This window comes from Protopterus annectens, chromosome 10.part0, assembly GCF_019279795.1.
Source record: "Protopterus annectens isolate FY-2018-M chromosome 10.part0, PAN1.0, whole genome shotgun sequence".
Lineage (NCBI taxonomy): Eukaryota > Metazoa > Chordata > Ceratodontiformes > Protopteridae > Protopterus > Protopterus annectens.
Window position 1 is genome coordinate 799,155,445 of NC_056744.1, and position 144,179 is coordinate 799,299,623.

Consider the following 144,179-nt stretch of genomic DNA (forward strand, 5'->3'; position numbering starts at 1 on the left):
TGAACCGAGGAGCCCCTTGGTACCGATACGCTAGTCGGTGCCGAAGTCACAGATGGCGCCGATGGCCTCGGTGCCAAAAGTCTAGGTACTGAAAGCGCTGGAGCCAAAGTCGTCAAATCCGAAGTGGAAAGCTTAGCTTTCTTGGGTCTCTGCTCGTGGGAGACCCTAGCAGGGGACAAAGGAAGAGATTTGGCCTTTATATGTTAATCACTCTTTTTCATATGGGATCTTGGAGGAGTTGAAGCCTCAGACCCAGAAATAGCCTCTGAAAAAGGACATTTAAGTAGCCCCTTCAATATCAATTAATTTTTTCCTCTCAAACAACGTCCGGTTAGAGAAATTCTTACAAATCCCGCAGGGCAGGTTAACTGTTAAATGAGGCACACCCAAGCAATAGACACAGGGAATGTGCATCTGAAGTAGGTAATTTATGGCCACGATCTGAACATCTTTTAAATCCTTGACTACCTTTTTATCTGCCATGTTAGAAAGAAAGGAGGAAAAGCCAGAAAAATACCAGCAATGGTACAAGAATTACCCGAAGGTAAGAAGGAAAGGGGGGTTACCAACGACGGTAAGAAAGAAATTACCTCACGGTAAAGAGGAGAAAAGGAATTGAAGGGATAATCGCTAAATGCAGTAAGGTAAGAGAAAACTATCTAATATCTTTTCTGTGAGAAAAGGTTGTTTTAGAATTTAGTATGATGAAAAAAATTGTACCTGCTCAAGAGAAGTAGCTTGACATGACCAAATGGCGATGTGGCAACGAAATCTGAGTAACAGGGAGAGGGGAATTCTGGGTAAGAGTTTTAGCTCGAGAGTTTGCAGCCGACATGAGCTTGGAAGATGGCAGGCTCGGTTCCGAGGTCGGAACAGATACCCATACGTAAGGAATGAACAAGGATTAACAATATCAGATAATTTCTCATCAGAAAACAGTCAAAGCTGCAGAAGGCAGAGGAAGGAAATAAAACCAAAAAAGGAGTTTCTTATTGGAACTCTGCAGCTGGAATCCTCATAAGGAAAAGTAAAATCTAAGATTTTTCTCTGACTGTGGCACAATTAAACTGAATCAGTCCCGTCTGTGAATGTGAAGGGCTGTCCCAGTTCTGCCAGATGACCGGCCCTTCTCACTCAAAGACAGGAAGTGGGAAGAGGTCTGAGCTTTCACAGACTACCAATGGGAGGGTTTGAAAGGCACTTGTACCCATACGCCAGTAATACAGTGGGGCCCAGCTGAAAAAGGCAGTGGTGGACCTCCAAAAATGGATGCTAGACTAGGATTTTCCCAGATCTGGTCTGTAGGTGGGGTGTGCCAGAAATAGACTGGTCTCAGAAATATATATTTCAGAAAATTCAGCTCTAGGATAACAAACAAAGAAGCCTGAGGCAGAAGATGCCTTCTTTATCAGCTACACATGCTTGTTTTTGTATGCTTTTTCTTTCAGTTCCTGTTAGCCAGTTCAGTAGAACATAGGTTCATAGGTAGGTAGTAGGCTATCTGCCCGAAGGCATTTATAAACCTAGCCAGAATGTGTTGGCTTTCGCCGCCCCCTTAGATTAGTTCCCTGTGCCTCTGTCCAGCAGAGCCACTGAAGTGATCCCCGAGGTAAACTTGGTTTCCCATCCACTCGTCAAGGTTTCTTTTGAAGAGTGTTAGCGAGGAGCTCTGCCTAATGTAGATTGGGATCTTATTCCAAAGCATGGGAAGTCTCTGGGACAGGAATCTATCCCTCCAGCACATCCTAGTTATTGTTGTGGTGAGGTTTAGATCCCTAGAGTGTGTGGCTCGAGGGGATAAGATTTTCTTTAGGTGGAGCATATCCATCAATTCTGGGTTGGATATGGCCTTGTATGTCAGGCAGAGATCACCTCTGAGTAGGTGGTATACAACTGAGTACAGCTGGAGTTTCTTCAGTCGAGCTGCATAGGGCATCTGTTTGAGGCCAGTGATCCTCTTGGTGAGGTACTTCTGTGGTCTTTCCAGCTGTTGCAGGTGTCTTGTAAGGTACATCCCAAATGGGGCATTGTACTCTATGATGGGTCTGATGAATGATGAGTAGAGGGGCACAATGACCTCTTTTGATCTGGATGTGAACCCTTTCGTGATTAGGTGGCCCACGTAGAAGGATTTTCTAACCACTTTGGCAATGTGATCATCAAAGGTGAGCTTACTATCTACTTGGGTCCCCAGATCCCTTATTATGTCTTCCGTACTTAGAGGACTATCACCTATGTGGTAGTTTGTGGGTACTTTGTTTTTTCCAAAGGGGGTGACTATGCACTTTTTGGCATTTAGCTTGAGGCCATGACTTTGACACCAGGTATCCGTCTCAGTGAGACCCTTTTGGAGGATGTCTGTGTCAGTCGGAGAGTCAATTATAGCCCCTAGTTTGCAGTCGTCTGCGAACTTGGTCAGCCATAGTCCTCCAGTGCTTGCCTGTACTTCTGAGAAGTATATGCCGAACAGGGGTCCCTAGGATTGAGCCCTGGGGAACGCCACTTGTAACCGGTTTAGAGTCGGACCTAGCTCCCGCAGCAACTCTCACCATGTGGGTTCTGTCCGTGAGCCAGTTGGCAACCCATCTTGTGATGTAGGGGTTTATGTTCAGGCTGATGAGCTTTGTCTATAATACCAAAATGGGGAATGGTGTCAAACGCCTTAGCGAGGTCTAGGTAGGCTGTATGTACCACCTTTCCCTCGTCTATAGCCTTGATAACTGTCTCAAAGAAGTCCACCAGGTTTAGGAAGCATGATCTGCCCTTAAAGCCGAACATGCTATTTTTCAAGTTTCAAGGTACACCTATTTGTTACACCCTAATCTTGATATATGTCTGTATAACTCAAATGTAAAGACTGCTGGAACAGTAAACCCAGTTGAACATCTACACTTATGGTGTGTTCCTAACAACTTATTATACACAAAGTAGACAAACCAATAGCTACAGAACAAACTATTTTACTCCATTCACCAAGTCTTGAGTCGCTCAAGTTTAAAGCCTTTTGCTAATGAACAATGCCTGTATTTCTCCTCTTTCAAATATGACATTGCAATGAAATGACTGCAAACTGATTATGCACGTACCTTAATTTGCAGGCCCCTGAAAAGTCTAGGCTTGTCACTCTTGACAAAAGCTGGAAGTTATAAAAGCAAAAGATTAGCAATGCAATCACAGAATCTCAGCAAGTGTTTACAATAAGCATTCTGAAAGAATTATAGAACTAAAAACAAACTTTCAAATGAATGTTATCTTTTACACCATCATAAAAAATCATTAAAATTACTTGATGTTAAAATATCTTTTTTAAAGCTCAATTAACTAATGAATGATGTCCTCTCAGTCTTCTTTCAGTGGCCTGGTTGTTGTGTCTTTCGGCTTTTCCCGGTTAGGGGTCGCCACAGCGGAACTCCAAACTGATGCTTAGAAAACACATTCAGTTTTTGAATTTCAGAATATTTAAATAAATTAAATACATAAATATATACATATAATAAACGTACTTTTGTAAGTTACGGAGAATCAAAACTCCAAATAAATGTTGCCCATATTTTAAGTCACATAAAATGATATTATGGATGGTGTAGTGGTGCAGCGGTAGAGTTGTTGCCTCACAGCAAGAGGTTCTCAGTTTCAATTCTCGGCTGGGTTGCCTTCTGTGCAGAGACTGCATGTCCTCCCTGACTTTGTGTGGGTTTCCTCAAGGTGCTCCGGTTTCCTCCCACATTTGAAAGACCTACATCTGGAGTGTTTCTCCCTGGGCCTCTGCTGAAAATTGGCTTTATTCCAAATTGGACCTTCCCGGGTTAACAAATGTTAAATAAATAAATAAAATTTCAAATAGTACGGACCCTTCACCACTCACTGCCCTAAAGACAAGCATGAATAATATTACCACATTTTACTTATGGCTTGCACAGGACTACAAACAGAGCACAATGTCCACAATGGTTTCCAGGTCAACAGTCTTGAAGTAGGGTGTGGTGTGTGGGCTGGGTAGCTTAAAGAGAAGGTCAGAAAAAAGTAACAGATTCAGCAACTGTGGTGAGATTTACATCCCTGGAAACTTGTCTGCTTGACTAAACAGAAGGCTAAAATAAACCCATAAAATGACGAAACCTAGCTTTAAATTCACTGTGCTTGCAGTATGGAGGTGCCATGGATGGAAGGTGGCGGATGAGGACAGTAGCAGCCACAGCTTTCAACCTTTTAGTTCCAGAAATTAGGGACAAAGCCAACAACAGACAAAGGCCTCAAATCAGAACTACTTTTATGTAAGTACTGGTAGTATGAACTTGAAAAATTGATGTAATATTTTCTGAAATAAAGAAAGCTGTAGCCATTATTGCCTTTTTACTATTTTTTTTTTTTTTTTTTTACAAAAAGTGATCCACCACCTTAAAAGACAGTTTTACAGGGGACAGAGCAATATTTTATTCCAAAATCAGGGACAACTAAGATGTGCAGCAGATACAATGGGAACAAGCACTAGTAAGCAGAGCATTATTTGTGGAATGAAGCAAGATGGTGACGATTTCCTGCAACACAAAGGTGGACAGAGGAATTACTGCCTGATACTCCCCCTAACAGTGATGGGAATGAATGTAGAAGATGCTGTGCAAACAAAAAGGAATGTACATACTGATACCACTATAGATCCGTGAGGAGATGCTTGCTGTAACTACTGGAAGACTTATAGTTCTTGCCCTGAATGCACCATCAATGGAGAAGGTGCCCTAACCAAACAATGTGACTACTCAATATGACACAGGTGACCCGCGTTATGGAATTGACCTATGTAATATCCCTTCAGAACACCTGGATGAACCTCTGCACAGGTGTGGGTAAAGAAGTCTATAACTGAAGAGTTCCAAAGTGCTACATGCAACAGAAACCAAATATGACCTTCAAAAGTAGCATGTAATCCACCGACTGCAAGGAATCCGTGGCTCAGTATGCCCATTACTGTACCTACTGGACAAAGTGCAATTCTTAATATATGCAATAAGGCACATTAGGGGGTTTTCATGGTACAGATATTACTGCATCTGGGGTGTTGTGAGGCATTAGCCCAAAGGTCAAGTGCCTTACAATCCCATGCATATTAGTTAAAAAGAACAATTTGCTAAATCTAGTATAACATGATTATTCATGTAGTGAAAGCAGTCACATTAAAGAATCTGGGACTTGCATATGTAAAAAGATGTATGCCTAAATTTTAGCACACGAGTTACAGTACTACTAATAGGTGTATGTATAACACAGTCTTACCAATAGGTGTACTTACAACATGTAAGAGGGAAGGTATTGTGCAAGCTGTTCATCATTTAACACTGATTAGTACTAAAAGAAAACTTTACACTAGAATAAGTGAACACATGCCACTGAAAGAATATTAATACAGTTTTAAAATGACTATTAAATGCAGCAATTTAAAAAGTTTTATTTTTTATTCTGAACAGTGTGTATGACTGGCTGCGGAGGAGGGACGTGGAAAATAACTATGTAAGTTTTCAAGGTTCGCTGGTAGAGTAGACTGTATATGCTAATGCTTTATCGGGTTTAACAGAACTTCATTACGCTGAAATGTTCTCATGACAAAACCAGTTAAATGGATATTGCTGTTTTCATATTCATGTCTATTAGAGGATTCACTGTTGAATGTTATACCTGATCTTATTTAACACACATTTATAGTCTCTTGGGTATTGCTTTCGTTGCTATACATTTTTTTTATATCATGTGACCTTTCAGTCTATACAATGTTCTTGATTTTTCTCACACACAGTTTTGAAGAAGTTTTGGAAATTATGAGAATTTCTAACTCTGAACACCCCCAAAATATACAGTTCCAGTCTCAGTTCCCCCTTCTTACATCTTCAACATGCACTATTTACTGCATGGAACATTTTCTTCAACCTACATGGAGTATGAGTAAACACACGGCCTTATAAATATTCTAAACGTTATTGCTTTAGTAGCATCTCTGGGAGAAATATGTATTCCATCCCTTCCACTTAAGGGTTATATTCATACTTCTTCCACATTTATTGCAATTTTTGACTGACGATTGCTCCTATCTTCACACATCCTGCATGCCGTACTGTAACTTTTTAACTGTACCCAGTCTGTTATCCTTAATTCAATAACACAGCTACACTGTCATCTCTCAGGCTTGGTGATAAAGACTAGTGGAAGAATTTTGTGCTTCAAATCTGAATTCTTTGCCTGCAAGGACTAAGTTAGCATTCCTTATTTTATTATCATTTTTTTCAAACTGATAACTTTGCAAAAAGCCCTAAAATATTTGCTTTACACCTCCTACAAATTCCCTCATCTAAGCCAGCAGAATCTCAGTTCACCTCAATTTTTTTATTTATTTGACATTTGTCAACCAGGTTAGTCTGACTGGGCAAGATGCCCTTTTTCAGCAGAGACCAGAGGAGAAAAGTTCCAATTACTTAATCAATACATTGATTAATACAAAAACATTAAAGTAGGAGAACAATTGGTCTTTATGCAAAGGAAGTAAGAAATACCATAAAAACCAAGGAAAAGAACAAAGCAAATCCTAGGAAAGTACAGTTTTGTACCTACCATAAATGTAGATGTTCGAGTGCTAATACAGCTGCAGTCATAACAGATGGGTTCTCCTGGCGTCAGGCGGGTCCTCGGTCGGCCGAATTCCAAAGTCTAGGTCCGGCGTCGGTTGTCGTTGCTTCCTCCCTGACGTCAGTGCGACAGGGGTATAAAAGAACCAGCCGACGCCATGTTCTTCAGTTTTTCTTGCTCCACATGTCAGGTGCCCCCAGAAGGAAGGCATTACATAAAATTATGAAGTAATGCAATGCAATATAATCAAAAAACAGTAGTTGCAAGCAAATACACCGTAAAAGAATACCCCTAGAGGGGAAGGAGGGAGGGAAACCTGGACTGCAGCTGTATTAGCACTCTAACATCTACATTTATGGTAGGTACAAAACTGTACTATGTTCATCGTGCATACAGCTGCAGTCATAACAGATGGGTAGAATCCCAAAGCTAAGAAAGGGGTGGTAGGCACTAGGTGGAACTAGGAGGAGCCAAAATGCCCTGCAAGACTGCAGTGGCAAAGCCTGCTCTAGATTTGGAGTATAATGGTAGGTTGTAGTGTTTGGAGAAGGTATGCACAGAACTCCAAGTGGCTGCTTCCAACATATCCTTGGTAGGAACTCCTCTGAGGAAGGCTGCAGAGGTGGCTGTGGCCCTGGTGGAATGAGTTCTAATGCCTGTAGGAACAGTTTTGCCATGAAAGGAATAGCAAAAGCGTATGCAGTGGGCTATCCATTTTGAGATTGTCTGCTTGGAAATTGGCTTTCCTGGAGCTCCTACCGCATAGGCCACAAAGAGCTGTTCTGATTTTCTGAAAGGCTTTGTTCTGTCCAAATAATGCAGTTGCCTGTGGATGTCCAAGGAATGTAGTAATCTCTCCCCTTGTTTTGAGGATTGGGATAAAAAGTAGGTAAATGTATGGCCTGATTTAAAGCTAGATACCACTTTAGGCATAAAGGAAGGGTTGGTTCGTAATGAAACTCTGTCCTGATGGAAAATAAAAGGCTGGACCAGCCATGAGGGCCTGTAGTTCTGAAACTCTACGAGCTGAAGTGATAGCCAGAAGGAAAGCTGTTTTCCAGGACAAATATTGCAAATCTGATGAAGCAGCTGGCTCAAAAGGAGGCAAAGTCAGTTTTTCCAGAATGAAATTTAGATCCCAAGCAGGTGTTGGTTGTTTCCTTGGAGGTCTTAATTCTTAGCCCCTCTGAAGAACGGTCTAAAAAGAGGGTGAGAGAATAAAGGAGGATCAGTGTTGTATTCTACAGAAATGGCTGAGGCATGGATTTTGATGGAGGAGAACAAAAGTCCACTGCTTAGTAGTTCAGCCAAATATTTTAGTATTTGAGGTAAATTCAGTTTTCCAGGGTTCTGGCCCTTTTTCTCATTCCAGACACAAAAACGTTTCCATTTTGCGGAGTAAGCTTTTCTAGTTGATGGCCTTCTGGCCTCCAAAATGACATCCTGCACCTCCTTGGAGAGTAGGGCCTGCTGTGATGCTAAGGAATCTTCCATGCGGCTAGATTGAGTGTTTTTAGCTGACTGTGAAGAGTTTTGAAGCTGTGCTGAGTCAGGAGAAGAGGCATTAGAGGCAGGGTCCATGGAGGGGAATGAGTCAGGCTCCTCAGGAGTGGGTACCAGTGTTGTCTTGGCCAGTCCGGAGCAATGAGGATCATCTTTGGTCTGTCTGCTCTGGTCTTCAATAGGACTTTGGGAAGCAGAGGAAGAGGCGGGAAGGCATAAACTGTCATTGATGTCCAGCTGAAAGAGAGAGCGTCCATTCTCCAAGGCCTTTGGGTGGAAGGTCCTCGAGCAGAATTTTGTCAATTGATGATTTTTGTGGGAGGCAGAGAGATCTATGTCTGGCCTTCCCCATTCTTGGATTATTTCTGTAAAAACTTTTGGATGCAACATCCATTCGTGTGGATCTGTCATATTCCTGCTTAGGTTGTCTGCCAGCGTGTTTTCCTTGCCTGGCAAGTACTGTGCTTGTAGTTCCATTTGTAAGTCCATGGCCATGTTCCAAAGTGATATGGCCAGTCTGCATAGGGGATAGGAATGTGTTCCTCCCTGCTTGTTTATGTACCACATAACTGTGGTGTTGTCCGTTCTTATCAATAGCTGACCTGGTTGTAGAAGGTCCTTGAAAGCTATAATAGCATTTATTACTGCTAGCATTTCCTTTTGATTGATGTGAAGGTGCTTTTCTTTTTGGGACAATTTGCCCTGAATGCACCAGTCTGTCATGTGCCCCAGGTAGTCCGGCGTCTGTTGTGATGACTTGATTTGCTTGAGGCTTGCTGAATGGAAGACCTGTGTTTGCTTGACATGCTTGAGCCCACCACAGAAATTCCTTTTGCAGACATGGAAGTAGTGGTATTATTGTTTCCAAACTGTGGCTGTGTTGAGACAGTACAGTTTTGTACCTACCATAAATGTAGATGTCCGAGAGGTATGCATCTGCAGTCCTAACAAATGGGTTGTCCTGGCCTCAGGCAGCCCTTCGGCCGGCCGGATTCCAAAGTCTTGGTCCGGCGTCGGTTGCTGTCGCCTCTTCCCTGACGTCAGTGCGCCAGGGGTATATATAATGCAACCAACGCCATTTTCTTCAGTTTTTCTTGCCCCATATGTCAGATGCCCCCAAAAAGGTGGTCAGAATTAGTACTAAATGGATAACACTGCACAAACACAAAAATCCCTTCAGCTATAAGCAAATACTTCAGTAAGGCATAGAAGAGGTTTTGCCAGTAGATCAGAGGGGATGGAGGGAGGGTAACCTGGACTGCAGCAGGGTGAACACTCGAACATCTACATTTATGGTAGGTAGAAAACTGTACTATGTTCATTGTGTTACCCTGCTGCAGTCATCACACTTGGGTTGAATCCCAAAGCTAAGGTACGGGGGAGGTATCATAGAGGGTTAATGGAGGCAATAAGGCCCTGCAGAACTGCAGTGGCGAAGCCCGCCCTAGACTTAAAGTAAAGAGGTAAGTGATAGTGTTTGGTAAAGGTGTGTACTGAACTCCAAGTTGCAGCTTCTAAAATTTCCTTGGTTGGAACCCCCCTGAGAAAGGCTGTAGAGGTAGCCGTTGCCCTGGTAGAGCGGGATCTAATGGTAGCAGGAACTGGTTTCCCATGATGGGTATAGCAGAAACGTATGCAATGACCTATCCATTTAGAAATGGTTTGCTTAGATACAGCCTTCCTTTGAGAAGCTGTAGCATAGGATACAAAGGAGCTGGTCAGTTTTTCTGAAAGCCTTAATTTTGTCCAAGTAGTAGCGAAGCTGCCTGTGAATGTCCAAGGAATGCAGGAGTCTCTCACCTTTGTTCTGTGGATTGGGGAAGAATGTGGGTAAGTGGATGGTTTGATTTAAAGCTACACTGGAAACCACCTTAGGCATAAAGGAAGGATTAGTTCGTAGAGAAACTCTGTCTTGATGAAAAATGAGGAAAGGTTCCACTGCCATTAGTGCCTGTAGCTCTGAGACTCTCCTAGCTGAAGTTATTGCTAGGAGCAGGGCAGTCTTCCATGATAGGAACTGAAGATCTGCAGAGAAAGCTGGTTCAAAGGGAGGTAGTGTTAGTTTTTCCAGAACAAAGTTGAGGTCCCATGTTGGTGTAGGAGCTCTCCTGGGTGGTCTAATGTTTTTTGCCCCTCTTAGGAACTGCCTTAGAAGAGGATGTGAAAATAAAGGTAGATCCGTGTTGTAGTGAGCTGAAATAGCTGAAGCATGGATTTTAATTGAGGAAAAGGAAAGTCCTTTGTGCAACATCTCAGCTAAATACTGTAGAATGTGAGGCATGTGAGGCTGAATTGTGTCTTGGCCTTTAGCTTGGTTCCAGGCACAAAACCTTTTCCATTTGTCCGAATAAGCCTTCCTGGTGCTTGGCCTCCTGGCTTCCAGAATAACATCCAGAACTGCTTGTGAAAGAGGAGCTGGTTGGATGTTTAGTTGATTGGCCATGCAGCCAGATTTAAAGTTTTGAGCTGGCTGTGAAGAATCTGTTTGTTTTGTTGTGTGAGCAAATTGGGTATTTGAGGCAATATCCATGGTGGGCTGTGGGCCATATTTTTCAATAGCGGGTACCAGTGCTGGCGTGGCCAGTCTGGGGCTATGAGAATCAGTTGTGGTCTCTCCTTTTTGACCTTCAAAAGAACCTTTGTGAGGAGAGGTAATGGAGGGAAGGTATATGCTGTCAGGTTTTTCCAACTGAAAGAGAGAGTCCACTTTCCAAGCTTGATGGTGGAAGGTCCTTGTACAAAATTTTGTCAGTTGGTAGTTTTGAGGACTGGCAAACAGGTCTATGTTTAGAAGGCCCCATTTTTGAGTTATCATTGCAAATATTTGTGGATCTAGTTTCCACTCGTGGGGATCTTTGATGTTTCTGCTGAGGTCGTCTGCCAATGTGTTCTTCTGTCCTGGCAGGAATTGAGCTTGTAACTGGACTTGGTAGGCCAGAGCTGTGTTCCATAAGATCATTGCTTGCCTGCATAGAGGGTAGAAATGTGTACCCACCCCCTTGTTTATGTACCACATTACTGTGGTGTTGTCCCGTCTTTATTGCAAGTTGTCCTGGATGTAACAGATTCTTGAAGGCTGTCAGAGCTTTCTGTACAGCTAGCATCTCTTTTTAATTTATGTGCAGACTTCTTTGATCTGCAGTCCATAGGCCTTGAATGCATTGTCCTGCCATGTGTGCCCCCCAGGCGTAGTCTGAAGCATCTGTTGTGATAGTCTGCCTGGCTGGGGGCAAGGTGAAAGGCTGACCCTTGTTGAGGTGACATGCCTGTGACCACCATAGAAATTCCTGTTGTAGGCAGGGAATGAGAGATATCATTGTGTCCAAGCTGTGGCTGTGTTGAGACCATACGCTTTTTAGGAACCACTGTAATTTCCTCATATGCAGCTTTGCAAATGGTATTATTAGTATGCAAGATGCCATGAAGCCCAAAGCCTGCAGAATTTTTCTTGCGGTTAATTGGGTCTTTGTTGCCATTGTCTTGAAATATTGAGTCAGTTGTAGTTGCTCGTCTGGCGTAAGATAAGCCTTCTGGGCCGTTGTATTCAAGCTGGCACCCAGGAATGTCGTTTTTTTGTGAGGGTACTAGTTTTGACTTCTTTTCGTTTACTGTGTACCCCAGGCAGTTTAGTAGATGCTTTACAAAGGCCAGATGATTTAAGAGAATGTCTTTGCTTTCTGCTTGGATGAGGCAGTTGTCCAGGTATGGATATATTTGAATTCCTCTTTGTCTGCAGTATGCAATTACTGGTGCCAGGCATTTTGTGAAAACTCTGGGCGCAGTAGATAAGCCAAAGGGCAGTGCAGAGAATTGGTAATGGGTTGAACCTGCAATGAAATGGAGGTATCTTCTGCAACTTTGTCTGATAGGGACATGCAGGTATGCCTCCTTGAGGTCCAACGTTACTAGCCATGCTTCCTTGCCCAACATGGGAAGTAGCTGCTGTAGTTTTAGCATCTTGAATTTGGGTACTTCTAAGTAAGTGTTTAGAATTGAAAGGTCCAGAATTGGTCTCCAGGCATTGTCCTTTCTGGGCACTAGAAAGAGTCTTGAGTAAAATCCTTGGCCTTGCTCTCGAGTAGGTACCAGTTGAATGGCTCATGTCCATGAGAGCTGTAATTTGCTTTTGTGCCTCTGCCCATTGATTTTGTGGCAGGTTTGGAATTCCTCTTTTCATTGGCAAGGTGTGAAAGTGGAATCTGTATCCTCGTAAAATGTCTAGGACCCATTTGTCCTTTGTGACTATCTGCCAGTTGTCTGCAAAAAGTGCGAGTTTTCCCCCAAGGGGGCTGTCGAGAGTATTGCTTGGCCAGATGAGGTGCAAGTCATTGAGTTCGTCTTCTGGTGGATTGAGACCTGTCTTCTCCTCCCTTCTGTGTTGTAGTGCCCCATTGGCGAGGTTTATACTGGGCTTGTGGTTGTCCTCTGCCCCTTGGGCTTCTGTATTTACCTCTCTGCTGTCTGTCAGTGGCTGGAAAGGACCAATTTTTTGTTGTCCAGTTTCTGCTGAAGCGAGGGGGTTGTACTTGTAGGAAATCTTTGACTGTCTGCATAGATTTTGCCTTATCTTCCATTTTCTTTAAAACTTCTTCTGCTTTAACTCCAAAAAGAACATCCTGCTGTAAGGGAGCATCTAGTAGTTTTGCTTGAACATGATCAGGCAGAGTTTGTTCCTGTAACCAAGCATGCCTACTTATAACAGACCCAGTGACAGCTGCTCTGCAGGAGGCCTCCAAAGAATCACACCCACATTCTAAGGTATGTTTGCCCACCTGCTCAGTGGCGTGCAACAGATCCTGTACTTCTTTCAATTCAGATTGGTGAGGGAGAGTGGTTATTCTTTTCTTTACCTGAGAGATTAGAAAATGCTGATACTTAAGCATATGAAATTGACAATTCAGTGCCCTCATAGCTAGTGTGGCTGAGGTGTAAACCTTTTTCCCCCCACCTGTCTAGTGCTCTGGAATCCCTCTCAGAAGGTACTGGGTTTTTAGCCATAGAAGCCTTAGCCCCCTTGGGACCCTGGGAGATAGTCTCTGGGTCAGCTACTGGGCTTTTGTAAAGAAATTTGTGGGAATCAGGCACTCTGTAGTATCTGTCAGGCTTAGCCGGAGCAGGAGGTAGACAGTCTGGGTTGAAACTGGATTCTAAATGGACATCATCCATAATGTCCAAAACTGGTGGGATGGCAAGTGGTTTGTGTTGGGGGAGTAAAAGAAACTCTCTGAGCCTTTTCTTTGAATCAGAGTAGTCTTGACCTTCCCAGTGAAAATGTTCCCTCAGTGTGTAAAGTTTCCCCAAAGGAGTAGTCTTCAGGAGGAGAAGCTGAGGGAATAGAGTCCTCAGCATCAGAATCTTCATAAGGAGAGAAGGAATAGTCTTGGTCCTCAGAGGAGTCTGAAGAAATGGACATTTGCTCAGACGAAGCAAAATCTTCCTCTTGTCTAGGCTTTTTGTCAGGAGGGGGCTGTGAACCCCTGATTAAAGAAATCAAATCTTCAGCCATTTTGAGCATCTGTTTCTTAGGCATAGGGCCTTGAACAGGAGACTGAAGTGCAGTCCTTTTAGTTTTAGAAGTAGTCTTCGACTTGGACAACGTTTTAATGGTGAGTCATCGGTCTGAAAACGCCTTCAGAAACTGATGGCATTTCTGTAGCACCGACGTCTTTTGAAGCAAAGTCATCGGAAGGGCCTGAAGTAAAAGGCTGCGTCGGCCTGGTACATTCCATCAAAATTTCCGTAGCGGTCTCGGGTTCCAGATCTGCGGTAGTCAGGGGCTGCGTCGGAGCCTCACTGAGGACCGGATAACCAGAGACCGGATCAGCCGAGGCCTCGGAATCTGGCTTAGGCCTGGGCTGCCTGTCCTTAACCCTGCGGTTTTTGTGCACGCCGGCAGTCGGTGGCTCCGACGGCATGTTGTAGTTAAATTTCCTACCGAAGTAATGTGCGAAATCAAAGTGTCTTAATAGTACACTTATTAACCTAGCACAAAACCGACAAGTGATGTCGTGGTCTGGGCCTAGGCAAGGTATGCAATAAGAATGAAAATCCTTATGAGGCATTTGCTTCCCACAAGAAATACAATTGTTAACTTTTTCTGACATCGGTCTCAGGCAAGAAAAGTTTCCCCAACGGGGTACTTAGCTTTATAGAAGACTTCGGTCTGAAATTCGAATTCGAAAATCTCAGGAGTTGGCCGACCGGCACTTGCGAACTGCTTCTGCTTCGGGCACCGCGTGGCAAGAAAGACTGAAGAAAATGGCGTCTGTTGCATTATGTATACACCTGGCGCACTGACATCAGGGAAGAGGCGACAGCAACCGACGCCGGACCAAGACTTTGGAATTCCGGCCGACTGCGGGACCGCCTGACGACAGGATAACCCAAGTGTGATGACTGCAGCAGGGTAACACGATGAACATCAGAAGCAGACTTCTCAGATACTTAAGGCCAAAGGGAAAACAAAATACCATATAATCAAAAATGTGAATATGAAAAAAAAGTATCCTGGCAGTTAACAGGAGCCCAAGATTAACAACAAAAGATTGCAATTTGCTTAAATATAACATTTTAGTTGTAAATCTTCCTCATCTCTGCCAAGATACAAAGTACTACCACTTGACAGCTATGCATATGGGACTGACAAAGCAACACATAAGACAAAGTCCACAGGTACAATGTTGGACTCCATGCCTACTGTTGAAACAATACAAGAACTGCATTAAATGATAGCTTCCAGACAGCAGCCAAACAAGTCAACCAATCTAGAACTACATGAACAAGTTAAGCTTCATGTTACTTGGTCTGATAGGTTCATAGGTTCATACTAGGCTATCTGCCCGAGGGCATTTATAAGCCTAGCCCATAGTTTTGTGGCTTACACCACCCCTTTTGTATGGGGAACTATACCCATTATTTTGCTGTGCCTCTGTCTAGCAGTGACACTGAGGTAATCCCTGGAGTATATCTGCGATCTCCCATCCATTGGTCAATATTTCTCTTGAACAAGGCCAGCGAGGTGCTCTGCCTCACATATACCGGGATTTTGTTCCACAGCATAGGGAAACTTTGGGTGATGAATCTATCCCTCCAGCACGTCCTATTAATAGCCGTGTCGAGGTTTAAGTCTCCTGCCCTTGTGGCTCTGACGGATCTAGATTTTTTGAGGTGAAGCATATTCATCAAATCTGGGTTAGACATGGCCTTGTATGTCAGGCAAAGGTCACCTCTGAGCAAGCGGTAAGCGACTGAATAGAGCTGGAGTTCTTTCAGTCGGGCAGCATAGGACAGATTTTTGAGACCCTTTATCCTTTTGGTGAGGAACTTTTGTGGCCTCTCCAGCTGCTGCAAGTGTCGGGTCAGATACATTCCGAAAGGGGCATTGACCTCAATCATTGGTCTGATGAGTATAGGGAGACTATGACCTCCCTTGATCTAGATGTGAATCCCTTCATGATAAGGTGGGCAATGTAGAAGGTCTTCCTAACTACTTTAGCTACATGGGTGTCGAATGACAGGCTACTGTCAACCTGGGTCCCCAGGTCCCTGATAACTTCTTCTGTGCTCAGAGGATTACCACCTATATGGTAGCTAGGGGTAACCTTGTTTTTCCCGAAGGGTATGACTATGCATTTTTTGGCATTTAACTTTAGGCCATGGCTCTGGCACCAGTCATCCATTTCTGTGAGACCCTTCTGAAGGATATCTGTGTCAGATGTGTTTTTACGGCTTCCAGTTTGCAGTCATCTGCAAACTTTGTCAGCCATAACCCTCCTGTGTTTGCTTGTACTTGGAAAAGTAGATGCCAAACAAGAGTGGGCCCAGGATTGAGCCCTGTGGGACACCACTTGTGACAGGCTTTGAGTCTGACATGGCGCCAGCAACTCTGACCCTGTGGGTTCTGTCACTCAGCCAGTTTGCAACCCATCTTGTGATGTATGGGTTAACATTTAAGCTGATGAGTTTTTCAATGATACCCGAGTGGGGTATTGTGTCGAAGGCCTTCGCCAGATCGAGGTAGGCTGTATGGACTGCCTTTCCTCATCAATGGCTTTGGTGACTGTTTCGAAAAAGTCAACCAAGTTTAAAAGGCATGATCTGCCTTTGACAAAGCCAAACTGGGTTGGATCCAAAGTCTGCAAATTCCCTATGTCTTTATTTATGAGGTCCATTATGATCCTCTCCATAGCTTTGCAGATAAGGCTTGTCAAGCTAATGGGCCGGTAATTTCCAGGGTCTGTGGAGGCACCGCCTTTGTGAAGTGGGACCACAGTCGCAGTGCCACTCCTGGCAATGCGTATCCAGAGGTGAGACTATGATTAAACAGCTGTCCTAGCTGTGGGTTTAATTCCTCGTTGAGTTCGTGGAACACACAGCCTGGGACACCATCAGGTCCCATGGATGCTGTGTTTTTTGTTTTGGAGAGAGCAGTTCTCACTTGGGCGTTTGAGATGTTTGGGGGGCTACAACCATTTGGTATAGATATCTCTCCTTTTGGGGGGGAGAAGTTTGCACTGAACCTGTCAGCCAGTATGTTGGCAATGTCTGTAGGATCAGTAATCTTCACATCATTTTGAACTAGTTCTGAGCATATCTGGGAGTTTCCTCCCAGGTTTCTAACATAGCTAAAGAAGGCCTTATGGTTGTCTTTAGAGTCCTTAGCTATTTTTCTCTCAAAATTAGCTTTGGATGATTTTATGAGAGCTATTAGCTTTTTACTTATAGTGATCAGCGGTGTCTTACCTTTTAAGGATTTTGCTCTATCTTGTAGTAGCTTCCTCCTTTTGTTGTAGAGTTTGTTTATGGCTGGGGTCCACCAGACTGGACGCTTGCCCTTGGTACAAAGAGTCTTTGTTTTGCTTGGGATTGCCTTTATCCATGCAGTCCTGCAGGTGCTGGTAGAAGGCATTTGTAAGTGATTCAGCGGCTTGAGTACTGTTTTCCGCTGGCTCGGGGGCCTTAAAGGAGACCACACTAGTCTTTAGAAGTGTGAAGTCGGCTTTGAGAAGTTTTTACTGTGGTCTTTTATTTCAGGTGGGGGTGGGATGAGGACCTCCAGCAAGATTAGTTGTGATCTGATCTCACCAGTGAGGGTATACTTCGGTGTTGAACATTGTGCTCCCATGTTCGTGATGATGAGATCAAGTATGTTTTCTCCTCTTGTGGGGATGGTGACTAGTTGTTCCATGGCATTTGAGTTTATGAATTCCAGGAACTTTTGGGCTAGGGTGTTTGGGCTTGAGTAGTGTTCCCAGTCTATATTAGGGTAATTGAAATCACCTAGTATGATGGTGTTTGGAGATACATTTATCCCCTCCAGTGTTTTCAGGAAAGCCATGTGAGGTTCCTGAGTTTGTGAGGGTGGCCTGTAACATGCTACAATTTGCAAAGCAGTCTTGCCTATGGTTAATTGCACCTGGATGGTCTCCGATGCATCGTGCGTTGCCACCAGTCTTGAGGTGTGGGTGTCCTTGATGAATATGGATACCCCTCCTTTCTTGGTATTGTCCGGATTTTGGGGCGGGCATGGTATGAGGTAAAACCTGTTAGTGCTGGGGTGCTCTAAGGAGCCTTGAACCAGGTTTCTGTCACAGCACAGACATCGATGTTCTCCATACTGAGAAGGGCCTCGAGTGCGTGCATTTTGAGATTTAGACTTCTGGCATTGAGCAGCATTACCCTTAGTTTTTTTCTTTTTGTGTTCTAGGGTGGTAGGTTTAGAATTTGAGCCTTGCCTAAAAAGGCACTATGGGGTGGCAAGAGCCTTTGCCAATATCCGAATCCCAGGGTGACAGGTGCAAGCCGTCCCTTGCGAAGCAGCATGGCTTGTCCAGCATGTCATCCCAGGCAGACAGACATTGGATCCCCTTTGAATGACACCAGAGTTTAAGCCAATTATTAAAGCTGATCATCTTATCTCTGTATTGTGGCATCATTCTTGGTGAAGGTAGGATACTGCTCAAGGTCAGGGTCATACCTGCCTGGGCTACATAATCAGAGAGCTCCTCAATGTCTCTTTTCATGTAGTCCAAGGAGGTACGTCTCAGGTCGTTTACACCAGCGTGGACAATGACTGAGTCGTATTTGTACCTGCTGTTGAGAGACCTGAGTGCTTGCGTTATGTGGCGGATTCTAGCGCCCGACAGGCAGCTTACTGTAACTCTCTCCTTACTCAGTCTGGTGAGCGGGACGTCAGTGTATCTGACTATGGAGTCACCAATGACTAGTGTGTCTGGCATTATGTTTGGCCTTAAGGGCTGTGACTGTTTGACACCCTGACTGTGAGGTCTATGTGTTTCAGGTGTTGTGTTCTGAGGTGGTGGTTGTTTGGGTGTCTGCTTTGGTGGCCTCTGCTGTTTTGGTAGATTTCTGATCAGAGCCTCCGAGTATGTAAGTATGTCTTTGTGTGTTTATGTGTATGATTTGAGGTTGTGATGGTACTATGTGAGACTGGGTCTATAGTGTGTGTGGTAACCTTCTCCTCCTGTCTGGTCTTGCCAGTCCTAAGTTGAGAGAGCTCAGCCTCCAGTTTGGCCGTATAGTTGCATCTCTCGCATGTATTTGTGTTTTGTGGGAGGAGGAGAGGGTTGTCTGTGTACATGAGGCAATTGTAACATTGCCTCAATATTCCCAGGTTCACCAGCTGAGCAGGAGAGGATACTAGCAACTGATCCTCGACATGCTAGAAGGAATAGACAAAAACTTTAAAAGAGATTCCGGGGGATGTGGGTGTCCGAGAAATGGGGTTCGCCTTTTTGGGGTACTATCTATAACAAGAGTGCTGTATCTCGGTGATAAGTACTGTAGGAGCAAGTGCTAGGTTTGACAGATACAGAATAGGCTACTCAGAGTCAGGTAGAGATGATCTATTTAGTTATAGGATATGCTGATTAGATCAGTAGTATAGTTCGAGGAAGGTAGTTTTAAGGGAAAATTTGAAGAGTGGACTTTAGGTAGCCCAGACTTAACATGAAAGAGAAGAGTTCTAAGGTATCATGCACACAACTTTGGAAGCTGAGCACAACCTTAAGAAAAAATCTAAATGCAGTAGGCCCCAAATCTGTATTAAATACTTGGGTGTCCAATGTTCACATATGCCACAGAAGACATACCTGGCTCAGGATGTCTGCAGTAATTGCCCTAACCTGTCTCCTGGAATACAAAGTGCCAGATACAACTCAGTGTTACACATTTGGGCAGTAGAGCCAATAAAAGTCCATGCTTGATGAGATTACATTTGACTACTGTCTTCCGTTGTTCCTCTTTGTACTAAACCTGGGGAACAAGGAAGGAGAAAAGGATTTAAAAGTTAAGCAAAAGCCTGCATCTCTTTGACATGTATGTGCTGGAACAGTCTTTGCTGAAACTACCTCTAGTATAAAAGCAGTACCATTTTTAAAGTCATCATGTTTACAAAAGTCTATGCAAGAGCTCATCAATAATCAATAATTACAACTCTGAATAAAGTGCTGAAAATAAATCTTTTAGTCATTAGAAACAACACTGTTAGGTAGCTGTAAATCCACTATAAGCTACAACTTAAAAGTAAGCGACAGTTATATAGGTGGGTAGTACTTTCTCCTTCCTTGTGGGAGGTCTCCTTCCCTCCCCATTTATCTTTTGGTGGATTCCTTTTCTGCTGAATTTGCTTCACATTGGTCATTTACAGTAGACCCTTTAAACTCTTCTGGAAGACCAAGTGCTTTGTCAAATAAATACATGGTATCTGCAGGTTAAGAATGTTCCAAACAGCTATTTATCAAAATCAATGGTTAAGTCTACAGTTTGGATAAACTTAAGTCTGTCTTGCACTTTAAAATACAGTTACGTAAAAAAAAAAAAAACGATTTGGAGAAAACAGAAATTTCATAAATGAATAATCTGACAAACCTAATAGATGTGATTTCGTACTGTAGCAGAGACAACTGTGAGGCAAACGGTAATTACAAATCTAGAATTTAAGGTATTGAACAGGACAAGCGTCCTGTTGGTGAACTTATGGCAAAGTCCTCTGCCACTTAAGTACGATATTCTACTTGCACACTTCCTGACTTCTGGGAAGATATAGAACACTGCAAATAACGGATGATTAAGATAAGTTTATCCAAAGCTCATCTATTTCAGGCTCTCATTTTTATTACGTAAGGAAGACTTAAATCACAATCCAGGTCACAAGACACAGAAATTTGCAACATATATGGACAGTGCAAAGCAGTCAAACCTAACAGCATTTTTTTGGAGGGGGAGGACCAGACTGCTCAAACAAAACCTATGGGGGTGTGGGGACAGCATATATACTGGAAGGGACCTCCAGGGTCTTATCTGCAAAGGTGACACCAAGAATAAGTTGAATTTTGAGTCTTTTTTTGTACTCCCTAAACCTGAACGAAGATACCTACTGTCTCCCAAATAAGCCTCTCTTTGTTCTCCCATTTCTATCTATCCAGCACCTCATATCATACTACTGGTGAGTGGGGGATCTCAGCTGCCTCCATCCATCCAAATTATGCATCAGGTATTCTTTTGTATTATGGCACTCAGGTACAGCACTTGCAAATAAACTTATAGGCCATACAAGAGGTTTAGACATTAGCATCTGCTGCATCAGGATTCTCCTTACTGAGGTGACTGCCACTTGGAAAAGGGTTTACCATGAACGGTACTTCAGATGTACAGTCTGTTGGTTTAAAGAGATGCAATGGCACAGTTTCTAGAACAAAAATATAATATCTACACGAACAGAGGACAGAACAATTCCTGACATGAATGCAGGAATGTAACATGCCATCGGTTGTGTCTGATCCAGAGAAGCCATACATTTTAAACATTTATTCTGTAATCCCTAAATTGAGAATTTGTCCAATTTCACAGGAAAATCCACCCAAAGATGTTGGAAAAAGCAACATAAAAACAAAATGGTAGTTTAAGTGGTCACTGCAGTGGACATTACCGCAGATCACATGATGCAGTGAGAACAAAGATTTCTTATTGGAGGTCCACTGCAGAGGATCTACTGCAAAGAATCTCAAGCAGTACAAATTATACAACAGGAAGCTGGAAATGGAAAAATCCAAAAAGGTTCAAAAATTACTGTAGCAGTAAGGTGGCAAAGGAGGTCTAACTCCTGGAGTCATTTTCCATTCACCAACAGTCAATGTGCGACTAAAAGATCAAGTGGCACAGCAAGAAACATTCTTGAAACAATTAATTGCAGTGATATTTGACAGAATTGTCCAACAGTCAGTTAACCCATTGATGACAAGCTACAGTCAGCAATCCACTTTTTCAGGGTTTGCCAAGCCATAGCTGTCTTATTTGTAACAAAAGTTTTCCATACAGAACTTAGACAAATCCAGGTAGAACTTCAACACGCAGTGAACATCTACAGTATGAATGTTATGCTTAACCCCCAAAAATAATATTGGCAATAGCATGCCGTTATAAAAGCCACCTTCAGGAATAAAAGGTGAGTTAAGTCAGCTCTGCCGAAGGGATAAAGCCCTGACTACGACGCAGGTAACTCAGGTTTGACTAACATTTTGGGCATCTGTCGCAGCAGGCATGTGAGAGGAAAAGAAAAAGGCTGATGCCTGCTTTTGCTCTTTGTGGGAGAGAAGAAATGATCAGGGGAGGATCAGCCACACAATGTATGGATGTCGGTAGGAATCATGAAGGGAAAGTTCCATAGTGAAGGCAGATCAGTCCCCTCACAGCATTCCACTGTATGTCTACATGCAGTTCACAGAAGCCTGCACATCCAAGGAGACAGGGCAGTAAGTAATAACTCAAACCACTGCAATGGCTGCATCAACCATATACCCTCCCCATTTGGCCTTCGCCCTGTTGAATGGAGCACAAATGGACTAATCACCTAAACGAGAATGATCATGCATTGTGGCAAAGGGAACTGGGGGTGAGGAGTAGGAAAGTGGTAAGCTTAAGCAGATCTCATCTACAAAAAAGACCAAACAGAGTTCCTTGCAAATAAGGAACTGCAGCTTTATGACCTTATGAGTAAAGGTGGTCAAATAAGAAAACAGTCTTCTGAACAGATGAACTTCACGTAAAGTATGTTAAGTAAATGGAAGTATTTTAGACAAGAAGTTCAAATCCCAAGGAAGAAAAAGGATTCTTTAAAGGCAAATATAGATGGATTTGCCTGACAAGCCAACTATGGGCCATGGTTCTGTCCTTCATAAGGTTGCAGTGTGCCAAAATGAAAGAACAATTCACTCTGATGGCAAAATAATGACCCAAGTTAAACAGGCTCCTGACTCAGGCTAAGTTAATTGACAAACTAAACAGTTGAGGTAATAATGGAAACCTTTCAACCAAAAAAGAGAAAGTACAGTTGTGTACACTTACCATAAATGTAGATGTTCGAGTGTATTCACTGTTGCAGTTCTCACACTTGGGTTATCCTGCCAGGGGTAGCCATCAGTCGGCCCGAATACCAGTGGCTTGGTATTTCTGCATCGGTTGCTGTCACTCCAGGACTGACGTCAGGTCATCAGTGGTATAAAATCAGGCAGCTGATGCCATTACATCAGTTTTTCGTGCCCCAAATGTCAGGAGCCCCCAAATAGGAGCTAGGTTATGGTGGACCACCACCACCATCAGCAGAAAGTAAATACCAAATAGCACTGTAATGAGTGAGTAACCAAGAGGGAGAGACAAGGGGGATGGAGGGTGGGAAAAGTACAGTTGTGTACACTTACCATAAATGTAGATGTTCGAGTGTATTCACTTGCAGTCATTACGTTTGGGTAATCCTGCTGGCAGGTTGCCCTCAGTCGGCCTGAATTCCAAAGTCCTGGGTCCTGCGTCGGCTGTGGTCACCCCTTCCCTGACGTCAGGTCATCAGGGGTATAAAAGAAACAGCAGACGCCATTTTCTTTAGTTTTTCTTGCCCCAGATGTCAGGTGCCCCCTAAAAGGGTTGCCAAAATTTATATATGTATAATTATACGCACCAATATAAAATTTACCTTCATCTACAGGCAAATACACCACATAGGTTGTATAAATCAGAGAAGGAAAGATAGGTTCCATCAGAAGAAAAGGGGAATGGTGGGTGGGTAACCTGGACTGCAACAGTGAATACACTCGAACATCTACATTTATGGTAAGTGTACACAACTGTACTATGTTCTTCGTGTTTCACTGTTGCAGTCATTACATTTGGGTAGAGTCCCAAAGCTAAGGTTGGGAGGCTGGAGCTAAACAGCATTAGGAGCGGCTATGAGGCCCTGCAGAACTGCAGTGGCAAAGCATGCCCTGGATTTAGAGTAGAGTGGCAGATGATAGCGCTATGTAAAGGTGTGCACTGAACTCCACGTAGCAGCCTCTAAAATGTCCTTGGTAGGTACTCCCCTGAGAAGGGCTGCTGAAGTGGCTGCAGCTCTGGTTGAGTGTGGCCTAATGCCCTTAGGTACTGGCTTGCATGGTGTACATAGCTGAAACGAATGCAGTGGGCTATCCACTTTGAAATAGTCTGCTTTGAGATAGCCTTTCCTTGTGATCCTGCAGCATATGTCACTAGTGATTGCTCTGTCTTTCTGAAAACTTTGGTTCTGTCCAAGTAGAATCTAAGCTGCCTGTGTACGTCCAAAGAATGCAGAATTCTCTCCCCCTTGTTCTGTGGATCTGGATAAAAAGTTGGCAGGTGAATAGTTTGGTTGAGAGCCACACTGGACACCACCTTAGGCATGAATGTTGGGTTTGTCCTCAGAGAGACCCTGTCTGGATAAAAAATGATAAAAGGTTTCACAGCCATGAGTGCCTGTAGCTCTGGGACTCGTCTTGCAGAAGTTATTGCTAAGAGCACAGCGGTTTTCCAAGATAAAAACTTTATATCAGCAGTAGCAGCTGGCTCAAAAGGAGGCAGGGTGAGTTTTTCCAAGACATAGTTGAGGTCCCATGCAGGCATTGGTGATCTCCTTGGAGGTCTTAAATTTTTGGCTCCTCTGAGGTACTGTTTTAATAAGGGATGAGAAAAGATTGGTGGCTCTACATTGTAATGCGCCGAAATGGCAGAGGCATGAATTTTAATAGATGAAAAAGATAGGCCTTTGTCCAGCATCTCAGTTAAGTATTGCAAAATCTGAGGAATATTTGGCACAGCTCTATCAGTTCCTTGTGCCTGGTTCCAAGCACAGAATCGCTTCCATTTTCCAGCATAAGATTTTCTAGTACTAGGCCTTCTGGCTTCCAAAATGACATCCATCACAGCTTTACTGAGAGGTGTGTTTTGTATGACTACATTATTCGCCATGCTGTCAGGTTTCAAGTTCTGAGTTGGCTGTGCAGGATCTGACTGTTTTGCTGGGACAATAGATGAGGTACTTGAGGTAAGGTCCAAGCTGGGCTTTGAGACAAGCTCCTTAGTATTGGATACCAGTACTGGCGGGGCCAGTCCGGGGCAATAAGTATCATCTTTGGCTTCTCCTGTCTGACCTTGAGGAGAGGCAGAGGAGGAAATGCATATACCAACAGGTTTTTCCAGCTGAAAGATAGGGCGTCCACTTTCCATGCTTGTCTGTGATAAATCCTTGTGCAGAATCTTTTTAGTTGGTAGTTGTGAGGGGAGGCAAACAGATCTATGTCCGGGCATCCCCATTTCCTTGTTATCATGCTGAAGACTTGTGGATCCAGGTGCCACTCGTGGGGATCCATGAGGTTTCTGCTTAGTTCGTCTGCCAGAGTATTTTCCCTTCCTGGCAGGAATTGTGCCTGCAGATGTACTTGGTAAGTCAATGCTGTGTCCCACAAAGTCATGGCTAGTCTGCAAATGTGTGATATGTGTTTTTGGAGTGCTGTGAGTCACATTAAAGTGTTTGAAGCACAACTAAGGAGTCGAGCCTCTTGTTCTTCTCGAGTGCCTTCTGGTTGAAGTTGGACTGTTTTTGGCACTTGTCCGTGCTTTATTAGTCTGCAAAGGGGGTAAGAATGCGTGCCCCCCCCCGCTTCTCTATATACCACATGACCCTGGCGTTGTCTGTCTTTATCAGCAGTTGTCTTGGATGAAGTAGGTCCTTGAAGGCTGTCTGGGCATTTTGAACTGCTAGCATCTCTTTTTGATTGATACGTAGATGCATTTGGTTTGAGATCCATGTGCCCTGAATGCATCTTCCTGCCATGTGGGCCCCGCCAGGAATAATCGGATGCATCCGTTGTTAGTGTCTGCCTGGCTGGGGGTAATGTGAATGGCTGTCCCTTGTTTTGGTGACAAGCCTTTGCCTACCATCGAAACTCCTGTTGCAGGCAGGGAATGAGAGTAATTATAGTTTCCAGACTGTGGCAATGTTGAGTCCAAACACTTTTTAGGTACCATTGAAGTTTCCTCATATGCAGTCTTGCATATGGAATTAGTAGGATGCAGGATGCCATGAAGCCCAAAGCCTGCAGAATTTTTCTTGCAGATAATTGGGCCTTTGTTGCCAACATTTTGAAATAGGTAGTCAGTTGCCTTTGTTTGTCTGGCGTGAGATAAGCCACCTGGGGAGTTGTATTTAAGCTTGCACCCAGGAATATTATCTCTTGAGAGGGTACTAGTTTTGATTTCTTTTTGTTGACTGTGTACCCTAGGCATGTTATAGAAGTCTTTTCACAAACGCCAGATGCTGTAGAAGAATGTCCTTGTTCTCTGCCTGAATTAGACAGTTGTCCAAGTAAGGATATATTTGTATTCCTCTTTGTCTGCAGAATGCAATTACTGCTGCCAGGCACTTTGTAAAGACCCTGGGCACAGTAGGTAAGCCAAAGGGCAGTGCAGAGAATTGGTAATGCATTGAGCCAGCCTTGAATCTGAGGTATCTTCTGCATATTTGTCTGATTGGGACATGCAGGTATGCCTATTTTAGGTCTAAAGTCACAAGCCAAGCGTTCTTGCCCAGCATGGGCAGAAGCTGCTGCAAAGTCAATATCTTGAATTTTGGTATATCCAGGAATGTGTTCAAAATAGATAGGTCCAGTATTGGCCTCCAGGCCTTGTCCTTTCTGGGTACCAAGAACAGTATTGAGTAAAATCCTAGTCCCTGCTCTTGCTCTGGTACTTGTTGAATGCCCCCCCATGTCCATGAGGGAAGAGACTTGTTTTTGTGCTTCTGCCCATTGATTTTTTGGCAGATCTGGCCAGCCGTCTACCTTTGGCAGGGTATGGAAATGGAACTTGTAGCCTTGTGACATGATGTTTAGGACCCAATTGTCCTGGGTTATAATGAGCCAATTTTGAGAAAAAAGTGCTAATTTTCCCCCTAAGGGTGCTGCCAGGAGATAAGTGCTTGGTGCAGACAGGGGGAAATCATTGGGACTGCTTCCTGTATGGTTGTGATTTGTCTTCTCCAACTTTGGAGGTAGAAGCCCCCCATTGCTTTGACCGGTATAAACCTTGCGCCTGGGATCTGCCCCTTTGAGGTCTGTCTGACACAGGAAAGGACCAATTCTTTGTTGGCCAGTGTCTACTAAACCTAGGTGGCTGTTCTTGTAAAAAAATCTTTGACCGTTTGCATAGATTTAAGTTGTCCTCCATTTTCTATAACACCTATTCTGCCTTAACACCAAAGTATCATGCTGTAAAGTTGCATCTAATAATTTAACTTTAACATGATCAGGCAGATGTTGTTCCTTTAACCAAGCATGCCTCCTAATTACAGAACCTGTAACTGCGGCCCTGTAGGAGGCCTCTAAAGAATCAAAACCACATTGCAAAGTATGCTTTCCAACTTGTTCAGCTACATGCAATAAATCCTGCATTTCCTTGTTTTCTGCTAATTCAGAGTTTAACAACATTTTCTGTTTAAGCAATGCCATGAAATGTTGCTGATATTTGAGCATATGAAACTGACAGTTTAAGGCCCTTATAGCCAAGGTAGCAGATATGTAAACCTTTTTTCCCCCATCTATCCAGTGCCCTAGAATCTCTGTCAGAGGGGGTAGGGTTTTTTGCAGTGGAAGCCTCAACTCCTTTGGGACCCTGAGAAATAGTTTCTGGGTCTGCAGCAGGGTTTTTAAAAAGGAATTTATGAGAGTCAGGAACCCTGTAATATCTGTCAGGCTTAACAGGAGCTGGAGGTAAGGAGTCAGGGGTAAGACTAGACTCCGAAAACACAGCATCTACAATGTCTAACACAGGTGGGATGGCTAGTGGCTTGTGTTGAGGTAGTAAAAGGAAACCCCTGAGCCTCTTTTTAGATTCTAAAAAATCTTGGCTCTCCCAGTGGAAATGCTCCCTCATGGTATGTAAGGTTTTCCCAAAAGAATAGTCCTCTGGAGGAGAAGCTGAAGGGATAGATTCTTCAGCATCAGAATCCTCATAGGAGGGAAGAGAATATTCCTGGTCAGAAGAGGAATCAGAAGAAATGGAAACCTGGTTTGAAGATTCATAGTCAGTCTCTTGCCGAGGCCTCATCAGGAGGGGGATAGGAACCCATGATCAAGGTAATCAAGTATTCGGCCATTTTGAGCATCTGTTTTTTGGGTATAGAGGCCTGACCATGTGGCTCTTGAGTTTGTTTCTTTGCTTTAGAAGGTGCTTTAGTCTTTGCCTTTGAAGCTGAAGTCGATTTGATGTAAAAATGTTTAGGTTTGAATACACCCTCAGAAGCTGGCGCCTGCTCAGTGGCTCCGGACCCATTTGAAGGGATAATATCAGAGGCTCCAATACCTTGAGTTTCCAGCGGCATGGCCGACTATGTGGGAGTCAGTAGTGGCCTGTGACGCTAAAGTAGCGGGCATCAGGGGCTGCGAAAGCGCCTCACTGAGGACTGGCGAACCGGCGACTGGCTTAGGAGAAGCTTCGTCAGATTTGGGCCTCGGTTGTCTATCTCTCTCCTTTTCTTTGAGTTTTTTGTGAACTCCGGTAGTCAGATGGCTATCCGATGACATTTCTGGATAATTAAACTGGCGTCCAAAATAGTTTAAAGCAAAATCATACCGACGCTTAATAGTGCGTTGGTTAAATCTAGCACAAAACCAACAACCAGAAACGTTGTGATCAGGGCCTAGGCAAGGAATACAGTAAGAATGAAAATCCTTATGAGGTATTTGCTTTCCACAAGAAATACAATTATTAACTTTTTCTGACATCGGTCTGGAGCAAGAAAAAAGTTTCCCCAACGGGGTACTTAGTTTTATTAAAGATTTCAGATCTAAAACTCGAACACGAAAAATCTCATGAGTCGCCCGACCGGCACTTGTGAACTGCTTCTGCTTTGGGCACCGCTCGGCATGAAAGACTGGAGAAAATGGCGTTGGCTGCTTCTTTTATACCCCTGACGACCCTACGTCAGGGAAGGGGCGACAGCAGCCGACGCAGGACCCAGGACTTTGGAATTCAGGCTGATTGAGGGCAACCCGCCAGCAGGATTACCCAAATGTAATGACTGCAACAGTAAAACACGAGGACCATCCAGGACTGCAACAGTGAACACACTTGAACATCTACATTTATGGTAAGTGTACACAACTGTACTACGTTCTTCGTGTTTCACTGTTGCAGTCATCACACTTGGGTTGATTCCCAAAGCTGAAGTAAAGGGTTGAGGCAGTCAAGAATTGTTTGGGCTGGCTAGTATGCCCTGCAGAACTGCGGTTTCAAAGCCTGCCTTGGATTTGGAAAAGATAGGCAGGTGGTAATGCTTGGTGAAGGTATGAACAGAACTCCATGTTGCAGCCTCCAGGATGTCCCTGGTAGGGACCCCTCTGAGAAAAGCTGCAGCGGTGGAAGTAGCCCTAGTGGAATGTGTCCTGACCCCCTCTGGGGGTGGTTTCCTGTGGTGTTTGTAACAGAAATGGATACAGTGTGCAATCCATTTAGAAATGGTTTGTTTGGAAAAGGCCTTGCCCTCCGCCCCTGCTGCAGAGCTGACTAGTAACTGGTCAGTTTTCCTAAAAGGCTTAGTCCTATCCAGGTAGAATCGGAGCTGTCTGTGCACATCTAAAGAGTGCAGGATCCTTTCCCCCTTATTTTGAGGTTTAGGGAAAAAGGTGGGCAAATGAACAGATTGATTGAGAGCCACAATGGACACCACCTTAGGCATGAAAGTTGGGTTAGTCCTGAGGGAGACCCTGTCAGCATGAAAAAGGATGAAAGATTCCCCAGCCATGAGTGCTTGTAGCTCAGACACTCTTTTAGCTGAAGTGATGGCCAGAAGCAAGGCTGTTTTCCAAGAGAGAAATTTTAACTCTGCTGAAGCTGCAGGCTCAAAGGGGGGGGGGGGTAGCGTGAGCTTTTTACAACACAAAGTTAAGGTCCCAAGCAGGGGTAGGGGCTCTTCTGGGCGGCCCTAAGTTGTTAGCCCATCTAAGAAACTGCTTGATGATAGGGTGAGAAACGAGAGGTGGCTCTGTGCTGTAACGAGCAGAAATGGCAGAGGCATGAATTTTAAGAGAAGGATAGGCCCCTGTGAAGTAGGTCTGCTAGGTAATCCAGGATAAGTGGTAAGGAGGGCTGTTCTGGTTCAGTTCCTTTAGCCTGGATCCAGGAGCAATACCTTTTCCACTTGTCAGCACAGGATTTTGTAGTGCTGGGATGTCTGGCTTCACGTATAACATCCAGGACTTACTTGCTTAGGTTGGCCACTGGAGGAGAGGTCAAGGAATAAGCAAGGCTGTCAGGTTCAGGGTCTGCAATTGTGGATGCAAGACTTCTCCCTTCTGCTGGGTTACGAGAGTAGGGATCTGAGGGAGGTGCCATGTAAATAACGGCGAGACTGCGCAGTAGTGCGTATCAGTGTAGGCATGGCCAGTTTGGGGCAATTAGGATTGCTCTTGGTTTTTCCTCCCTTATTTTGAATAATACCCTTGAAAGAAGAGGTAAAGGGGGAAATGCATAGATTGAGAGGTTTACCCACTGGAAGGATAGGGCATCCACTTCCAGGCCTTGCTGTGAGGTTCCCTGGTGCAGAATTTGCTGAGCTGGTGGCTGTTGTGGGAGGCAGATAGGTCCACCTTCGGGGTACCCCATTTTTGGGTTAAAAGGCTGAAGGTGTTGTGGTTTAATTGCCACTCATGTGGGTCTAGGAGATTTCTGCTTAAGTTGTCTGCCAGAGTTTTGGTTGCCTGGCAGGAAGTGTGCTAGCAGGTGAATCTGCATGGCTGAAGCTGTGTGCCAAAGGGTTATGGCTAGCCTGGAGAATGGGTAAGAGTGAGTTCCTCCCAGCTTGTTGATGTACCACATCACTATGGTGTTGTCTGTTTTGATTAGGAGAGGCCCTGGAGAGAGTAGGTGGTCTGAAAGCTGTCAGAGCATGCTGAACAGCTAGCATCTCTTTTTGGTTGATGTGCAGATGTATTTGATTTGGGCTCTAGTGGCCCTGAATGCACCTGCCGTCCAGGTGTGCACCCCAGGCATAGTCTGATGCATCTGTGGTTAAGGTCTGGGCGGCGTAGGGTTGTGAAAAGGGAAGGCCCTTGTTGTGGTTGCATGCTGCTGCCCACCAAAGAAAATCTTTCCTTAGACAAGGTATCATTGTATGACTGTTTCCAGGTCCTGAGAATGTTGACACCAAAGGCTTTTTAAGTGCCACTGATGTTTCCGCATATGCAGTCTGGCATATGGAATTAGTAGAATGCAGAAAGCCATGAACCCTAGAGCTTGTAGGATTTTCTTTGCGGATAACTGGGTTCTGGTGGCTAGTTAAGAGAAGTAGCCTGTCAGACAGGCTTGTTTTTCTGGAGTAAGGAATGCCATCTGGGAATGCTGTGTCCAGGCTTGATCCCAGGAATACAATTTTTTTGACTGGGGACTAGTTTAGATTTTTTTTCGTTTATAGTGTACCCCAGTGAAATAAGTAGGTCCTTTACAAAGGTCAGGTGCTGCAACAGCTTTTCCTGACTGTCTGCCTGAATCAGGCAATCGTCCAAGTATGGGTAAATTTGAATATTTCTTTGTTTGCAAAAAGTAATGGCTGGAGCCAGGCATTTTGTGAAAACTCAGGGAGCAGTGGATAAGCCAAAGGGAAGTGCAGAGAACTGATAGTGCATAGATCCTGCCCTGAAACATTTGCTGCAGCAGTCCCTGACTGGGGTGTGCAGATAGGCCTCTTTTAGGTCTAGGGTGGCTAATCAAGCATCTTTGGATAGCATAGGAAGAAGCTGCTGGAGGGTGAGCATTTGGAATTTTGGTATCACCAGGAAGGTGTTTAGAATTGATAGGATTGGGCGCCAGGTGCCCTCTTTTCTGGGTACCAGGAAAAGTCTGGAATACAAATCTTGGCCTATTTGGTCTGCAGGCACAGGCTGTACTGCCCTCACGGAGAGCAGGGAATGAACTTTGTTTTGGGCCTCTGCCCACTGGTTTGGGGTTGGCAATGTTTGGAAGTAAATTTTGTACCCGTGGGACACTATGTTGAGGACTCATCGGTCACTGGTGATGGAGGCCCACGTTTTTGCATGGAAAGCAAGTTTTCCTCCTAGGGGCACAAGCAGGTGGGGCAGAGGTAAGGGGTGGAGTTGAAAAGTCATTGTGAATTCTTGCCATAGGGGGTGGCTTAGCACTCCCTGTTTTAGAAGTGGAGGTACCCATTGCTTAGATCTCTGCATTCCCTGGGACTGCTGTCTGAGGGATCTGCTGGCCCTTGGTCTAGTCTGAGCCGGCCTTGAAGGGGGTGGAAAGGACCAGTGCTTGGAGGGGCAATGCCTACTGAATCTCGGAGGCTGAACTTGTAAAAAGTCAGTAACTGTCCGCATAGATTTTTCTTCCATCTTTTTTAAAACCTCTTCTGCCTTGGTGCCAAACAAATTGCCTTTGTTCAATGGTGCGTCCAATAATTTTGATTTGACATGGTCTGACAAGTTCTGTCCCTTAAGCCAAGCATGCCTTGTAAGTACAGAACCTGTGACTGCTGCCCTGCAGGATGCTTCTAGGGCATCAAACCCACATTGCAGGGTGTGCTTAGTAACTTGGCCTGCAGAATGCATAAGCTCCTGTAATTCTTTATTTTCTGCACAAGCTGGAAAGGTAGATTTTTGTTTAATAGGTTCCATTGTATGTTGCTGGTATTTCAACATGTGGAACTGACAATTTAAAGCTCTAATGACAAGAGTTGCAGAAGTGTATACTTTTTTACCCCATCTGTCTAAAGCTTGAGAATCCCTGTCTGAAGGGGTGGGATTCTTAGCTGTGGTTGCTTTTATTCATTTAGGTCCTTCAGAGATGACCTCTGGGTCAGCAGTAGGATTTTTGAAGAGAAATTTGTGTAAGTCAGGGGACTCTGCAATACCCATCAGGTTTCCTGGGAGCAGGTGGTAGGGCGTCAGGAGTTAAACTGGATTCCATGAAAACATCATCCACAACATCCAAGACAGGAGAAATAGCTAAGGGTCTGTGTTATCGTAAATCTAAAAATTCCCTGAGTCTCTTTTTGGACTGAGGATAATCCTGGCATTCCCAATGGAAATGCTTACTCCAAGTATGTAGGGTTTCACCAAAAGAAAAATCCTCTGGAGGAGAGACAGAAGGAATGGATTCCTCTGCATCTGAATCCTCATAGGTAGACAAGGGCATGTCTTCACAATCAGAAACCTCAGAGTCGTTGGACTCCTGGTCAGATAAGGTTGCTGGGGATAAGCCTCTTTCTTTTAGAAGGGGTAGGCTGGCTTCCCCTTCTCAGCATAAGGTCTTCTGCCACTTTAAGCATTTGAGACTGAAGCATGGAAGCAGACGCTTGAGCTTGGGTTGTTGTTTTTTTAGGCGTATTTCGTACCCTGGGCCTTAGGATCTCAGTAGTTTTAGAAAGAACTGAAGATGCGAAAAAAGTTGTCGGTTTGTGTAGAGTATCGGCAATGTGAAGAACTTCCTAGGAAGCCAGTGCCTGCACAGCGGCTCCGGATCCATCCAAGGTAGAGACATCCGCAGGATCCTTAGTCAAAGAAAAGTCTTGTGGCATACCAAACTCCGAACACGTCTCGGTAGCAGCCTGCGAATCCATAGAAGCAGGAATCAGGGGCTGCAAAAGCACCTCACTGAGTACCGATGAACTGGCAACTAGCTTAACGGAAGCAGCAATTTTGGACCTGTGTGGTCTGTCTCTGTCTTTATCCTTATGTTTTTCAGAAGATCGGTAGTCGGATGGCTTACCAAAGCCATTTTGGAATACGGAGATAGACAGCAAAAGTATTTAGCTATGATAAGGGTCTGGTGATGTATAGTTCTGGCATTGAACAAAGCACAAAACCAACAGCAAAGAACATCGTGGTTTGGGCCTAAACAGGTGATGCAGTAAGAATGGAAATCCCGGTGTGGTATTTGCTTTCCACAGGCGAGACAATTGCTAACTTTTTCTGACATCGGTTAGAGCAAGAAAAAAGGATCCCCAACGGAGTACTTAGCTTTAGAACACTTCAAATTCGGAAACAGAAACTCAGGTAGCGGCCGACCGGTACTCGTGTGAACTGCTTCTGCTTTGGGCTCCTAGGCAAGAAAGACTGATGTAATGGCGTTGGGTGCCTGATTTTATACCACTGACGAACCGACATCAGTCCTGGAGTGACAGCAACCGACGCAGAAACACTAAGCCTCTGGTATTCGGGTCGACTGAGGGCTACCCCTGGCAGGATAACCCAAGTGTGATGACTGCAACAGTGAAACACTAAGAACATTTATTTTCACTTGCCAGAGTACGTTTTCAAGATGGAAGGCCTTCTGGTAGCTTCCACCTTGAAGACTTACTCTGGCAAGTGAAAATAGCTATCCTCCTTTCAGGCTATCTGTACCCCAGGTGGAAGTAAAAAAATCTAGACCTGCTGCTGCCATACCCAGAGGTAGAATTGGCTGTCCCTTTGAAAAAGGCTTCCTTGGCTTGTACCAAGATAACAAGTGTTAAAAACCATGCCTTTTTACACTCTCATGGTTGACTAGGAGTAGTTTGTTTTTTTTTTCTGTAAAATTTGCACTGGTGGGAAATCAAAGAGGAACAGCAGAAAGAAAATCAAAGAGGAACAGCAGAAAGAACATCTACAAATAGGGAGGGAGGTTGGCATAATGGTTAAGGTGTTTACCTTGCAAACACAAGGTGCAGGGTTTGATTCTCACACGGGGTAGTTGGCTAGGCTTAAAATGACCCACAAGGGCAAATAGCCTAACAATAACCTATGAACCTATGTGTACTCCCTTAGTAATACAACATAACCAGGCTGGCTGGTTGGAACAGTAGAAGCTGTATAAAGTACAGTTGTGTACACTTACCATAAATGTAGATGTTCAAGTGTATTCACTGTTGCAGTCATTACATTTGGGTAATCTGCTGGCAGGTTGCCCTCAGTCGGCCTGAATTCCAAAGTCTTGGGTCCTGCGTCAAAACTACATATACATGCAACAATACAAACTTTAGCTTCCTCTACAAGCAAATACACCACCACAAAGGTTGTAGAAGATAGTGAAGGAAAGAGAAACTCTAGAATAAAAGGGGGATGGCGGGCGGGTAACCTGGACTGCAACAGTGAATACACTCGAACATCTACATTTATGGTAAGTGTACACAACTGTACTATGTTCTTCGTGTTTCACTGTTGCAGTCATTACATTTGGGTAGAATCCCAAAGCTATGGATGGGAGGCTGGAGCTAAACTGCATTAGGGGTGGCTGGAAGGCCCTTCAGAACTGCAGTGGCAACGCCTGACCTAAATGATAATGCTTTGTAAAAGTGTGAACAGAACTCCAAGTAGCAGCCTCTAGAATGGCTTTGGTTGGTACTCCTCTGAGAAAAGCTGCTGATGTAGCTGCAGCCCTGGTGGAATGAGACCTAATACCCTTGGGCACCGGTTTGCCATGGTGTAAGTAGCAGAAACGAATGCAGTGGCTTACCCCAGTTTGAAATAGTCTGCTTTGAAATGGCCTTTCCCTCTGATCCTGCAGCAAATGTCACTAGTAACTGCTCAGTTTTTCTTAGAGCTTTAGTCCTGTTCAAGTAGAATCTTAGTTGTCTGTGTACGTCCAAGCAATGCAGAATCCATTCCCCCTTGTTCTGCGGATTTGGCTAAAAAGTTGGCAGATGAATAGTTTTGGTTAAGAGCCACACTGGAAACCACCTTGGGCATAAATGAAGGATTGGTCCTGAGGGACACCCTGTCTGGGTAAAATATGATAAATGGCTCCACAGCCATGAAGGCCTGTAGCTCCAAGACCCTTCTTGCTGAAGTAATTGCCAGGAGCAGAGCTGTTTTCCATAAGAACTTTAGATCTTCAGTAGCAGCTGGTTCAAACGGAGACAAGGTAAGCTTTTCTAACACATAATTGAGGTCCCACGCAGGAATTGGTGATCTTCTGGGAGGCCTTAAATTTCTGGCCCCTCTAAGATACTGCCTTAGTAAAGGATGAGAAAAGATTGGTGGCTCTGTGCTGTAATAAGCCGAGATGGCAGAGGCATGGATTTTTATTGATGAAAAAGATAGGCCTTTGTCAAGCATCTCAGTCAAGTATTGCAAAATCTGAGGAACATTTGGCTCTGCTGTGTCAGTTCCTTGTGCTTGGTTCCAAGCACAGAATCTCTTCCATTTATTAGCATAAGATTTTCTAGTACTAGGCCTTCTGGCTTCCAAAATGACATCCATCACAGCTTTACTGAGAGATGTTGTTTGAATAACTACGTGATCAGCCATGCTGCCAGGTTCAGTGTTTGGAGCGGATTGTGCAGGATCCGATTGTTTTGCTGGGACAGTAAGTGAGGTATTTGAAGCAAGTACCAAGCTGGGAATTGAGACATGTTCCTTAGGATTGGGTACCAGTATTGGCGGGGCCAGTCCGGGGCAATTAATATCATCTTTGGTTTCTCTTGTTTGACTTTTAGTAGGACCTTGGGAAGAAGAGGCAGAGGAGGAAAGGCATAAACTGATAGGTTTTTCCAACTGAAGGATAGGGGCGTCCACTTCCATGCTTGCCTGTGATAAGTCCTTGTGCAGAATTTTTCCAGTTGATAATTTCGAAGAGGGGAAAACAGGTCCATCTCCAGGCTCCCCCATTTCTTTGTTATCATGCTGAAGACTTGTGGATCTAGTTTCCACTCGTGAGGGTCCATAAGGTTTTTGCTTAAATCGTCTGCCAAAGTATTTTGCTTTCCTGGCAGGAATTGAGCTTGAAGATGTACTTGGTAAGTCAAGGCTGTGTCCCACAGTGCCATGGCTAGTCTGCAAAGGGGTATGAGTGCGTGCCCCCCTGCTTGTTTATATACCACATAACTGTGGTGTTGTCAGTCTTGATCAGTAGTTGTCCTGGATGAAGTAAGTCCTTGAAGGCTGTCAGGGCATTTTTAACAGCTAACATCTCTTTTTGGTTGATATGCAGACGCATTTGTTTTGGGGTCCATATGCCCTGAATGCATCTTCCCATCAGGTGGGCACCCCATGCATAATCTGATGCGTCTTTTGTTAAGGTTTGGCTGGCAGGGGGTAGAGAGAAAGCCAGTCCCATTTTTTGGTGACATGCGTTTGCCCACCATAGAAACTCCTGTTGTAGGCAGGGAATAATGAGAGGAATCATTGTTTCCAGACTGTGACAATGTTGACTCCATAAACTTTTTAGGTACCACTGTAGTTTCCTCATATGGAGGCTTGCATATGGAATCAGTAGAATGCAAGATGCCATGAACCTCAAAGCCTGCAGAGTTTGTCTTGCAGATAACTGGGTTTTTGTTGCCATCAGTTTGAAGTAAGTAGTCAGTTGCCTTTGTTTGTTTGACGTGAGGAAAGCCATCTGGGCAGTTGTATTCAAGCTTGCACCCAGGAATGTTATCTTTTGAGAGGGTACCAGTTGTGATTTCTTTTCGGTTACTGTGTACCCTAGGCATTTTAGAAGCCTTTTCACAAATGCCAGATGCTGAAGAAGAATGTCCTTGTTCTCTGCTTGAATGAGACAGTCGTTCAAGTAAGGATACATTTGTATATGTCTTTGTCTGCAAAATGCAATTACTGGTGCCAGGCACTTTGTAAAGACCCTGGGCGCAGTAGACAAGCCAAAGGGCAGTGCAGAGAATTGGTAATGTCAAGAAATGGAGGTATCTTCTGCAGGATTCACTTATTGGGATATGCAGGTAAGCCTCTTTTAGGTTTAATGTCACCTGCCAAGCGTTCTTGCCCAGCATGGGCAGAAGCTGCTGCAAAGTTAGCATTTTGAATTTTGGAATGTCCAGGTATGTATTCAAAATTGATAAATCCAGTATTGGGTGCCAAGCCTTGTCTTTTCTGGGTACCAAGAACAATCCTGAGTAAATCCCTTGTTCTTTTTCCTGTTCTGGCACTGGCTGAATAGCCCCATATCCATGAGGGATGTAACTTGTTTCTGTGCCTCTGCCCATTGATTTTTTGGCAGATCTGGCCTACCGTTTGGAAATGACAGAGTGTGGAAGTGGAATCTGTATCCCTGAGATACTATGTTCAACATCCACTTGTCCTGGGTTATTAACTGCCAATTTGAACATAAAGTGCTAATTTTCCCACTAAGGGTGCTGCCAAAAGATAAGTGCTTGGTGATAGCAGAGGGAAGTCATTGAGACTGTTTACTGTAGGGTTGTGCTTTATTTCCTCCAGATTTGGAGGCAGAAGCACCCCATTGCTTTGACCTGTAAGAATCCTGTGACTGGTATCTAGAACCTTTAGGGCGCCTGGATTTGCCCCGTTGAGCTCTGTCGGACACAGGAAAGGACCAATGTTTTTGTAGGCCAGTGTCTACTGAATCTTGGTGGCTGCACTTGTAAGAAGTCTTTTACAGTTTCCATAGATTTAGCTTTGTCTTCCATTTTCTTTAAAACCTCTACTGCCTTAATACCAAACAGAGTATCATGCTGTAAAGATGCATCCAGCAATTTAGCTTTAACATGATCAGGCACATTTTGCTCTTTAAGCCAGGCATGCCTCCTAATCACAGATCCAGTAACTGCGGCCCTGCAGGAGGCCTCTAAGGAATCAAAACCACATTGCAAAGTATGCTTTCCAACTTGTTCCGCTGCATGCAATAATTCCTGCAATTCTTTATTTTCTGCACATTAAGAAATCAACATCATTTTCTGTTTCAGTAATCCCATAACATGTTGTTGATACTTGAGCATATGAAACTGCCAGTTTAAGGCCCTAATTGCCAAGGTTGCAGATGTATAAACCTTCTTTCCCCATCTATCCAGTGCCCTTGAATCTCTGTCAGAGGGGATATGATTTTTTGCTGTTGAGGCCTTAACACCTTTTGGACCCTGTGAAATAGTTTCAGGGTCAGCAGCAGGGTTTTTAAATAAAAATGTGTGTGAGTCAGGAACTCTGTAATATCTGTCTGGCTTGCTAGGAGCCAGAGGTAAGGAGTCTGGAGTCAAGCTTGACTCCGTAAACACATCATCCACAATGTCTAAAACAGAAGGTATGGCTAAAGACCTATGCAGAGTGAGAAGGAAATCCCTGAGCCTCTTTTTTGATTCTGAGAAATCTTGACTCTCCCAGTGAAAATGCTCCCTCAAAGTGCAAGGTTTCTCCAAAGGAATAATCTTCAGGAGGAGATGCAGACAGGATAGATTTCTCTGCATCAGAATCCTCATAGGGTGGTATAGATAATGCCTGATCAGAAGAGGAATCAGAAGAAATAGAAACCTGATCTGAAGATTCATAATCAGTGTCTTGCCTAGGCCTCTTATCAGGAGGGGGTTGGGAACCCCTGATCAAGGTAATTAGGTCTTCAGCCATTTGATCATTTGTTTTTTGGGCATAGAGGCCTGTGCATGTGGCTCATGCGTCTTTTTTTTAGCTGTAGAAGTTGCTTTTGTCTTTGATTTTGAAGCTGGCGTCGGTTCTATATAAAAATGTTGTGGCCTGAATACACCCTCAGAAGCCGGTGCCTACTCAGCAGCTCCGGACCCATCCGAGGGAGAGACATCCGCAGGTACAATACTTTGAGAATCTCGCGGCATGCCAGACTCCACATGGGTCTCGGTAGGGGCCTGCAACTCGAAAGTAGCAGGTATCAGGGGCTGCAAAAGTGTCTCAATGAGTACCGGCGACTGGCTTAGGAGAAGCTTCATCAGTTTTGGACCTAGACGGTCTAGCTCTGTCCTTTTCTTTGCGTTTTTTGTGTACTCAGGTAGTCGGATTGCTATCAGACAACATTTCAGGATAGTTAAATCTGTTTCCAAAATATTTTGAGGCAAAGATATACCGATGCTTAATAGTGCGTTGGTTAAATCTAGCACAAAACCGACAGCTAGGCACGTTATGATCAGGGCCTAGGCAATGAATACAGTATAAATGGAAATCGTTATGAGGTATTTGCTTCCCACAAGTAATGCAATTATTAACTTTTTCTGACATCGGTGTGGAGCAAGAAAAAAGTTTCCCCAGCGGGGTACTTAGCTTTAGTGAAGACTTCGGTTCTGAAACTCATTCAAAAATTTTAGGAGTCGGCCGACCGGCACTTGCAAACTGCTTCTGCTTCGGGCACCGCGCAGTGAGAAAGATAGCGTCGGCTGCTTGTTTTATAACCCTGACGACCTGACGTCATGTAAGAGGAGACAGCAACCGATGCAGGACCCAAGACTTTGGAATTCAGGCTGACTGAGGGCAACCTGCCAGTAGATTACCCAAATGTAATGACTGCAACAGTGAAACACGAAGATCATCATCAGTAAACGAAGCGTGCTGCACTTCCATGACTTAACTTCCACAGCTTAACAGCAACTTTTAAAATCAATTTATTAAATGTACTTAAAATATGATAAAAGTCCCTCTATATTCCAAATAAGCACTTTTGAATCTTCTTCAGATCGTAAATGTATAGGGACAACAAGTTGCTTTATACGAGAGGCAACTTCAGTTTCCTTAATATACGTAGTTTAATTCATTGTTACTTTTCCAATGGATAGAATAGGCATGAACCTAATCTTGAAAAAGGTAACAGTATAGCATTACTATTAGTAAGTGTGTCTATTCCATTCACAGCTAGTCAAGCCAAACATATGATCTTATGGCTGACACACCTTCATGTCAGTCAATGGTAGGTCTTCTAGCTTTTAAGGCAGGTTTTAACGGAATAACGTTATTCAGGCCTGGTAAGTTGATAATTCACTTAGTTTTTCTTACCTCAGTTTTGTTTGTAACATCTCCTTTCCTTAAGTTCACAAACACTTGTTCAATCACTTTAAAAGTAAAGGAATGATCAGAGAAAGTATTCACATGCATAGCTAATGCATTATGTGGATCTTTGTTGCGTACACCCCGTAAATGTCTAAGGATGGGATTTTTGAAAGGTTGATTGGTTTTTCCTACATAGTATGCAGGACAAAATTTACAGGTTGTTAGGTACACAACATTCGGCGTATTGCATGTGGCCTTTACATTAAATGAATATCATCTTTTGGTTTTGGGCTGTTCAAAACAATTTCCATTATCTATATGTGGACAGGCTGTTACCACATCTAGAAGTGCCTTTTCGCCCCGCAATCAAAGGTTTATCAAGGCCATCTTTAGTACAAAGAAGTCTTTTCAGATTCTTTTTGTTTTTGTATCCAAAAGTCAGTCTCTCACCCACAATTTCCTTCAATCTGGGATCTTGGGTTAAAATCGGCCAAAATTGTTTTATCACGTTCTGATTTGCTATATTATCTGTACTATAAGTTAGCATAACTCTCATATTGCTTTGCTCAACTTTTTCCACTTTATTTCTATTTTTTCTCTTGTATCCATTAACATCTTCTTCATTATAACCTCTAGCCTTAAGGTTTTCCTGTAGGAATTTCATTTCTTTGTGCGTCACAGATTCTTGGCTGCATCTCTTTTCAATTCTCAATGCCTCATTCTGCATGATGTTTCTGGTGATGTGCCTAGGGTGCATACTGCTTTTTAACAGATAATGATTTCTCCATGTACTTTAACGATGTAGCACAGTATGTGCACCATTCCCTTCACTTAATATAATGTTGACGTCCAGAAAGTTAATAGTCTCCCTTGACTATTGGGCTGTAAATTTCAAAAAGGTAGTAGTTATATTCATGTATTCAGAAAAGGCAATGAATTGTTGTTCATTCCCTTTCCACAGAATGAAAAGGTTGTCCACAAATCGAAAATAATAAAGTATGTTCTTAACCCAAGGATTCATAGGACTAAGTATGTGTTCAAGCTCCCAATCTGCTAGTACTAAATTAGAATAACTATTAGCGCAAGGGATGCCCATGGCAACCCCCCAATGCTGCCAATATATTGACTCTCCATAAATAAAAAAAATATTTTCCAGTATGAGCTCCAATAATGAACAAACCCTAATGGTTTCAGTCAAATATTTCTTGTGTGTTAAGCTTCTTCTAACAGAGTCTATTCCCATGTCATTTGGTATGGACGACATCCAAGGTAGTTCATAAAACGTCGTTACAATCTTTATGTCTGATCATTGCTGCAGATAATTTACTGATGAAATCATCCGTTTCTCTTAATACAGTTTCAAATTATCTTAAATAAAGACTCAATAAATGAAAGGATGAAATAAACAGGAGCAACAAAAGCATCAATGTGGTGATTAGCAGCCCAAACAGAGAATCTTCTCCACTTGGTTTTATATACTTTCTTGGTGGATGCTTACTGGGAAGCTAGAATGACAGCCCTGACTAGAGAGGAAAACCTGGACCCTCTCACAATCATGGGAACTGGAGAAACCAAGCGGTTAACTTGTGTGGGAAGATCCGGGTGGAGTCCTAATGTGGGGGTGAATTAGGCGGTCCAGTCTGGGTTCCAGTATCTATGGAGGATATCTCAGATGAAACCAGAGGAAGGGGAATCAAGTTTGATGAGACCAATAAGGATCACTGTGCTTTTCAACCGTTTGACTTTCTGAAGAAATTTGCGGATCAGTGGTAGCGGAGAGTAAGCATAAAGGAGACTGGGGGGCCAATCATGGACTTCAGTACATCTCATTGAGCTCCCTGAAGGGGTGATCAGAGCAAAATAGTTACCGCACTTACTGTTGCGAGGAGAAGCAAAGGGATCACAGCAGGGGTGACTCCAATATTCGAATATCTTGTTCGCTAGAGACTGATTGAGGGACCACTCATGAGGCATCAGAATGGACCTGCTGAACCTGTCTGCTAATACACTGGATTCCCCTGGTACATGTGTTGCAGTTAGAAAGTTGTGTGAAGAGATCACCCATTCCTAAACCCTCATGGCCTCTCTGCACAGTGGGTATGAACAGGTTCCTCCTTGTTTGTTGATATACCAGACTATTGATATGTTGTCTGTATGAATCGCAATTGTCCCCAGAGTATCCTGAAAGGCTTGCAACAAGATGAGAACTACTCTCATCTCTAGGACATTGATATGCAATCTGGTCTCTGAGTCCATGTGCCTTGGACCATCTTTCCCTCGAAATGCCCCCCCCCCCCTCCAGGTGGGAAGCATCAGTGGTGACTGTGGCCACTGGAGGGGAAAGATGAAAGGCCTGCCGACAGACATGTTGGAATGAATCCACCATTCTAGATGACGTCTGCAAATATTAGTCAACCTGATAGAAACAGATAGGGACTGAAATAAAACTGACCACTGAACAGCCAGCATCCATTGTAGAATGCACATACAGTATCTGGCTTGAGGTACCAAGATTATAGCAGCTGCCATAGCCCTACGGACCCACAGAATCAATCTTGCAGGAAGACAGGAATGAGATAGTATAGCCTGGACCTAAACAATCAAGGTGCTGATGTGATCCTGGAGCAAGGAAGCTACCTGCGTAATGGTGTTCAGCTGGGACCCATTAAATTCCAAAGTTTGTACTGGCAACGGTTGTGACTTCTGGATTTATGGTGATGCCTAAAAACTGAGATATCTGTTAGACATAATCCCTGGCCTGAGATAGCTGATGCTGGGAGGGGGCAGTTATGAGCCAGTCATCTAGGTACAGGAATATCTGAAACCCTTGCAGTCGGAGATGAGCTGTGACCACTGCCATGCATTTGGTAAACACCAGGGAGGCTGTGGTGAGACCAAAGAGCAGGGGTGTGAATTGGAAGTGACTGGCTTACATGCGGAAGTACAGACGACACCTGCAGCACCTGTCAACTTTGATGACAGCACATGTCAATTAAGTCCACAGAGCTCATCCAGTTATCTTTCTTTAGTAATGGAAGGACAGACTGAACTGTAACCATCTGGAACTTCTCTTTCTTTACATATAAATTTTGTTTGCTTAGGTCCAAGATAGGCCTCAGGTCCCCCGTTTTCTTTGGCAAAAAAAAAAGAAACGGGAGTAATCTCCAGATCCTCTATGCTTGGTTGGGACCTCTTGGATGATTCTCTTTTGCAGTAATTTTTTGATTTCTAGAACTGATAACTCCCTCTGGCTGGGTGGAATGCCGGGAAGCTTCTTTTGAATTTTTGGAGGGGCTAGAGAAAAGGGAATGTAGTAGCTTCTGGATATTACGCTTTGCATCCAAGCATTTATATGGGCCAAAGCACCTGGGTGTAAGGAATACGGCCCCTGACTGTCTCCAAAGTCGGACAGTTGGGCAGCACTTCAAGAGCACTGAAAGCGCTAGTCAGAAAAGGGTTCCCTAAAGGCCTGGTTTTGCGGGCCCCACTCTGCCTCTAGGGCAGCATCTCTCATTAAAGTTCTCCTCTACCCATAGAGGGGTACTCTCCGCTTTGATCAGGAAAATATCCTTGGAAATTTCAAAACCAAGTCTTTTTAGCTCCTCTGATTCCTTGACTACATTCGTTGAGGGGTGGAAAAAGTACAGTTTTGTACCTACCATAAATGTAGATGTCCGATAGGTATGCATCTGCAGTCATAACATATGGGTTGTCCTGCCTCAGGCAGCCCTTCGGTCGGCCGGATTCCAAAGTCTGGGTCTGGCCTCAGCTGATGTCGCACTTTCCCCGACGTCAGAGCGTCTGGGGTATAAAAGCATCAGCCGACGCCATTTTCCTCAGTTTTTCTTGCCCCAGATGCCAGGTGCCCTCTAGGAAGGCTAAATTTGGATAAATGCAGAAAAGTTCCAAACATTTGCAAAATTATATACATGTATTAAACAAATACACCATAATAGATTCCCCCAGCTAGCTAAAAGAGGGGTAAGTACCCTAGGAATACCACAGAGGGGTAGGAGGGAGGGTAATCCTGACTGCAGATGCATACCTATCGGACATCTACATTTATGGTAGGTACAAAACTGTACTATGTCCTTCAAGGATGCATATGCAGTCATAACATATGGGTAGAATACCATAGCCAATCTGGGGGAGGAGGTACTAAGAAAAGGATGGTGTAGTTAAGATCCCCTGCAGGACTGCAGTTGCAAAACCTGCTCTGGATCTGGAGTATAAAGGTAGATTGTAATGCTTGGCAAATGTATGCACAGAGCTCCAAGTAGCAGCTTCTAAAATGTCCTTGGTAGCCACCCCTTGTAGGAAGGCTGTAGTGGTGGCCGTGGCCCTTGTGGAATGAGGCCTGATGTCTTCAGGAACTGTCTTTCCATGAAAGGAGTAGCAAAATCGAATGCAATTTCCTATCCATTTTGAAATTGTCTATTTGGAAATTGCTCTTCCTTGCACCCCAGTAGCATATGCTACAAAAAGTTGGTCAGTTTTTCTGCTAGTTTTTGTTCTGTCCAAGTAGTAGCGTAGTTGTCTGTGTATATCCAGGGTGTGCAAAAGTTTTTCCCCTCTATTCTGTGGATTAGGGAAGAACGTAGGCAAGTGAATAGCTTGGTTCAAGGATACCCTAGATACCACCTTTGGCATAAAAGTGGGATTGGTTCTTAGTGAAACTCTGTCCTGGTGGAAAATAAGAAATGGCTGCACTGCCATTAATGCTTGTAACTCAGATACTCTTCTTGCTGAAGTGATTGCCAGAAGGAATGCAGTTTTCCAAGACAGAAACTGTAGATCCGCCGATGCTGCTGGTTCAAAAGGAGGAAGTGTCAGTTTCTCCAGCACAAAGTTGAGATCCCAAGCAGGTAGAGGGGGCTTCTTGGAGGTTTAATATTTTTGATCCCTCTCAGAAATTGTCTGAGGAGAGGGTGCGAAGATAGGTGGATCCACATTGTATTCTGCTGAAATTGCTGAAGCATGAATCTTAATGGAAGAATAGGACAGGCCATTGTGGAACAATTCTGCTAAGTATTCTAGGATATGTGTTATGTTTGCCACTGTGACATCTGAGCCTTTTGATGTGCTCCAAATGAGAAATCTCTTCCATTTAGCTGAGTATGTCTTCCTTGTGGAAGGCCTGCGAGCCTCCAAGATAATGTCCTTCACCCTCTGAGATAAAACAGTTCGATTGGGATTTAAGGAATTTTCCAGGCAGTTAGCTGCAATGTTTTCAAGTTGGGATGCAGGGTCATGAAATTGCTCTGTGTCAGAAGAAGAGGCCATAGGGGGAGAGGCCATGATTTTGCCTGAGACATGCTTCTCAATAATGGATACCAGTGTTGCCTTGGCCAGTCTGGAGCTATTAGTATCACTCTTGGCTGTTCCTCCCTGATCTTCAGTAGAACCTTGTACATCAATGGGAAAGGTGGGAAGGCATATACTGTTAGGGCTTTCCAGCTGAAAGAGAGAGAGAGTCCACCCTCCAAGCTTGTGGGTGGTATGTCCTTGAGCAGAATGTCTTCAGTTGATGGTTGAGTGGGGAGGCAAACAGATCTATCTCCGGCATTCCCCATGTCTTTGCTATGAGTTGGAAGATGTCTGGGTGCAGCATCCATTCGTGTGCATCCATGGTAGTTCTGCTTAAGCTGTCCGCCAGTGTATTTTCTTTCCCTGGCACGAATTGGGACTGTAGTTGGATATTGAGATTCAGGCATAGTTCCCACAGATTAATCGCCATCTGGCATAGAGGGTATGAGTGTGTGCCTCCCTGCTTGTTTATGTACCACATGACCGTGGTGTTGTCTGTCCTTATTAACAGGTGGCCTTGTTGGAGGAAGGGTTTGAAGGCCTCAATTGCATGCCTCACTGCCAGCATTTCCTTTTGGTTTATGTGCATGCTTAGCTGTCCTTGAGGCCATAGGCCTTGGATACATTTGCCCTCCATGTGTGCTCCCCATCCTCGGTCTGAGGCGTCCGTGGTGATGGTCTGGCTTGTTTTTGGTTTGTTGAAAGGCAACCCTCCGTTGGACTGGCAGGCCTGAGCCCACCACAGGAATTCCTTTTGAAGGCATGGAATGATTGGTATCATGGTTTCTAAACTGTGACTGTGTTGAGACCATACACTCCTTAGGTACCATTGTAATTTCCTCATATGCAGCCTGGCATGCGGTATCAGAATTATGCAGGATGCCATGTAACCCAGGACCTGCAGGATTTTCCTTGCAGTAAGCTGAGTTTGTCTTGTCAGAATCATGAAGTAATCTGGAAGTTGTTTTTGTTTTTCTTCTGTGAGAAAGGCCATTTGGGTGGTTGTGTCCAGATCTGCACCCAAAAAGGTTATCCTTTGGGATGGTACTAGTCTTGACTTTTGGATGTTGACTGTGTATGGCATAGGCCAAGTCCTTTATCAAATTTCCCTTGTTGTCCGCTTGTATTAGGCAGTCGTCCAGGTATGGGTAAATTTGAATTCCCTGTAGTCTGCAATGTGCAATTACTGATGCCAGGCATTTCGTGAATACTCTGGGCGCAGTAGATAAGCCAAAGGGCAATGCTGAGAATTGATAATGCTCTGATCCTGCAAGAAATCTGAGGTGTCTTCTGCAACTTGGTCGAATAGGGACGTGCAGGTATGCCTCCTTGAGATCTAGAGTCACCAGCCAAGACTCCTTGCCCAACATGGGAAGAAGTTGCTGTAGGGTCAGCATCTTGAATTTTGGCACAATGAGATAAGTGTTCAGTGTGGACAGGTCGAGAATAGGTCTCCATTGATTTTCTTTTCTTGGTACAAGGAATAGTCTGGAGTAAAATCCTTGGCCTTGTTCTGAACATGGTACCTTTTCTATAGCTTTCATCTGAAGTAAATTGTTGATCTGTGTTAAAGCCTCTGCCCTCTGATTTGGTGGAAGGTTTGGCATTCCGCTTCTTTTTGGCAAAGTGAGGAAGTGGAACCTGTATCCTTTGTCTATTATTTGCAGTGTCCATGTATCCTTTGTAATATAATGCCAGTTTTTTGAGAATAAAGCCAGCTTTCCGCTCAAGGGTGCTTCCAGTTGATCCCTGGTAGGCGGAATCAGAGTTAAGTCATTGAGCCTGTCCTGGTGCAGTAGTTGTTGTTGCTGTTGCACTACTCCTCTGGTTGGCAGGCTGCCACTGATGGCCTCTGTAGGAGCCCTTCGATTGACCTCTGCCTCTAGGGCGCCTGTTCCTGCCTCTCTGGGCTCTGTCCGAGTCTGGAAAGGACCAATTCTTAGTAGGCCAGTTTCTGCTGAATCTCGGTGGTTGTACTTCTGTTTGCACATATTTTGCCTTTTCTTCAACCTTTTTTAAGATCTCCTGAGCAGAGGAGCCAAATAAATTTTGTTTCTCCATTGGAGCATCCAGGAGTTTAGCTTTAACATGGTCTGGCAAAGATTGTTCCTTCAGCCAGGCATGCCTACGAATAACTGACCCAGTCATAGCTGATCTAAATGAAGATTACTAACCTGTTGTGAATTGTGTACCAAATCCTGAAGGGATTTATAGTCTAGGGGTTCAGGAGAAGAAAGTTTCTTATTCAGTTCATCTAACAAATACTCTTGGTACTGTATCATATGAAATTGACAATTTAATGCCCTGACAGAAAGAGTTGCAGAAGTGTATACCTTCTTTCCCCATCTCTCTAAAGCTCTAGACTCTCTTTCAGAGGGTAGAGGATTTTTGGCAGTAGCGGCCGCAACCCCTTTAGGGCCCTGAGAAATAGTTTCTGGGTCTGCATAATGGGCTTTATACAGATGGAAATGAGAATCCGGGACCCTGTAGTATCTGTCAGGTTTGGCAGGGGCCGGAGGAAGAGTATCAGGGGCTGTACTGACATCATTGTACACATCAATTACATTCAGAACAGGAGGTATAGCTAAGGGCCTATGTTGAGGCAAATGCAAGAAGGTCCTTAATCTTTTTCTAGAATCAGAGAAATCCTGACCTTGCCATTGAAAATGCTCTCTCATGGAGTGTAGAGTCTCACCAAAGGAAAAAATTCTTTAGGAGGGGAGGCCGAAGGGATAGATTCCTCAGCATCTGAATCCTCATAAGGCGAGTAAGCCCCCTCCTGGTGGTCTGACAACTCAGACCCATCCGTGGAATCACCTGAAGAGTGTGGGTCAGAGGGGTCAGTCCTGGGCCTTTTGTCTGGAGGAGGGTGAGAGGCCCTGTCTGGGTGAGGTTGTGAACCTCTAATTAAGGAAATAAGGTCCTCAGCAAGGCTGAGGATCTGTGAACTAGAGGAAGGCCTCTGGGAGGTAGTTTTGGTAGGCAAAGCTTTAGATAGTTTGGCAGCTTTAGCCCTAGAAAAGGCCTTAATGGACATGGAAGCAGGGGGCCTAGCTGCCCCACGTGCAGGAGTAGAAATGTCCAAAGGTATGGTGTTGGACATTTCCTGAACACTGGTTTCGGTAGGAAGTTCGGTAGTCGACTCAGCCGGGGCCTCCCGGGCCTCGGTGGTCGGATGTATGGGTTCGGAAGAAGGAATCTCAGAGGACTCTGTTTCGGCCGAAACCGAGACACTCGCGGTAGGCCTAGCCGTGGTTTCAGCCGAAACCGCGGGCCGCGAGTGTCGGTCCTTTTCCTTCCGTTTTTTCACCATATGTGAAGTCTGAGTCTGACGGCATTTTATAAGCAAAAGCGGCTCCAAAAAATTCCTCTGCAAACTCCGACCGACGTCTAAGAGTTCGTCGGTTGAAGGAAGCACAGGCTAAACAGGCTGATACATCGTGGTCTGGGCCTAAGCAAGGAAGGCAGTAGGAATGGAAATCCTTATGAGGTATTTGTTTCCCACAAGTTAAACAATTATTTACTTTGTCTGACATCGGCTGAGGCAAGAAAGAGTCCCCAACGGGGTACTTAGCTTTTTCGAAGTCTTCGGTAGCTGAATTCACTGGATCTGACCGACCGGCACTTGCGAACAGCTTCTGCTTCGGGCACCGCGCGGCAAGAAAGACTGAGGAAAATGGCGTCGGCTGATGCTTTTATACCCCAGACGCTCTGACGTCGGGGAAAGTGCGACATCAGCCGAGGCCAGACCCAGACTTTGGAATCTGGCCAACCAAAGGGCTGCCTGAGGCAGGACAACCCATATGTTATGACTGCAGATGCATCCTTGAAGGACATCTTGATCCCCATGGTAGACAAGGTCTTACCTTCTTGCTAGCTGCAGGTCAGGGTGTCTAACTGATGGTCCAAATAAGGAAGAACCATCAAAAGGGACGTTGACAAAGATACCTTAATGGGCTCCACAAAATTACAAAGCCTCATCCATGCAAGCCTATGTATCACAATGTCAGTGCCAGCTGCCCTTGAGGATCCTTCCACTGAATGGGAAACGAGCCTCATGGAAGAATTTGCCAGGGGAGTAACAGTGGTCAGCTTTGGAGAAATTATCAAAATCCTCCTTAGGCATACACTCCGCCAAGGATTCAGTTTCTTAACTAGGTCTCTCAGTAGGCGAATAAAAATTGCCAAGTAATTAAAGCAATCGAAGTGAAAAACTCACCGAAGAGAAGTGCTTCCTGAACCTATCCAGTGCTCTGGACTCACTGTTTGGTGGAAGGACAGTAGAGCTCTGTTGTGCAAACTCTTTCTTTGTAGCTGTTGCCACCACCATATAGTGTCAACTAGGATGCCCTTACTCCAAAAGGTTTGAACTTCAAGGGGAAAAAGGATTTTGTCTGGGTGCTTTGCTACTGGCTCTATGGTGTCCGGCTTCTTCCAGGCCTGATGGGAGACTAGATCTACATAGTCTGCCAGGGAGACTACCCAAGATGCTGACAGGCCCACCCCAAAGGCCTCCAGTAATATGGACACCTCCAAAGAAGTTTTTGGATGACCAGCCACCTCTTTGCTTTAAAATATCCAAGATGTCTGCAAAGGAAACATCATCCAGTGGTGATTTGGGAGACCCTTCTCCCTCATTGTAGTCCGTATCTGTTGTAAGGGACTCCTCTTGCAGGTCCCCTTCCATGGGATCTCCTCCTTGGGATATTCAGGGGAGTCATCGGAAGAGGAAGGGGCCACTTCAGTTGGAAGGGTCTGGAGGTCCCTATAGAGGCAGGCCGACCCTGGACAGAAATGGAAGGTTCAAGACCCAGATCCAATGCAGGGACACTGGGAGGAGCAGAAATCAAAAAGTCCAGTGCTCTGCCTGCAGAGAAGGTCTTTTCCAAAACCCGGAAAGCTGAAGGTCCTGGGGACTCCCTTCCTGACTCTCTGGGGGCTGACTTCTCCGATGAAGAAGGTAGGAGCCCCCCCAAAACCTCGACTCCCACACAGAACCGGACCCGCACTGTTGAGGGCCGAAGCTCTAAAAGCCAAACCTCACCCATTGGACCTCTCCACAATATCACAGATAAAGGACTTGCTCTGATCCGAGGATCTCTGAGCAGAGGTAGTCAAGGTCACAGTCAGTGTCAAGGAAGCAAAAGTCCTCTGATCTGAGCCCAAATCCCTCTGATGACTGCTGTCCTGGGGCTCCAAAACCACTACTTGGATCAGAGAAGAAGAAAAAGAAGTGGTATGGATGCACTTGGATCCACGAGGGAGTGCAGCTAGAAGTACTCCTATCTGGATTTGAGCCTTGACAACAGACCTAACCATTTTGTCCATGTCATTGTATAGGCATCTGGAAGAAGCGACTGAAGGTCGTCATGAATTTTCTAGGAGTTCGAAGAATCTTCGTCGGCACCGTGGGAGACACTGATCTGATAGATCTCCCGAGCGACAGATTCCTAGACTCCGGATCCGGGGATTGTGAGCCGTTTTGAGTGCCTGGATCTGATCCCTTAGGCTCCAATGAAGCAGTACAGGTTAGATGGCTAGATGGTGGAGTCAGAGCTGATTTGCCCACTCAGAGCTGTGAACTAGTGGATCCAAAGAAGCTGACATGTATCTCTGCGCCATCATTCTCTGATCTGACTCTTGCAAGAAAGTAATCGGGCCTCCTTTCAGAAGCGCTAGTAGGGTTCGTTAAAGGAGGATTCTCTGGACCCCTGGTTTTGCAGGCCACTGTTGCCACATGGTTGTCATCATCCATTAGAGTTCCCTTCCCTCCTCTGCCTCTGGGGGAACCTCCTCCACATGGGTCTTGGAATGGACCCAGAGACTTCTTGAACAACATTTTTTGACAGCCCCTTTGATTACTGCAAAATGATCTTTGAGGGGTTGATAAACGTACTCCCTTGGCTAACGAGGTCTTTCTATTCTTTTCATACCTGGATAATGTGTCCTTCACCTTGAAGCCAAACAAAGATGTACTATCAAAGGGAGCAATGACGAACAAGGACTTCAAGGGTGCCACAAAAAATCACACAAGCACTTCCAGGAATGCCTCATAATGGAAATGCCTGAACCCGCTGATCGTGAGGTTCCTTCCACTTCATGCAAAACCAACCTCATGGACAAATTTGAAATGGATTGCAGGGGAGCCAACTAAGAAGCCACAGATTACTAAACTTCTTCAGAAACAGCTGTTGACAGGGTATTTCACAACTCCTTAATCAAATCCCTCTGAAGTCTCAAAGTGTGCCAAATAATTAAGAGACCTTAAAGTGAAGGTCTCTAATGCATAGACACACTTTCCAAATCTGTCCATTGCTCATGACTCTGTTGGAGGGACTGAGTGTGGAAATCCTCAGCAAGATCCTTTTTGGTGGCTGCCACTATGGCCACGGCATCAACAAACCCCTTTTTTCCTCAAAACAGCTTGCCCACGGGTGGTGCTATAGTCTTATCTGGTCTCAAAGGTATAGGTTCTATGGTGTCATATTCCTTCCATGCCCACCGAGAAATCAACACAATGAGCTCATCGACAGGTGGAGTCACCCAGGAGGTAGATGGGCCAGTACTGAAGGCCTCCAAGAATATGGACTCCTCAAACGAAGGGCTGCTGGGTCTCCAGCCACCTTTCTCTTTAATCATTTTAAGTACGTCTTCAAATAAGACACTCTCAGAAGTGACCGTGGGGACCCTTTACCTTCATCGAAATCCATACCTTCTGTGGTGGATTCCTATGATGAGTCTAGGTGCTTCCTCTTGCACGTTGCCTTCTTAGGACCTCATGATTCCATGTGGGGAAGCCAGGGTTCTTCGTACTGACTTGTCCATGTGGAAAGATTTGGGGAGGTTCTGAACCCTGAGACATCAGGATTGAAGATCTAGGATAAGAGGAGGTTGGATCTGTCCATCCTGTAGAGGCAGGAGGTTGGATCTGTCCATCCTGTAGAGGCAGAGAAAACTATCTCCACAACCTTGAGGGCAGATCGCCCTGGAAAAAGGGAGGACTGTGGGTAGAAATATCCAGGGAATTATTATGGCTAGGCTTGTATAGGCCCCTAGGGCCAATAGCCTAGTATCAACCTATGAACCTAAATTCACCTGCTAGACAGGGGTCCAGGGAAGTAAATATTGTGGGAAGAAATATCCAGGGAATTGTTTTGGCTAGGCTTGTATAGGCCCTATGGCCGATAGCCTAGTACCACCCTATGAACCTAAGATATGAGAAGGCAATCTTCTGGACTGGGATGCTCCCCCACTCTGAAGGCGAAACGCCAGAGGTAGAAGCCAGAGTCTAGCCATCCAATGCCAAGGATATGAGGTGCACAGATGGCTCTGAAAGCCTTGAAGTCTACTGCAACACCTCAAATCCCACAGGGAATCTGTCTCAAAACACTCCAGAACCCATGGGATCGGAGTGTTCACAGTAAGCTTAGGATACAGCAAACCTCAGATCTGGGCAGCTAGGATCCACAGACTCTGACCACTACAGGTGTCAAGAGGAAGAAGTTGTAGTGGGGGTGGAATAGAAGAATGGATCTCCTGACCCAGAGGGGTAGGAACTGAGGGAACACCCATCTGAACCTGCACCAAGAGCATTTTCCTTACCACGCTTTTCACATCTTCCTCTGTGTGACTTCTTTAAGAAAGAGTGGAAAACAATGAAGGAGACCTGGGTGTGCCCAGAAAATGGGAAGGTACCCTCAAAGGTACAGGATCCACTGACGGTGAATGCAAAAAAAAAAAAATATATATTTTATTTTTAAAAATTAATTACATATACATATAAAAATAGTTAAAAATAGTTAAAATAGGGCTGTTTATATGTTTACAAAATGATGTATTAATGATAGATAACTTTTGCATCTTAATGCTCTTTTCCTCAGTTTTTAGCTTCGGCTTTTAGTAGTAGAATTTTAATCAATTAATCATTGTAACATGGTTTTGTTTTTGTTTTAATGTAGTGGAAGTTCATTCCTCTGAATTTTATTATATATTTGCGCTTTTGAAGTTATTGTGTCATACGGCTTTCTAGTCGAATTGACTGATATAACAAACAACAGGAATATGCATTTTTCCGTGCTGTTACTAGTTACCAATTGTGATGTGTGATGACTAGCTACTAATAAGGGCTTCTTCCCATATATGGGCAGAACTTCCTTGAGAATTAACGTAGGAGTCTGATTGTACAAATCACAGATATAACATATATCTCAATTTAATTTATATATGCGATATAATATACGTACCATGAAGGCTGTAGATTTTAAAATATGTTATTACATGATATATATAGGCTTCCGTTTTAGTGAGCACTAGCATTTCACTGTTATTTTGATCAATTGTCTTAATTGCTTCTGGTTTAATTACAAATTGATTGAATAATTGATAATGTCTTTTACTATATAAATGGCTGAAATCTTAGTAAAATTGTAACCTGATGAAGCGCATTTTATTGCGTGAAAGCGCTTGTTCTTATTAATAAAAGGATTTAATACTTCTTCCTCGTGGTGGTTTCGAGTAAAAATTTTATTCTAAGCTTAGGATACAGCAAACCTCAGATCTGGGCAGCTAGGATCCACAGACTCTGACCACTACAGGTGTCAAGAGGAAGAAGTTGTAGTGGGGGTGGAATAGAAGAATGGATCTCCTGACCCAGAGGGGTAGGAACTGAGGGAACACCCATCTGAACCTGCACCAAGAGCATTTTCCTTACCACGCTTTTCACATCTTCCTCTGTGTGACTTCTTTAAGAAAGAGTGGAAAACAATGAAGGAGACCTGGGTGTGCCCAGAAAATGGGAAGGTACCCTCAAAGGTACAGGATCCACTGATGGTGAATGCAAAGTCTTTGATAAAATAAAAGGAACTGAGGTAGAAGTACCAACAACAGTTGGATCTGTCAGTGTCAGATTCCAGAAGGATGGATCAGATAATTGTGGTCTCTTTGGGTCTGTAGGAGTCGGATTAGCCATTTTCAGCTTCTTTGGATAAGAGGGTGAAGTCAGATCTTTGTGAAACCTCTTCTTTAAGGACTCCTAAGCAGATGAGGAGGAAGGCTTCCAATAAGGATTTTATTTTAGCCTTGATTTTCAGAGACTTCTCTCCAGACATAGCCTCTCCAAAACGTGAAGGCAAAAGGCCTTTAAGAATGAGTTTATTCTTGCATTCAACTAATGTCCTGGGGTTAAACTTGTGGGAGACAGATAAATCTTCTTGCAAGTAAAGCATTTCTAAGCAACATACACAAAGTGTGGGCAATCTGATAAAGGGAGTTTATATGCTCACACTTAGTACATCTTTAAAGCCTGCTTGAGCTTTATCCTCCATATTGTCATGCCAAAAAAAAAAAAAAAAATCAAGAAAGGGAAGAAAATTAAATATTCCTACATTTTTTTTTAACAGAGACAAATAAAGGGCAAAGAACAGCTACCAACAATGGTATTAGAGAAACTACATAAAATGTAGTACTAAAGAAAGATACTAAGTAGAGTATCAAGTATGCGAGTACAAGAAAAGGAAGGAAACTAAGAAATTTAAAGCACAAAACAAGTCAAAAGGAATGTGATAGGTAAGGGATACACAATCTAAATACAGAAAGGAGAGTTAAGTGAAGCTTTTATAAACTTATCTTAATATCGCTCACGTCTTTCACTGAAAAGCAGCAAACAAGCTCTGAGGTAATTGGGGTTGGTCCTCTGTGGGTAAGGGAGAAGCTTGAGAGTTCTTGGTTGCCATGAGCTTCAGGAACGGCTGGATCAGATCCGAACTAATCAGTTGAGGACAGAATGAAAACTGACACCAGATGCAATGCTCACAATGGTGGATTCCTGTACCATTAAGAGCAGAGTCAGTCATGCATTAAAAACAATGTGTCCCTAGTTTGGGTGCGTTAAAATGAGAAGGGTAGAAATTCTCAGTTTGTATTTTTACCAACGGGTGACTCAAAGTCTCAATTTGGTTGATATGGCTAACTGAGGGTAACTGACAGGTGAAATGTCACAGGCCATCAATGTGGCAGACTATGAAGGGTTAGGTAATGCGTATGCCTGGGCAGAAAATCCCCTTCTTCAAACAGTTCCTATCTTAGGTCAAAGAACCTGCATGGTAAACTGTGCATTAGCCATACAATGATGACATCTTGTATGATGTGATATCTTTGGTTTCATTCCTTCTACAGACAAGGTAGTTGAAATGAACTACCGACAAAAAAGGTACTTTTTTTGCACTGTGCACCTCTACTGAGCAGTAGACACAGTGCCATTCCAGAGCCTGGCTTGTGATCTAACTGTGACGCCCGTGCACTGGCCCAGCAATCACGGAGCCTCAATCCTCACCACTAACATCAGTGAGGGACGTACATATAGAACAAGGATAATAAATACACACACAGTAAAGTACAATTTCTCTCAAGAGCACAGAGAGATCAGTCAGTCTGGAGCTGGTTTCTCCCTTTCTTTCTAGGTCCCCAATAAGACTCCCCACTAGCACAGCTATAGGGTCCACATCTCAGCCTAGTGGGCAAGCTAAAACCTCCAGCACTCTTTCTGTCCAACCAGTGCTTAGTGTCCCTGCCCAAGTAGCTGACACACATATTTTGAGATAAGAGTTATTATACAACCACACAGACACTCCTGGGGAAGGCAGGCACAGGTTCTCCAGCTGTGCTCCTTTTACCCAGACTATACGTTAGTACCACCTGCCACCACCTACTAATATTTATCAGCTACCAAAAGGCCCTTATGAAAGGGTGTACAATTACACTGTGCAATATTACTATCCAAATGGTAAGTGCAACTGAACAGTCAAGGCTTATTTGGAGTGATTTTGTACAGTATCACTATATAGATATATATATATATATATATATATATATATATATATATATATATATATATATATATATATATATATGCAATCTACTCTAGATATTAAATTATCTCTACACAAAACAGCCACAGTTGAAAGGTTTAAAAATATTTAATAAATACAAAAGACAATACTTCTTACTACACAGTGCTACTCAAAAGTTCAGAGATCACAGATAAATGTTTAAAATAATACAGTAGAAATGTTCTAACATCACAAAAAAAACTAATCTAATCTTCCTAGTTCCTAGCTATATCCAAGGGAAAACACATTTCTAAAATAAACGTACATATAGAACATAGGCAGAGTGCTGGTGAGTTGGATGTTCTCAAGACAAATGCTAAATGCCCTCATTCTTTCTCTCCTTAAATTGATAACACAATACCACTGATTCATTTCAGATTACATAATTTCTTTCTGGTTCCCAGGCTAACAAACTCAGAGGTTAATAGCCCTTTTGATCTAGCAGCTGGTCAGGAAGCCAGAGCAATAAAAGAAATTATACATGTAAATTCTAGCCATTAACTTTGGCCTCAAAACAATAGGCAGAATGCCTCCCTCTAGACATCTCGGCTCAGAGTTTTAGATCGAAGAATTTCACAATGCTTGACTTATCAGCTTTCTTACAGCAGAGTGCACTGTTACATTTTTTTCAGTTCAACATCCAATACAGTCTTCTCACATTTAAGAGAACAAGCCTGTGGCTTACATTAATATTTACAAATGACAGAATTATCTACAGAATTCTATCTAGCTAGGCTGGCAGCCTTCATCTATCTTCACACTAATCATTGAGGTAATATTTTTATTTAGGCTTCATACGTGCCAAGCTTCCAAAGACATACACAGATCAACACGCAAACTATGTTAGGATGCCCTCCTCACCTGGCATGTGCCATTACATCACAGAAGAGAAGATGCACTCAGTAGAAGTGAGCTGGAGATTCAGAACCATGCCCTGGTTTTAAAGAAACAGGAATTCTTAAAACTTGTCAACTATAGATTCTGTGAAGTTGAACAACAGAAATATGCATTCAGGGGAGATGTAGTCCCAACTCTACAAATGAAAACCAATAACTGAAATCTCTAACAAAAATAGACAAATGTAAGGAATTGTCAAGTGCTTCTACTGCAATAAGCTAGCAAGAATACAGCTTACTCTCTTCTACATAGTTTAGTAAAAATTACATGTGATGTAATGAATGTAGACAAATTCAATGCACTTGTGCTACATAAGGCTGTACTATTAAGAAGACCTAAAGTTGCATCTTATGAATCCAGTCTGTAGCCTAAAACCTATACATTTCATTAATATATTGCTCTTTTTTAAAAAAAGGTCTGCTGCTCTTAAGAGTTACCATCAAAGCAACAGCCCTATACAATTTCAAACATTTATATCCTGTTGGAATTTAGAATACACCTAAATCAATTATCTATGAACTCCTTGCCTTGTTACAAAATGAGAAGTTATGTACTTACCATAACGTTTCCATGTTAGTTGTCTTCTTCTCACCTTCTTTCTTGCTGGATGGGTTTGGAGCCGAACCTCGGCTCGACTCGGCCTATTAGTAAAGCTCGAGAGCTATTTTTACCGGCTCGAGGCTATCCTATGCCCCATAATGCTAGGCGTGATATACCCAGATCTCGTTTGATAGCTAATACTATGGACATACATGTCCCCACCATGACAGAGAATATATATATATTATATATATAGGTATAAAAAACTCTTATAAGAGTTACCAAGAAAGGGAAAGAGGTAGCTAAGGAGATAACTCTGATGATAACACATCCCAGAAGATACTCTTGGTCTTGCCAGGCTAGGGGATGAAGGGTGGGACGCAAGAAAGAAGGCGAGAAGAATACAACTAACATGGAACGCTATGGTAAGTACATAACTTCTCAATGTTAAGTTGCCAATCTCGCCTTCATTCTTGCTGGATGGGACAGCATCCCTAGCACCTTAGTCCTGGGTGGCTAAATGGAACAAACTCTTGAGTACAGTGGAACCAAAATCAGCCCTACTTCTAGAGGCCATATCCAGCTTGTAATAAGAAATGAAGGTATGAGGAGAGGCCCATGTGGCAGCTGCACAAATGGAATCCATTGGCAATCTTGCCTGAAAGGCTACTGAAGAAGCTAATGCTCTGGTTGAATGAGCTCTGGGCTTAATAGGGAGCTCTTTATGCCTCAATTGATAAATCAACGTGATAACAGAGGTCAACCACCTGGATAAGGTTACTTTGGAAACTGGTAGGCCTTGTTTCCCTTCCGCGTAAGACAGGAAGAGCTGTTCTGATTTCCTCGTCTGCTTGGTTCTATCCAGGTAGAAGCGTAATTGACGGTGAACATCTAAACAATGAAACTTCCATTCAGACCTATTGGTATAGAGTGGGAAGAAAACAGGAAGATCCATGGTCTGATTCAGATTTTTTTCAGAGAGTACTTTGGGTAAAAAGGACGGATTAGTCCTAAGTGACACCCTATCTTTATGAAAAAACAAGGTAAGGAGGGCGAATACAAAGGGCTTGAAGCTCTGATACCCTTCTCGCTGAAGTGATTGAGTTTTCCAAGAGAGCAACTTTAATGAACAGGAAGCCGCAGGTTCAAAGGGAGGGAGAATTAAAGACGACAGCACCAAATTTAGGTCCCATGGTGGGGGAGGATCTTTTACCGGGGGCCTAAGTAAGAGGGTTCCTTTTAGAAAGGCTTTACAAAGTGTGTGTGACATAATGCTGGTCTCTGACAATCCAACGTGAAAATTCGCAATGGCTGCCAACTGAACTCTGATGGTGGCTGAAGAAGATCCCATCTGAAAAAGTTCTGCCAAAAAGTCTAAGACTATATGGACAGGGGCTGTAAAAGGGTCAACTTGTTTTTCCCTTGCCCAAACAAAGAAACGCTTCCATTTGCTAGCATAGGTCTTTCTGGTAGTAGACTTGTGCGAAGAGAGGATGATGTCACGAACTGAATGAGAGATTGTGGGAAGCCTGGCTAGGGTTGGAAGAGGAGCAACCAAGCTGTGAGTTTGAGAGATTGATGCAGCCAGCCCGACTGATGTGTCAGAAGATCTGGCGCTGGGTCCAGATGCCAGGGTTGATCTAGTAGACGACGTTGCAGGAACGGAAACCAAATTTGTTGAGGCCAGTAAGGGGCAACAAGGATCATTCTGGATCTCAAAACAGTTGCTTTCTGGATTAGCTGAGTAATTAAGGGAAAAGGGGGAAAAGCATACAGAAGACCCCAGGGCCAATCGTGGACTAGAGCGTCTCTGGGGGGAAGACCTGGGAGAGGGAAGAGGGTGAAAAAGTCTGGGCACTTGCTGTTTTGAGGGGTTGCAAAAAGATCGCAGCAAGGCTGACTGACCCCATCTCCTGAAGATTTCTTCCGCTACTAGCTGGTTGAGAGACCACTCGTAGGGCATGAGAATGGCTCTGCTCAGCCTGTCCGCTATGACGTTGTACTTCCTGGGGATATGCGTTGCTACCAGACACCGTTGAGAAGAGATTGCCCACTGCCACAGTCGGAGTGCTTCTCGACATAGGGGGTAGGACCTGGTTCCGCCCTGCTTGTTACTGTACCACAATACAGACATATTGTCTGTCTGAATTGCAATAGTCCCGCTGGGTAGAGAGTCTTGAAGGGCCTGCAACGCTAAAAGTACCGCTCTCATTTCCAGGACATTTATGTGCAGGTGGCTTTCGAAAGGCTGCCATGTGCCCTGGACTGTCCTGGCCTGAAATTGCCACCCCCACCCGATCAGGGAGGCATCCATTGTCACAGTAGCCACGGGAGGAAGAAGGACAAAGGGTCTGCCGTGAAGAACCTGAGGGGAGACCATCCACCACGAAAGGTGTCTTTTGCATGACTGAGTGATTAGAATGCTGTGTGACATTGGAAGCTGTTGAAAGGACCACTTGGAAAACAGCATCCATTGCATGATCCGCATGTGAAAACGAGCTAGGGGAAGTAATGTGATAGCTGCTGCCATGAGACCTAGGGTTTTTAGTACGAATCTGGCCTGGACTCTGCTCTCTTGTAGTAGGATTTGAACATGATCTCGAATGTCTGAAACCCTTTGTACAGGCAGTTTTGCGGACAGTTTGACAGTGTTTAAAATGGCGCCTATGAAGGTAATAGACTGACAAGGCAGACTTTTCTGAGTTTACAGAGATACCTAGCTCGTTGCAAATTTGGAGGGTATAATCTCTGGAATGGACTAGCTGACGCTTGGTGGTGGCAGTAAGGAGCCAGTCGTCTAAGTATGGAAACACCTGGAATCCTTTTCGTCTCAAGTGAGTCGCAACCACTGCCATGCATTTGGAAAACACCCTGGGGGCTGTGGTGAGGCCAAAGGGCAGGGCTCTGAATTGGTAGTGACTGGCTCCCATCTGGAAGCGGAGGAACCTCCTGGAGCGCCTGTTCATTTTGATATGATAGTACGCATCCTGAAGGTCTATAGAGCACATCCAATTGTCCTGACCCAGGAATGGTAGAATGGACTGAAGCGTGACCATCTGGAATTTCGTTCTTTGAACAGACTTGTTCAGCCTGCTGAGATCCAAAATAGGTCTCCAGTCCCCTGTCTTTTTGGTACCAAAAAGAACTTGGAATAGACTCCGGATCCTTGTTGGTCTGCTGGGACTGGTTGGATGGCTCTTTTTTCTAGCAGCTTTGAAATTTCTATAGTGCTGCTTGATCCCTTAGACCGAGTGGAACGTCTGGAAGGGGCCCTTTTGGCGGTTGAGGAGTATGAATAAAGGGGATTTTGTAACCCTTGGATATGATTGATCGTACCCAATTGTCTTGCATGAGGGAATGCCAGGCTTCTGGGTACAGTGATAGTCTTCCCCCGACTGCCTCCGAAGGCGGACAGTCGGGCAACTCCTCAGGGGTGCTGGAAGGATTTGTCAGAGAAGGATTATCTGCTACCCTGATTTTGAGGACCCCCCCCGCCCCTCGGGCGGCGTCTGTTATTGTTCCCTCCTCTGCCTCTGGAGGGAAGCTCACCATGTGCGTCAGGCAGTACTCCCTGAGGTTTGCAGAACCACATTTTCCCACCTTTCTGACCCTTAGGGTATTGGTCTAGAAGGGGTAGAAAAATGGACTCCTACGGCAGAGAGAGACTTGCCTTCCTGCTCGCACCTGGTCAATGTATCCTTCACTTGAGGTCCAAACAAGGCAGAACCATCAAAGGGGGTGTTAGTGAAGGACGCCCTGAAGGGGTCAGCAAAATTGCAAAGCCGCATCCAGGAGTGTCTCCTTAGAGCGACGCCCGTGCCTGCAGCCCTACTCGCTCCATCGGCTGCATAGGAAATGAGCCGCATGGAGGAGTTGACAATAGAGTTTAGGATCCCCAGCTGGGAGTTGATCTTTTCCTGAGACCCCGCAGCTGATGGGTCCTGTAAGGTATCACCCAGTTCCTTGAGAAGGTCTCTCTGGAGACGGGTGAAATGGCACAAATAATTCAGCGACCACATAGCAAAGGTCGCGGAGGAAAACATCCACTTGCCATACCTGTCCATAGTCCTAGATTCCTTATTAGGAGGATGGACAGGTACTGAAGGGTCAGCCAATTCCTTTTTAGTGGCCGCTGCCACCACCATGGCATCAACAGGGACACCCTTAGTTAGAAACTGCTTGTCAGAAGGGGCTGTAATAAATTTTGTAGGCCTCCGGGGAGTTCGTTCCATAGTATCCGGAGCCGTCCACACCTTTCGAGCCACCACATCCATGAGCGGGTCGAAAGGCGGGGACACCCAGGAGGTTGAAGGGCGAGAACCGAACGCATCCAGGTACACTGACTCGTCCTCAGAAGAGTTAAGGGCAGACCAGATTCCCCTCCGCTTAAGAATCTCCAGGATGTCAGAAAATGAGACATACTCAGAGGGGGACCTTGGGGACCCTTCTGAGTCATCCAAGTCAGTGTCCGATGTGACTGACTCAGGGGAAGTATACATGCTTCCTCTTGCATTTTCTCTTTTGAGGGGGCGCCCCTGAAGGATCAGGGGAGGCCTCGGAAGAGGAGGATACGCCCAATGGGGCTACCTGTAGCGTCGGTTCTCCACGCTCGGGATCGAGACAGCAGGTAGAGACTGAAGCAGGCACCATAGAGGGAGGAGCCGAAGGAGCCGACCGTGGAGCAGGCCACAGGGGCCAGCACACTCCTCATGACCTCAAAGGCACCCCTATCAGGCAGGGAAGGGGGTCCCCGCTCCGAAGAGACAAGGACTCCTCCCGGCACCGAGAGGGACGGCTCCGAGGCTGATGTCGGGGCTGAACTCACCTGCGCCGAAGCTCCGAGAGGGAGAAGGGGGTCAGAAAAGGGTCCGATGCCACTCGCCCCTTCGGAGCCGATGAGAGTCCCGGTGCCCGGATCCCTCCAAGGATGGAACCAAGGAAGAGATCGGAGCCGACCAGGGAGCCGAAAGGGTGGTATCAGCTCTGGCATTCCGATGGTCTCGACCCCTACGATCTCCGGCTCTGAACTCACAGGAAGAGTCGGAGGAGGAATCAAAGAGGGAGTTAGTGAAAGCCACTGCCTGATGAGGATGGCTATGCAACATTTGGGCCAGTGCCTGCGACTTAAGTAGTCTGCTAACCACCCTCTCGAGGTCATAGTCCGACAGCCTGGAAGACAGAGAGGAATGGGACCTGTCACTCCGGTCCGATAACAAGGGAGACTTCGGAGCAGACTGAGGTCTCGAATCATCTGTTCCAGCCGGAACCCATGCAGTGGTGGTAGTAGTAGCACCGCTCGGCGACTGCTCCGAACATGGAGCCGCTTGTTTGGCGGGCTTAGAAGGTTTATCCGACGGAGACTTAGCCGGGGAACCTTCAGGCTTTAACAAGCCGTTCAAAATAAGTTTATTTCTGCGTTACTGCAGGACTCTTGGACTGAACACATGGCAGACAGAAAGTACAGTTTTGTACCTACCATAAATGCAGATGTCCGATAGATATGCAACTGCAGTCATAACATATGGGTTGTCCTGCCACAGGCAGCCCTCGGTCGGCCGGATTCCAAAGTCTGGGTCCGGCGTCGGCTGGTGTCTCCTCCTCTCCGACGTCAGAACGGCTTGAGTATAAAGGCATCGGCCGACGCCATCTTCTTTAGTGTTTCTTGCCCCAGATGCCAGGTGCCCTCCTAGGAAGGCTAAATTTGGTGAATGGATAAAGAATTCCAGACGTGCACAACAGTAATAAACAGATACACCATAGAGATACCCCCAGCTAATAGGAATAGGGGTAGTGGACCCATAAAGAAGGTTGCAGAGGGGTAGGAGGGTGGAGAATCGACTGCAGTTGCATATCTATCGGACATCTACATTTATGGTAGGTACAAAACTGTACTATGTCCTTCAAGAATGCAACTGCAGTCATAACATATGGGTTGAATACCATAGCCAAGCTGGGGTGGTTGGAACTAAGAAAATGATGGTGTAGCTAAAATGCCCTGCAGGAGCGCGGAAGCAAAGCCTGCTCGGGATCTGGAGTATAAAGGCAGGTTGTAGTGCTTGGTAAATGTATGCACGGAGCTCCATGTAGCAGCCTCTAGAATGTCCTTTGTAGCCACTCCTCTTAGGAAAGCTGTGGATGTGGCTATAGCTCTGGTGGAGTGTGGCCTAATATTGGCTGGCACACCTTTTCCATGAAAGGAATAGCAGAATCTGATGCAGTGTCCAATCCATTTAGAAATTGTTTGTTTGGAGATTGCTTTTCCTTGTACTCCAGCAGCATAGGCTACAAGCAGTTGGTCAGACTTTCTGGTGGCCTTAGTTCTGTCCAAGTAGTAGCGTAGTTGCCTGTGTATGTCCAAAGTATGCAGCAGTGCTTCCCCCCTGTTTTGAGGATTGGGGAAGAAAGTAGGCAGGTGAATGGCTTGATTTAGAGACACCCTGGAAATTACTTTTGGCATGAATGAAGGATTGGTTCTTAGAGAGACTCTGTCCTGATTAAAAATGAGAAAAGGAGGTACTGCCATGAGTGCCTCTATCTCTGAGACTCTTCTTGCTGATGTGATTGCCAATAGGAAAACAGTTTTCCATGAGAGAAATTGCATTTCTGAACTTGCTGCTGGTTCAAAGGGAGGAAGAGTTCATTTTTCCAAGACGAAGTTGAGGTCCCATGCAGGTACTGGTGGTTTCCTGGGAGGTTTGATATTCTTTATCCCCCTTAGGAACTGTCTTAGCAAAGGATGTGAAAACACAGGTGGATCACAATTGTATTTTGCTGAGATTGCTGAGGCATGAATCTTTATGGAAGAATATGAGAGACCAGTATGAAACATTTCTGCCAAGTATTCCAATATCTGAGGTATACTCAATACTGTTGTATCCTGACCCCTGCTAGCATTCCAGATGATGAATCTCTTCCACTTGGCTGAATAGGTTTTTCTGGTGGAAGGTCTGCGTGCTTCCAGTAAGATCTCTTGACCTTTTTTGGAAAGAGAGATATCGGAAGGAGTTATGGTAACCTCCAGGCTGTCAGATGCAATGTTTTCAGGTTTTGATGAACCGTCCTGTAATTGTGTTGCGTTAGAAGCAGAGGCCATAGGGGCAGAGGCCACGGTTTGGTCCGAGTTATGCTCAACAGCAATGGGTACCAGTGCTGCCTTGGCCAATCTGGGGCTATCAAAATGCCTGTTGGTTGTTCTGCTTTGATCTTCAGTATCACCTTGGTCAGCAGTGGTAGAGGAGGGAATGCATAAATTGTTAGGGACTTCCAGCTGAAGGAGAGAGCATCCGTTTTCCAGGCTAGAGGATGGTGGGTCCTTGTACAGAACTTTTCCAGGTGATGATTCATGTGAGAAGCAAAGAGATCTATGTCCGGTCTTCCCCATGTCCTTGTTATTTGTGAGAAAATGTGAGGATGCAGCATCCATTCGTGTGGATCCAAGAAATTTCTGCTCAGCTTGTCCGCCAGTACATTGTCCTTGCCTGGCACAAACTGGGATTGCATATGTATCTTCAGACTTGGGGATTTTTCCCAGAGAATCATTGTTAGTCTGCAGAGGGGATAAGAATGAGTGCCTCCCTGCTTGTTTATATACCACATAACAGTGGTGTTTGTCTGTCCTTATTAGCAAATGTCCTTGTTGAAGTGATTTTTCGAAAGTCTCGATTGCATGTATCACTGCCAACATCTCTTTTTGGTTTATGTGCAGATGCCTTTCCCTTGGTGTCCATTGACCTTGAATGCATCTGCCCTCCATGTGCGCCCCCCAATCCATGGTCTGAGGCGTCTGTTGTAATCATTTGACCTGCTTGAAGTTTGTTGAAAGACATGCCTTTGTTTAACTGACTTGCTTGAGCCCACCACAAAAATTCTCTTTGCAGACATGGAATGAGTGGGATTACGTCCTCTAGGCTTTGGCGGTGTTGGGACCATAAGCTTTTTAAGTACCATTGCAGCTTTCTCATATGAAGCCTTGCCAAAGGTATCAGAAGAATGCAAGATGCCATGAACCCCAGGGCCTGCAGGATTTTCCTTGCAGTCAGCTGGGAGAGCTTTGCTAGGCCTTTGAAGTACTCTGGTAACTGCTGTTGTTTTTCCTCTGTGAGATAAGCCATCTGTGTTTTTGTGTCCAGTTTGGCTCCTAGGAAAATTATCTGTTGGGATGGCAGAAGTCTTGATTTCTGAATGTTGACTGTGTATCCCAAGGCCTGTAGCAATTGAATGACATAGGCCAAGTTTGCTATCGAGGTTTGCTTGTGGTCTGCTTGTATGAGGCAGTCGTCCAGGTAGGGGTATATTTGAATCCCCTGGAGTCTGCAGTGTGCCACTACTGATGCCAGGCATTTCGTGAACACTCTGGGCGCAGTAGATAAGCCAAACGGCAATGCTGAGAATTGATAATGCTCTGTCCCTGCAAGAAATCTGAGGTATCTTCTGCAGCTTTGTCTGATTGGGACATGCAGGTATGCCTCCTTGAGGTCCAGAGTGACCAGCCAAGACCCCTTGCCCAGCATGGGAAGGAGTTGCTGCAACGTCAGCATTTTGAACTTTGGCACAATGACATAAGTATTTAGAGTAGACAAGTCCAGTATAGGTCTCCATTTGTTTTCCTTTCTTGGAACAAGGAACAGTCTTGAATAAAATCCCTGGCCTTGTTCCTGTGGAGGGACCTTTTCTATTGCTTTTATATTTAACAGTTTTGAAACTTGAATGAGTGCCTCTGCCCTTTGATGAAGTGGCAGGTTTGGCATGCCTTGTCTTATTGGTAAAGTATGGAAGTGGAATCTGTAACCTTTGTCTATTAAATCCAGAATCCAGTTGTCCTTGGTTAAGATATGCCAGTTTTTTGAGAATAAGGATAATTTTCCGCCCAAAGGTGCTTCTCTTTGAGCCTTTGTAGACAGTATGAAAGTCAAGTCATTGTGGTTGTCCTTGTGGTGCAGCTGGACTGCCTGCGCCACTTCTTTGATTTGGTGGTTGCCATTGGCGGCCCCTGTAGGAGCCTCGGTATTGCCCTCTACCTCGGGCGCGCCTGTTTTTTCCCCTTTGAAACTTGTCAGTGTCTGGAAAGGACCAATTCTTTGAAGGCCAATTCCTGCTGAATCTGGGTGGCTGAACCTGGAGGAAATCTTTGACTGTCTGTACTGATTTAGCTTTATCCTCAATGGACTTCAACACATCTTGTGCATTAGCACCAAAAAGCTTCTGTTTTTCCAGAGGTGCATCAAGTAACTTTACTTTAACATGGTCTGGCAGTGGCTGTTCTTTTAACCAAGCATGTCTACGTACAGCAGCCCCAGTCATAGCTGCCCTACATGAAGCCTCCAATGCATCATAACCACACTGAAGAAAATGATTGCTAACCTGCTGAGTGTTATGTACTAGATCCTGCAATGCCTTTCTATCAATAGGCTCAGGAGAGGCTAGCTTTTTCTGTAAATCATCCAGTAAAAAATCCTGGTACTGAAACATATGAAAAAGGCAGTTAAGTGACCTCATGGCCAGGGTGGTAGAGGTATAAACTTTTTTACCCCATCTCTCCAGGGACCTAGCTTCCCTATCCGCTGGCAGTGGATTCTTGGCTGTGGAAGTAGCCACTCCCTTGGGGCCCTGTGAAATAGTTTCTAGATCCACAGAATGGGCCTTAAAGAGATGTTTGTGGGTGTCAGGGACCCTATAATATCCATCTGTCTGGCTTGACAGGAGCAGGAGGGAGAGAATCAGGGTTAGCACTGGAGTCGGAGAAAACATCATCCAGGACATCCATAACTGGAGGGATAGCTAAAGGTCTGTGCTGGGGTAGCTTGAGGAAGGTACGTAGCCTTTTTCTGGAATCAGAGAATTCCTGACCCTGCCATTTAAAATGCTCCCTCAGAGTGTAGGACTTCACCGAACGAAAAATCCTCTGAAGGAGAGGCAGAGGGAATTGATTCCTCAGCATCAGAGTCCTCATAGGCCTGGAAGGATTCTTCTTTGGTATCTGAAGGCTCAGAATCCCCAGAGGCTTCATCTGAAGAGAGGTTGTCGGCCTGCTCAGTTCTGGGCCTTTTCTCTGCAAGCGGCTGAGAACCTCTGTCTGGATGAGGCTGAGACCCCCTGATAACAGAAATAAGATCTGCAGCAAGAGACATGATCTGTTTATCAGAAGAAGGGGCCTGGGCAGTAGGTTTAGGATGGGCCTTGGCCTGGCTAGCGGCCTTAGCACGTGCAAAGGCCTTGATGGACATGGATACAGGAGGCCTAGCTGCCCCACGTGCAGGAGTTACCTTGTCCACAGGAATGGTGTCGGGTAGATCCAGAACTTCGGTTTCTGGAGGAAAGTCAACAACCGGCACCAGTGTAGACTCAGAGACCGAAGGACGAGTTAACGCTGTGTCGTCGGCCTGGAGCGGTTGAATTACCGCTTCCGAAGGGACCGAAGCACTCGCGGAGGGTTTAGGAGGAGTATCGGTGGAGGACGCGGGCCGAGGATGTCGGTCCCAGTCCTTTCGTTTTTTGGAAGATTGAGTAGTCGGTTGTTCCGACGGCATGATATAAGCGAAAGATTCACCAAAAAAGTCTTCGGCAAATTCTGCCCGGCGCCTGAGAATGCGCTTATTAAAGTAAGCACAGGCAGCACAGGCCGAGACGTCGTGGTCTGGGCCCAGGCAAGGTAGGCAATAAGAATGGATGTCCTTATGAGGTATTTGTTTACCAAAAGACAAACAATTATTAACTTTCTCAATTTGTTCTGACATCGGCTGAGGCAAGAAAAAATGTTCCCCAACGGGGTACTTAGCTTTTAGATGACTTTGGTACTGAAAACACAGGAGCTGACCGACCGGCACTTGCGAACTGCTTATGCTTCGGGCACCACGCGGCAAGAAAGACCGAAGAAGATGGTGTCGGCCGATGCCTTTATATTCCAGCCGTTCTGACGTCGGAGAGGAGGCGGCACCAGCCGACGCCGGACCCAGACTTTGGAATCCGGCCGACCGAGGGCTGCCTGAGGCAGGACAACCCATATGTTATGACTGCAGTTGCATTCTTGAAGGACATCAAGAGTCCTGCAGGTGCAGAGGGCCCAAGCAATATACACAAGTGTGACCGTCTATCAGAGACATCTTCAGACAGCACGAGTCACACTTCTTGAAGCCCGAGACCTTAGTGTCTTTAGACATCCTGAAAAAAGGATGACTGGCAGACAAGAACAACTAAGGGAGGTCTAGTCACAATCAGCCAAACACACACACACAAAAAAGTTGTAACAGGTCAGAATAATATAACAAAACCCCACACTTATTAATACAATCTAACTAGGCACACTCATACAACTACAGACAAATAAGTATGGAAGAGGATTGGCCAAGGGCCTAACTATTAGATGAGGGGAAAAACTATCAAAAACTACCTAGGAGGGAATCCTAAACAGGGATCTAAAGGGTAGTAACTATAAAACACTATCGCTAATATTTTAACCCAAAAAGCTGACTAAAACCAAGAAAAAATATTAATACAACCTGAGCCGGCAAAAAGACGCAACCTCATAGCTGAGGCGGCAAACGAGATCTGGGTATAACACGCCTAGCATTATGGGACATAGGATAGCCTCGAGGCGGTAAAAATAGCTCTCGAGCTTTAGTAACAGGCCGAGTCGGAGCCGAGGTTCGGCTCCGAACCCATCCAGCAAGAATGAAGGCGAGATTGACAACTTAACATTATATATATATATATATATATATATATATATATATATATATATGTATATATGTATGTATGTATGTATTTATATTTTAACAGAAGTCCAGACCACAGGCACAACAAACTGTATGTAAAAATAAAATCACAAAAAGTACATAAATACGCAAGTGATTAGGGAATATACACTTGGAAAAAAAATTATATTGAGTATATATATATATATATATATATATATATACATATATATATATATATATATATATATATATATACATACACACACACACATGGATTCACTTTAGAAGCTCGAAATACTGAAATATCGAAATTCAGTATTTCGAACCCATAAAATGGAATCCTGAGAACAGCGAAAGCTCAGAAGCTCCAAATACAAAACGTCGAATACCAGCGGTTTTGAATTTTGAGCTTCTGAGGTTTTGCTGTGGTTACGGATTCAGGTAAGTTGTGTGCGTGTGTGTTAAGGGTTTCGGGTAGTGGCTGTGGTGTGTGTCAGTGTGTTTTGTTGCTGTGATGTGTGCGCACAAGGAGAATGTAGCTTGTGTGGTGGTGTTTTGCGTGCGTTTGTGTGTAGTGCGACCTCTGAGTGAGAATATTTAAGTAGGGAGGGTATGGGGGTGCAGGGAGGCTTGCCCCCCTGCTTTTATGTAGTAGAGAGCTTGTGTTTGTGTGTGGGGAGGATGGTGTGCGTGTGCAGTATAAGTGCGAAATTCAAAATCTCCGGTGGGCGAGATTTTGAATTTTTGTGGTTCTGACTTTTCGTGCTTTCAAAAATTCGGCTATAGCTTCGAAATAATGAATTTCGATATTTCAGTATTTCAAGGATATAAAGTGAACCCATATATATATGTATGTATATATATATATATATATATATATATATATATATATATATATATATATACATATATACACATATATATATATATATATATATATATATATATATATATATATATATATATATATATATATACACATACACACACACACATATATATATATATATATATATATACATATATATATATATATATATATATATAAAATCAGCGTTATGTAACTTTACAAAACAAGGAAAATTTCAATTGTCCGGTTATGTAAAATCACGAATACAGCTCTGCAAGAAACAAATGGATAGATTTACATTATTTCAGGTAAACAATAACAATTTGCTTCACAATTTGTCAGAAAAAAATAAATGCCACCAATCCTGCTTCATTTAGTAGTTATGTTATGACAAACAGGTTCATAGGAGGTTACTAGGCTACTGGCCCTAGGGCGTTTATAAGTCTAGCCATGTTGTACCCTTGTTCCTCGATTGACCAAGTTGTATTGTCTATATCTGCAGTGCGAGTCTCTGATCAGCACAGACTGCCCTTATTCAAGAGGGACATAGGTGACACCTACGTAAATTGACGGTCACACATCCACTTCTCCAAGTTATGCTTAAATGGGGTCATTAAGGATCTCTGTTTTATCTGAATTGGGAGTTTGTTCTAGAGGAGTGGCAGTCTCTGGGAGATGCATCTTCCTCTCCAGCATGTACTGTTAATGTTGGACCCAAGGTTACGATCCCCAGAGCAAGTGAATCTTGTCCCATTTGACTTGCAGATGTGCAGCATTTCCATTGGGGCAGGGTCCGAGACTGCTCTGTAGGCCAGGCATAATTTGCCTCTCAGCAGCCTACAAGATATATAGTACAGTGACAGGGCCTTCAGTCAGTTCATGTAGGTCATGTGTTTAAGGCTCTGAATTTTCTTGGTGAGAAACCTCTGAAGTCACTCTAGCTGCTGCAGGTGTCTGGTGAGGTACATACAGAAGGATTACTCTATTAGTGGTCTGATGAGGGATGAGTAGAGGGGAGTTAACATCTTTAGCTCTGGATGTGACACCCTTATTTATGAAACATGCAACACAGAATGCCTTCCTTAACACTGTGGACACACATGATCGAAGTTAAGGCTGCTATTAACCTGTGTTCCCAGATCTCTTACCACAGGGTTTGAGCTAAGGAAGATACTGTTAATATTGTAATTTGCAGGGAGTTCCCCTTTGCAGAAAGGGATAACACATTTTTTTTTTGGCATTTAGTTCAAATCTGTGGCTTTGGCACCAGTCATTTATCTGTGTAAGGCCTTTTTGTAGTATGTCAACTTCATTGGAGGACTCAATGATTGCATCCAGTTTGTAGTCATCAGCAAACTTGGTAAGCCACAGAACATCTACTTTCGCCTGGACTTTTGAGAAACAGATTCCAAACAGTAGGGAGGGCCCAGTACAGATCCTTGTAGTAGAGCACTGGTAACTGGTCCGCTGGTAGACGTGGAATCCCCAACTTTGACTGTATCCGTCCTGTCAGCGATCCAGTTGACTACCCATCTAGTGACATATAGGTCAATTCCTAGCTGGATGAGTTTCTCAATGATGTCTGAGTGGGGGATTGTGTCAAAAGCCTTGTCTATGTTAAGGATAGGCTGTTATGTACTGTTTTGCTTCATACAGGTCTATGGTGACTTTCTCTGAGATATCAAACAGGTTTAATACACATGATCTACCCTTAAAGCTAAATTGAGTCGGGTCAAGAGTTTGAAGGCCGGCGTGGCCAAGGATGAACACAGGATAGCAGCAGACTTCTTCAGCTCCACCAATTTCATTACATTGACAGGAATTAATTACTTAAAAAATTAATTCTTGAAGTAATTTTCTTTCTAAATATGTTTGTTTTATATAGTTCTTGAACTATATCTAAAAAAGAAAGGAAATCTTAATAATATTCCTGTCAGAAATTACTTTGGAAATTTTCCTGTCAGTTTATCAGTCTGAAATGAGTTCCAGTAAGACAAATTCTCAAGACACCAGCATCAAGAAAGAACTTCAGTCTCTGATAATTATAGTCCAGCAACTTACTGCTAAGATGGATAAAATGGATACTAAAATAGACACTTTCATAGAAAAAACTACAAAACAAATAGACTTGTTACATATGGACCTGCAACAACAGAAGATCCAGATGACAGGCATAGAAGAAGCTGTGAATGACATGGAAAATAAAATACAAGAACAGGAAATCAACATTGAGTTTCTGCTGAAACAAAATACACATTTACAAACAAAGATGGATGACCTGGAAAATAGATCTAGGCGCAATAACATTAGGATTTTTGGACTGCCAGAAAATATTGAAGGTAACAATATTACTTCTTTAACAACATGGCTCCCTAAAACTTTAGATTTACCAGAAGCATTCTCTTTTGGTATCGAAAGAGCACATAGATCTGTAGCTAATACTAACTCTAACAAAACTATCCTAGATCAGTTATAGTTAGATTTCTATCATCTTTGATAAAGAGATGGTTCTTAAATCTGCTTGGGCTAAAGCTCCTGTTAAGTTTAATGAGACAACTGTGCGTTTTGACAATGACTATTCTTCCATGGTAATTGCTAAAAGAAAAGTTTTTCTGCCACTAATAAGGGAGCTTAAAAAGCACAGTTTAAAACATACCTTCTGTTTCCTGCCAAGCTTAAAATCCTCCTTCCTGATGGTCCTAAGGTCTTCGATGATTTAGACTCTGCTTTACTGTTTGTCAAAGAAAAAAAGGATTTTGGATAAAATAGAAGAAATGGAATGGGCTAGTTCTTCATTAAAGAGATTGGCAACTGAAGCTTCCTGGAAGACTTCAGAGAAGAAGAAGAGACTAAAAAACAAATGATTTGTTATATGTTTTTTTCTCTCTCATCATTTTAGTTCATTATTAATCTTTTTGAATATAGTTCCTGCATTTCCAGAAAGCCACAAATATTTTGGAAAAGATTTAATCAAAGTTATTCTCTATGTGCAAAGAAATGTTTTGTTTCATAACCAGTCAAAATGCCTGAGGATTTAATGGCAGGCTGTGACTCTGTTTTTCTTTCTGAAAAAAGTAAGGTTAGTAATTTGATAATCTTTACCTTTTTTTTCCTTCTTTTATTATTTTCTTTGTTTAAACAATGACATTCTATTTAGATTATGTAGTGGGTAAAGGGTGGGGGAGGGCAGGGAGAGAACAGTAATGAAAATATCATTAATAGAATAATAACATATTTATTTCTTGTAAAAGTTTATAAGTTCTTCAAATGCTATTTCTAATTATACTTTCTTGATTATACTGCTTATGCTTGTTTGTAAATAATCTGTCATGCTTTAACTAATAATAATCAGAACTAAATAAGAGTAAATAATATGTTTTATTTTTAACTCTATTAATATAAACAGTAAGTAACATTCCATTGTATATACTTCTTACAGCTTTCTCTTACATTTTTTATTTCTGCCTCACTCGCTTTTATTTTCTACTCTCTTTCTTTTCTTTATTAATATATAGAAATGCTTTTGACTGTGTGGGCACAGTGAATAATAGGATTTGTATGAAAATTGAGTTGGGAGAAGAATGCTGAGTTTTATTACTTGTTGGTAATTTTGAGTTTAATTTCACTTGCATAGAGGCTGTGATGATCTGTGGAATACATTGTGGATGTTCTGTCATGTTTAGATGCATTTACACTGCTAAATGAATGTTTGTCACTAGTTTTTAATAAGTTTCCCAAAATGTTAAGAGAGACAATCTGGGATGTGGGCTGTCTTATGCACAATGTCCTTGAGTTACCTCAGAATCTTCAAATCACAGAATTCTCACAGAGAAACTGAAAGCAGTTAGTATAAACATTGACAAGGTTATCACACTGACACACCACAGATTCAGGAAAAATACTCTGTTCATAAAATATGTCAGTTATAATGAGTTTAAATGATGTAGTTTCTTGTAGTAAGTAAATGTCTTATTTTAAAAGGCATAAAAAATGAAACATTTATTTACATGTTTTTGAAAATCTACTTAACAGCAGCATAATAATCTGTGTTAAAAATTTGTGTTCCAAACATATACTTTACTATAACTCATTTAATTCATCTGATTGACAAACATAAATAATCTTATAACTCTATTCTGGAAGAAATGTCATGTGATATATTTTAAAGCAGTAGGTTAGCATGATTGTAAAATCTGGTTACCAATATGTGTTTGCTGTGCATTATTTTGTATAAAGCAGACAGATTTATTCTAGGGACAGCAAGTAGGACAGTGCTCTACAAAGGCACAACTCAGTGAGATCAGATATATATATATACATATGTGTGTGTGTGTGTGTGTGTGTGTGTGTGTGTGTGTGTGTGTGTGTGTGTGTGTGTGTGTGTGTGTGTGTGAGTGTGATGGCTTTTTTTCTGAGAATCTGCATAACTATCTAATATGATTTATAATAATTTCTATGAATACAATATTTTACTCTATTGACAAAATGAATGTTTGCCACAAGTTTTAATAAGTTTCCCGCCAAAATGTTAAGGGAGACAATCTGGGATGTGGGCTGTTTCATGCATAGTGTCCATGAGTTTCCTCAGAAGCTTCACTCACAGAATTTTCACAGAGAAACTGAAAGCAGTTAGTATAAACATTGACAAGGTTATCACACTGACACCACAGATTCAGGAAAAATACTCTATTCATAAAATATGTCAGTTATGATGAGTTTAGATGATGTAGTTTCTTGTAGCAAGTAAATATCTTATTTTAGAAGGCATAGAAAATGAAACATTTATTTAAATGTTTTTGAAAATCTACTTAACAGTAGCATAATAATCTGTGTTAAAAACTTGTGTCCCAAACATATACTTTACTATAACTCATTTAATTCATCTGATTGACAAGCATAAATAATCTTATAACTCTATTCTGGAAGAAATGTCATGTGATATATTTTAAAGCAGTAGGTTAGCATGATTGTAAAATCTGGTTACTAATATGTGTTTGCTGTGCATTATTTTGTATAAAGCAGACAGATTTATTCTAGGGACAGCAAGTAGGATTGTGCTCTACAAAGACACAACTCAGTGAGATCAGATATATATATATATATATATATATATATATATATATATATATATATATATATATATATATATATGTATGTGTGTGTGTATGTATGTATATATGTGTATGTGTATATGTATGTGTGTGTGTGTGTGTGTGTATATGTGTGTGTGTATATGTATGTGTGTGTCTGTGTTTATGTGTGTGATGGCTTTTTTTTTTTTTTTTTTAGGTAATAACGCAGGTGTTTCTGAGAATCTGCATAACTATGCAATATGATTTATAATAATTTTTATGAATACAATATTTTACTCTATTGACAATAATGAGTTTAAGTAAATGCTCATATACAAACAATTCAAAATTTTTTGGAAGCTGTTGATAGAATTCACATGACAGAAAATAGATGCATCTTAATGCATGTAATGTCTGAATCATATTAGCCAAAGTTTTTGATTTAAATGAATGTTAGAACATAATTTTCTCTCCTCTTGATTTCTAACATTAAGATTATTTGAATGCTATTAGAATACAAGTGTTATATATTACATAGATCTATATAATAGTATGAACAGTTTTTAAAAAAAAAAAAGTTTATTTTAGTTTATATGATGCTGTTTTACCAAATGTGTAGTTTTGTCTTGATAGATAATTGAATTGAAAACTGTTAACCTCAGTTAAATATAACTAGTATTAAATTGATAAGGTGGTAGCTGAGGTACTGCTGCTTAGGGTAGGGGGTTAACTTGAGTAGTAAATACTGCTCTAAGTTGGAGTTTTCAACTCCAGGTGGGATGCAAGGTTTAATCCTTACATTATTTTCACTTGTTCATTGTTATATGTATATAGTTTTGACATCCACAATATATTTTGTACACTCATTGTCACTACAAACAAAATTGAATCCTATACAAAATCCCATAAGAGATTTAATAAATACAGCTATATTTAAAGGTACACCTAAAAGAGGAGATGTAACATTATTTATCTGGTTATTTGTTATTTCGATCATAAGATTCTTGAGTTTTAAAAATGCCAAATGACATCTTTAAAAGGAATTTCTTTAAACATTAATGGATTGAATAATCCGTGTAAAAGGGCAAGCCTAATAAGATACATTAATCTACACAAGGCCAATCTAGTCTTCCTGCAAGAAACCCATCTCTTGAAAAAAGATATTGATAAACTAGCCACTAATAAGTATACAGTATTGGTTAGTTCAGAGCACACTCAGAAAAAAGAGGAGTGGCTATTTTATGGAATAAAAGTATGCCCATTCCTAAAACCATTAAGTCTTATCAGGATGACAAAGGAATGTTTTGTATGGTTACAATACAAATTAATGGGAAGACTTACACTTTAATTAATGTATATTGGATACCTGGAATTGGTATTAATACAGTGAAACATCATATTGATAAGATCATATCATTCTCTATAGGGGATATTATTTTAGCTGGTGATTTTAATTGTATACTACATGAAAGTGATACTACCACTATAAAGAAAAGAAGAATTACATCTAATGCAAAACATTTAAATGATTTTGCTAATTCTTATCATTTGAATGATATTAATAATCAGATAGAGTCAAAATCATTACCATACACCTTTTTTCTAACAGATACAAAACTTATTCAAAAATAGATAGGGTCTTTATTTCTAACCAGATGGTAACAGATTTAATTAATTCCAAAATCATTTCATGTCCTATATCTGATCATAACTCAATTGTTTTTGAATTCATGATAAAAAATACTCATAATGTTCAGATCAAAAGGATACCAGCATACTTAACTCAGCTAAAAGACTATAAAGAATATATACTTTCAGAAGTACAACATTTTCTAGACATAAATAATACTCCTGAAGTCTCCATTGTCTATGTTTGGGATGCCTTAAAATCATATCTATATGGACAAAGTATCAGATGGTATAATAACAAAAGGAAATCTTGGGATAAGGAATTGTTAGATATTCAAAGTAAACTGGACTCTTATAAGCATAATAATAAAGAAAATATTATGGACAAGAAAGTTATTGAAGAAATAAACAAACTAAATGAGAAATACAAAGAAATTTTAACTCATAAAGTTAAAATAACTTTAGAGAATACAAGTTTTTGTCTTATTCAATAAGCCCCAAATACTTACATAGACTTAAAAATAAAACAAAAGATTGAATAAACAAAACCATATCAAAGAAATCTTTTCTCTAAGGAAAAAGAAGAATGTTTCTAGTATACCAGAAATACTGGACGAATTTAGAAATCACTTTCACAAGATTAACCATAACAACATTAACATGGAACCTAAAGATAAAATAAAGGAGTTTATAACCACAAACATGAATAAAAAGCTTAATAAACAACAGATTAAACTATTGGACAAGAGTATTTCATATACAGAAGTTATTACACAAATAAATAAGCTTAAATCAAACAAAGCACCGGTAATGATGGTATTATACCAGAGATATATAAAATCCTTTCTAAAACTACATATTCATTAATACATAAGGTTTTTATTCTGGCCCAAACTGAGTTAATAACCCCCATCTTGGCAATATACATTTATTTCACCAATTTTAAAACCTAATAAAGATCCAACTAGATGTTCTTCATATCGACCCATCTCATTACTTAATGTTGATTATAAAATGTTTGAGTATTTTTGCTGATAGATTGAAGACAATTTCCCCGGCATTATAGACATAGATCAGACGGGCTTCATTGTAAATAGAAATACTTTTGATAATATAAGAAGAACTTTAACATTAATTGATTTTGCAAATAGGAAAAAGAAAGATTTAACACTTATTAGTCTTGATATAGGTTCAGCATTTGATTCAGTAAGTTGGGACTATCTGTTTACCTTACTGAAATGCACAAATTTCTCTGATGTATTTGTAAATTTAATTGAGCATTTATACAAAGGAACGCTGGCTTATATTAAGGTAGGAACATATGTTTCACAAAAAATACCCATTCTTAAAGGTACAAAGCAAGGATGTCCACTTTCTCCACTATTATTCACTTTAGTAATGGAGCCTTGGGCTAATTTGATTAGAAACAGTACTGACATAGAGGGTTTTGAAATAGAAGAAAATACAACATCAAAAATTCAACTTTTTGCAGATGATGTTCTAATTACATCAGCAGGATCTAATTCTTCTATGCAGTCTATTTGATAAAATGATGAATTTTAAAAGTATTTCTGGTTTAATATTCAATGAAGAAAAAACTAAAATACTACCTATATATACACGAAAAAATACTCATTAGTGATTTTACTAAATATGTACCCAACTCAGGTCAGATAACTTATTTAGGTATAATACTATCTAAAGATATTAAATCTATTATATATAATAACTATAATACCTGTTTTCTTAATATACAAAATCTTTTTAATACCTGGAATAATATGTTTTTTTTACTATGGAGGAGAGACTTACAATTATTAAAATGATAATATTCCCCAAGATTTTATACTTAATACAATCAATAATACTTTCACCTACAAAAATAACTATCAAGAAACTGAATACACTAATGTTAAATTTCTTATGGGCACCTAATAGACCTAGGATTGCATTAAAGAAACATACTAATAGCTGGTCTCAAGGGGGTATTTCTTTTCCAGACTTTAATTTATATATTATCTCTTCTATTATAAAAGTTATTACTTTATTAATAGATGGGGCATATGTCACAAAATGGAAAGATTATTGGGAGCTAATTAGTATGCACTTCATGAAAATCTCCTTAACACATAAAAATATGATTATAAATAACTCCATGTTGTGGTTGCTAAAGGAATTTTGTACTTCACCTATTACACCTAAACATATGGTCTGTTACCCATTAAATATTATTATTAGTTATCGTAACTTTATATTCATGCACCCTAAGTATAGGGAATGGAATTTTATTGTATTCCCTATAATTTATACTCAGGGTATGCTTATGTCATCTACTTCTGAAGGAGCTCATTTAGCTATAGATAATAATCTAAAGTACTGGTATCAGCTGATATCTGATAATAAAGTTAAAAATCTAGATTTCTTAAAACAAGAATTTGATCTAAGAGAAACTTGCTGGTTAGAGGTTCAGATCTTTAGACAACATCTCATTGATAGAATAGATCTAATGTATATAACAGTTAAAGAATCTATTCCAAAACTGATTGATTACTTGATAATAAATTTACAGCATAAAGTTTCTGATAAAGGTAAACTTTCATATATACATAAAATTATCAGACAAGAAACTTTTTACAATGTAGATTCATACTGGAATTATTTCACCTCTATTAATGGGGACCCACCAACTCAACAAGATAAACAATATATATTGGAATCTGCTTATAGAACTACATCTTCCATTGTCTGGAGACTTTATACATGGAAATTTTACATAGATCTTTTTATACACCTTTGATGATGAATAAAATTAATAATAAAGATAATCTATGTAAGAGATGTAATGTAGAAATTAATGCTGACTGGGCTCATATGTTTTATGACTGTATGAAGTTGAAAGAATACTGGAAGTCAATTAATGAATTTTGCAGGCTCTTTTACAGATAATTTCATTATTTCTAAGTCTCTTATATTATTCAACACACCTGTACCTCAATGTGTTAAAAGATTAAGCTTCCCTTGTTATGGTCTATCCTAGCAGTGGCTAGGAAAATAATAACTAGAAATTGGATTTCAGATACACCTCCTTCGTTCAATGAATTTAAAAATGTTATGAATATAATGTGTCATATGGAAATAAGCACAATTAGAATGAGAACAACTAGAAAAACATCACATTTTATTGTATGGGATAATTTACAAAATTTGTTAAAAAAATTCTAATTTCAATAGCACAGTATTTTAGTTTAATTGATCTGATTGTAGTGGATGTCTTTGTAAATACTTTAGTTGTTTTGTTGAATATTATAATAATGCCTATTTTTAATTATTTGTATAAAATTGTTATGATATTTCTCTTATATGTTAAAACAATAAACTTGTTTTGAAAAAAAAAAAAGAGTTTGAAGGCCACCTATGTCTTTGTTGATAAGGTCTATGATTATTTTCTCCATGGCCTTGCAGATAAGGCTGGTTAGGCTTACTGGTCTATAATTCCCAGGGTCGGTTAATGTGCACGGGAATTAGTGTTGCTGTTTTCCACTCTGCTGGGACAAAGCCAGTACTTAGACTGTGGTTGAAGAGAGTGCCAAGTGGTTCCACTAGGTCCTGTTTTAGACCAATTAGTAGGCAGCCTGGGATGTTATCCAGTCCCATAGAGGCTGTAGTTTTGCCCATGAAGAATGCAGTTATGACCTATGTTTTGGAGATACTAGATACAGGACTGGTGACAGGTATGCTTTGGGTATGTCTGGTGGGGACAGAGGTGCGAAGTTAGCACCAAACTGGTCCGCTACCAGGTAGGTGATGTCCTCAGGGTCAATATGAATGGTATTGTCCACTACTAGTTTGGCACAAAGATGGGCCTTCCCTTTTAGATTTCTGACATAGCTAAAGAATGCCTTGTGATCATCCTTGGCTAGAGATGCTAGCTTAGCTTCGTAATTAGCTTCAGAGGACATTACAAGACATCGAATTTGCTTGTTCAAGCTGTGGAGGGTGTCCTCCCTCTGCTGAGTCAGTTCCCTCTTGTTCTTAGACATGAGTTTCTTCCTCCTGTGCAACCTATTTATGCTTGATATTTACCATGGTGGCTTTTTTTTTTGTGAGGACATTGTTTTGATCCATTCAGGTATAGCAGAGTCTATACGTTTTTACAGGTGTTTATACAGAGCATTTGTGTACACTTCTGTACAGCAGTCATTGTTGGCAGTGGTAGCAGGAGATTTGAAACTATTTATGCCATCGTTTACGAGGCTATAGTTGCTTTGGAGAAAATTTTCACCCTTTTTGCTCTTGAGGGGGTCAGGTATGACTGTTACTTTTAACAAGACTGATTTATGATCAGACCTTACCAAGGAGGGCAACACACAGGGGTAGTGCACTTGACAAGGTTACTTTAAATCTTAAAATAAAGCAGAACTGGACAAATACACTGTAGGGGAAAGAAATACATTTCATTTCTTATTCACTATATTTAATGTACACCTTACAGCAAATATAAAAAGGACTAATGAATATATGCATCTAACCAACATAAATCGGCTGCAATAAAAGGAAGTAAATATGTGGCAATGTATTCTAACACTGAAAAATTACTTAATTTCATTCACATATTAACCTTGTGACCAAGTGGCATAATCAGATTTATTTAACCATTGTATAAATGAACCACTACGACAGATTTTTCTGAATTAACATATCACTAGCTAAAAATAAAGCTGTCTGTATTCAGAACCTGATAAATTAATCTCTAATAGGCATGTACATCACACATCCTACAGCTCTGACACAGCAAAGACAGAAAATATACAAACTTAAATGCTCAACTGACATAACACAAGAACCCATATAAAACTTTCCAATGTACTAATGATGCCTACCACTGCAGAATATCCACTTATTCTGTCAAATTAAAAACTGCATGGAAAAAGAAATGTTTAGTGAAATGCGAGGCAAACATGTAATCAATTATTTCAGCATGAGTGATTCAAGGTCAGGCACAGTAGCAAACAAGGTAATCCTTGTTATAACACTCATCCCACTTAAGAGGTTAGTGTGGCTTTCTGTGCATACCTGGGAAACAAACACTATCCTAGTAGAAGCCATCAGACACAGGGAATCAAATCAAACTGAAGGCTTGGGATGAGAGAATTACCCATGACAGGTTACACAGTTTAATACAGCCTATAAATATCAGCACTTATAAAGCCATGGCTTCAGTAAATGACCTTCAGACTTTCACTATTATTTTTTATTTAAAAAAAAAAAAAGGTCAGTGCTTGAGGGAACCTGCACAGCAGCAATGTGCACTGACTGAGGTTTTCTTTCTTGAGATTTAAAAGTACAGCTCTGAATCAATGAAGCTACTTAAGTTTGCAGTTGGGAGTCAAAAAAACTTGGATTCTGCATCATCAAGAAAGTACAGTTTTGTACCTAACATAAATGTAGATGTTCGAGTGCTAATACAGCTGCAGTCATAACAGATGGGTTCTCCTTCTACTAGGAAAGCTTACTCCGCAAAATGGAAGCGATTTTGTGCCTGGAATGAGAAAAAGGGCCAGAATCCTGGAATACTGAATTTACCTCAAATATTACAGTATCTAGCTGAGCTGCTAAGCAGTGGACTTTCATTCTCCTCCATCAAAATCCATGCCTCAGCCATTTCTGCAGAATACAACACTGATCCTCCTTTATTCTCTCATCCCCTCTTAAGACAGTTCCTCAGAGGGGCTAAGAATATAAAACCCCCAAGGAAACAGCCAATACCTGCTTGGGACCTCAATTTCATTCTAGAAAAGCTGACCTTGCCTCCTTTTGAGCCAGCTGCCTCAACAGATTTGCAATATTTGTCCTGGAAAGCAGCCTTCCTCCTGGCTATCACCTCAGCTCGCAGGGTATCGGAACTACAAGCCCTCATGTCTGTGCAGCCTTTCATAATTTTCCATCACGACAGAGTTTCCTTACAAACCAATCCGTCCTTTATGCCAAAGGTGGTATCCAGGGTAGCTCTGAATCAGGCTACTCACTTACCTACCTTTTACCCTAATCCTCAAAACAAAGGGGAGAGACTACTACATTCCTTGGACATCCACTGACAGCTACGTTATTATTTGGACAGAACAAAGCCTTTCAGAAAATCAGAACAACTCTGTGTTCTATGCCTCAGGAGCTCAAGGGAAGCCAATTTCCAAACAGACAATCTCAAAATGGATAGCCCACTGCATACGCTTTTGTTACTCTTTTCATGGTAAAACTGTACCTGTAGGCATCAGATCTCACTCCACAAGGGCCACAGCTACCTCTGCATCTTTCCTCAGAGGAGTTCCTACCAAAGATATTTTGGAAGCAGCCATTTGAAGTTCTGTGCATACCTTCTCCAAGCACTACCACCTACCATTATACTCCAAAACTAGAGCAGGCTTTGCCACTGCAGTCTTGCAGGGCATCCTGGCTCCTCCTAGTTCCACTTAGTGCCTACCACCCCTTTTTTAGCTTTGGGATTCTACCCATCTGTTATGACTGCAGCTGTATGCATGATGAACATAGTACAGTTTTGTACCTACCATAAATGTAGATGTTCGAGTGCTAATACAGCTGCAGTCCAGGTCTCCCTCCCTCCTTCCCCTCTTGGGACAGGCCTATTGGCGAACACCTCCTCATACAACTTGATTGGGGTATTCATTTATGGTGTATTTGCTTGCAACTACTGTTTTTTGATTATATTGCACTGCACTATTACATAAATTTATGTATTGCCTTCCTTCTGGGGGGGGCACCCGACATCTGGGGCAAGAAAAACTGAAGAAAATGGTGTCGGCTGGTTCCTTTATACCCCTGTCGCACTGACGTCATGGAAGAAGCGACGACAACCGACGCCGGACCTAGACTTTGGAATTCGGCCGACCGAGGACCCGCCCGACGGCAGGAGAACCCATCTGTTATGACTGCAGCTGTATGCACGATGAACATCAGAGAAGAACCAGTGAAAAATAACAGAGGCAGACACCATTGCGTTACAGCCATAATAGTTAATAAAACAGGCAATATATACACAAGCAAGCTTTAGAAACAGCATATGACAGTACTGGGACAAGCATTTTTCTGGGAACTTCAAGAATCACAGGCTTTCAAAGATGCAACAGTTATTTCTCTTTCTTAAACAGATACATGAAACATTAGTTCATAAAGAATACTAAACATGAATATTGATTGGCAGCTTAATGTAATTTACTTATCTTCAGATCAAAGGAGTTGAAAAGTACAGTTGTGTACACTTACCATAAATGTACATGTTTAAGTGTATTCACAGTTGCAGTCATCACATTTGGGTTATCCCTGGCAGGGTAGCTCTCAACTGGCCTGAATACCAGAGGCTTAGTATTTCTGCGTCGGTTGCTGTTGCTTCAGGACTGATGTCAGGGTCATCAGTAGTATAAAGTAAGGTAGCTGACGCCATTACATCAGTTTTTCTTGCCCTGTCAGAAGCCCCCAAGTGGGGCCAAGGTTATGGTGGAAGAACCCCACAGCAGAAAGTAAACACCAAAAAGTTCCTTGTAAGGAGAGAGAGAAAGAAGAGGGGAATGGAGAGAGGGAAACCAGGACTGCAACAGTGAATACACTCTAACATCTACATTCATGGTAAGTGTACACAACTGTACCATGTTCTTCGTGTTTCACTGTTGCAGTCATCACATTTGGGTTGATTCCCAAAGCTGAGGGAAAGGGTGGAGGCAGTCAAGGAGACTGGGGCTGGCTAGGATGCCCTGCAAGACTGCAGTGGCAAAGCCTGCCCTGGATTTGGAGAAAATAGGCAGGTGGCAATGCTTGGTGAAAGTGTGAACAGATTTCCAGGTGGCAGCCTCCAGGATGCCCCTGGTAGGGATTCCTCTGAGGAAAGCTGCAGAGGTGGAGGCTGCTCTGGTAGAGAGAGAGTCCTGACCCCTTTTTCTGTGTTGCTTGTAACAAAAATGGATGCAGTGTGCTATCCATTTTTGTTTGGAGATGGCTTTGCCCTCTGCCCCTGCAACAAAGCTAACCAGTAATTGATCCGACTTTCTGAATGATTTAGTCCTGTCTAGATAGAATATGAGCTGTCTGTGCACATCTAGAGAGTGCAGGATCCTTTACCCCTTGTTTTGTGGGTTAGGGAAAAAGGTGGGAAAATGAATGGATTGGTTGAGAACCACACTGGACACCACTTTGGGCATGAAGGATGGGTTAAAGTCCTGAGGGAAACCCTGTCAGCATGGAAGATGATGAAGGGCTCCTCAGCCATGAGTGCTTGCAGCTCGGAGACTCCTCTGGCTAAAGTGATGGCCAGAAGAAAAGCTGTCTTTCAGGAGAGAAATTTTAACAATGCTGAAGATGCTGGTTCAAATGGGGGCAGGGTGAGCTTTTCCAACATAAAGCTAAGGTCCCAAGCTGGGGTAGGTGTTGTTCTGGGTGGCCTCAAGTTGCTAGCTCCTCTTAGGAATTTGTTTGATCAAAGGGTTTGAGAACAGGGGTTTCTCAGTGTGGAAATGAGCAGAGATAGCAGAGGCATGAAATTTAATAGAGGAAAAAGGGAGACAACTGTGTAGCAGGTCAGCTAGGTAATCCAGGATGAGTGGTAGGGAGGGCTGTGCTGTACCGGCTCCCTTAGCCTGAATCCAGGTGCAGAACCTTTTCTATTTGTCAGAATAAGATTTTCTAGTGCTAGGGTATCTGGCCTCATGTATAACATCAAGAACCTGTTTACTGAGGTTGGCAGATTGATCAGTGGTCAGGGAATAAGCCAGGCTGCCAAACTGAGAGTCTGCAATTGGGGATGCATGAATTTTCCTTCCCTCTGGGTCAGGAGGGTTGCGGTCTGAGTGAGATGCTATGGTGGCAGAGAGGACAGGCTGCACAGCAGTGGGTACCAGTGCTAGCGAAGCCAGTCTGGAGCAATAACAATTGATATTGGTTTTTCCTCCTTTATTTTGAGCCGTACCCTGGTGATGAGAGGTAGTGGAGGAAATGGATAGACTGACAGATTGACCCAGGGGAAGGAAAGGGCATCCCACTTTCCAAGCCATGCAGCGATGTTCCCTGGTGCAGAACTTGCTGAACTGATAGTTGGTGTGGGAGGCAAAGAGGTGACCTTTGGTGTTCTCCATTTCTGAGTTAGTAGGCTGAAGGTTATTTTGTCTAGCTGCCATTCGTGTAGGTCCAGAAGATTTCTGCTTAAGTGGTCTGCTAGAGAGTTTAGAAAACTTGGCAGGAATTGTGCTAACAGGTGGAGTTGCATGGCTGAGGCTGTGTGCCAAAGGGTCATGGCCAGTCTGCATAGAGAGTAGTAGTCACTCCCTGCTTGTCAATATACCACATCACAGTTGTGTTGTCTGTTTTGATCAGGATAGCCCCTGGGGATAGAAGGGGCTTGAAAGCTGTTAGTGCATACTGGACAGCTAACATATCTTTTTAGTTGATATGCAGATGGATTTGCTGTGGGCTTCATTGGTGGTGGTGAGAAAGATAATCCCTTGTTGTGGGAGCATGCTGCTGCCCACCAAAGAAATTCTTTCCTTAGGCAAGGTATCATTGGTATAAGAGTTTCCAGGTCTTGAGAGTGTTGACACAAAAGTCTTTTTAAGTACCATTGAAGTTTCCTCATATGCAGTCTGGCATAAGGAAAGAGTAGAATGCAAGATGCCATGAACCCCAGAGCTTGCAGGATTTTCCTTGCAGATAACTGGGGTCTCGTGGCTAGTTGAGAGAAGTAGGCTGTCAGGTAAGTTTGCTTTTCTGTTGTAAGGAATGCCATCTGGGAGGCTGTGTCCAGGCTTGCTCCCAGGAATATAATCATTTGGGTGGGTACTACTTTAGATTTCTTTTCGTTAACAGTGTACCCTAGTGAGGTCATTAGGGACTTTACAAAGGCCAGGTGTGCTTGAGCAGCTTTTCCTGACCGACTGCCTGAATTAGGCAGTCGTCCAAGTATGGGCAAATTTAGATATTCCTTTGTCTGCAAAAGGTAATGGCGGGAGCCAGACATTTTGTGAAAACTCTGGGAGCAGTAGATAAGCCAAAGGGCAGTGCAGAGAACTGAATTGCAGAGATCATGCTCTGAAACGTAGATATTTCCTGCATGATTCCCTGAAAGGAATGTGGAGGTAGGCCTCTTAAGTCTAGGGTGGCTAGCCAAGCACCCTTGGATAGCATGGGTAGCAGTTGCTGGAGCGTGAGCATTTTGAATGTTGGTATCACCAGAAAGGTATTTAGAATGGATAGATCGAGGATGGGGTACCGGAAAATGTCTGGAGTAGAAACCTTGTCCTATCTGATCTACAGGAACATGCTCTATTGCCCTCAGAAAGAGTAGGAAATGGACTTGCTTTTTCACCTCTGCCCACTGATTTGGAGGTAGATCTGGGAACTTTTCTGTGGTTGGAAGAATGTGGAAAGAAAATGTGTATACCTGGACACTATGTTGAGGACCCAGTGGTCATTGGTAATGGTGGCCCAAGTGCTTGCATGAAAGGAGGAGCTTTCCTCCTACGGGTAAGTGCGGGTGGGCAGAGGGTGGGGGTGAGGGAGAAGACACACTGAGTTCTTACCATAAGGGGGTGGCATAGAACTCCCTGGTTTTGAAGTGGAGGAATTCCACTGTTTTGATCTCTGCATTCCTTGTGGCTGCTTTCTGGGGGGGGTCTGCTTCCCCAGGGTCTGGGCTGAACTGACCTGGAGGGAGCAGGAAAGGACCACTGCTTGGAGAGGCAAATGCCTGCTGAACCTGGGTGGCTAGGCCTGTAGGAAATCTTTAACTGTCTTCATAGATTTAGTTTTTTCCTCCTCTGCCTTAGTGCCAAATAAGTGGTCTTTGTGCAAGGGTGCATCCAATAATTTAGATATATCATGGTCTGGCAAGGGCTGTTCCTTAAGCCATGCACAAGGACAGAACCGGTGACTACTGCCCTGCAAGAAGCTTCCAGGGTGTCTAAACCACAGTGTAAGTGTGCTTAGCCTTGTAGAATGCATTAACTCTTGTAAGCTCTTTAGATTCTGCACAAGCATGAAAAGAAGACGCTTTTTATTTGAGGAGTTCTACGGTATGTTGCTGAAACTTTAGTATATGGAACTGGCAATTTAGTGCTCCGATAGGAAGAATAGCAGGGGTGTATACTTTTTTACCCCATCTGTCTAGTGCTCGGGAATCCCTATCTGAGGGGGTGGGATTCTTAGCAGAGGTTGCTTTAATTCCTTTAGGCCCTTGAGAAATTACCTCAGAGTCAGCAGTAAGATTTTTGAAAAGAAATTTTGAGTGAGTCAGGGACTCTAATACTTGTCTGGTTTTCTGGGTGCAGGAGGGAGGGTCCAGGAGTCAAACTTTGATTCCAGGAAAACATCGTCCACAACATCCAGGACTGGGGGAATGGCCAGGGGTCTGTGCTGTGGAAGATATAAAAATTCTCTGAGTCTCTTTTTAGACTGAGGATAGTCCTGACATTCCCACTGGAAATGCTCCCTTAAGGTATGAAGGGTTTCCCCAAAGGAAAAGTCCTCGGGTGGAGAGGCTGAAGGAATGGAATCCTTTGCATCAGAATCCTCATAAGCAGAGAGGGGCTGCATGTCTTCATATTCAGGTGCATCAGTGTCATCAGACTGCTGTTCAGACAAAACTACTGGGGACAGATCTCTTTCTTTTGGAAGGGGTAGCTTGGATTCCCCTGATCAGAATGATATGGTCTTCTGCCATTTTAAGCATTTCAGACTGAGGCAAGGAAGCAGGTGCCTGAGATTGGGTCGTCTGTTTCTTGGGTGTGGTTTGTTCCCTGGGCCTCAGAAACTCAGTAGTTTTCAAAACAATGGTAGACACGATAGTAGTCGTCGGTTTGTGTAGAGAATCGGTAGTGCGAAGTACTTCCTCGGAAGCCGGTGCCTGCTCAGCGGCTCTGGACCCATCCAAGGGAGAGACAACCGCAGGATCCTTAGTCGAAGAAGAGGTTTGCAGCATACCGGACTCCAAAAGGGTCTTGGTAGCGGCCTGCGAATCCACAGAAATGGGCATCAGGGGCTGCGAAAGCACCTCACTGAGGACCGGAGAACTGATGACTAGCTTAACAGAAGCGTCGTCGATAGTTTTGGACCTGTACGGTCTGCCTCTGTATTTATCGTTACGTTTTTTCAGAAGATCTGCTGACGGATGGCTTACCAAAGCCATATCGGAATTCGAGGACTATAAGCGAAAATATCTAGCTACAATAAGAGTCCTTATGATGTATAGTTCTGGCGTTAAAGCACAAAAGCGACAGCGAAGGACGTCGTGGTCTGGGCCTAAGCAAGTGACGCAGTAAAAATGAAAGTCTCGGTGTGGTATTGGCTTTCCAAAGGCGAGACAATTAACTTTTTCTGACATCAGTTAGTGCAAGAAAAAAGGATCCCCAAAGGGGTACTTAGCTTTAGAAGACTTCAGCTTCAATTCAGAAGACGAAACTCAGGTAGTGGCCGACCGGCACTCGTGTGAAATGCTTCTGCTTCGGGCTTCTCGGCAAGAAAGACTGATGTAATGGCATTGGCTGCCTTACTTTATACTACTGACGATCTGATGTCAGTCCTGAAGCGACAGCAACCGACGCAGAAATACTAAGCCTCTGGTATTCGGGCTGGCTGAGCGCTATCCTGGCAGGGATAACCCAAATCTTAGATTTATTCTCCTCGGGTTTCAAAACTCACCACATTTGGATCTTGTGAGATCAGTAAATATGTAAGGAGTCCCATGATTGCAGATCTATACATGTAATCAATTTCAAGGAGGCCCACCCCTCCTTCAGAATGGAGAATATATAATCTTGGTATACACTGATTTTTATAAATCATTTGGCGAGCATGAAGCATCCTTCTTGTTTTAATATTCAATCTATTCAATACTATTTGGGCCAGCCAATTACACCAAAACTATAAGTTAGGACAGGAAGAGCAAACTGATTTATAGCTTGGTTCTTATTCCAAGGTGTCAATGCTGACTTCAGGATTAATTTAAGCCTTCTAAAGTACTCCTTACTAAGCTTTAATCACATTTGTTCATGTTTTATTGCTGATCATCAATTGCTCAAGTTCTTTTATATCACAGATATAAAATATGTTTCCTGGTGCTGCATTTTCCTTTTTAAAGGTTGCTTTTGCACATTTATCAAGACCAAATGACATTCCAATATCTGAAAAAGTTTTGACAACCTGCAGCTGTGCTTTCAGTTCCTCATCTGATGAGCTATACAATTTTAAATCATCGACAAAGAGAAGATAAGTCATTAGACTTTGTTGTTTTCTAGAAACCAAATTATAGCCATGATCTAAGCTGTTCAGTAAACAGATTAATGGCAAGGCAAAACAACAACGGTGACAGGGAGTCACCCTAGAATATCCCCCTTTGGATTTTTATTCCTGGGATAATAATCTGTCCTTTATTATGGCTTAATTGCAAAGTGGTCTGCCACTGTTTCATGGTTACTGTAATGTAATTAGTGTAGGATGTACCTTATACATTTTTAAGCACTATTATCCATGAATGTGGGATGCTATCAAATGCTTTTTTATAGTCAATCCATGGCATACTTAAATTCTTCCCTTTCTTACAGTTCTCCACTATAACTTTAACAACAAATGATCCTTTGTTCCACATAACTTTCTTTTATTGCCCTTTTGTTCTACTGTCATAACTGAGTTTTCTTCTAAATGACTATAAACTCTGTCGGCGTCAATCCCAGAGTATAGTTTATAGGTTCGTACTACACTAACTGCCCTTGTGAGCCATTTTAAGCCTAGCCAATTATCCCTTGTGAGATTCAAACCCTGCACTGTGTGGTTCTAAGGCAAACACCTTAACCATTAGGCCACCCTCCCAACCCTTGTTATTGGTCTATAATTTTTAGGGTAGCTTGCAGGTTCACTCTGAACTAAGAGCATTGTTTTTCCTATCAGTGTGGTGTCTGTTCGGGGTGTGCATATAAATAACTCTTACTCATGGCTAGATCCTCGTGTAAAGAAGTTAATACTTTAAGCCAAAAGTAATGTACTGCATCTGGGCCTGGGGTTTTCCAATTAGAGGCTTTTCTCAACTTAGTTTCAATCTCTCTAGTTATTTCATCCCATTTCATATCCTGTACCTTTAAGCTTCTTATTCTTTCTTTTATTTCTTCTATCTATTTAGCATCTTTGTTATGTTCCACAGGATCTTCATAGATACTTCTCCAAAATGTATCTACTTCCTCTTTTTTCGGTGGTCTAACAATTCCTTTTACCTTATTTCCCAATTCTCTATAAAACTTTTTTGGGTCATCAGTAAATTGCTTATTTTGTGCTTTTGCCTTATATTTATCTTCGTATTTTCTGAGTCTTTCCACCTGTTTTGACATTTTTAGTTCGTCTCCAATAGTGCATAATAGATCCTGGTCTGTTCTAATACTGCGCACTGCTTTTAGTACATCTAACTTTCTTAATATTTTTGTTGATCTATTCCCTCTTCTATAATCTTCTAACAATGGCACTTCTTGTCTTGGCTGCTTTATAGTTTTCTCTCTTCGATATTTCCATGATGGTATTCGCTTTCACCCCCCCCTTTCCTCGCTACCCTATGTTCCTGTGGTAGAATTTTATCAGTTACTAATTTAGCAGCACAGTAATATATTCCGTTTCCTTCCGTTATATTGCATGGATCTCTATGGATAGTCCTAATTACTGTGTTCATTTGTTTTATCAAGCTTCTGACTTTCGGGGTTTTATTAACCTTCTGCATTCTATTTCTCTCATTGATCTTGATACATCTGTCTTTGTCTATTAAATCAAGCAACTCTTCTCTTAACTCCTTTTCTTTCATACTGAGGGCACATCCCTCATTTTCCATTTCCTGTGGGCATTCTATAGAAAGTTCTGTAACATCTTCTTGTGGCACATTCTCTTCAATTTCATCCTGTCATCTGTTGTTTTGTCATATGGAAACTCATTGGCCTATCACTCCTCAACATTGACTGCATCAGTTTCCACAATTGCCTGTTCCCCTCCTTCCTGTCTAGCTTCAAGTGAACTTCTATATTGGTTTCCTGTGGAAGGCTCCAAAATATCTTGATATGGCACCTGACCTGTTGCTTCCTGTTCCACTGGTTTCCCCTTAATTTGGATATCCATTGCTCTATCCTGTTGTGGTGCTTTCTGCATTTGATTTTCTACACCGAATCTTTCTCTTTCCAGCTGTTCCATTACCTCAATTTCTATTTCTTTGACTTCTCCATTACTAATCTCTTTTTCTACTTTTCCTCTTAGTCTTCTTATTTTTTGTACTGTAAAGTTTTCCATATCCGGATTCCTTTGCCTATATTTTTCTTCAAATATCTTTGGTACTGCTCTTTTTATATTAATTAGTTTTGCTTTCTCCTTTGCATAAATATTACACCATATTACATCTCTTTTCCTTTCCCGTCCATATTTCTTCATGTCTCCTGATCTTCTTGCTTTTCCTTATTCTGGGGACTCGTTCCATCATGCGGTGATGTAGTCCGTTTTAGATTTCTACATTACATCCTTCACTTCGCAGGCACTCCATAACTTCAGCTTCTATTTCTTTAACTTCTACTTTACTAATAGTCCTTTCTACATTAAATATTTGTGCTTTTAGTCTTTTTATTGTGAAATATTCCATATCTGGATGCCTTTGCCTGTATTTTTCTTCGAATATCTTTGAAACTGCCTTCTGTATATTAGTTAACTTGGCTTTCTCTTTTGCATAAATATTGCACCATATCAATCTCTCTTTCTTTCCCATGTCCATATTTCTTTTTTATATTTTCCAAATATCTTTAGGCTTCTTTTCCCAAAGAGATCAAAGTTTCTTGATCTATATACTGTTTTTCAAAAATCTGTTGCATTATTAATGAATGCAAATTATTTGAAGCTTGCAACAGTTTTTCCTGCGGAAGTATTTTTCTTTCCTCTAATTTCTCTCTTAACCATTTTGTATATCTTGTGTCTAGGAAATTCTGGGCTTTTTACATAATAGTAATAATACATCATTTTTTTCTTATCCTCAATAGTCCACTCTGTCATCTTTATGGCTCCTCTTTGGCCAATCATTTTTTGTAGTTTTTGTGGACTACTACTTCCTTCTACACAACAGGGAGGTCCATCCTCCCCCTGAGCCTGGCCTGGCCCCATTGTAGGATTGTTTCCGTATTTTGATGATTCTAAACTGTCATTTTTTCCAGTCCTGGCACCAGTGCACCTACCAGGATTGGGCACTTTTTTATCCTGGGTCTTGTGCACCCAGCTATCGTTTTTTTATTTTTGATTTACTTCTGTTCATGATATATGCTACACAAATATAGTCTAGATATCAGTGTTGCCTTGGTGAGATATTGTGAAAAACAGGGCCCACCTCACAAAGGTACTCACCAAGACTTGAGGTTGAATTCAGTTTCAGCACTACTACGCCCCTTTGCTTGCTGAATTTTCATTTTTCCATCAAGACCCTTCATTATGGGTGAGCTTCTGCACCTCCATGAAAAGGTTCTACAATATAAACTACCACATGGTGTTTACGGCTTGACCTGTGAGTGCTGGCACAAGAAAACTTGATGTACCCTTTTCATTCGCAGCCACCAAGCTCTGTTAAACAGAGTAGGTCAAATAAGGATAGCACTCAGACGAAACTACAACAACTGAGCTCCTGCAAGGGTAGCTGAGGGACTGCTTCCTGGATGAAGACATGTTGCAAGTAAACTCTAGGCAGATGGTGTGGTGTTTTCATAACATGGAAGAGAATTTTGAGCTTGACACTTGCAGAACAAAGGTGAGCTTGACAGCAAGAGAGGCCTGTGTCACCTCTTAGCCACATTTACCTCCAGCAATGTTCCAGCTAAGGTGTCTTCTTTTATAGCCTTTGCCTTCTCACAAAACCCCAGCACCAACATGGGATCTTATGACAGACCCTCTTTCACTGGCAGCCCCAACCACTGCCACATACGAGAGAGTTACAGAGCGTTTCCCTCTTTGATCTTTGGGTGGCCATGTTAAAACACTGGTGCTTACATCAGTGCCTTAAACTGACGTGACATGTGCTAGTCACACTGACATTTCAGCGGTATGCATTGGTGACAAATGCATTACTTCAGTTACACAAGTCTCTTACCCAGTCCTACCAGAGGGCTGTTCTCTCATCAGTAAGATATATACCAACCACGTATGCACTCTACTGATCACTTACTCAAGAATTTAATTAGACGGGTACATTCAAATGCAACAGGTTCTAGTTATTTAATAAGTCTAAAACACAGCAATGTACAGTTGTGTACCTATCATAAATGCAGATGTTCAAGTGTATTCACTGTTGCAATCATTACACTTGGGTTATCCTGCTGGCAGGCTACCCGCAGTCGGCCTGTATTGCAAAGTCCTGGTCTGGCGTCGGTTGCTGTTGCCTCTTCCCTGAAGTCAGTGCACCAGGGGTATAAAAGATGCAGCAGACGCCATTTTCTTCAGTTTTTCTTGCCCCAGATGTCAGGTGTCCCCAAAAGGGTAGGCTAAAAGATTCTGATCATAAAAAAAACATGCACATAACCTTCATCTATAAGCAAATACACCACATAGTTTGTATAGAGAAGAGAAGTACAGATAAGTCCCAGCAATGAAAGGGGGATGGTGGGAGGGTAACCTGGGCTGCAACAGTGAATACACTCGAACATCTACATTTATGGTAGGTACACAACTGTACTATGTTCATCGTGTTTCACTGTTGCAGTCATTACACTTGGGTTGAATCCCAAAGCTGAGGTTGGGTGGCTAGGCCTAAATAGAATTAGGAGTGGCTATGAGGCCCTGCAGAACTGCAGTGGCAAAGCCTGCTCTGGATTTAGAGTAAAGAGGTAAGTGGTAGGGCTTTGTAAAAGTGTGCACTGAAGTCCAGGTTGCAGCCTCCAAAATGTCCTTGGTTGGTACTCCTCTGAGAAAGGCTGCTGAAGTGGCTGCTGCTCTAGTAGAATGAGGCCTAATGCCCTTAAGCACTGATTTGTCATGTTGTGAATAGCAGAAACAAATGCAGTGGCCTGTCCATTTTGAAACAGTCTGCTTTGAAATAGCTTTTCCTTGTGATCCTGCAGCATATGCCACTAAGAGTTGCTCAGTCTTTCTGAAAGCTTTAGTTTTGTCCAAGTAAAAGTGTAGCTGTCTGTGTATGTCCAATGAATGCAGAAGTCTCTCCCCCTTATTCTGCGCGTTTGGATAAAAGGTAGGCAAATGTATGGTTTGGTTAAGAGCCACACTGGACACTACACCTTAGGCATAAATGTTGGGTTTGTCCTTAGAGAAACCCTGTCCGGATGGAAAATAATAAAAGGTTCCACAGCCATTAGTGCCTGTAACTCAGACTCTTCTTGCTGAAGTAATTGCTAGGAGAAGAGCTGTTTCCATGATCAGTATTTTATCTCAGCTGTATTGGCTGGCTCAAAAGGAGGCAGTGTGAGTATTTCCAAGACAAAATTGAGGTCCCATGCAGGTATTGGTGCGCTCCTTGGAGGTCTTATGTTTTTGGACCCTCTGAGATACTGCCTTAGCAGTGGATATAAAAAAATAGGTGGTTCCGTATTGTAGTGAGCTGAAATGGCAGAAGCATGGATCTTAATTGATGAGAAGGACAGGCCTTTGTCCAGCATCTCAGTTAGGTATTGTAAAATCTGAGGAAAATTTGGTACAAGCGTGTCAATTCCCTGTACATGGTTCGAAGCACATAATCTCTTCCATTTTTCTGCATAAGATTTTCTGGTGCTGGGCCTCCTGGCCTCCAAAATAACATCCATAACTGCTTTTGAGAGAGGTGTGCTCTGAAAGTTTACATTATCCGCCATGCGACCAGATTTAGGGTTCTGAGTTGGCTGTGTAGGATCCGATTGTTTTATTGGGTCAGCAAATGAGAAATTTGAGGCAATGTCCAGGCTGGGCCTTGAGACAAGCTCAAGCTGGTAGTCTGGGGCAATCAGGATCATCTTTGGCTTCTCTTGTCTGACCTTTAGGAGTACCTTGGGGAGGAGAGGCAGAGGAGGGAAGGCATATACTTTAAGGGCTTTCCAAGCTGAATGAAAGGGCATCCACTTTCCATGCTTGTTTGTGATGCGTCCGAGAGCAGAATTTCTGTAGCTGGCAGTTGTGAGGGGAAGCAAATAGATCCATGGCTGGGCATCCCCATTTCCCTGTTATCATGCTGATGATTTGTGGATCTAGTTTCCATTCATGAGGATCCATGAGGTTTCTGCTTAGTCTGCCAAAGTATTTTTCTTTCCTGGCAGGAATTGTGCTTGAAGGTGTACTTGATAAGTCAATGCTGTGTTCCACAAAGTCATGGTTTGTCTGCAGAGGGGGTAGGAATGTGTGCCTCCCTGCTTGTTTATGTACCACGACTGTAGTATTGTTCGTCTTTATCAGCAGTTGTCCTGGATAAAGTAGGTCCTTGAAGGCTGTCAGGGCATTCTGTACAGCTAGCATCTCTTTTTGATTGATATGAAGATGCATTTGGCTTGTGGACCATGTGCCCTGAATACATTTTCCTGCCATGTGGGCCCCCCAGGCATAATCTGATGCATCTGTTGTTAGTGCGTGCCTGGCTGTGGGTAAAGTGAATGGCTGTCCCTTGTTGTGGTGACGGGCCTGTGCCCACCATCGAAATTCCTGTTGCAGGCAGAGAATGAGAGTAATTAATGTTTCCAGCCTGTGGCAATGTTGAGTCCAAACACTTTTTAGATATCATTGTAGTTTCCTCATATGCAGTCTTGCATATGGAATTAGTAGAATGCAGGATGCCATGTAGCCCAGAGCCTGCAGAATTTTTCTTGCAGATAACTGGGTCTTTGTTGCCATGTTTTGAAGAAAGAAGTCAGTTGCCTTTGTTTGTCTTGCGTGAGATAAGCCATCTGGGCAGTTGTATTTAAGCTTGCACCCAGGAATATTATCTCGAGAGGGTAATAGTTTTGATTTATTTTCGTTTACTGTGTACCCTAGGCAAATTAATAATCTTTTTACGAACGCCAGATGCTTTAGTAGAATGTCTTTGGTCTCTGCTTGAATAAGGCAGTCGTCCAAGTAGGGATATATTTGAATTCCTCTTTGTCTGCAAAAAGCAATTACTGGTGACCGGCATTTTGTGAAGATCCTGGGCGCAGTCGATAAGCCAAAGGGCAGTGCAGAGAATTGGTAGTGCATTGTGTCTGCTATGAATCTGAGGTATCTTCTGCAAGATTGTTAGATTGGTACATGCAGGTATGCCTCTTTGAGGTCCAAAGTTACAAGCCAAGCCTTGATGCCCAACATGGGCAGAAGTTGCTGCAGAGTCAACATTTTGAATTTTGGAACATCCAGAAAAGTATTTAGAATAGACAGGTCCAGAATTGGTCTCCAGGCTTTGTCCTTTCTTGGCACTAAGAAATGTCTTGAGTAAAATCCTTGTCCCTGCTCTTGTTGTGGCACTGGCTGAATAGCCCTCGTCCATGAGAGATGAAATTTGGTTTTGTGCCTCTGCCCAGTGATTGTATGGCAGGTCTGGAATACCTTTTGCCCTTGGAAGGGTGTGAAAGTGGAACCTGTAGCCCTGAGTGACTATATTTAAGACTCAATTGTCCTGGGTGATCCTGTGTCAGTTTTGTGAAAAAAGTGCTAGCTTTCCCCCTAAGGGTGCTGCCAAAATGTAAGTGCTTGGCATTGGCAGAGGGAAGTCATTGGGACCATTTCCTATAAGGCTGTGATTTGTCTTCTCCGCTTTTGGAGGTAGAATCACCCCATTGTTTGGGCCTGCATGAGCCCGGGGCCGTTGCCTGCCTCTAGGGCGCCTGAATCTGCCCTCTTTGTGGCCTGTCTGACGCTGGAAAGGACCAGTTCTTAGAAGGCCAGTTCCTGCTAAATCTGGGTGGTTGTACCTGTAAGAAATCCTTTACTGTCTGCATAGATTTAGCTTTATCCTCCATTTTCTTCAACACCTCTTCTGCCTTAACACCAAACAAAGTATCATGCTGTAATGGAGCATCCAATAATTTTGCCTTAACATGATCAGTTAGATTCTGTTCCTTTAACCAAGCATGCCTTCTAATAACAGAACCTGTAACAGCGGCCCTGCACGAGGCCTCCAGTGAATCATAACCACATTGCAAAGTAGGTTTTCCGACTTGATCAGCTGCATGCAATAAATCCTGCAAATCTTTGTTCTCAGAACATTCAGAATTTGTCAACATATTTTGTTTTAACAAAGACATTAAGTATTGCTGATATTTGAGCATATGAAACTGACAATTTAAAGCCCTTACAGCCAAGGTAGCATAAGTGGAGACTTTTTCCCCCATCTGTCCAGAGCCCTAGAATCTCTATCGGAGGGGACAGGGTTTTTAGCAGTAGCAGCCTTCACCCCTTTGGGACCCTGTGAGATAGTTTCTGGGTCCGCAGCAGGGTTTTTATATAGAAATTTATGGGAATCTGGGACCCTGTAATATCTGTCCGGCTTAACAGGTGCAGGAGATAACGAATCTGGAGACAGGCCGGACTCTGAAAATACATCATCTACTATGTCTAGAACAGGAGGAATTGAAAGAGGTCTGTGCTGAGGTAGTAAAAGAAAGTCTCAAAGCCTTTTCTTAGAATCTGAATAATCTTGGCTCTCCCAGTGGAAATGCTCCCTCATGGTATGCAGGTTAACCCAAATGAATAACCCTCAGGAGGATAGGCTGAAGGAATAGAATCTTCAGCATCAGAATCCTCATAGGGGGGAATAGAATAGCCCTGTTATGAAGAGGAATCAGAGGAAATGGAAACCTGATCAGAGGAATCATATTCAGTATCTTGCCTAGGCCTCTTATCAGGAGGGGGATGGGAACCCCTGATCAAAGTAATTAGCTCTTCAGCCATTTTGAGCATCTGTTTCTTAGGCATACAAGTTTGTCCTGGAGAATGCTGTACTTGTTTCCTTGTCTTTAAAACTGTTTTAGACTTTGTCTTGGATGCTGAAGTAGGCTTGATATAAAGTTGTGTAGGTCTGAAGACACCCTCAGAAGGCGATGCCTGCTCAGCGGCTCCGGACCCATCTGAGGGATTAGTTTCTGAAGGGCCAATACCTTGAGTATCCAGAGGACTAGTTGGCTCCATGTGGGAGTCGGAAGCGGGCTGTGGCTCTGAGGTAGTGGGAGTCAGGGGCTGCGAAAGCGCCTCACTGAGCACCGACGAACCAGCGACTGGCCTAGAAGAGGCTTCATCGTCGGTTTTGGACCTCGGATGCCTGTCCTATTCTTTATCCTTGCATTTTTTATGAATTCCGGTCGTCGGTTGTTCCGACGGCATTATATAGTTAAACCTTCAGCCAAAGCAATGAAAAGTAAAATCGTACAGACGCTTTATTGTGCGTTGGTTAAATCTAGCACAAAACCGACAACTAGCAACGTCGTGGTCAGGGCCTAGGCAAGGAATACAGTAAGAATGAAAATCCTTATGCGGTATTTGCTTCCCACAAGAAATACAATTGTTAACTTTTTCTGACATTGGTCTGGAGCAAGAAAAAAGTTTCCCCAACGGGGTACTTAGCTTTACTGAAGACTTCGGATCTGAAATTCAATTTCGAAAATCTCTGGAGTCGGCCGACAGGCACCTGCAAACTGCTTTTGCTTCGGGCACCGCACAGCAAGAAAGACTGAAGAAAATGGCATCGGCTACATCTTTTATACTCCTGGCGCACTGACGCCAGGGAAGAGGTGACAGCAACCGATGCCTGACCAGGACTTTAAAATTCAGGCCGACTGCGGTTAGCCTGCCAGCAGGATAACCCAAGTGTAATGACTGCAAGAGTGAAACACGATGAACATGTAGCAGGAAGGATACTACTGGGTGATTATGGATATCACACCAAGATTAACAATACATGAGGTTTACATTTGGCAGCATAATTTTTAGACAAAAGTTTAAAACTAGTTATGTTCTGTGCCTTTTATATTTCTGTCTAATCAGGCAGCACTTCTAGTTCAACCATAAGTTCTGTTTACAACCAAGGGCCATTGACCAGGGGGAAAAATTTGGTCCCACTTACGCTGTCTACAGGAGCTTTCTTGAGCATTGATTCAACCACAAAATATGGTTTAAACAGTAATTCAGTTTGTACAAAAGATAATAAATGTGATTTGAAGCTCATCAATACTGGAAAGCATAAGAATTACTGTTTTTTGTTTGTTTTGATGTGCAACATATTCATGTGCATTGACATCTCAAAACTTTCCAGGCATTAGCCTGGCAGTCCAGCATAAGCCCACTTGGAAATTCATTGAGAAATATGTGAAAGTGTACTATTTTTATTCAGCTATGCAATACTGTACTGACAAAGATCTTGAATTTTACAAGTGGTCTGTGCAATATATAACAAAGATTTTTACATAGTTCTTCAAATTTCAAAGGTTAATGCCTATAAGTAAATGCTGCTGACTTAAGGATTTGTCAGTGCAGCTCTTGAAGTTATGGATTTGCATAGTTAAAAATCCAATAGCAAAAGCTGGTGTAATAACATCTAATTACTAGAATGAAAGCTGAAACTTACTGGTGCAGTAGTTAACTGGGCAAGGAACAGGTTGTGAAACTTCTTCATAAACTGGTTTGGTTAATACGACTATCTCACTGAAGATGGAACACTGAGGTGCCAGGATATTTTAAAATGGAATTCAGCCTTTCTTCTTAGGTTTGTCTTTATTTTTTTTTTTGTTTACCTTTTGAGTCTGCATGTCCTCCCCACGGTAGAGTAGCATTCGAAAGACATGTGTAAATGGGCGTGCCTTCGTTGAAGGTTGGGCGAACTGGCACCGTAAAAATTTACTGCCAATCATTAGCAGACAGGAGTTCCGCTGAGGCGACCCCTAACCGGGAAAAGCCAAAAGAAAAACAACTTTGTTTACCTTTTTGCAATACAAGTGATTCTTAAACTCAACCATTTAACTTGGGATCTTTTCCCCTACAAGCATCAGGACAGGGATCTGACTGAACAGTGCACATCTAAGTGAACTGGTAGATGCATGAGCGAGCTCTAAGATACTGCTTTGTAAACGGTTATGAAAAACACTGGTCACCAACTGAAGGGGGGGGGGGGGGAGCTGGAGACTGCAGCTGTGCAAACTGAAAAAATGTAACTGGTGGAGGATAGCTCTTCCTTAGACGATATTAACTGCAAATTAAAAAGTACAAATATTTGTTACAGTAGCTTACTGCAGAAAAGCTGCTTTTCCCTAGAAGTATGTTCATGTGTACAGACCTCTCAAAGCTCAAACTGCTAATCTGGGGCAATAAATTGACTGGTTTAAATGTGTGGCTACCCACCTGACCACCATCAATTTCATAACAGTTAAAAATAAAACTGTACATGGCCTTGTGAAACAGCCACACACACGCTCTGCCCATGGTTCTGTCATCTTCCATTAATTAGTGAAGCCGTCAAATGTGTCACAGCTACTGCAATAAAAATACAGCCTGAAAAGAATCAATTTTCACTTAATCTGACTTGTACATTTGCAAACATTTCAATCAGATCAGACTTATTTCAGAAGGAAATGCATGCACGCTGGCAACAATTATGCCAATATTTTTCTGACACTACAGAACAGCCAATATCTTTATTCTTGTTAAAAATAAAAAATCAAGCTTTCCATTTCTGAAATTGCTCTAAACAGAACTATTTAGTGAAAGATGCAATGAAGAACAGCCAATATCTTTATTCTTGCTAAAAATAAAAATCAAGCTTTCCATTTCTGAAATTGCTCAAAATAGAACTATTTAGTGAAAGATGCAATGAGAATACTGATGTACACATTTTATATAGAATGGCTTGCAAAGAAAAAAAATGTAAAGCCAGCAATGGAGTGACCCACTTTGTGCAATACACTGAAAGGAAAACATCTTGATATGAAAAATGACCAGTAGCAAACAAAGCTAGTAAGCTGAATGCCACCAATAAATATACTAACAAGAAAAATACTGTCAGTATGTTTATTTTCCTTGTCTTAGTATATATCCTGCACTGTAGATGTATCCCAAAGAGAAATGTCTTGCTACACAGACAATACAGGAAAACTCCAACCTGCAAACTTAGATTAATCCAGACTAGAATCCGTCTTTAGTTAAAACCTCTCTCCCTATCCCAAAGTCAGTCTCCCCTCCTTACATTTCAGAGTCATTCGCTGAAAGAAGCTTTTTCTCATTTGCTGAAAAAGCAAGAGCCAGATTGTTAAGTCTGCCCTTAAGTGCATCATTAACATTCTCTCATCCATGTCTAGTTTCCCGCTCACCTCCTCTATACCTATTCCTTCCACACACTTAAAATGCTGCCACAGATTCCCACTCCACCATCCAGTCTGGTGATGCATTCTGTGGCCCCACAACCCTCTCTTTTTTCTCCACTGTGGTTCCACTCACCATATGCTCGCACCATGCTGGTATTGACCCCAAGCAGTATTTAATATTTGTCAGTAACAAGCCTTAGATGCTACACCTTTAACAGTTTTAGCCACCAGTCTTTCTAATTTCTTTCCTTAGATTTTCCGCCTCCATTCCACTACTGCACTTAATTTTTTCATCACCAGAGTGTTCAGTTCTGTCCCATTTTCCCTAGGATGCATCTGAAATGACCACACTTAATACTGTACCCAGGACTGACACTGCAGTATTCCACTTGTCACTCACAACACCCCAAGTCAAAGGGCATGGTGAAGTTCTGGAGGACTGCTACTACTACTGGAGCTCCCCCAAATTCTTCTCTAACTTGGTCATACAACTGGATACATTTTCATTGACAGCCTCTGGACAAAAGCCCATGTCAGTTGTCCTAGAAACTGCTGCTCTCTATAAAAGTAACCACCCTTTCTTTAATAATTCTTTCATGAGTTTTCCTGCCATTGTTGCCAGGTTAACAAGCTTAAGCTCATTAAATGTTCCTACTCTATCCTTGTACACTGGTATCGCACAAATTCTGAACCTCACTGTAACTGTCATATTGCATTACTCTACTTTTATTCTCGTGTGGGCCAAGACTGAAATTGATTGTTTATGATCAGTGTTCTACTCTGCTTAACTAATTCAAACAAAATAAAATCCGTCAGTCTTTGTATACTGACAGCAGTCACTGATCATGAAGATCTCTATTAGGGGAAGTACCAAGCAGCACACTGGCCACATTCTTAAACAGCCTGGGATGAAGCACATATTTATGAGCTTTATTATCTTCCCCTTAGGCAGCCACATCCCTCTCTATGTCCCTCGCCTCTGCTAGTGCCTGTACATCATTGTCCACAATTCTCTGCAATACATTCTTCCCAGCACAACACTCTCCCCTTACTTTCATTCATGAAGGCTGAAGTATTCATTCAGTACCTTTTTTTTTTTTTTTTTTTTTTTTTTTAACCCCCTGGCTCTTCCTCCAACATTTTGCTTAGCTTTAACAGATCTTTCCCTTTACTTTCTACTATATACCTAAAGCCGTTGTTACCCCCCGCCTGATATAGTCTGCCAATTTTCTTTAACACTGCATCTTTGCTACCATCCTTGTACTCTCTCTCCCCTTCCTATTCACCTCCTGTGCACCCTATCTTCTGCCCTAATTTCACCAGTGTCACCTTCCTATGTAGCCACACTGTTTTTCCTGCTTATTTCACTAGCCCTTCTCCAGAGCCCAAGTACACCTACTGCCCAGTACCATAGTTCGTTTACACCCTGGCTTATCATAATTCACTCCCCACAGTCACATACTACTACTGCTGAAATTTTTCCTTTGGCATTTCTTCCCATGACAAATTAAACAATGGATGACTATGATTTGTAATGGAGCATATTATGTGGACATTCTTGATCCTTTCATATTGCTCAGGACCACATTCAGAATTTTATCCTTTCTGCTGCAGTCCATGCTAGCTGGATGAATCCTTCATGGTCCAAAACCACAATTCCCACTCCCTTACTTCTCTGGATCTTATAAGCTTTCAATTGCTCATGGTAGATTCAGACTGTCCTGAACAGTCAGCCTCTTCTTCCTGCCTCACTCATTAAAATTTACCCACGTCCCTTGACATGTCTGTGGGTTCCAGCGCATTTCCCCATTCCTTTACCATAACTACTAGAGTAATTATCCTACATTTTGATACTGCCCACTTCCTTGCCCCTTAGCTGGCGTAGTGCTCATTCTTATCCTTGACAGCCTTCTTTATGTACAATATTACACCAACTCAATCCCTTCATCCTTGGTTATTTCTGAACTACATCCAGCCATTCCATATTCTCTCTCCCCTTGTCACCGTCTCATTTTTCTGTGATACCAGCAATGTCTGCCTTCTCATCTTGTACAACTACCTGTAGATTCCCAGTCTGCCTACTAAGACCAATATAAAGGCCAAGCGCACACAAAAACTACACAGTTAGAATACCAATGACAAATATTCCCTGGCTTTTTTTTTTGAATAATTAGTTCGAAGCTCACAGGTGGTGCTGCGGTAGCATTGTCGCCTCACAGTAAGACGCTGTCCGGTTCGATTCTCAGCTAGAGAGTCTTCTGCGTGAATGGGCGTACCTTCGTTGAAGGTTGTGCGTCAGGGCTGGTAACTCGGCATGTAAAAATCAACTGCCAATCATTAGCGGACCGGAGTTCCGCTGTGGGGACCCCTAACCGGGAAAAGCCGAAAGACACAACAACAACAAGTTCTAAGCTCACAGCTATAGTGTCTGCTGGAGAATGGGTGAAGCTTCTTTCTCGATTAAGCAGTCTAATATTTTTTTGATGACCATGACAAGATATAACTTCTCAGAGTGAATTAGTCCCTTTCGCTATGAAACAGGTTCAACAGGACTAATAGCAAGCATCCAACGAAAGTTATTAACAATACGCATCATAGCACACATTGTACATCATTTGAACAGCGCTCTGAAAAAAAGGGTAGCAACAAATACTGCATCATCAATTAAGGAAAGAATTTCTCCCGCTGGTGTATTAGGCTAAACTATCCGGATTATTTTCAAATATTTTCAGATAGATGAGAATGCTCTGTTTTCCCATACACACAATGAAATGCCTATTGTAAATTCCTCCATCTTGCATATCTCCTATTTCTAACCTAGTTTTCTCCTAGATAATGAACTTTCAGATTTAGTTCAGTTTCTGCACCATTTTGTTTGCCATTGAGTAAAAGTGCCCAACAAATACATTATGTGTACTCTGTTTGGCAAATCAGTGCAGAACTTGTACATAGGGTGCGCCAATTCTGGGAGGCAGAGGGATGCCTTTCCAACATTTTAATACTTTTTATTCTCCCTCCAAAAACAGTTTTTAAATTGTGTGGTACTCCAAAGTCCATCAATACAAATTACAACATCATGCACCTCCATGAATGCTATGGACCCTACCAAACCTGTCTTAAAAAAAGTCTAGTAAGAAGATAAGCTTGGGAAGTATGGGTGCAAAACACCACACACTTTCTCAATAATTTCCTTGGCAATAGTCTGTCATATTAGTTATGCCAGGCAATCTGCCTCCCCAGGTACATAATAATCATTATACTTGTAGCCAACCTGTGTTTGGGAATGTAGCAAGTGATAAATACACAGAAAAACAAAATCAGTCAGTATTTACTGAATGATCCAATGGCACTAAGGCTTATTTAAAAAAAAAAAAAAAAACTGAAGGAAAATATTTGTTGTATGAAGCAACATACTACTAGTAGAACTCCATTAAATAGCGGCATAAATACAAGTCTACAGATGGGGAAGGTAAGGTTGGGATTTTATTTCATGACTGCACAACGTGCAATTCTTTTTTGTTCCTCTTAGTTTAATGACAGTTACGTATTGTTCATTTATGAATACTAATTTGGAGAGAGGTCTATGTAAAACATGTAGCAATTTTAATCCAATGCCAAATATTCTAATATTTTGTATAAAAAGTTAATGAGGAGGAGAGTGTGTTTTGTACTTGATGTTACTGGACAGCTCATACTGTAAAACTATCTGCACAACAGCAACTATGGCACTTAAAAAAAAAAAAAAAAAAAAAATGGCATTCACTCAAATTAAACACTAGTCTATTTAATAAATAGTTTACATTCCTAATGAAAGTCATACACTAAACATGGTGACCCACAATAAGAACAGCAGTGGATACTATCCCAGCAAGATTTTTACTGGAATCACAAAATAATTTGTTTTCATTAAAGGACATCACTCCAAACAAGTTCTCCTACGTTAGCAGCGGTCTTGGGCTGCTCAGCAGTTAAGTCCTGTCTCACCTCCACCAACCACAGTTGCAAACAACTTTCTGTCTATAATGCATTGCAAGGACACAGCTGATAAGATTAAATAGCATTGTCTTTGCTGCCAAATCACAATTCCATTCACTTAATATTTCTTACTACTTGAATTCCAAGTTTGAGAAACCTCGGGCAAAAGTTAAGTGATTATTTTGCAGTCACTCTTAATATTTGTTTCCTCCATATGTGCTATAATCTGTAAAAAACTGTTGCAGAAATGGAAATAATTTTAAACACTGACATTTTGTGAGTTTCAAGTCCTGTTTTCCTCATTCCTTGCCTCGTATTTCCCTGCTTGCACAGTTCAGCTCATATATCACTTCTTGCACTTGACTGATTCAGTGCTCGAAGTCCTTCATTTCTAAGCCACATACTTCATGTTTGGCACAACAGGGACCATCCAGTTATACTTCACTGCCTTGTAATTAAAAGGCAGCCGTTTATAGCTTTGTGTGTTCATGCACCACCACACTAGGCAGGAACACCATTTGCTTAGCAGCTACTGAAAAAACATGTAAAGACTGCATAGTTAATGTACTGGGTAAAATGTGAGTGGCCTTGTGCAGTCCCTGTTCCCAATTAGCTACAGCAGGTGTTTGCCCTCCCTGCCCTTTTAATATTTTTAAAGTAGGATTTTATCATATTAAATAAAATACATAAATAATTACTGTAGTCTACAGTACTAAGATTAACAGGGTTATATACTTTTGGTAACAAATGTAGAGACAATTTGTCATGCTTAAGCTGTGTTTAAAAATAAGCAATTATGCTTAATAGTACCCCCTTCCCAAACAAAAAAACAGACAGGAGGCCCTAGCAATTTATTGTTTGCTGTGTGTCAAGTTTACATGCAGTCAGCAAACTCTTAGTAGCCTTGTTGTACATCTAATGTGTTTGCTGGATGATGCTGTACTTTTACGTAGTATATGCCTGCACAAACTGCAGGTGCAGAGAATCAGTCACATTTGACTTTTATTTTATATTTATTAACTGGAAAGGTGGGGTGGTCTGTTGATCCTTTAATCTGCAGATCAACTGTATTGAAAATAGAGACCATGTACAGTTCAGCTGTTACAGTGTAATACTTTCTTATCAGCATTGGTATTTCCATGTTGTGTTAAAAATATCTGGATCTGCAAATGTTAAGTAATCTTTTTTTTTTTTTTTTTAAATCTGTGGAAGCCTTTTAAGCAAGGAAATGCTACCCCTCCCCGAAATTAAGACACCAACATTGTGGGCTGACCACACTTCCCATTTCTTCTCCAATATCAAACGGCAAATTATACTATTGTGCATTAAATTGTAACTTCTTGTCAGCACAATTATTACTTTCAAAAGAAAATCATTACTTGTATCGATATACTCATATGTTAAGCTACCATGAAGATTATAAACCTGCTACAATTGATCAAAGACCTAATCTTAAAAAAAAAATACTTTTGTTTGTGGGCTAAACACCAGAAAGAATCTTTACCTAAATTGCTGGAGGGTGACTTTATAAGTCCTATCTTACTCTAAGTTTAACACCCTAGACAGTAATCCATACCGAACCACTTCCAGACAAACTATCACCTCTTCTGTAATGGCAACAATCAGGACCATTTATTAAAACCTCAGAGTGCATGCTCATACTTAGAAATGTCAAATCATGCCACTACTCACAATGCACACGGGACATGATTTTACACTCTTCTGCTCTACAGGCAAAAAATTCACCTTCAGTCCAGGTTTACAGTTTAGATGATCCCACTAGGCTACACCCCTGAAAGAGCACCCTCTAGGACCACTACCTCAGGGGAATCCCAGAAGACAGTGCACTAGTAAACCAAAAATACATAGCAGTTTGAGTCATTTGGAAAATGAACTTCTGTATGTCACAAACAGATAAATGAAATATAGCTGGCTTTCCTAATAAACTTATTTTTTTTCAATCCCTCACATTTCTGAAAAATAATTCAGAGTAAATGTTTAACATTAAAAGTCTTCCTAAACCTCAAATAAGGCATTTGATTAATAAAGAAGTTACGCACTCACCATAACGTTCCATTTGAGTAGTTGTACTTAATTTTTCTTCAACCTGTGGGGTCTACAGATCCGAATCGGCCATATCACTAGCAACTGATCCGAGCTCCAAGCTCCTCCCCTTACCCATAATGCCCCTGTCTCCTTCCTCCCTTCAGATTGAGTTTGCTGTTCAACAAAAAATAAGCCCGAACCAACAGGACCTGACCACTACTGGCACACTAAACTTCCTAAGCCAGGTACAACAAGGGACACCTCTGGAATGTACATCTCCCATATACAAGGTCAGGATAATAGTGACAAGGTCAGGGGGAAGGAGCGGGGATGGCCGAAGACAAATGAAGTACAAGTACTCAGATGGAACATTAGGGTGAGTATATAACTTCTTTATCTGAAGTAGTTGACTTCATTTGGTCTTCAACATGTGGGAGAGAGTCCCCAGCCAGTAACACCTGGGTGGCCCTCATGGAAGGATATTCCGGAGCACCGCGGAGCCAAAGGATGCCCTACTCCTGGATACCAAGTCTAACTTATAATGTGACATAAAGGTTTGACATGAGGACCAAGTAGCTGCAGAACAAAACATCCAGCGACACCGTGGACCAAAAAGCCGCTTAAGTGGACATAGACCTGGTGGAATGTGCTTTGACCTTATCCGGAGAAGAAATCCCTTTGTCAGAATATGCTCAAATAATACACTGGGAAATCCAACGAGCAATTGTCACTTTAGAAACTGGCTTCCCTAAGAAGGGCCTTGAGTAAGAGACAAAACTGGTCAGATTTACGAAAGGGATTGTCCTGTGTAAGTAAAATCGCAATTGTCTGTGTATGTCCAACAAATGTAATTTACATTCACCCCTGTTCTGGAAATTAGGAAAAAAGATAGGAAGATTAATAGTTTGATTAATGTTAAAGCAGTCGTACAAGATAAATACTGCAAATCCACCAAAGCCGCAGGATCAAAGGGAGGAGAGACTAAAGCCTGATCAACAAAGGAGAGGTCCCATGGAGGTGTAGGATCCTTCACCCGGGGTCTTAAAAGAAAGGCACTTTTAAGAAAAGTCTTGCAAAGTCTAGAAGAGGCTAAGGAAGACGTTCTTCCCCACATGAAAATTTGAAATGGCAGCCAGCTGTACTTTAACGGTAGAGGAGCTGGCACAGTGTTGAAAGATTCCTGCCAAAAAATCTAACACAGCTGAGACAGGGACCGTAAAAGGATCTAAGTCCCACTGAGAGGCCCATATGGAGAAACGTTTACACTTGCTACGATACATTTTCCTGGTGGAGGATTTGTGAGCCGCCACCAAAATGGTTTTAACTGGAGAGTATAAATTGGGAGTCCTAATAATCAATGGAACTGGAGCAGCCAAGCTGCAAGCTTCAGACTTTCCAGATCTGGGTGTGGAATCCCCAAGGGATGTGAAATGAGATTCGGAACCAGATCCAAGATCCATGGTGGAACTACTAGATGAGACCAAAGAGAGGGGAACCAGACTTGGCGAGGCCAGAATGGGGCAATGAGGATTATGGTATTCCCCAGCCTGCGAGCTTTCTGTAGAAACTTTGGGTTGAGAGGTAACAGTGGGTAGGCATAAAGAAGACTGGGAGGCCAAGCATGTACCAGAGCATCTCTGGGGGCTTCCCTCTGAGGGGGGTTCAGAGCGAAAAACTCACTGCATTTCGTGTTGGAAGGAGATGTGAAGAGATCACAGCAAGGCTGACCCCACCTGAGGAAGATCTCTTCTGCTACTGAAGGATTCAGAGACCAATTATAAGGCATCAGAATAGTCCTGCTGAGCCTGTCCAGCAAATGTTGGACCATCCTGGAATGTGCATTGCCACCAGAAACTGGCCGGTGGAAATCGCCCATTTCCACATTCTCATGGCTTCTCGACAAAGGGGGTAAGACCTGGTCCCTCCTTGTTTGTTGATGTACCAGACGACTGACATGTCCGTCTATATCGCAATGGTCCCAAGAGGAAGATGAGCCAGAAGAGCTTGCAATACTAAAAGCATCACCCTCATCTCCAGGACGTTGACATGCAGACTGGTCTTGGAAAGGGACCATGTGCCTTGGACTGCCCCCCCCCCCCCTACTGGGAGGCATCAGTGGTCACCGTGGCTTTGGAAAGGGTTGGAAGAAAGGGGTGCCCCCTGACAAGATCTGGAGAAAGAATCCATCACCGAAGAGAGTCCCTGCAAACCTGAGAGATGCAGACTGGATGGGATACAGGAAGCTCTAGTAAAGACCACTGGACTGCTAGTGTCCACTGAAGGATTCTCATGTGTAATCAAAGTCCAGGTAAGGAAAGACCTGAATTCCCTGAAGCCTCAGGTGAGCAACTACAACTGCCATCACTTTGGTGAACACCCTGGAAGCTGTGGTGACACCAAATGGGAGGGCTCTGAACTGATGATGATTGGCTCTCAGCCGGAAGTGGAGAAACTTGCGGGAGCATCTCTCCCTCACAGTATGGTAGTACATGTCCTGGAGGTTGATTGAGCACATCCAATCTTTCTCCTGCAGGAAGGGCAGGATGGACTGAAGAGTGACCATCCGGAATTTCTCTTTGGCCACTGACAGGCTCAAGGTGGATAAATCCAGGATGGGTCTGAGGTCCCTCCGTTTTCTTTGGCACTAAAAAGAACCTGGAATAAATTCCCAATGTGGACTGATCTAGGGGGATGGGGGTTGGATGACTAGTTTTCTGAGCAACTTGTTGATTTCTAGAGCTGCTGTCTCCCTGTGCGAGGGTGGAACATCTGGGAGATGTTTTGGTGGGAGAGGTGGTTCGGTGAACGGGATTAAATAACCTCTGGATATAATTTGCAACATCCAATGGTCTGATGTTACAGACTCGCATGTCGCTGGGTGTAGCGAAACGCGACCCTCGACTGCCACCAGAGAGGGACAGTCGGGCAGCCTCTCAGGGCTGTTGCGTGGGTCTGTCCGAGAAAGGTTCGAGACCCAGCATTCCTCGGACCCCCTCTGCCTCTCAGACGGCCATCTGTCATAAAGTACAGTTTTGTACCTACCATAAATGTAGATGTCCGATACGAATGCATCTGCAGTCCTTACAAATGGGTTGTCCTGTCGTCAGGCAGCCCTTCGGTCGGCCGGATTCCAAAGTCTGGGTCTGGCCTCGGCTGGTGTCGCACTTCACCCGACGTCATAGCTGCAGTTATTCGGGTATAAAGGCATCAGCCGACGCCATTTTCCTCAGTGTTTCTTGCCCCAGATGCCAGGTGCCCTCTTGGAAGGCTAAATTTGGATAAATGCCAATGATTCCAAATAGTAGAGAGCAAACACAAAAAATAAGCATGTATGTACATATATACAAACAAATACACCATAATAGATCCCCCCCCAAGCTAGCTGAAGGCTGGCAAATACCCTAGGAGTACCTCAGAGGGGAAGGTGGGTGGGTAATCCTGACTGCAGATGCATTCCTATCGGACATCTACATTTATGGTAGGTACAAAACTGTACTATGTCCTTCAAGGATGCATCTGCAGTCCTTACAAATGGGTAGAATACCATAGCTAAACAAGGGGAGGAGGAAAGAGTAGAGATTATGGTGTAGCTAGGATCCCTTGCAAAACAGCAGTGGCAAAACCTGCTCGGGATCTAGAGTATAAAGGTAAATTGTAATGCTTGGCAAATGTATGCACGGAGGTCCAAGTAGCAGCCTCTATAATGTCCTTGGTAGCCACTCCTCGTAAGAAAGCTGTGGTAGTGGCTGTAGCCCTTGTGGAGTGAGGCCTGATGTTCTCTGGAGTTTTCTTTCCGTGGTAGGAGTAACAAAATCTAATGCAATTTCCTATCCATTTGGAGATTGTCCGTTTTGAAATTGGTTTTCCTTCCTTTCCTGTGGCATATGCTACCAGAAGCTGGTCAGTTTTTCTATTGGACTTGGTCCTGTCCAGGTAGTAGCGTAACTGTCTGTGTACATCCAAGGTATGCAAAAGTCTTTCTCCCCTGTTCTGTGGGTTTGGGAAGAATGTAGGTAGGTGGATAGCCTGATTTAATGACACTCTGGATACCACCTTAGGCATAAATGTAGGATTTGTTCTCATGGACACTATCTTGATGGAAGATCAGGAAGGGTTGCACTGCCATTAATGCCTGTAGTTCAGAGACCCTTCTTGTTGAAGTTATTGCCAGCAGGAAAGCAGTCTTCCAGGATAAGTATTGTAATTCTGCTGTTGCTGCTGGCTCGAAAGGAGGAAGTGTCAATTTTTCTAGCACAAAGTTAAAGTCCCATGCTGGCAATGGTGGTTTCCTGGGAGGTTTTACATTTTTAATTCCTCTCAGAAACTGTCTGAGCAGGGGATGAGAGAAGACAGGAGGATCCAAGCTGTATTGTGCTGAAATAGCTGATGCATGTATCTTGATTGAAGAATAGGACAGGCCTGTGTGGAAGAGCTCTGCCAAGTACTCCAGGATGTTGGCCATGTTTACCAGAGTCACATCTTCTCCCTTTGCAGTACTCCAAATGAGATATCGTTTCCATTTTGCTGCATAATTCTTTCTTGTTGAAGGTCTGCGAGCCTCCAGGATTATGTCTTTAACCCTTTGGGATAAGTTTGGGTTAATTGCTGTTATGTAATGTTCCAGGCAGTTAGCTGCAGAGTTTTCAGGTTTGGGTGCAGGATGTTGTAGTTGTTCTGTGTTAACAGTAATGGGATCAGGGGTAGTGTCCATATTTGTTCCCCGAGACATGCTCCTCAGCAATGGGTACCAATGTTGTCTTGGCCAGTCTGGAGCTATCAGAATGATCCTTGGACGGTCCTCTTTGATCTTCAGAAGCACCTTGTGCATCAAAGGAAGTGGTGGAAATGCGATGCTGTCAGGTTTTTCCAACTGAAAGATAGGGAGTCCACCTTCCAAGCAAGTGGGTGGTACGTCCTTGTGCAGAATTTCTTTAACTGGTGATTGAATGGGGATGCAAACAAGTCTATTTGTGGTAATCCCCATTCCCTTGTGATGGCTTTGAAGATGTCCGGATGAAGCATCCATTCGTGGGCATCTGTGGTTGTTCTGCTTAATATGTCTGCTAGAATGTTTTCTTTTCCCGGTACAAAAATTGCTTGTAACTGAATGTTGTAGCTCAGGGCCACGTCCCATAGGTCCAGTGCCAGCCGGCATAGAGGATATGAATGGGTGCCTCCCTGTTTGTTGATGTACCACATAACTGTGGTGTTGTCTGTCCTTATCAACTGACCTTCTTGGAGAAATGGTCTGAATGACTGGATTGCCAATTTTACTGCCAGCATTTCCTTTAGATTTATGTGTAGGTGCAGCTGGTCTTGAGTCCATAAGCCTTGTATGCACTTGCCCTGCATGTGTGCTCCCCAACCGAGGTCTGAGGCATCTGTTGTGATGGTTTGGCTTGGTTGGCTGTTGCAGAAGGGCAATCCTGTGTTTGATTGACAGGCCTGAGCCCACCATAGGAACTCTTGTTTCAGGCATGGGATTATTGGGATTTTGGTTTCTAGGCTGTGCTTGTGTTGGGACCACAAATTCCTTAGATACCACTGTAGCTTTCTCATATGCAGTCTGGCATGAGGGACCAGAATTATGCAGGATGCCATGAAGCCTAGAGCTTGCAGTATTTTTCTTGCAGTTAGGTGGTTCTGCTTTGTTAATGCCAAGAAGTAGAGAGGTAGTTGCTCTTTCTTTTCTGCAGTTAGGAATGCCATTTGTTTTGATGTGTCCAGCTCTGCACCCAGAAAGGTTATTCTTTGGGATGGAATCAGCCTTGACTTTTTTATATTGACTGTATATCCCAAGGCTTGCAGCAGGTAAATGACTCTTTGTAAGTCTTCTGCTAGCTTGCTTTTATTGTCCGCTTGTATCAGGCAGTCGTCCAGGTAGGGATAAATTTGGATTCCCTGAAGTCTGCAATGAGCAATTACTGATGCCAGGCATTTCGTGAATACTCTGGGCACAGTAGATAAGCCAAAGGGCAATGCTGAAAATTGATAATGCTCTGATCCTGCAAGAAATCTGAGGTATCTTCTGCAAATTGGTCTTATGGGGACGTGCAGGTATGCCTCCTTGAGATCTAGAGTTACTAGCCAAGACTCCTTGCCCAGCATGGGAAGAAGCTGCTGTAGGGTCAGCATTTTGAATTTTGGAACAATAAGGAATGTGTTTAAAGCGGACAGGTCTAGAATGGGTCTCCATTTGTTTTCTTTTCTTGGTACCAGGAAGAGTCTGGAGTAAAATCCCTTTCCTTGCTCCATAGATGGTACCTTTTCCACAGCTCTCATTCTTAATAGCTGAGATATTTGTTTTAGAGCTTCTGTCCTTTGAGTAGGTGGTAGGTTTGGCATTCCTCTCTTCCCTGGTAGAGTATGGAAATGGAACCTGTAACCTTGGTCTATAGTTTGCAAAATCCATTTTTCCCTTGTGATGCAATGCCAGTTTTTTGAGAATAAGGTTAGTTTTCCGCCTAAGGGTGCTTCTAGTTGTTCCCTGGTAGGCGGTGCCACTGTCAAGTCACTGTGATTGAGTTGTTGTAGTGGTGGTGGCTGCGCCTGTGCCTCGCTGGTTGTTACCTTGCCATTGGCGTCCCCTGTAGGCACCCCTGGATTGGTTTCTGCCTCTTGAACGCCTATTCCTGCCTCTCTGAGCCTTAGAGGAGTCCGGAAAGGACCAATTCTTGGAGGGCCAGTTCCTGCTAAACCTTGGAGGTTGAACCTGTAAGAAATCTTTCACCGTTTGTACAGATTTCGCCTTCTCTTCCATCTTTTTTAGCACTTGCTGAGCAGGGGAACCAAATAAATTGACCTTGTCCATGGGCGCATCCAAAAGCTTTGATTTGACATGGTCTGGTAATGCCTGTTCTTTCAACCATGCATGTCTCCTGATAACTGTGCCAGTCATGGCTGATCTAAAGGAAGCCCCCAGTGCATCATAGCCACATTTTAAAGAATGGTTACTGACCTGCTGTATGTTATGTACCATTTCCTGAACATATTTTTTATCTAGAGATTCTTCAGAGGAAAGCTTTTTAGTTAACTGGTCAAGCATAAACTCTTGATATTGAATCATATGAAATTGGCAGTTCAAAGCCCTAGCTGACAAGGTAGCAGAAGTGTAAACTTTTTTACCCCATCTCTCCAAGGACCTGGATTCCCTTTCAGAGGGGAGGGGGTTTTTAGTAGAAGTAGCAGCTACAGCTTTAGGGCCCTGGGCGATGGTCTCTGGATCTGCAAAAGGAGCCTTGTATAAATGGTGATGAGTGTCCGGGACCCTGTAGAACCTATCGGGCTTAGCAGGAGCCGGAGGTAAAGAATCAGGAGCAGTGCAAGCATCATTAAAAGTGTCATCTACAACAGAAAGAACTGGAGGTATAGCTAAAGGCCTATGTTGGCAAATGTAGAAAGGTTCTAAGCCTTTTTCTGGAGTCTGAGAAATCTTGGCCCTGCCACTGAAAATGTTCCCTCATAGCATGCAAGGTTTCCCCAAAGGAAAATTCCTCAGGAGGAGAGGCTGAAGGAATGGACTCTTCAGCATCAGAGTCTTCGTAAGGAGAATAAGAAACCTCAGGAAGGTCTGTATGTTCTGATTCATCAGAGGAACCATCAGTGGATACTGGTTCAGGGGGCTCTGCTCTAGGTCTCTTTTCTGGAGGTGGGAGTGAGGACCTGTCTGGATGAGGCTGGGATCCACGAATTAAAGAAATTAAATCCTCAGCCAAAGATAGCATATGAGAGCTAGTGCTGGGCCTGTGTGAGGGGGATTTGGCAGGCACAGATTTTGAAGCTGTGGCTGCTTTGGCCCTGGCAAAGGCCTTAATAGACATGGCTGCAGGAGGCCTAGCAGCTCCACGTGCAGGGGTTGAAATATCCAGGGGAATTGTGTCAGATAATTCCTGAGAAACCGCAACAGAAGGCTGGATTTCAGAAGCAGATTCTACCAGGTTAGAGGAGGCCTCGGTAGAAGGCATGGTTTCGGCTGGAGAAAGAACCGCTAGCTCGGTTTCGTCCGAAACCGAGACACTCGCGGTTTGCTTAATCGTGGTCTCGGCCGAGACCGCGGACCGCGAGTGTCGGTCCTTTTCTTTTCGTTTTTTTTTTAAATTTGCTTGTCGGAGGATCCGACGGTATAATTTAGGCAAAATCAGAGCCGAAAATTTGTTCAGCAAACTCCGACCGACATCTAAGCACCCGTCGGTTAAAAGAAGAGCAGGCTAGACAAGCTGCTACGTCGTGGTCTGGGCCTAAGCAATGTATACAGTAGGAGTGGATATCTTTATGAGGTATTTGTTTCCCACAAGATAAACAGTTATTCACTTTCTCTGACATCGGCTGAGGCAAGAAAGAGTCCCCAACGGGGTACTTAGCTTTTTAGAAGTCTTCGAAGTAGTATTCGGTAGTAGTAATCTCTGGATCTGACCGACCGGCACTTGCAAACAGCTTCTGCTTCGGGCGCCACGCGGCAAGAAAGACTGAGGAAAATGGCGTCGGCTGATGCCTTTATATCCGAATAACTGCAGCTATGACGTCGGGTGAAGTGCGAGGCCAGACCCAGACATTGGAATCCGGCCGACCGAAGGGCTGCCTGACGACAGGACAACCCATTTGTAAGGACTGCAGATGCATCCTTGAAGGACATCCCCCTCTGCCTCTGTGGGAAAGTGAATCCTGTGTGTCCCGGGAGAACAGAGACTTTCGGGACCACATCTTCCTTGTCCCTCTCAGACTCTTAGAGAAAGATCTTTGAGGGGCAGAGAAGCAGATCCCGATGGCAGACCGTGTCTTCCCATCCTTCTCACTCTGGAACAATGTCTCAAACTGTTTTCCCAAACAAGGAAGAACCATCATAAGGGCCATACGCAAAACACGCCTTAAAGGGTTCTGTGAATTGACACAGCCGAAGCCAGACATGAAGCCTCATAGCAACGCCAGAACCAGGTGCCCTGGTGGCTCCCTCCATAGCATAGGAGAGAAGATGCATGGACATATTAGCAACTGCTTTGAGAGTGGCCATCCATGCCAACACCTTCTTGCCCTCTGCCGACACTGGGTCGAGGGGCAACTCACCGACCTCCTTGACTAGGTCTCACTGCAGTCGAATGACGTTTGCCATGTAGTTCAGCGCCCTTACAGTAAAAGGTTGCTGAAGCGTACACGCGCTTCCAGAGATGGTTAGTAGGATGGACCGTAGAGCTCTCCTGCGCGAGTTCTTTTTTTGTGGCAGCAGCCGCCACCATAGCATCCACAGGGTACCCTTTACTCCAACTAGTCCTATGTGATGAGGGGCTCAGGATGTTGCCTGGGTGCCTAGGTATGGGCTCCACTGTGTCCAGTTCCTTCCATGCGTGAGATGCAATAAGGTCCGCATGCAGATCCCTGGGAGGGGACATCCAGGAAGTAGATGGGCCTGCGCCAAATGCCTCCAGGAACAGTCTCATCTGAGGTTGGTTTTTGGGCAGACCCCCCAGTGAAGGAGTTCCATTATGTCTCCAAAGCAGACTTCCTCGGGGGGTGATCGGGGGGGGAACCTTACCCTTCCTCCAAGTCAGTGTCTTCAGTAAGGGACTCTGGAGAGGAGTACAAGTGCCTCCTTTTGTAAGTCCGTTTGTGTGGAACCTCCTCAGTGGGCCTCTCTGAGTTCATAGGTTAGTGCTAAGCTAACTGCCCTTGCGAGCCACTTTAAGTGGAACTCGAAAACCTCTTGCTGCTTCTGTGTGGGGGCTTCCTGAGGCAAAACCTGCACAGACTGTCCCCGAGATGGCAGGAAGGCCGGAGACATACCCAAAACAGAGGGAGTCAGGGAGGAGTCCAAAGATGAGATGGTCAGGGGCCTCAACGAACTGGAGAGAACCTTCTCCACCACGTCAAAAGCCGAAGGGGAGCAGGCATCCTGAGAAACTACCAATGGAGCCATTTCCCTCGGATCTGACGGGGAAGCCAGAGCAGAGACTACTGGCACCAAGATGCCAAGGAGGATACTGCGCTCCAACAAACTCAAAGCAGACAGAGCCCCCTCATATCCGATGACCCAGTCGGATCAGACACACTCAAAACAATCACAGGCACCGAGGTACAAGGTACCATTGGCGCCAACCCCCCCCGACCCCGAGAGTCTTCAGATCCATAGACTCTGAAACCGATGGTCAGATTGGAGGAGATATAGGGGGTGAAAAAGGTCTGCGAGCCTCCCTGCTCTGGAGGGAGAGGGGGCCGGCAAGACTCCCATATGGATTTGGTTGCAGATGAACTTCCACATCACCCTGTCCACCTCTGCCTCACTCAAACTGTGGGTCAATCAGGAGGAAGCCATCAACACCATGTGGGAGAGCCGATGAGGGGACATCCTGGGAGGAGGTCCTTTCTATGGTGCCTGTCTCCTTCCTCAGACCCCACAGCGGCAGGTTGAGTCACAGAAGTTTGGGGGGGGGGCAGAGGAAGCAGAGGCCAAAGCCGGGGTTACAGGGGCAGCTGTCCCCGAAGAGAGAAGCAAGCCTTTCAGTACAAGCTTAGCCCTCTTGTCCTTAAGGGCCCATGGGTTGACGCCCACACAAATGGGGCAGGAGGTAAGCAAATGGGCCATGCCCAAGCAAACTTCACACACAGTGTGGCCATCGGCTGGAGAGAGCTTATGGCCACACACTGCACTTCCTAAACACTGGTTTAGGAGCATCAGCCATCCTAATGCCCGAAAAGGAAGAGGAACACACAGGCACACAAACACACTCACACGAGAGGAAGGAGTGGGAAAGGCCAAGGAACTACTACTACAAAGTATACAACAACAAAAAACCTTTTTTCTTTTTTTTTTTTTTACAACTGACGAGTCAACGCGGGTAGGGGAGGTGTGGCTAGAGAAAGGAAAAGAAAGATCTCTGAAAATCTAACAAAAAAGCAGTAACTCACCCAAAAACACTTTGAGCTCTAGAACACGATGCTTAGCTGAATAGCGGCAAACAAGATCTGAAGAGAGGAAGAAGACAGGGGCATTATGGATAAGGGGATGAGCTTGGAGCAGATGCTAGTGATGGCAGCCGTGTCAGATCCTATTCGGATCCATAGACCCCACAGGTTGAAGACCAAATGAAGTAAACTACTTCGGATGTGTTTATTTCACAGGAAGGAGAATACATTAAGTTCACTCATTACACCTTCCACTTCACATTTTAAATTAGCCAATTCCGCCACCATTCACTTTAAATGGCAGCCAACACAGAAATTCAAAGAATTCCTCTTCAAAACATTTTAGGCATCCCAATACCACAAAAGTCTCTAAAAGACAATTTCACAACCAGCAATATTCTTGCCAACACTATTACAACCCCGCTTTCATTAGTTCATAGGTGTATAGGAGGCTAACGACCACTGTGGCCTTTTTAACCTTGACATTCACCCAAAACTTTTAACAAATTCTGTTCCCCTTGGTAGTGTAAGCAGGGGTCTGAAAATTTACAGGTTGCCTGTTTCCATTAGAGTTGTGGATACCACACCAGGGGTGAATTTCTGGTTCTTCATCCAGTTGTCTAAGTTGCACTTTAATTGGTTTTGGAGGAACTCCGCTTCATGTGGATGGGAGCCAATCTCTGGAATATACACACAATCTCTCCAGCAAGTCCTATTTATATCACAGGCAAAGTAAGTTTTTTTAGAATGGGCAATACTGGTGCCATCTGTTTTGCAGACATGCAGGAGGGTTCATCAGAGTAGGGTATAATAATGCCTTGTATGCCAAGAGTACATGTCCCTTCAACAGCCCGTATGAGACAGACTACAGGGAAAGGGCTCTGAGGTGGTCTGCACAGGACATGTCATTTACACCCTGCATTCCTTTACTAGGGAACCTCTATGGAAATTCCAATTGTTGAATGTGCCTGGTTAAGTATATAACAAATGGGGCACTGTACTTGATAGGTCTGATGAGTGCCAAATATTGTGGAATAATGACTTCCTTGGAACTAGATGCCATACCTTTGCTTATAAGCTGCACAACACAGAATGACTTACCACTGTGATGGTCAAAGGTTAGATTGTCTACTTGTGCCCCTAGTCCCCGACTACTGGGACAACTCTTAGGGGTGTGTTGTCAACATGAAGTTTACAACGGGTGGCTGACTTCCAGAAGGATACTATAATACATTTCTTGGCACTTAGTTTTAGTCCATGGCTCTGATACCAGTTATTTGTCTGTCAGCCCTTTGCGTAGAAAATTAGTGTCAGTGGGGAATTCAATGACTACTTCTAATTTGCAATCTTCTGCAAGTTTGGTGAGCCAAAGGCTAATTGACATTGGCCTTGACCTCAGAGAAGTAGACACCAAAAAGGAGTGGTGTTAGAGCCTATCCCTGAGGGACACCACTGGCCTCATTGTGGAGGTGAAATCCCAATTCAACTTAATGCGTTCAGTTTGTGAGCCAGCTGACTTTCCACTGGGTGACATAAGGGTTTATACCTATCCTCTTGAGTTTGTCAACCATGACTGAATGTGGTGTTGTGCCAAATGTCTTGGCCAGGTAAAGGAAGGCAGTGTGAACCATTCTTCTCTCATCCTTTGGTGACCTTCTCAGAAGAAGTCCACCAGCCTAAGTAGGCATGACCTGCCCTTGACCAAACCAAACTTGGCTAGGTCCAGTGTATGGAGATTTCCTGTCTCATTACTGATCATTTTCTCAACTCTCCACAACTTTGCGTGACTGAGTAGTAAGACTTGCATGTCTGTAGTTTCCAGGGTCCAGAGATAGTCTGCCTTTGTGAAGAGGGATGACTGCTGCTTCCATCTTCAACTCGTGAGGCACAAAGCCTTTTTAGAGGAGTCTAAAGTTAAACAGCAATTCCAGGTCACCTGATAAGATTGCATTTCATGTTACTTAGAAGGCAAACTGGGACACTGTTGGGGTCCATCGACATAAGATCTTGGCCTTAGACACAGCACTGAGAACCTGTTCTCTTGTGATATTTGGGGGAGTTGTATTGGACTGCATTTTCCTGAGGGAAGGCTTGGGGAGAACTAAACTTAGAGTTGAATTTACCTTCCAGTAGACTGGTATATCTTCTGGCACAGTGTATGTGGCTCTACTAACAATGAGCTCTGCATACAACTGTGTATTGCCTTTGAGGCTGCAGACATTGCTAAAGAATGCCTTGTGGTTGTCATTTGCCTGGGAGACCAGATTTACCTCAAATTTAACCAGACTTCATCTTCTGAGTTGTTTTAGTTTCATGAGAACATTATCCTGTTGGGTGTTGCACCTCCTAATTTTTGCCATGATCTTCTTCCTTCTGTAATATAGCCTACTGATGAGAGTCCACCAGTGTGGTTGTTTGGGTTAGTTCGATACTTATTTCTTTTTTTTGTCTTTTCTCCCTCCTTTCCTTCAGTTACTGGTCCTCGTGCCTCATCCACTCTGGGTCTTCCAGTTACTCCAGGCTTCCTGGTCTTATTCTGGTAATTGCTCGGGCCGATCACGGCCTGAAGGCAACTGGAGTACGCATGTCTGAGCTTCTGTTAGGGAGTCATCTACCATAACCCCCACCCCCCCATGGCCTTCCGGCACGGACCTTGGGTAATAGCACAATGTGGAAATGAGGCATATTGCCCCACCTCCACAACAGCAGCTTAGCCAGACTGACCGCCGCCTCTGGCGACATCTCTAGTCTTCACAAGGGACTGTTCTTAAGAGATGGTCACAAACCAGCCCTCTCACCCCCAGATGGGTATATTTGCCTCTATGCAGTTAGCATGCTTGTATAGCATTTCTGTGAACAGGTCAGTATAGACAGCAGTGCTCTCAGGGTTTAGGGGGCTTGAACTTTTGCCAGATTATCACTTAATAGGAAGACAGCCTTAGAGTATTTCCTGAATGTTCCAGGGTTAGCTGGGGTTCCAGGTTTTACTTAAAAGGAGATAGTTTTGTGGTCTGACTTTACCAGAGGGGATTTTACACTACAGGGTGTGCAGTGCATTAGTTCTGCTGTGACTGCACTCCTGATTAAGTATTCACAACCTGGTTCAGGGAATGTGGGTTTACAACGTCCAGGAATTTCTGTGCCTGTGTGTTAAGTGTCATACACAATTCTCAGTTAATAGATGGGTAATTAACGTTGCCCATGCATATGGTATAGGGATGGAAGGAGAGCTTATCCAGTAAGCGTAAATACATATTATGGGTTTCCTGGATCAGAGGGAGACCTACAGTTTATAAGGAAGAGGTACGGAATTTTGTCTATGGTGATTTGAACAAAGCTCAATTGTATCGTCCCGACTGACCAGCCTAGAGGCAGATTTCTGATGTAAAATCGAGACACCTCCATCTTTAGTTCCTGCCTGTGTATTAACTGGTCTAAATGTGTGGAAGGCATTATAACTTTGCACTGCTGGAGTGCTTTTCATGGTTTTAAACCATGTCTCAGTGACTGCCCAGATGTCCGCAATCTCTCGGTTGAGATCTTGTAGGAGGTGGAATTTCTTTGTTAGATTCCAAGCATTGAGCAGTAACACCTCTATATATTCTTAGTTTTGATTTGCTAAATCAGAAGGATTGTCAAGTTAGCATCGCCTAAAGGCACAATGGCAGAGGACAATGTTTTAGGCAATATTCAAAGACCTTGAGGAAAAGAGGTGCAAATCACCTGCATCTCCTTCCATACTGACAAATACTGCACTCCCTTAGGATGACACCAGAAACTAAGCTAATTATCAAAGCTGGTCACCTTCTGTTCATATTGTGATCTCACCCTTGGAAAATGTATACTGTTGCTCAATACTAGGCCATATTCAGAGTTCCATGGTGTCTCTCTTCATACAGTCTAGGGAAGTATATCTCAGGTAATTTTCATCTACACATACTATGACAGCATCATATTGGTATTCATGATCCAATTACCTCAGCACATATTTAATATGGTGGATCTTGGCCCCTTGATAAGCAACTGACTTTATCCTTATTCAGTCTGGTAAGAGGGACATCAGTGCATCTCACAATGAAGTTTCCAATAACCAGAATGTTGGCTTGTCTGGCTGCATGCCTTACGAGTTAAGTAACAGACTACAGGCGATGCGGCTGTGTTGATGTAGGTGGTGTTTTGAAGGAGTACATTTAGGTCTACTGAAGGCATCTGTTGTGTGCTTCATCTAGATGGTACTTTGGGGTTTAGGAAGGTTACATTTAAGTGGCTCAGCATATGTGGGTCTATGTATCTGGTTTGTGCTGTGTGTGATGGGCACAGTGTGTACTACTGATAACTTGATTGACATTAGGAGTGTTTTTATAGGACAGCTTTTCCTCCAGTGATGTTGTGTAAATACATCTCTCAAATACCTTATCAGTTTGAGAATTATCTGGTTATCAGTGAACACAAGGCAATTTCTACATTGCCTCAGGATGCCCATATCCACAAAACTGACAATGTAGAGAGTGGGAAAGTTTGTATTCATAGTAAGAGCCCTTTAATGATTAGACAGTTGCTACTGGAGAGTAAAGGAAGGAGTATCTGGCTTGCAACTCTTGCAGCTGTACTCATCAACTGTACAAACTAGGTACTGGCAAAATTAAGGGTGCTTTTATGAAAAATATAAGGTCAAGATGCCTGCATCTATAAAGGGCACTGCCCATCACTTGAGGGAAACTAACGCAGTAGATCCAGATGATTTACAGGATGAAATATTTAGGGATATAAGCTACTGCCTAACCTAATTTCAGATTATTAATCAGTACTTACTGAAAAGAATTGACACCGTCAAGAATGATGACTAATGGGAATTCACCTAACTGGCTACTGCCTGGCTACTACTAGTGTTGGTCTCATTACAGCTTCACAATGCTGGGATTCAGTGTCTCTCTGCTTCCTCTCTCACCAGAAGCAAGACATTAGCACTAATCCCAAAATAAGAATCAAGCCACAGGCTTTGTGGTGATTAGCAGTCATGTCCACATAATGCTGGGGTTTTCAGGCTTGCTGTGGTCTTTTCCTGGTAGATGCCTTGAATGCCAACTAGATCAAATCAAGAAGTTCTCAAACAGATACCCACTGCAAAATCAGAGATCGTCAGGAATCGGTGACCCTCTGCTCCTCCTCTCACCAGCTGTGAAATAGCACAAATTCTAAGCTGGATCCTATGACGTATTTATCACATTTTTGGTGATCATCAGTTTACAGGCCATAATGTCCCTATGCTCCTCCTCTCACCATGAAAGAAACACACACTAATCCCAAAATGTCTACCGAGAAGCGGGAAGTGGGCTCCAATGATTGGTGGTCTTGGATTAGATGTTGCGGATTTTAAAGCCAAGAAAGAAAAATGTGTTAATATCCTAAGTGTTGCAGGGTGCACAAAGTAGTTGCTTAGATATTAAGGGGGTAGCTAGAGCTTTAGCTGCCTAAAGATAGAGCCACTCATTTTAAGAGAGTAACATGGACTGGATGGGGGTGGGCAGTTGGTATGCTGGCTCTATGGTCTACAGTAGGAGGGCAAATAAATTTTAATAGCTTAAGGTGGAGTGACTTCACAAAATGATAACCATGTGCTTCCTGACAACAGCCAATGAAAAAAAGGAGAGAGAAGGAATTGTGTGATCAAATTAACACAATGGGTGGGCAAACTAGATAGAGCGTTTAAGAGCACAACAGCAGCAAGGTGGAGAAAATCCAATTTGTGTGTGGCTCAAGAGACACAGCTTTGGTTTATTTCCTAGTTTAAAAACACAATAGAAAACAAAATGCAACTAAAACACAGTGCAATGAAAATATATTACACAAAATAGAATACATCAATACAAGGAAAACTAACCTTTTCCTCAAAGCAGTCTATGGTAGAGCCTGTACGAGCTTTTCCAGTAAAGCCTTGAAATATTTTATTTTGTCCCTTAAATACAAAGCTTACTTCCTAGCTCCTCCCTCAGTTCACAAAGTGATTAACCATGACTGATCTGTTGTAATTTCTGTGCTACTCAAAAGACACAGCTTTGGTTTCTTTACTAGTTTAAGTATGCAAAAGAAAACAATGCAATTTAAAAACACTATTGAAAATATACCACAAAATACAAAAAGCAACATGGCCCTCAATAAACTAGAAAATAAATTAAACCGAACCAGAGCCACAAAATGATGACAAAACTTTTAATTTAACACATCCACAGTAAGCGCTTTCATCCACTAAGGACTTCTTCCGACTGTATAATGTGTTACAAAAAATACAGTCATTAAATACACATATCTATGATGTCATATAACAATTTTTTTCCTTTTAAGGAAAGCAATGAACTCCTTCCTGTCATTCAAACTAGGTTGATAGCAAGCGTTCAATTTTATTTGCCATTCATACTCCTTTCAACTCAATTCTTCTTCTGCATCAAATTTTTTGTCCGTTTCCAAAACTTCGTCCAAAACACAAAACTTAAAATTTACTTTGCACTTGTTGTCCTTATGTTTACTTAAAGCATTTTTATCATCTTGCACACTTACAGCATACTTGTGTTCATACATTCTTTTATTTAATTCTCTTGTTGTTCGCCCTACATAAAATGCAGTACATGACATACAAACAAAATACACTAATAATCTTGATTTGCAAGTGTATCTGCCTTTTATATGCACCCATGCAGTACCCACTTTAATATCTTTGACCTCAGTCAACAGCAAATCACATAAAACTGCACAATAAACATTTGTACATTCCTGGATTGCTACATTTTAACACTTTATTGCTTAACCGACTCTGAAATAAATTTTTAAGGCTTTTACCTTTTTTCTGCACAAAGACTGGAGCATCTCCCACCTTTTGTCGGCACCGAGAAAGAACTTTCAGTACAAAAAGAACTGGAAAAAGAAAAACTTTCCCAAATAAATTGTCAAGGTATGGTTGATACTGCTTTTGTAATTGTAAATCTTTCCAGCCTTGTATTAACAGATGACATGTGTAATGTATTGAAAACAGGTTGGAATTTCGTTCCCTCAAAAAGGGTGGATAAGTGTGACACCATTAATTGTTTAAGGGATTATGTTAGGAAGTTGAATTTAAAGCTGTTATTCCCTATCAATGTGGTTGATTCTAGGATGTTCTATAGGCCTAGTGTGTATAATCCCCCATTAATTAAGGAATTAGAGGTGTTCCAAATGGTTTGTGAGCAGCAAATAATTGAGATGTTTGACAACTAGCCCAAGTTCAAATTTTTCAACCTTAGTTGGACCCAGAGGAAGTTATTATATGATTTATTAAATAATGATGCCATTCTGGTTACACAAGCTGACAAAGGGAATGCGTTGGTAATTCTGAATAGGACTGATTACATTATTGAAATGGAAAACATGTCATCTGATATGTCTTTTTATAAAAATACAATTTTTGCAGAAGTAAAACATTTTTTTCTTTTATTAATGGCCAAATAGAAGACTGGTTTGTAACTGGGCGCATAACTAATGACACTAGGAAGCTTTTGTATGTTCATTCTCCTAAAATGAGTCATATTTTTGGCCTGCCCAAGATACATAAAAATTTGGACAAACCACCTATGCGCCCTACTGTTGCCAGTAATGGCAGCAAAACTGAAGCTTTGACTATTTTTGTGGATAGGCATTTACAAGTAGTTGCCACCATGGGCTCATCTTGTATAACAGATACATTTGAATTCAAGAATCTATTGGGCAATTTTGTAGTGGAAGACAATGATATTCTTGTCACCCTTGATGTAAAATCATTGTATACAGTTATTCCCAATGATGAGGGTATGGAGGTTGTTAGCCTTGAAATTTTGAATTCTAAGAAGTTTTCTTCCAATATGGTTGGTCTCCTTATGGAGATGTTAGACATTATTCTCAATTATAATTTTTTTGAGTTTAATGGTAAGTTGTTTAAACAAGTAAATGGTGTAGCGATGGGTGCTGCCATGGCCCCTAGCTATGCCAATATTTTTATGCATGGATGGGAAAAGTGTCATGTTTTTGAAAGTAGTTACATGACATGATGTATTGCATTTTTAAGTGTTTGATTGATGATGCTTTTTTAATTTGGAGGGGTGATGTTAAATTATTGGAAGAATTCTGGAGTTATCTTAATAACGTTTGTTCTTTTCTTAAATTTACTTCCATCTATGATGGGGTGACTATTCATTTTTTAGACCTGAATATTATCAAGGTTAATGGCAAGTTGGTTACAGCTATTCATAAGGAGGAGGGTTCAAAACAATTCTTTTTTGCATTATGATAGTATGCACCCTAAAAAGACCAAAACAAATAGTCAAAGGTAAACTGACTAGAGTACACCATCTAACTGATGATCATACTTTTAGTAAGGAATGTATGAGTCTGTGTGATAAGTTTATCAGTAGAGGGTATCCCAAAAATGACGTAAAACTCTGTTACAGAGAAAATGTTAAGAATAGGAGTGATGGGGTAGTAATAGCAAAAAAGAAGGAAATAAAAGATTTCAAAACTTCTATGCAAGTTACTAACAGTGTTGATGCTCATACCATTACAAATACTGCAAAAGACAATTGGAAAGTGCAGTACTGAAGTAGGTCAAAAGGTGGGAGATGCCCCAGTCTTTGTGAAGAAAAAAGGTAAAAACCTTAAAAATTTATTTCAGAGTCAGTTAAGCAATAAAGTGTTAAAATGTAGCAATCCAGGAATGTACAAATGTTTAATGTGCAGTTTATGTGATTTGCTGTTGACTGAGGTCAAAGATATTAAAGTAGGTACTGCATGGGTGCATATAAAAGGCAGATACACTTGCAAATCAAGATTTGTAATATATTTGATTGTTTGTATGTCATGTACTGCATTTTATGTAGGGCGAATAACAAGAGAATTAAATAAAAGAATGAATGAACACAAGCATGCTGTAGGTGTGCAAGATGATAAAATGCTTTAAGTAAGCATTATAAGAACAAGTGTGAAGTAAACTAAGTTTTGTGTTTTGGATGAAGTTTTGGAAGAAGACAAAAAATTTGATGCAGAAGAAGACTTGAGTTGGAAGGAGTATGAATGGCAAGTAAAACTGAACTCTTGCCATCCACCTGGTTTGAATGACAGGAAGGAGTTCACTGCTTTCCTTAAAAGGAAAAAAAATGTCATGTGACATCACAGATTATGTGTATTTAATGATTGTATTTTTTGTAACACATTATACAGTCTGAAGAATTCCTTAGTGGATGAAAGCGCTTACTGTGGATGTGTTGAATTAAAAGTTTTGTCATCATTTTGTGGCTCTGGTTCGGTTTAATCTATTTTCATTAGTTGTTCCGGATTTTTTTTGTTTGTTTTTTGTCCTCGATAAACTAGCACATTCCAAATATAAGCAAAACCCCAGTGAGAACTTCAATCCGTCACTGATAGGCTCCAAAATATTTATAGGTTCCTTAAAGTAAACACAATAGAAAATGATGACTGTTAAATGCTGTTGCAAGTAAGTGAAACTAATCAGTACTAAAATTCTCAAATACTGAAAAATGGCAATTTTTAGTCAGTTTAATCGATGAAAAATCATATTACAATAACAATAAGCTTGCGGCTCAAACATTTTTTCAATCTAGAAAGTAGTCAAACTAGCTCTCTCTCTGAGGCCAGTAGTGTTAATACTTCTCCATCTTTCTTCTTGGTCCTTATGGCTCAGAGAATTCAGTTGCATTAAGTCCTATGAGATTTTGTCTGCTGCTAAACGAAACCATTCCGCTAGGGGGAAAGAACTTGAAATACTTGGATAAATTAACCTGAACTTCAGTTCTTTCACTTTACGTTCACACATGACCCCTATAAAATTCTGCTCCATTTTTAGAGGTCTAGTTTGCAAAGCCAGTGAATGAAAAACACTTTGGATTACCACTATAACAAAACTGCATAAATCTGTCACAGATGAGATACATCATGTTCCTTAGTAACCACAACATTCTGAGGATGTTCAGCTGTTCTAGCCGATAATGCTAAAAACTCCAAATAAATACAGTTTGTGAGGTAACAAAACCATTCCACCAACTTGCCTTTCATGTAAACCACGTTGGCCAGTCCTTCAAATCGCAACACAAATTCCTTCTCTTCTACCTTACAATTATACTACAACAGACGTAAACACTGTTACACTCTTTCCTGGGATTCTAGCAGCTTGTTCTTTTGTGTTGCTCTTTCTGCAGTAACAATAAACCATCTGTTTGATTATAAGTAGGAATGCCCATTTTCTCCAAATAACAAAAAGTGAACAATAAATTGTCAAGTTAAGTCCAACAAAATGGCTTCACTCCCACTGTTGATACTAAGAAAGTGTCAAGTCCCTCTGTTCTATAGATTCTATTGCCCATACCACAATACACTAAACTCTGTTAACCGGAGCTCAAGCAACCAGAAAAAAAACTGAAGAAATACAGTACAGTAAGAACAATTCAGTTTTTCATGTGTGGCACTTTGTTTTTCCTGGCAGAAATATATCTTATGTGTTTACAGTTTTAAAGAGGAAGATGCAAATAAATTATCTTTCTCCCCAACCTGAGAACAACTCAAAAAAAACAAGTCAAATCGCTAAAATGTTAACCACTCGCTCCATGCCCACCTCAGTTTGCATTAGATTGCACATTCTCTTTCACACACACTCTTCAGCTTTCATATACCTCTCTGATCTCTCACACAGTTGCTTCTGCTTTCATACATGCATTCAGTCTCTCTCTGTTCAATTCCAATCCAGTGTGCCACTAAAAACCATTCCATGTGCCACGCTGTCTAGCAAAAAATAAGTTTAAAATATTATTCTAGCCAGGCTTTTAATTACTGCATTTTAATATTAAAATCAAATCAATACAGTGTTTATGGTAAGGTATAGTATAGGGTACAGTATTTGTCAGGTCTATTTTAAGTAGCAACTCCCAAGGAACCAGAAAGTACACTTAGCCGGCATCTAGTAATCCCCATGGATGCCAGTTAAGTGGAAGTTTACTGTACATACATTCCAAGCACCTAATCACAGTTTTACATTCTGTTAGGCACTAAACCATGTACTACCAAAATTAAACAAAAAAGTGCAACTCTTCTCATTCGACCTGTATAATGCTTATTCTTGTTTGATGAAAAGGTTTTAATCAATCTCTAAATCAGAGTGATTTAGATTCCCTAGCAACAACTGAGACACCTTCCCTGCACGTGTCTCAGTTAGGGTACGTACCCATATTCAAAGATGTGGGCCAAATTTCCTCCACAATGATTTCCATACTTCTACATATTAAAAAAAAATGCAACAGCTAGCAGTTTCTTCATTCCTGTCCTGGTCATCTTCCACACTATACACCATGTTGACACCTGAAATCTCATGACACTTTCTTCAGAAATGTATCTCCTTTACACTTGCACATTTGTACCATCCCGTCTTGAAAGTTCATCAAAAAACTGCACTCTAGCTTGCTATGTGGGTTTACCATGTTACTTCACACCCACTTGGGTCATAAAGATATTCTGTGTTAAAATCCATGGCTTTCTGCTGCATACTCTCACTTATAGCTGTACTTTTCCTTTCCCCTGGAACAATATATCTATTGAGCCTTTTGCAGACTAAGGGTGAAAAAAAAAAAGATGATCACAGACAGCGACTTCATTAACTCATTCACTCCGGAGCAGCTCAGAAAATGCTGCCTGCTTACTTTCACCACAGGAACAACAGTGCAGCCTGAGCTAATTTTCAGAAAATCCATTTGTACTACCACACAGAAAAAAAATTTTCATAACTTTTTAGCTATAAGAGCTAAACAAAAAAAATGCAAATGCGAAAGTTGTTCAGCAGACACCAACCTTTCCAACAGTGTAAATGTTGATAGTGTGCATTAAAGTCATTATTAAATATTTGGCAAGCAATGCTGATATTGTGCATATTTTTTACCTTTTTGGAAAAGCAAAGCACAATATCTTGGTCAATGTACCATGTAGACCCATAAAATTTGTATTTAATTTGTTTGTATGAATGTCAGCTTTAAAATGATACCTTACCCATTACCGTATGATGCTACTCTACAGAGATATTCACAGAAATATGATTAATATATTTCTCATAATATCTCATCACCTGTAACAGAGGCTACATATCAGTGTACAAGTTGTGTGGCTCAATGTCAGCTTTAAAATTATGCATCATTTGTGTCATCACCATGATCCCTTGCAAAGATATGGGCATAATAATGAGCAGTATTGGAAATGTATAATTTTCATAATCCTACAAGACTAAAACTAATATCTGTACATGTGTACAATACACACAGTTCTTTTACCATGTTGTTAAGAGTAACACTGTCTTCAAAATGAGGTATTAGTTGGCACACTGACATGTTCCCTTGCAAAGCTATTTACCAAAATATGAAAAAAATCAATTTCCATAACATAAGTCCGAAACAAATGGATATCTGCACATGTGTACAACATACAGGCCATGTTCTTTTACCAAGTTGCAACTATCAATACTGTCTTCAAAATGAGATATTACTTAGCACATTCAGATGCTCCCTTGCAAAGTTATTTACCAACATATGAAAAAAAATCATAATTTCCATAACCTAAGTCCGAAAAAAACTTTGATATCTGTACAACATACAGGCCCTGTTCTTTTACTATTTTGGAACTATGAAAACGGTCTTCAAAATGAGGTATTACCTAACACAATGACTTGCTCCCTTGCAACATTATTTACCAAAATAGGTTATGGAAATTATGATTTTTTTCTTAAGTCCGGAATAAACGTTGATGTCTGTACATGTGTACAACATACAGGCACAGCTCTTTTACCATGCTGGAACTATCAATACTGTCATCAAAATGAGGTATTACTTAGCATATTCAGGCGCTCCCTTGCAAAGTTATTTACCAAAATATGAAAAAAATCATAATTTCCATAAACAGAGTCCTAAAAAAAACTGATATCTGTACATGTGTACAGCATTCAGACCCAGTTGTTTTGCCATGTAGACACACACAATTGTAAATATACACATTACCTTTGGGCTGTTTTCAAGCCATTGGCCTCTTACACCATGCAGAAGTGCTCACCTTCCTGACTGCAATATATTGTAATGTATAATAACTACATTATATCCAGAGTGTAATATGGCATGACGTGAGAGCTTGTTTTATAGTTTTGCACATTTTTCCAGTATGCAATGAAACAACATATAAACCAATCATGACAAAACTGCCCAAGTCAGGAAATTTCAACTATAAAAGGACCCGTGAACTTCTGTCATTGCAGTCCACCAATATCAGTCAATATGCTCAATCTCTGTAAAAGTCATATGAATAATTTCACATGTAACTAATGAAAAGGTTGCTGCTAGGAAACAAATGTATATTTTGATGTTTCATCTATAAATTCAGTGCCTACTGGCATGCTGGTAATATTGCAATAGGATGGAAATCTAAAAACAGGTTCATAGTTACTAGGTATGTCATGTACAGGAGGACACACACACACACTTACAGCTGTATGAATGAAATGCACAATCCTTCAGCCATATGTGCAATATTAAAACCTCATCTCACATTACAGTTTCACACTAAGCCATTATCCCTATTCTACATTATGAGGTTAATGAAGAGATGCTCAATTACACACATCTGGGTGCCACGTGAGGCTTTAAATATCTTGCATTGCCCAAGTGGGGCTACAGCTTAGTTTTGATGACATGTGCATCCTTCCATGGCAACGATACTCTGTACATACTTTATCAATAGTGTTTTCCTCCTGCAGGTCATGAAACCAAGGTCTGCCTCAGCAAGCCACCTAGCCATTTAAAAGTGGTTGTGGCAGGTTAAAGAGATGAGAGGACTTTACAGGAGGATGAGGCCTCACCTCTTCCAGCAGGAAGCCCAGCCTGATCACCTGCTGCAATCCTGCAGGCAGGTAGTTATCAGCCTGATGGGCCACAGGACAGCCATCACCATCCCCTACCTGCAGCACTTAACAGATATGCTCAATTAGCAGGCCCTTGTCATTAAAGTAGGGTGTAGGCCCTGTCACTGGCAATTAATAAATCCATAACACCTTCTTGTTTAACTTCACATAGCTCTGATGTTTTGCACTCAGCATGCTGCCCATAACTGCCATCCAAGTGTACCTGCATCCCATTATGTCACAATCCACCACTTGTGCTGTGCCCACGCTCTCCTATTTACCTATCCATCCACTCTCCCTCTACATATGCACACACAAAGGGTACCTATCTTGTTGCGTCTGCTGACTAACGCATAAAGCCAACACTGAATGCAAATACTTGACATTAACAGCACTTATTGCTACCATCGGATATTTACATGTTTGCACCTTCTTTAACTAGGTTTAAAAAACGCTCAGAAATCTAAGAATATGCGCAGGCTGTTCAAGCAGTGTAAATTAAACAAGTGAAGTAAAAAAGAAAACTGCATTTTAATGGGGATGGCAAAGTTGGAACTGAAAGCTGTCAGGACTGCAAACTGAAGAACAAATGGGATTAATTTGAATTGCGTAAAATGAAACTGCAAGAGAAAACATGCTTACATCGGGCAAGTATGGCACTGGATGGATGCAAGTTTACTGGCACACAATATAAAAGGTGCAATTGTAAATAACTCTTCCATCTTCTTACCCTCGACTTCAAATTGTTAGTATTGCCTTCTCTATGATGAAGTACACCACATGTACAAACGACTTCTATAGTCTTCGAATATCAAAATATACCTACCTTACACCCCAATTTTACCCTTCAGCTCATGACACCCTTACCAAAGAATAGCTATAAAAATAATGACTATTCTACTGTGGCCACAGTGGCAGCCTTATGTAAAATTGGCAGCAGCCATTTTTTGGTGGACAAAAAAAAAATGTAAAGGTTACATGTCAAAGGAAATCCTTACTTATCTGCAGTCTCTAAATGTGGGCTGATAATTACAATTAACTATTTGTGAATAGGTCTGGGCTAAGGCAAATACTTAAAGTGAGCACTTTTCCATTTATCACATTTGAAAAAAAAAAAAGAACCATCTCTCCCATTATCTAACAAAAAATTAATATGAACAAGGTCAGCAAACAAATCAAAACCCCGTTTCAACTGGCATTTCTAAAGCAACTGGGAATGTACTCAAAGAGGTATAACAGTGAAAATATTCTAATAAAAGCCAATCTACAATTACCATAACACCTTTTTCAAGCAAAGCACTCCTTTCCCAAAACATAATTAGTTAAATAGCCTCCTTAACCGTAGCTTACACAAAGTACATGCATCATAATATGGTAGTAAGCAAGTTATAAGAACAAAAACTGCATTGAACTGTCAAAGGTAATTGAACTAGTGCCATCCAAACAGTTTTACTACGTGTACGTTCATTTTATGATTACTTCTGCTACCTTTTCCTTTAGTTAAAGCATCTAAACCAGAAAAAGCACAGTACTTCCATATACAAAGATGTTCTCTAAAAATAATTTGGCTGTCGATATTTAAATAACTAATAAGTTTTCCTTCGTCTCGACTAAGATGTTTGTCTCCCCCATAAACTGAAAGATAGTGGTATACTCCCGAGTATGTGCATGTATGTGTATGTGTATGTGTGTATATATATATATATATATATATATATATATATATATATATATATATATATATATGTGTGTGTGTGTGTGTGTGTATATATATATATATATATATATATATATATATATATATATATATATATATCAAAATGTCGAGCTAACGGTAGACATAATCAAGGCATTATGATTGCATGGTGTAATCTGTGGCAGGTTTGGTGTTGGTATTTTTGAGCTAAAAAAAGCACCCTACAGAAACCAACTTATTGTGCCATTTAAGTGATCGTATGAGTTTTGGCTGTAAAACGCCGTTCAAACACAATCATAAAATTAATAATTGGTACTTTAGTCGCTTGGTGGCTCTGAAAGAACGCCAATTAGAAGAAGCCAGGTAGGCAGAGATTCCGCTTTAACAAATAACTATACCAAGGGAATTCAGCCCATGATTTGCTTCACAAAAGTTAATACACCACATTTGGTCGCACATGTGAAAACATTGACTACTGTACGAAGTCAAATACAAACTTCCTTGTTCATGAGTGACATGAAAGTCTTGTGTAGTAGAAAAGACGTATATAATCTTTGCAGTCGAATTTTAGGAAGGGAATCCACAAGCTCATAAACCAGAATGTTAGGTTGTGCAGGGTTTGAGTAGTGTTCTCTTCGACCAAAAGTAGTGTCGCTAAATGTGATGCTTATTTTGTTTGCCCTGTTTTTGTAACTTATGTACCTCAAGATGAATTCATATGCCTGGATTAAAGACATTAAGCCTGATCTAAAAAATTTAAATGTCGCCTTTATTGTTCTGGAAATTGATAAGTGGGGACATACGTCCTTGTAGAGATTTTCATATATTTGGTCTGTAGTGTCCACGTGTTGAGGGAGGGGTAGGTGGTAACTCTGTTACCATGTTACCGTACTACAGTGTTACTGCTTCCTAACACTCCAAGCACATCATGAATTCTCTCTCATTCCCTCATATACACACAGGAGGGCGAAACTGAAGAGTATTAATCCCCCACGAGTTCGCGCAGTAATGGACATGCCCGCAGTGAATGGCATGCCGGAGGGTGGGGATTAACAACAGCAATGTGCCGTGATTGACACGCAATGCAAATGTAATGGTAAACAGCAGAATTAAAAAAGTACAGTTTTGTACCTACCATAAATGTAGATGTTCGAGTGTTCACCCTGCTGCAGTCATCACACTTGGGTTATCCTGCCGTCAGGCGGTCCCCGCAGTCGGCCTGAGTTCCAAAGTCTTGGTCCGGCGTCGGTTGCTGTCGCTTCTTCCCTGACGTCAGTGCGCCAGGGGTATATAAGAGGCATCCAATGCCATTTTCTTCAGTTTTTCTTGCCCCAGATGTCAGGTGCCCCCAATAGGTAGGGAATATATCTACTGCTATATAAAAATGTACATATAAAATAAAACAATACCTTCACGCACTAGCAAATACACCACAGAGGTTGTATAGGATAGAATGGTATAGATAAGTCCAGCTAGTTCAGAGGGGATGGAGGGAGGGTAACCTGGACTGCAGCAGGGTGAACACTCGAATATCTACATTTATGGTAGGTACAAAACTGTACTATGTTCATCGTGTTACCCTGCTGCAGTCATCACACTTGGGTTGAATCCCAAAGCTAAGGATGGGTGGTGGAGCTAAACAGGGTTAGAAGCTAGCAGGCCGTGCAAAACTGCAGTGGCAAAATCAGCTCTAGTTTTAGAATATAGAGGTAAGTGATGGTGTTTGGTGAAGGTGTGCACTGAACTCCAAGTTGCAGCTTCCAGAATATCCTTGGTTGGCACCCCCCTGAGAAAGGCTGCTGATGTAGCTGTAGCCCTGGTGGAGTGGGACCTAATGTCAGCAGGTACTGGTTTCCCATGATGCGTGTAGCAGAAACGTATGCAATGTCCTGTCCATTTTGAAATGGTCTATTTTGAGATAGCTTTTCCTTGTGATCCTGCAACATAGGCTACAAAGAGCTGGTGAGATTTTCTGAAAGCCTTAGTTTTATCCAAGTAGTAACGTAATTGCCTGTGAATGTCCAAAGAGTGCAGGAGTCTTTCTCCTTTGTTCTGGGGATTTGGGAAAAAGGTGGGCAAATGAATGGTTTGGTTTAGGGCCACACTGGATACCACCTTTGGCATAAAGGAAGGGTTAGTTCGTAGAGAGACTCTGTCTTGATGAAAAATGAGGAAAGGCTCCACTGCCATTAGTGCCTGTAGCTCTGAGACTCTTCTAGCTGAAGTTATTGCTAGTAGCAGGGCAGTTTTCCATGAAAGAAATTTTAAGTCAGCAGAAAAAGCTGGTTCAAAGGACGGCAGTGTAAGCTTTTCCAGAACAAAGTTGAGATCCCAAGTAGGTGTTGGTGCTCTCCTGGGCAGTCTTATGTTCTTAGCCCCTCTGAGATAGTCTTAGGAGTGGATGGGAAAATAAAAGAGGATCCGTGTTGTAATGAGCTGAAATTGCTGAGGCGTGGATCTTAATAGATGAAAAGGAAAGTCCTTTGTGCAACATCTCCGTTAAATATTGTAGAATCTGATGAATGTTTGGGATCAAGGGGATTTTGGCCTTTAGCCTGGTTCCAGGCACAAAATCTTTTCCATTTGTCTGAATAGGTTTTCCTGGTGCTGGGCCTCCTGGCCTCCAGAATGACATCCATAACAGCTTTGGATGGAGGTGTTGGCGGTTTGTTTAGGTAATTTGCCATGCAGCCAGGTTTAAAGTCTTGAGCTGGCTGTGTAGAATCTGACTGTCTCACTGGGTGAGCAGGTGAGGAATTTGTGGCAAAATCCATGGTGGGCCGTGGGCCATGTTCCTTAGAATTGGATACCAGTGCTGGCGTGGCCAGTCTGGTGCAATGAGTATCATTTGTGGCCTCTCTAATCTGACTTTCAGCAGTACCTTTGCTAGAAGAGGCAGTGGAGGAAAGGCATACACTGTTAATGTTTTCCAACTGAATGAGAGGGCGTCCACTTTCCAAGCTTGTGGGTGGAATGTCCTTGTGCAAAATTTTTGAAGTTGGTAGTTTTGGGGGTTAGCAAACAGATCTATGTCTGGGTGCCCCCATTTTTGAGTTATCATTGCAAATACTTGTGGATCTAGTTTCCACTCGTGGGGATCCATGATGTTTCTGCTTAGGTCATCTGCCAATGTGTTTTTCTTTCCTGGCAGGAATTGTGCTTGTAGTTGAACTTGGTAAGACGGTGCTGTGTTCCACAAGGTCATTGCTTGCCTGCATAGAGGGTAGGAACGTGTGCCCCCTTGCTTGTTTATGTACCACATTACCGTGGTATTGTCCGTCTTTATTATTAGATGTCCTGGGTGTAAGAGGTCCTTGAAAGCTGTTGGGGCATTCTGTACTGCTAGCATTTCTTTTTGATTGATATGCAGATGCCTTTGATCTGTGGTCCATTTGCCCTGAATGCACTGTCCTGCCATGTATGCTCCCCAGGCATAGTCCGATGCATCTGTTGTCATAGTTTGCCTGGCTGTGGGTAAGGTGAAAGGCTGACCCTTGTTGAGGTGACATGCCTGTGCCCACCATAGAAACTCCTACAGAAGGCAGGGAATGAGTGGTATCATTGTTTCCAAGCTGTGGCTGTGCTGAATCCATACGCTTTTCAGGTACCATTGTAATTTCCTCATATGTAGTTTTGCAAATGGTATTAGTAGTATGCAAGATGCCATGAATCCCAAGGCCTGCAGAATTTTTCTTGCAGGGGAGTTGGGTCTTTGTTGCCATTATTTTGAAGTATTGAGTCAGCTGTTGTTGCTTGTCTGGCGTGAGATAAGCCATCTGGGTCGTTGTATTCAAGCTGGCACCCAGGAATATTATGTTTTGTGAGGGCACTAGTTTTGATTTCTTTTCGTTTACTGTGTACCCTAGGCAACTTAGAAAGTGTTTGACAAATGCCAGATGCGTTAAAAGAATGTCCTTGCTTTCTGCTTGAATAAGGCAGTCATCCAGGTATGGGTAGGTTTGAATTCCTTTTTGTCTGCAGTATGCAATTACTGGTGCCAGGCATTTTGTGAAGACCCTGGGTGCAGTAGATAAGCAAAAGGGCAGTACAGAGAATTGATAATGGGTTGAACCTGCAATGAAGCGGAGGCATTTTCTGCAACTTTGTCTGATAGGGACATGCAGGTATGCCTCCTTGAGGTGCAACGTTACTAGCCAAGCATTCTTGCCCAGCATGGGAAGAAGCTGCTGGAGTGTTAGCATCTTGAATTTTGGTACTTGCAGATAGGTGTTCAGAATTGAAAGATCCAGAATGGGTCTCCATGCTTTGTCCTTTCTTGGGACTAGAGAGTCTTGAGTGAAATCCTTGCCCTTGATCCTGTGTAGGTACCTGTTGAATGGCTCTCATGTCCATAACAGCTGTAATTTGTTTTTGTGCCTCTGCCCATTGATTTGGTGGCAGGTTTGGCATTCCTTTTATCCTTGGCAAGGTATGAAAGTGGAATCTATATCCTTGTGAGACAATGTTTAGGATCCATTTGTCTTTTGTGATGATGAGCCAGGTGTTTGCAAAAGTGCTAATTTTCCTCCCAAGGGAGATGCCAAGAGAGATTTGCTTGGTAGTTTGAGGGGTGAGTCATTGTGTTTGTCTTCTGCTAGCTTGGGGCCTGTCTTCTCCTCCTTTCTGGGTAGCAGTGCCCCATTGGCGAGGTTTGTAAGGGTCTTGTGACTGACCTCTGCCCCTTGGGCATCTGTATTTGCCCCTCTGTGATCTGTCAGAAGCTGGAAAGGACCAGTTTTTTGTTGGCCAATTTCTGCTGAAACGAGGGGGTTGTACCTGTAAAAAAAATCCTTGACTGTCTGCATAGACTTTGTCTTATCCTCCATTTTCTTTAAAACCTCTTCTGCTTTGACACCAAATAATACATCCTGCTGTAAAGGTGCATCCAATAATTTTGCTTTAACATGATCAGGTAGGGTTTTTGTTCTTTTAACCAAGCATGTCTACGTATGACAGACCCAGTAACAGCTGCTCTACAGGAAGCTTCCAATGAATCGAATCCACATTGTAAAGTATGTTTGCTCACCTGTTCAGCTGCATGCAACATATTCTGCATTTCCTTGAATTCAGACTGTTCAGAATGTGTGCTCATTTTTTGTTTTAATTGAGACATTAGGAATTGCTGATATTTCAGCATGTGAAACTGACAATTTAATGCTCTCATACCCAGAGTAGCAGAGGTGTATATCTTCTTTCCCCATCTAGCTAGGGCTCTGGAATCCCTTTCAGAGGGCATAGGAATTTTAGCCATAGAAGCTTTAGCCCCCTTGGGACCCTGGGAAATTGTTTCTGGGTAAGCCACAGGGCTTTTATAAAGGCATTTGTGAGAGTCAGGTACTCTGTAGTATCTGTCTGGTTTGGCTGGAGCAGGAGGTAGAGATTCTGGATTTAGACTAGACTCCAAGTAAACATCATCCACAATGTCTAAAACTGGAGGGATAGCAAGTGGTCTGTGCTGGGGTAGTAAAAGGAACTCTCGGAGCCTTTTCTTAGAATCAGAGTAGTTCTGGCCTTCCCAGTGGAAATGTTCCCTCATGGTATGTAAAGTTTCCCCAAAGGAGTAGTCTTCAGTGGGAGATGCTGAGGGAATAGAGTCTTCAGCATCAGAGTCTTCATAAGGGGGAAAGGCGTAATCCTGTTCCTCAGAAGAATCTGAGGAAATAGAAACCTGGTCAGCGGAAGCATAATCCTCCTCTTGTCTTGGTCTTTTATCTGGAGGGGGATGGGAACCCGTGATTAGGGTAAATCAAATCTTCAGCCATCTTAAGCATCTGTTTCTTAGGCATGGGGCCTTGAACTGGAAACTGATGTACAGTCTTTTTTGGTTTTAATGGAGTTTTAAGCTTAGCATAAGATTTAATGGCGAGTGTAGTTGGTCTGAAGACACCTTCTGCAATCGAAGGTGTTCCTACTGCACCGGGATCTCCTCCTGCTCCGGTGTCGGAAGGGCCTAATGAAGATGGCTGCGATGGCCTAGCACTCTCCGCTTGAGAATCCGAAGTTGTCTGGGGTTCCAATTCTGCAGTCGTCAGGGGCTGCGTAGGCGCCTCACTGAAAACCAGAGAACCGGCGACAGGCCCAGCAGAGGCCTCGGAGTCTGGCTTGTTCCTAGGCTGCCTGTCCTTATCCTTGCGTTTTTTATGCATGCCAGTCGTCGGCTACTCTGACAGCATGATATAATTAAATTTCCTACCAAAGTAATGTCGTGCGAAGTCAAAACGGCGTTTGATAGTTTATTACACCTAGCACAAAACCGACAACCTGTGATGTCGTGGTCTGGGCCTAGGCAAGGAATACAATAAGAATGGAAGTCCTTATGAAGTATTTGCTTCCCACAAGAAATGCAATTGTTAACTTTTTCTGACATCAGGCTGAGGCAAGAAAAGGTTTATTGAAGACTTCAGACTGAAATTCGAACCGAAAATCTCAGGTGTTTGCCGACCGGCACTTGCGAACTGCTTCTGCTTCGGGCACCGCGCAGCAAAAAAGACTGGAGAAAATGGGGTCGGATGCCTCTTGTATACCCCCTGGTGCACTGACGTCAGGGAAGAAGCGACAGCAACCGACGCCGGACCAAGACTATGGAACTCAGGCCGACTGCGGGACCGTCTGACGGCAGGATAACCCAAGTGTGATGACTGCAGCAGGGTAACACGATGAACATCAGAGCGCATTTAATAAGCACAATAATGACAAGAATGGCCTTTCCATTCAAATGCTCCACAAGCATCTTGACAACCGAATACTGTTATGAAAGAAAATAACACATTCGGAACTAAATCGAGATATTAATTGTGGTTGACACAGCTCTTGAAATATTAGAGCCGCTCCTCAAAATGTTACTCATTTCTTCATATATTACACCTTTGTAAAGACGTTTATTTTTTTTAATAACTGAACTAAACCTGTACAAAGATCTATTGTCACTTATTAAAACACTCCACTGTTTGAAAACATTATATTCATTATTCAGGGAAGAGGAAATGCTCCTCTTTCTGCATCTTTGCTATGAATTTAAAACCTAGTGGAAGGTAGAACACTGAACCTGGCATCGCTAAAATGTGGAACATTGACTCTTACCATATGAAATAAATGAGGGGGGAGAATATGGAGCCTTATTATGATTTAATGCTTTTATTTGTTTAAAATTTCTTGATGAATATGTGACAAGATACTTGCAATGTCGAACAGTTTGGAACACAGATGTTTTTAATTTACAAGTTACTTGTAATGAGGTACACCTGAGTGGTATGCACATCTGTCAACTCTCTCTATTTAAAGGACGTCTTCATTTTTTACTTACTCTTAATAACGACAATAGTTAAGTTATTTAATTCTTTCATTTCAGAAAATAAGAAGTTATGTACTCACTATAACGTTCCATCTGAGTAGGTAAACTTCATTTGTCTGCAACCTGAGGGATACGGATCCGAGCCGGCAACTTTACAAAGCTTAGATCCGAGCTCCTAGCTCCTCCCCTTACCCATAATCCCCTGTCAACCCGGACTGACCTCAGATCAAGTTTGCCCGCAACCCTATAGCAGGTAACTAACTACCTTATCGGAAGGGTACAATACTACATGCCATAAAACACCTCTGAAGGTCAGGGGGGACAGAGGGGGGGGGACGGTTGCAGACAAATGAAGTTTACCTACTCAGATGGAACGTTATGGTGAGTACATAACTTCTTAATCTGTAGTAGTTAACTTCATTTGGTCTGCAACCTGAGGGACAGAGTCCCCAGCTACCTAACCCTTGGGCGGCCTTCATGGAAGGATATTCCGGAGCACTGCGGAGCCAAAAGAAGTTCTCCCTCTGGAGGTACTGTCCAGCTTATAATGATTGCTAAAAGTGTGAGATGAGGCCCAAGTGGCTGCTGAACGGATATCATCCAAGGAAACTCTGGATTTAAAGGTGGCAGATGTAGCCATAGACCAAGTTGAGTGGGCACGAACTGCTGAGGTGCGGGCCTGCCGGAATTTTGATAAGACGTGACGATACACTGTGAAATCCATTTCGACAAAGTAACTTTCGAGACTGGTTTACCTAGATTAAGTTTGGCAAAGGAGACGAACAACTGGTTGGATTGTCTATGGCCAGATGTCCTATGAATGTAAAACCTAAGTTGTCTATGTACGTCCAAAGAATGTAATTTGTACTCTCCCTTGTTCTGGTAGTTGGGAAAGAAGACCGGCAGATTGATAGATTGATTAATATTCATCTCAGAAACTACCTTCGGAAGGAAGGAGGGATTGGTCCTGAGGTAAACCCTATCCTTGTGAAAGGCTAAGTATGGGGGTTTGACAGAAAGAGCTTGTAATTCAGACACTCTCCTAGCCGAAGTGATAGCCACTAGAAAGGCTGTCTTCCACGACAAATATTTGAGATCCACTGACGCAGTGAGTTCAGAGGGAGGAGCCGTCAAGGCCTGTAATACCAAGGTCAAATCCCATGGAGGTACAGCTTCCTTTATTGGAGGTCTAAGTAGAAAGGTGCCCTTTAGGAATGTCTTGCACAATTTTGTAGTAATCAAAGGACCCATTTCACTGCCTACGTGATAATGACAGATAGCTGCTAATTGCACCTTCACCGTAGGACAGCTAGCTCCCTCATTAAAAAGTCCCGAAAAAAAGTCCAGCACTGCAGGCAAGGGGGCTGTGAAAGGATCCAAATTATGGCGTTCTGCCCAGATAGAGAAGTGCTTCCATTTACTACTATATACCTTCCTGGTAGAGGGCTTGTGCGCTGCTACTAGGATCGCCTTAACCGGGGATGAGATACCGGGAGTCGTAGCTACGAGTGGAACTGGAGCAGCCAAGCCATAAGCTTGAGGCTGACCAGGTCGGGGACTGGGGGCCACAGGGGGTGGGAAATCAGATCCGGGATGGGCTCTAGAATCCAGGGCGGATTCACTCGGTGAGACCAGAGGTAAGGGAACCAAGTTTGGCGAGGCCAGAATGGGGCAATGAGGATCATTCTGCTCCCCAACCGACTGGCTTTCTGAAGAAGTTTCAGCATCAAGGGAAGAGGAGGGTAGGCATAGAGAAGACTGGGTTTCCAAGCATGCACCAAAGCATCCCTCGGGGCTTCCCTGGCAGGGGGAATGAGAGCAAAGTAATTGTTGCATTTCGTGTTTGAGGGAGATGCGAAGAGATCGCAACAGGGCTGCCCCCAGACAGCAAAAATTAGACTCGCTACTTGGGGATTGAGGGACCACTCGTAAGGTGAAAGGATGGTGCGACTCAGTCTGTCCACCAGGATGTTGGTCCGTCCCGGAATGTGCGTTGCAATGAGAAAGCGGTTGGTGGAGATTGCCCAT